We start from the raw sequence: 120,370 nt of genomic DNA, 5'->3' as shown, positions 1-120,370 counted from the left end.
GTCCCATATAATTTCCTTAGGAAGGGGTAGGGATGGCCACCAGAGGATGGAGGAATTATCTCTTTTGGGAGACAGATCTGAGGAACAGCACAAAACGCATCTGTCAGTTTAATGCATGGCAGGAGACCATACCATTCTGAAAGCAGAGAGGTGCCATTAGATGGCTGCTCTTAGCACAGCAAACCCAGGCACATCAGCTGTGATGGCTGCACTGGATCCCCACACCAAGCACTCTTTATTCCTTTCTCTGGTACACCATGAGAAGGTCAGAAAGTTTCCATGGCCAAGGGAGCCCTACATGCAGTATTTTGCCAACTGAGTGACATTTAGGTGGTGATGGACATATAGACATAAAACTTTGCCCAACAGGCATCCACCTGCAGCTGCTGAGGTGAGAGAAGGGAGCTCCTTCTAGTTCTGCCAATGTGCCCAAAGGGAAAGTGTCCCCAGTTGTTTGCCACTGCTCCAGGGCTGGATCACTCAGGGCCATCTCTCTTGGTGTCAACATGATATTAAAGGTGATCAGAAGTTTTCATGTAGAAGATCTGTGACACTAAATTCCAAAATAAAGGGTTTGATCATAGCACTATAAACTTCCCACATGAACCGTTTTGAATGACTGGAGGGTGACAATCTAAATATAAATGCAATTTCTTTTTTAAAAATGACTTCAGGCACATATATACAGCTTCAGTTGACTTTCAAGAGGAGTCTGTGGGAACATCTGACAGCAAAATTAAGTTATATATTTCTTGTGGGAGTTTGTTTCCTCCAAAAACAGCAAACGCCTTGATTCCCTGGCACTCAGATTTTTAAACCTCTAATCCTAGCAAGATATGAACTGTTTTTAATTACCCTCAGTGACAGAATTTTGTCCTCTGAAGGAATCACTTGGGGCATGAAGGGGAACAAGGACATACAGTGCAAATGTGAGGGTGTGATTCGTTTTTAGAGATGGTGTGGTGATCAGCTCAGCCATGGGGGTTTGGGCACTGATTGCAGCAGGTCACAGGGTCACACACAGCTCTTGTATTATTTTGGGAGAATAAAGCAGTGGGAAGGAAACAGAAGACTTGGGAGCAGGTAGAGGGATAAATGGGGTAAGAGACCAATTAAAGTGGATAAAAAGCGAAGAGAAAAAGGGGCATGGTGAGGGCTTTAATGACTTGTACAGTACATTTCAAGGGTATTTCAGGTGAAACCTTTTTTGGAACACTCATTCAAATAGTGTCATTTCCACCAAAATAGCTGGTTACATGGCTAGGGTGAGGTAGATTTTAACCTTTATATAATCTTCCTGTATAAATGCAACAGTTGCACAAAATGTACTTTTTGGATATGGTGTAGAGAGAAACACAGAATCAGTCAGGCTGGTAAAGACCTCTGAGATCATCCAGTCCAACCTTTGACCAAACTCTACCATGTCAACTTGGCCATGGCACTGAGTGCCATGTCCAGCTGTTTCTTGAACACCTCCAGAGATGGTGACTCCACCACGTCCCTGGGCAGCCCATTCTAGTTCCTGACAACCCTTTCCACAAAGAAATTCTTTCTGATGTCCAACATGAACTTCTCTGGCACAATTTGAGGCTGTGTCCTCTACTCCTGCCCTGTTACTGGTTGTCTGGGAGAAGAGATCAACCCACACCTGGCCACAACCTCCTTTCAGGGAAGTGTAGAGTGGTAAGATCATCCTAAGGTTCCTCTTCTCCAGGCTAAACCCCCAGCTCCCCCAGTCACTCCTCATGGGATTTACCCTCTAGGCCCTTCACCAGCTTAATTTTCTGGATTCATTCCAGCACCTTGAAGGTGTCAGTGTGTTTCTGGGTGTGTGTGACCACATTCCCACTGGAGATGGAAGGACAATGAAATCCAGTCCCAGGAAAAGAACACCACCAGTCATCTCGACCTGATGAAGTTGCAACTTGGTGTCTGGAAGCACTGAAAATCCCCATACACGATAAACCCCCAAATCTCAGTGCACAAGGTCTAATAAACCATCTGCAATTTCCTCATCCCTTAAAAGCCCCATGCAGGGCTTTGCCCAGCACATTCACTCCTCTCAAAACTAAGGCTGTGTCTTCTGCCATGTCTCAGTGAGCTGGGAACAGGGTGGGAGTGTCAGAAATGCACATGTGCCCACTGTGGGGGATGCTAGAAAGGAGGGAAGCCAGCATGGCACAGCAGTGACATGCCAGCAGCCAGCCTGGGCACCAAGCTGGTACTGCTATGAGCATGGGATAAAATCCCAGCAACACATTTGAGACTCAAGGCAGCCCCATCATCCCAGTAATGTAAATATAAATGCAGCCCTGTGGGAGAGCTGGATCCTGCTGTAATAAATTGGATTAAAGGCTATTTTTATATTCCTGCCTCTGGAGAGGGTTTTGGGGGCCTGGACACAGATGCATGTCATGGCAGCCCTGTATCCACTCCTAGGGGCGTCACCAAATGTCTGAGCAAGCCAAGCCAGGCTTACCTGAGGGCAGCATGGATGAGCTTCCCACCAGCAGCAGAAACAAGGGAAATCATCTCCCATAGGACTTGCTGCCTTCTTCCAGCTCCTGGTATGCACCAAGACTGGATGCTTTCACAGGGGCTTCTGCCTGCACGAGGACAAGCCACTTGGGAGACCACAGGAGCAGATGTGGGAGCTGCTGGTACTGCTCATCCAGGTGAGTTTTCTCTTCCACTCATTTGCTTGGTTGCCTTCTTGGAGAGCAGAGCTCAGCTAATTTTTTTTCCCATTAGAAAATGAGCTGAGGTAGATGGTGGCTCCTCAGGGGTATAACTGCAAATCAGGAAGGCACTTGAACAGTAACAGCAAAATAGAGCTGTATAAAAAGGGTAATTATTAAAATCAAAATAAGGTATTTCCTGATTTTCTGTAATTAATAATATCTACCAGATTAGTAGTATTTTCTCACCATACTCTATGATGGAGAACTTTATGGCTGGAATTGCGAAGAATTTGAAACAGTCTGAAAATCTTAACTCCTGGGAGCATGGGAGACGCTAAATAAATCCCAGGGGAACTTGATTCCCAACATACTGCAATTCTGGGGACACCCAACATCAATGAAATGAGTGCTAAACAGCCAAAAATTTCCCTGTCCCTTTCCCTGCTGGGCCCAGCATAACTTTTGGTGGCTGTAACTCTTCCACCCTTATCCTTTCTGCAGGTAAAATAAGCTGTGTGTGTTTTGGCAGGCAGGGGTGGTCACACCAGGTTTTGTGCCTAGCTGGACATTGCAGCAGCAGGTGCCACCCACAGCCTATGCCCAGCACCAGCTCTTGCTAGGGCTTGTTTTATGTAGCTGAGGAGATGGGGACAGCAATAGGGGCTTTGCCTGGGTTTATAAACCACAGAGGTTTGCCCTTTGGGTCCATGTTATCTAGCAAGATTAGCAAGCCTCCACATTTGGTGGAGGCAGTGACATTTCTCTGTTTGCAGTGTGATTGATCTTTTAAGTGCCTTTCTAGTCAATACCAAAATTCCCAAGATTTATCTTAATACCTTGGACAGATGGCTTCTATTGATTTGAACGGAGGTTGTGGAGAGGGGATATATGGGGAGTTCCTTGTAACTGTTTACAGACCAAACAGTTTCCATCTGCTCTCTATTTTATTGCAAAGCAAATGATCACTCAGCTGCAGAATTTAACAGATGACCACTGGGTACATGGGAAGCACATCCCACCAGTTGTTACCCCCAACCATACAGAGTTTATCCAGCATCTGGGGAGTTGTGGGGTCTCCACATGCGGCTCTGAGGCCTCCAAACATTTCCAAGGGTATCTCTCACCCAGGAGGTGCCTCTGCCTCGCCTCTACTCCCCACGCTCAGAAGAAAAGACAAGAGTACTTGCAAACACATCCCAGACAACGTTTTTTCTCCTGTTTATTTCAAAAGTCTTTGTAGTAGCTTAATTGCAACATTCCAAACGTCACCTGGAATTTGACATCCTCCCAGATGTAGAGAATTCATACTTGATCATGTTTCATGGCATTAAAAACACACAGGAATATTCCCTGGACACCACCAGTGGGTTCTTCCACAGTCTCTTTAACCACCAGCTCTACACATCCTTTGCCAGTGCCTCTGCACCGCTCTGAAAAGCAGCTGCACCTCAGCTGTCTCTGCCTTCTGGATCCATAACCATGTTCCTGTGAACAAAGCCCAAAGCACCAAGCCCAAAATACCCAGTTTTGTTTGCAAACTGTATATAACGAACCAGTAGAAACATGATCCATGTTTGATTGGCTTTGTATATGGCTTTTAGTTCTCTTCATTCAAAGATCTTACAGTGGGAAAATCCTGAGCTGACAGCAAAAGTGGGGCTGATTCATTAAGAGCACTCACAATTATGGTATGAGTTGGAGGCTAAGTTCCTGTCAACCCAGGATTTTTAAAAAGCATTTTTAAAACTGCCACTTGTTTAAACAGATTTCAAACTTGAAATTTATTCCAGTTTAATGTTTTGCAAGGACGCATTATCTGAAAGAGAGTAAAAAATCAATGTATTCCAATAAACAATTTTCAGGAAATTATGTTTCTTCATTTCACCTCTAAACTTGGTTAACACAACCAAAATTGTGATGGAAAAATACATGCATCTCTTTTTAACTTCTGCAGGCATTGAAGTCATTACATCTATTTAATTAGGCTATTTACTACCTGCAATTCAATCAAATTACTCCAGATTCAAGCCACAGGAACACTTGCTTCTTAGACCCTACCATCTCTTTTGGCTTCTTTAGGTAATCTCTGTGTCCCTCTTCCACTCTTTGGGATTATGTTGAGTGATGTCAGGCACTGGGACCTGCTGCAGCTGTTTCTGGATGGCAAAATGTCCTTTTTAACGACCAACACACACCTGAAATTTCTCTTGGTAGTTAAAAATGTCCCTGGCTAATACCCATATGTACCACTGACAGTAAATTGCTTGTGTAACACTTGCTGCCATCCTCTGATTTCAGCAGCAGGGATGTGAAATGTCCCTGACAGTGCAGAAACAGCTGCAGAAATTTGTTCCCAAAGTGCCATTTTGGTGCTGCAGCTGTCTGCAGGGCAGCGTCCAGCACCCCAAACATCCAGCAGATGCTCTCCTGAACCCAAACTTCTCCCACTGCCAGGAAAACATCTAGCTGCTGCAAACAGAGGCAGCTCTGCTCACAGCTTTTGCATGTGAGGTCCTTACCACCTCACTCACGATTATTTTGCTTGTCTGAAATGCTGATAATGGGTGTTTTGAGTTTTCTGTTTGGGGTTTTTTCCTCCTTTTTTTGAAAAGCCATGACCACTTGAAGGTCAGCCTGCCAAATGGACTGAATGATCAGTGCAGGAAAATTGAAAATTATAACATCTTGTGTGTAGGCTGTGAATAATGGGCAACACCCTTTTGATCATTAAAATAGAAAATGATCTCTCTGTTTTCCACTGTTTTTAGCCCATTAAGAAGGCAGGGATAAGAGCACATTGCTGATGATTTGCACCACTCTCCTGGCAGCACAATCCCTGGCTGCAGACCAGGGGCTGGCTGTGGGATGGATCCCATCCTGGCAGGGGCTTGGCTGGAGGAGGCAGCTGTGGTTTGCCATGACATTCAACCACCCTCCAGAAACCACAGACACCCCAAGGCAGGGACATTTTGTCCATTTTCTGCTGCGGGCTGGACCAGTATCCATGGTCCACAGGCATGCCTAAATTCAGGGGTGGAGGCAAGTCTTCCCCTGAGTGCTGTGCAGACCAAGGCATGACCTCAGACACATTCTGCTCTCTTACAAATGAATAAAATAAAAGCCTTGCATGCCATGGTGCTGGTAGAAATCAAGGCTTTTTCCCAAAAGACGCAGGTGCATTGAGCATTGGAAAAGAATGATAATTTTGTGACACATGCCTGAGCTTTGGGGTCCAATTGTATATTTTAGCACTTACTTTCTGTTCAGAACACCACTTACTTTTGTTGATTCACTGTACTGTTAAGATAATTTTCATTGTTTTTACTGATAAAGATCTCTTAGCAAATATAGCCAGACTCAGTAATTGAGTCATCTTGTGATACTTATATATGCTGTCATCCTATGGAAAGTCTAAACAAATCCCTCTATCCCTTTTATGAGGAGAGAGGGATCACTGCTTTGCCAGTGCAAGAGGCACCGCAAAGAGCAAACTGAGTCAAGAGCTGCACCTGTGTCCCAAACACTCCAGCTTCAGGAACAACCAAGGGCTCAAAGGTGGCCAGAAACCGCCTAGCACAGGCTACAGCACTTTGCCCTGCTTCTCAAAAGAGGCTCAATGCTATGTCCATTATCTTTTTCACTTCTTCAGTACTGGCAAACATCTCCTGAGGCTCAGCAAAGGGAACTGCCTGGATCCACTCAGCCAAGCTGCTTTAACCACTCCAGGGCCAACTCCCAGCCACCAAACCATCCTCCAAAATAACATTGTTGGGTATCAAGAGTCCATCCATCACCTTCGACTGGTAGCTGTGTGGCCTTTTTGATAAAAGTGGTCAGCAGCCAGTTGAGCCCTGTGATTTGTTTCTTTGCTTGAACTGGAATTGCATTAGCATGCCCTTGTTTTGCAATGGCCAAACAGGTACAAATATTCAGGTTTTGAAGGTTTACACATGCAATTCTGTTTGCAGAAATCAGGCAGGCTCAGTTTTAATCCCTCCACAAGCTCTATTCATAGGAGAAAATGTACAGCATAGGGCATTTTCCAAATGGAATGTACATACTTCTGGCTTTAAGAATTTGAAACAAATTAGATAAAAAGGGCAAATGAAATAGGCAGGTCTTTTTACACAAAATGGAATCATTAGCATCCTTCATAGAATTCACGTCAAGCAATTCTGTTGGTAGAAAAAATATTCAGTCTGCTAATTTCAATCATGATTTAATTTACAATCAGATTTTAGATTTTACAAAATAATTTTTAAAAGAAAAATGTTCAGAAAAGTGACTAATTTTGGTGTGTCTGGGAACATTTGCTGGTTTCAGCTATTTGCAATCAATGCAAAAAGGAAAGTGATACCAACCAGAAAACAGCACAGAACTGGTCATTCCTTCTAGAATTCAATGCAGAAATGAGCAAATGCCAAAACCAGGGGAATTATCTGCAGAAGTAAAATCCTGAGGTTTGGTTTCTAGTAGGAGATAGCAATGCCTGCACAGCTAAAGGTATCTACCAAGCTGTGTCCTTTCAAAGAGAGACAAAATAAACAGGAATACTTTTCAACAGGTTATCTCGAAACTCGAGTCATTTAATTGGCTGGAAATTTGGAACGAATATTTTTGTTGAGTGTATCCAACATAGTATTCTAGTGAGCTAAAAATTGGTTTGTATATGTAGAACTATAACATCTTTATTTCTGCAAACCAACAATGTTTACACACACAACGCCCCCCCCCCCGCAACAAACCCCAAACCATTTTTTGGATGTTGTGCTTTCAGATACTGAGGTTTTACAATAAAACTGGAACTGAATTCTTGCACTGCCTGTGCAGCCCATGGATGTTACTACAAGCAAAAATTTCCTGTACATAATTTTACTTGCATGGAATAGGAAATTATACCCATTGAGAAAACTTCGTGCTTGATTTGCACATTGTCAGAAATACTAGTAATTTTTTCACATTGTGTTAGTATGGTATTATAAAAGCATTAATTTTGCATTGACTCACTGGCTTTTAAAAGTACTCTCACAGTCTGCAAAGTACAAAAGGAGTATGGGGACATCTTTGTATTCCTCAGGTTTGAAAAAGCATCACCTGCTGAAGGTCTGATCCCAAAAACACTTGGGATGCTGATGATGGGATGTTGGGATATTACACACTTTCAAACCCAGCTACATCCTCATGCCAAGTCTGGGCTGGGAGCTGGCTGGGACACACTGGCTGGCTATGACATGGCCCTGAAGGCAGGGGAATGTGCACCTCTGATAAACCCCAAACACTGATCATCACTGTAAGGGACCAGCACGGTTGCTTTCCCAGTAAAAGCTGGGCAATTGACTTCCTAAAATCGGCGCTGAATGAAGATGGTGACTGTGTGTGGTCCTTTCTCCCCCCCGTGTCTCACAAAATACCCCTCTCCACATTCCAGACCAGGTGGCTGAGCTCACGATGCCACAGGAGCTCCTGGGGGGTGGCAGTGTCACAGCCTGGTGTGACGAGGAATAAACACATGAGCGAGTCTTTGGTTTTCTGCTGGATTTGCCGGAGAACTTCTAAGCTTCTCCCTTTCCCCACACTTTTTTTTCCCCCTCATGCTGAATTGCCAGACTTTTTTGGGTAATCTGCAATCAACTGTATCTGTATTTACTCCCCTCTTTTTTTTCCAGGGAAGGACAAAACACAACACATTTCAAGGCTGCAGATCTGCAGCCCCACTTCACAGCTAAACTACACCACTCTGGATCCTTAGAGTTGAAAGTTTGGATTTGACCTTAGAACTCTTTTTGCCTATGCAAAATGTAAAGGCAACTGCATTTTCTTTTTGAGGGTTTAAAGAGATACTGTAATTAAAGGGTGGATGTCACCCATTTAGCAAACAAAAAAAGAAAAAAGGTGTGTGTCTTTACTGGCAGCTGCATTCAGACTGTGGCCAGGTAAATTAAAGGAGTCCTTCCTCAGTGCCATTGCTACACAATGCATTTATAATGCATAATGTACCACTTACTGTGTATTTGCTAACATGCACAGCCTTTGTGTCAAATCTCAGTGGAATTTTCCATACTTTCTTTTATTTTCCACAATGTTGTGCTTCAGTTTTCCTAGCATTTATGAAAGCATAATTTGAGCTCAAATATGAACATATTCACAAAAAAAAGAGAAATTGCATATTTGTTGTACAATGTGCAATGCACCCTTCATTAGTTATTTTGTGTGAGTCAAGTAGTAATTTTTCCTAATTGAATTTATTGTGTAACACAGCATTTACTGTATTATTTAAATGTAACACTGCAGACATGTATTGGTTTGGAAAGGCACATTAGTAATCCAATTAGAGCAGCAGCCATACCCACAGATTTGCTAGGCTAGCAATCAGCAAAGTACAATTTTGTTGAAATTAGCTCTGAATATTGGCTGCAATGATTTGCCACTGAGTATTTTTCAAGTTAAAGGCTAGAAAAATGCTAAAATGTGAGAATAGTCTCATTGCTACAGCTAATTTCCATAGTCATAAATTCATCCCACACAGGCAATCAGGTTTACACTGAGCCCACATGCCTGGCTGTATGACCTCCACTGCTGCTAAAGTCTTTCAGCAGCACGGCAGGACTGAAATATGGGTAAATGGCCATAGTAGACTCAAATTTTCACCCAGACAGCTGGGGAGAAGAAAAGACTAAGGGCCAGGGCTGATGCCATGCTGGGACAGCAGCCTACACCAACAGGGCCATTTCTGGGTAACCTGAGCACAGCACAGGGCAGTCCCAGAGAGCTCCCCACCCGAAAATCCCAGTGGGATTCCTGCCTTCCACCAGTAATTCTGGCTGCAGTCAGAGCTGATTGCATACCTGCCTAAAGAACCTGTAAAAAAGAACTGCCTGAAAGAACCTTTGTATGCACTGCTGTGCAATGCTGCTGCTGCAGGGAGGTGAAGCACAGCTCTCCCCTCAGACACAGCATCTGTGGCCAAGGTCACAGACTGCTCTGAGCATCTACAGGGTCTGAAGGACGTCCTCTGCACTGCAAGGAAATCAAGAGCCATTTCAGTTCTCTCAAAATGAGAACTGTGTTTGCAGATGGGAAGAAACCAATGAAAACCAGATGACATCTTGGTGTGGCTCCAAACGTTGTCCAAGACACAGGGAAGACAGATCCTGAGAGGTCAATGTAGTGACTTGCCAAATGCTGCAGCTTTCACAAGGAATTATTCCTTGTGACTGTTTTGTGCGGACCTCTGGGGTTAAGAGAAGATGTCACTTGAATTTGGTCATTGTTGCTCATTAGTTTTCACCTAAGTTTTAATTTCCATCTGCAAGGTATTAGTGCAGGTGCCAGGAGATATCTCCTTTGTCCAAGCAGCTCATACCCATGCCATTGCTGCTCTCACTAGGGGCCAGCTCACAGAGAAGTCCTAATTCCTGCAGCTTTCTGTGCTCCTGAATGCTCTTCCCTGGGCTCAGGCAGCAAAAGATCAATCTGGGGGGACAGGGTCTGGGCTCAGGTCTGTGCTGCCCGTAGGCTCAGCAGGCAGTTGGGAAATCTTGGTCTGTGTCAGCAAAGAGTCACTTCTGCTGTTCTACAGGGCAGTGCAGAGGGACTTGCATCAGGGAAGCTGAACTTTTAAAACCTAACTCAACTGTATTCTTCCAAAGCTATCTATAATTAAATTTGAAAAAAACCAACCCATTTCGAGAATGTAATACAACTCCCAAGTTACCTGAAAAGAAAGTGCAATCTAGTGCAGTGTGCTTTCACTTTCTCACTCTGTTCCTCCTGCTTCCTTCTGATTTCTTGTGCTTCAGTCTGTGTCCAGGTATTGCTGGTATCTGCTTTGTCTGTGAAAATGAAATACCAGGAGGAATTGCAACTGGTGCATGTTTAGGGGTTAATTCATGAATGGAGCAGGCTGCCCTGGGGAATCCGAGTTGGACCATGCACAATAAAAGAGGAGTTAGGTGCCTAAGCCTGGCAAGTTCAAAGAGGAGTTTTCATTTATTAAAAAAAAAAAAAACAAAAAAAAAAAACCAAGGTAAAAGAAGAGCACAAGGGACTAGGAAAGACTGGTCTCAAGCCTCCTGTGTCCTCTTGGCTTGTGTTCTCATGCACAGGGTGATGGGTGCCCAGGCAGGGCTGGCAGGCTGAAGGGTAGAGATTTGGTTTCCATGCATCCTTGAAAAATACTTCTGCTACTGAATATGAGGGAACTGTAAGGCCACCCTTTGGCAGATGCTTCCCACTGAGACCCAGGTCAGAAACTGTACTCTGACCCTCCTATAAACTGAGCTTTGCTGAGCCAGATGGGTGTGGGGATTTTACAGGTGGGGATTTTTTTATTAGATACAAGCCTGTGGTTGGCTTATGCCAGCTTCTGGGACATGTGACCTACCAGCAACAGGACCACTGGTAAATAACTGGGCATGCACTTTCTATGCCTCTGAGGCTGAAGAGAAGCAGAATGGAGATCATCAAGGAGCTTGGGTGTAAGAAAACATTAGATCCCTCGAGATACCCAGCTCTAGGAGTTGGTCCAGCTTCCTCTGGAGTTAATAGGAACTGCAAAGGGTCCTGCAAAGGCACCCCTGTGACTGGTGGTACCACAAAGACTTGGAAACATTTCAACCATGTTAAAGCAGACTGAGTGTCTGCCTTTGCCTCAACTAAGAAAAAGTACAGAGGAGGTACATACAATTTCATATTACTTATTTGCCAGGCTGGAATAAGTAGTTTGAAAACAATCACAAATTTACAGTTTAAACAGGATCCTAATCATAGTTATAATAGTTATCCTTTAAAATAACTCATTGGAAAAAACCCGAAACCCTTAATTTGCAAATTTGTTACCATAAAAATAAGAGTTCTTTAGCTCACAGAATGTTCATATGTTTGTGCGAAATAACAAACAGGTAATTCTGTTTTTATGAGCGAAATAATTAAAAGGTAATTCTGGTGTGGCTTGGGGCACCATCTGTTCAAACTCCTAAGTCCTTTGGGACAGAGCCTGTCTGCCCTGATTTATGTAATAATTCTAATGAGTAATGGTCCCCATGATGACAAATGTACCAAGATACAATACTAAGAGAGGTCAGGCTGCAAAAAAAGAGCAGGGTCCCATCCACACTTTTGGTAAACAAACACATAAATCATCACAGTAAGAATCTACCTGTGGGGGTAATCTCAAGAGGAAATAACAAATTTTCATTCTTTTGGTTCCCTGCCTCTGCTGTTTCCCTTGCATCCTTGGAAGGCACCTGCCTGAACTGGGTCTTCCAGCAGTCAGTCTTTTCCAGACCATGACCCGCTCCCACACATCCTGCCTAAATCTGTCCTTCAGTGGGCTTCAAAAGGAGCACTAAACACCTCCTTCTGCCTCCCTAAAGAGGGTGAGTGCACAGACAGGAAGGCACACTGACAGACGGACCTTGAGGAGTCTCTCCACCACCAAGAAAGCTCCTGCCTCTTGAATGCAGCCCCTCCCATACAACAGAATCTTAAGTGTGAGTCTGTGCCAGCTGGAAACATATTACAATCATCACTGCTTGTTTCTGGCCAAACACATCTTGATAAAAGCTGTGACATTTACAGTGTGATACAGACCCATGTGTGATGGCTTATCTGCAGATCTGATTCCTTTTCCTTAGGAAAATGATCCATGTATCACCATAATTCAGCTGGCAGGCTCAGGTGTGCAAAACCTCAAATTTAAAGTTGGTTTTTCAAGGGTAAATTCCAAAACATTTTGCACTGCTACAAATTTAAAAGAAAGCAAAAATGATGGCTACTCCAAACCCATGCAAAACAAAGTAAATAGAGAAAAATATATAAAACTTCATGGAAATATTTTCGAACATTTCTCATATTCCTAGTTTTTGTTCATCAGCTTGTTCAATTTATTCAGTGACCAACCTACTACTCATGGTCTTGCCTACAATTTTTTCCAGTTAGTTTCCAAGAGAAGGCTTCTCAGATAATAAGCTTAAATTTCATTTTTTGCTTGGAATCAGCAGAAGCCTTTTTATTATCTTCATAGTGTAGTAGAAAGAATTTAGAGAAATGATCCAGAGCTGTGCATGTATTTTTGAAAGAGGCTTGCAGCAAATCCTCCGCATCCACTTGTCACGCTAAACTACACACTATAGACCAGGCTTGCTTTTTTTTTTTGGCTTTGCTAGACCAGGTTCTTCAGTGGTTTGGGCTAGCACAGGTTAAATACGGCTTAAGATGGTAGCAGCAACAGCCAAAGGCCAATTTAAGACTTGGTATCAACATTTTGGGGGAAGCCAGTTTCTGGGAGAACTCCAAAGCAATGCTCTTCTGTACAACCTGCACAGTCAGATTTGTGGGAAACAAGTTGGGGCCCTCAAAGAACTGCAAGGAACTTATTTGCATGAATCTCTGCAACAATACTGCAGAAGTAAAAGATGCAAATTTTAGACAACAGAGAGCCTACATTCATTTTAGTGACTTATTTCAACGAGAAAGTAACAAAGTAAGCATTTTCCTGGCGACACAAACCTTTGACACCAGAGGTGCATACTGGCTTCTCTTGCTTTATAAACAAAGTCAGTTCTTGAAGATGACAAATGCCTGTTTTCTGTTATTCAGTAGGTAGGAAAAATTTTGCACACTCGAACACGGTCCTTAATATTCCCCTGACTTCTTAAGAGTTAGGTGGCAGGTGGTATTTCAGACAAGCCTGGCTAAACCCCATCATTTGTAGGAGGGGAGTTCAGCCCATTCCATCCTCTGCCACAGAAGTCAGTGGGATTACTGCAGGGAAGCACAGTCACCCTAAAGCTGGTGTGACGACAGTCATCTACGTGTACGTCACATAGAGACCTGCTACAAGGAATTGCTGAAGAGCATTGAGTACAAGGCTCAGGACCAGATCCAGATTTCAGAACTGTGAGACACTGGTTAGCCAAGACTTACCAACCCCATGTTTTAATCTGGAGCCCAACTTGCCCACTTTATGCCTTTCAACACAGAGTTTGGGTTCAGGCTCTATTCTGAAGAAGAACATGTTGGTTTTAACACCATCCTGATTATGCACATCATCCTTCTATAATTGCACCACATTCTGCATCAAAGACATCAAAGTCTCATTTAAAACTCCCTTAGGGGAAAACTGTAACATAATGGTAAAGATCTCACTGCATATTAAAGAAAACTTATAAAACCCCCAGAAAGTAAAACGCTGAACACCCAACGAATACCAGGCTGTCTCTGAAATGTAAAACTTTCCAGTAGCTTACAGTGGTAATTCCACCCTAACCACCATTTTATTTCCATTTAAGAAACGTAAGGAATTCCAAAAACTCTACCTAGAATCACTTGTTTCTGCCAAGCGGTTGTTCATGATGGCCAGAGCCCCAACCCCCGCAGAGAAACCATTCTGTCTTGTATTGATACAGACATTCCTCGGGTAGCCATTGGCTGTCTCGGACAACTGCTTCTGCAAAATGGCCAGGGAGACTTTATTGGAAGCTGTGAGCTCCCTCATGGAGATCATCTCTCCAGAGAGCCTCCTGCCCTCGGTGTCACTGTCGTACTGTCCGTCAGCGTCCATGGCGACGTTGTGGCGGCGCAGGCGCGCTCCTGGGGTGATGGCGTTGCGACGGCTGAGGCGGGTACTGGATTTATGGCACTTTGGGCAACATCTGCATTCGAATTTTTTCAACACCCAGTTCAAAATTTGTTTGATTACGATTGAGATGACGTTAAAAAGGGAGTATATGCAACATACCCCCAGCAATATAAACATGAAGTTCCCGAATCTGTACAATCCCTGATGTTGGTACGTAGCCTTTTGGTTGCTTACCAAGTCTCCAAAGCCAATGGTGCTGAAGGTGACAAAGCAGTAATACAAGGAGTCAACGTAGTTCCATCCTTCCACGGCCGTGTACATGGCGGAGGCGCAGCAGGAAAGGGTAATAGCAAAAATTCCCAGGATCAGCATCACGTGGTAAACGGACGGCTTCCAGCCCACGAGGCTCCCCACCCCGGACACAGCTGACCCCCTTCGGAAGTTGGGAGGTAGGAGACCACTTCTCTGCAGCTGTCTCTCATAGCACGCCCTCATGATAAATGCCAGGAGGGAGATGATGCGCTCCAAGAAGAGGTTGAAGAAGAGGATTGTCCCAGCACACCCAAAAAGGCCATAAATGATGAGGAATAATTTTCCAGCCACGGTTGCTGGTGTGGTCATTCCAAAACCTATGGCGTGGAGATAAATGGGCAACATTAATAACACAGGATACATGTACCTTAACAAGTCTCCCATCTCACTGGACAAAAGGAGTGCTTAGGCCAACAAGAAACTGAGTTTGATAAAGAATAAAGAAGGCATCAAAAATTCAAGCAGACGACTAAAACTAAAAAAAAAACCCTTTCAAGATGAAAGGATTATCATCTTTATTAACAGAGCAACACCACTCAAAATGCAGGTAGAAGACTCACTGAGCCGAAACCTTTTCAAGGTGGGATGAGGTGAAGAGGCCATTTCCCTGTTCCCACATGTGTCAGCCATCACTACCAGATGGAAGGTTAAAGTTCTCTGTTCACAAGCTGTAACCCAGTGTGTAACATTTTTGTTAGAGGGGTCTGATTATACCATTCCCACTGAGATGATGGAAGTTTTCAGGTTGTATAACAGGAAAAAAAAAAAACCACCATATCCCAAACAACTGAATATTGTTTTAAAAATAACAGCACTTTTAAGTCTTTCCAAATCCCAGCTGTGACTAGCCCACCTGGTATCATCACAGAAGGAAGGAAAAGCCATCACACCACAGAACTGCCTGGCAGACTGGGGGCACTGGGAACTTGCAGATGGATAATTACAGCAGGGAAAAACACTGCCGCACAGTTGAATAGAAAAATCAGAGCATAGAAACTCTGTGAAGATCCAGCAACAATATTAATTCAACCCTTCTTTATATGAATTACTTATTGTAATATTACTTATTATTATAACATTACTCACACAAAGTTTTATAAGTAAGCAGTAATGCCTTGTAGCTAACAGATGGTTAAATAACAGCAAAAATGAACTTAAATTTGCATGCAAATAAATACAGTACGTTTACTCCATATTATTTTCTAATACCAGTTATCTTATGAAAAAGATTATATATATTTCTTGCCCTATCACAAGAAGATTCTTCTGAAACTCAGTTCTGCAGGAATTGGCTTTGTTCTGCTATTCTTCCCTGTAAAAACATTTGGCGGCTCAGGCAAAAAACACATTCACAGGAACGGAGGTGACTGCTTATGTCCCATGAATAAATAACCCCATCTAATATAAAGTTTTATGAAATCCACATTCTGAAATTTCATTGCTGTATTGTTCCACCAAAATACTGAGCAAGTAACATATCCAAGGAGGTAAATATCAACACCAGACTATATAAACAGAAATTTGTGAAGAAAAAGCATAGAGCATAATGAAATCATCACAGAGCATAATGAAATAATTAAATCCAGCTCATTACCATGACACACCTTTATAAACAGCAACAGGATAATATTGCCTATATATAATGAGTTGAGACTGCTGCCTGAAATCTGTTTATCTATTTTTGCAATGGCTGAATTTTTCTGGGTAGTTAATCTGTGCTCCCTTCTTACCCTGCTGATAGAGAATTTCCCATTGGTTGCTAGAAGAAAGTAAATGCTCATGACAAGTAAACTCATATGCATCTTTTCAGTGACATGAAGATGCACGAGGGAAGAGGTGGTCCTACTTTCACAACAGATTTGGCAGCCTCAGAAACAGCTGAGTGCCAGCTATGCCTCATAATTTGGGTAACTCTAGGGAAAGGTGTCCCTGCCCAGGTGAATATATGACCCTTCAATCCCTTCCAATCCAAGCTGTTCTATGATTTTATGATGAAAGCATCATCGTAAAAAGTATTTTGAGTAAAAGTCAGTGAAAAACTTGCACAGTATTACCAGAAAAATATTATCAAAGAGGTCATACATTTCACTTTCTGAACCCACAGTGTCTCCATTCTGATAACAAGAGCAGACCTCACAAAGCCTGCCATGGGCTCTGTGAAGTTCCTTCTCTGTGGGGTGGACCTGTTCTCTGGATTGGGCTGGCTGCTAGCAGGAGTCTTCTCATTTAATGATGAATATCCAAACGCGCCTGGTCCTCAGAAGGAGCCGGGGAGCCTGTTGTGGTTGCCAGCTAGGGATACACAGCCAACTCGTTATGGAGAAGGCATCTGTTCGCCTGTGCCTTGTCAGCAAAGCACTTGAGCATGTGCTTCACAGCAAGCATGTGAACATCACCATCAAAATAAATGGGTTTATTGTCACACATATGGCTAGACACACTTATTAATTAGGAAAAAAAAGAAGATAGCGACAGTTTGGATCAAGCTGTAAATGCGTTGAAGCCTTTTAGTATTTCCTGGTGATCCTTCAAGAGAAGTGGTGAAGTTTTGTATTTTTGATGCAGTTTGTTTCAAAAAAAATTTCTGAAGCAAAATGCTACCAAAATTCAGTATGTAGTAGGCAAGGTGAAAGGGCCCATCACAGCGATGAGAATGCTAACAAATACACAAAGCAGGCAAAAAATGAGGCCAGGCAAACACTGAATCATTTAGGTTGGAAAATATCTTTGAGACCACTGATTCCAAATGCCACCCCAGCACTGCCAAGCCACCACAAAGACATATCCCTTAGGTCACCAGCTGGCTGAGGGAAGCAGTCACGGGCTCTCTGTGCAGGGTCTTCCTCTGCCAGCTGTGTTTGTCCCTTGGTGTCACCCCAAGGACACGAGGAGTTGGTCCTGGTATGTTCTGTACCTCATCTCTGAGCTCAGCCCTCATGCAAGGCTAAGAACACCGTTATGTCTGGATGAAACAAGCTCATCCAGAACTGCCTGTGCTTCCAACACAGTGCAAGGAAAAAAGCACAACAGGGCTTTGTGTTTTTCATGGCCCGACACATATTTTACAGGTGCCTTGGGGTTGACTTTGTGTGGTTCAGATGCAATGTCTGAACGTCCCTCATGCCAATTCTGCATGCAAGCAGAATACAAGCTCTATGGCAACATTAATTTCAGCTGGTTGATATTTCTCCTCCCCAGAGACAATCAGTAGAGATGAGCTGATATAAACTCTCTTCAGCAGCCTCTCATGGTTAAGTGCTGGCATTTAATGAGACCCTCATCCTGCCTTGCATAACAGGTTTGTGGTTTTCTGCTCATCTGGAGGTTTAAATTACTTAAGCTAGGGATGGATTCAAGAGGTAGAACAGATGGACAAACTTGTGACATATGCTTCCTGTTGCTCTTGCTTTCTTTTCTTTTACCCACTTTCTTATGAGTAAGAGATGGTTGATGCCAGAAGACAAAGGAATAGCAGCTTCAGTACTTGTGAGCTCTTCTCTCAGTCAAATTACTTTGGCAATTACCTTTGTCTTACTGTATCCTGAGATTAAAGGGGGTGACAGTTTTGCAGTAAAGATGTATTTACCCAGAGATGCAATAAAGTTTAGGTCACTTCAAACACTGAACACAAGGAAGCCACAAAAAACAACACAAGAAAGGGCATAATGTGTCCCTGCCTTTTTCAGCTATCCCAGTTCTTCTTATGCAGGTGTCTTGCCATAGACTTCACTCACACAGCAGGTCAGCACACTGGAGCAATCATTTGAAATCCCAGAGTGAAACAGTACTTAGATCATCAGAGTAGCATCACCTCTATACCACTACATAGCCACCATGTAGTTACATTTAAGGAAATCAATAGAAACTAAAATGGTTGAAAGCACCTTTTTAAACAAACGGTTCCTCAGAGATAAACAACAACAGAAACAACTATAACCAGAATGCTGCTTCCAGAAAGAAGTTCTTGCAACATAAAGGCTAAGAGATGGGGGTTACAGAACACAGACAGAGAAATAAAGAGCTACCAATTTTCATGTTTTCCTGCTTCCTGTCTTTTCTGTAGTTCCTTTACTTCATACCTCTCCAACAGTCCTGGTTGGTCTTCACTAACACATAAGCCATACTATACACATATATAGGAACCAAACATCCTAGTCTGAATCCCATGTTTGGGTTCTGGTGCTTCCTTCCACCCTTTCCCATCTGTTAGCACTTCATCATTATTTCCCCTGAGAATCATACCTGTGTATTTTACAACTGCCTCTCATTTATTCTCTAGCTCCTTACCACCTAACATCCAGAAACAGTTGCCTTGGATACAGGGTCACTGCTCAGAGCTGAGAAAACTGCTGCATCCAGAGCTTTTACCCAAGGAGTGGGAATACTACAAGTCAGTTCTTCCAACCAGCTCTGCATTTTCAGACTACAAATGAAACTTACTTTCCCTCTAACATCTTTCTCAACCTGCTTTACTAAAATACCCTCCTTTGGGCTCAAACAGTAAATTTTTTTAGAGCTTTTCTATTGTAAAGCCTTTAATATAAAAGTGGCTGTGAAATCTCATTTGATCTTATTTAGATTACGATCTGCAAACACTTCCTGAACAGCAGCACTCTGTCCAGCACCATGTGAATTAAGGCCCTTTAAGTTGGGCTCTTACTATTTCTGAATAAATGAGATACAACTGCAGTTTTTAGGGCTGCCCTAACCTGTACCATACACTTGCAGTTCTTGGTGACCCACGTACTGGGGCAGATATTCCATGGAGAAAATGGGAGTGACCATGCAAATAAGGACTGACTTCCATAATCATTCCATCTGTCCATTCATCCAAGAAAGAGCACCATGATAAGCCTAATAAATGTAGTTAAAAAGTACCCATGTCTCTGCTGGTGCTCCAAGTTTCATTTCCAGCTGTGAAACATTAGTCAGGTGTTTGAGACAACTGCTACTCAAAAGGAGCCACGCTAGCAGAACAGAGCCAGGAGATGATTACAGTAATTTCACGATTATAAGCTGCACCATTTTGACTAAAATTTTGGTCCGAACCCAAAGTGCGGCTTATAATCAGGTGTGGCTTATATATGGACAAAGAACGAGAAGTTGCTGTTTTAGTTTGGAGGACAGGTGTCTGCCAAGAAAGGCAGGAACTTCTCTTTGAAATGAAGAATGCAAACCCCCTCCCTCCAAATTATTATAATTTTGAAATCAAGGGGCTCTCAGGCAAAGATATGGGAATTAGGAATAACAGTTCTTTTCTAGGGAAATTAAAATAGAAATACAGTACTACAAAGAAACAAACTCCAAACCCTGACAAAGTCAGAGTACAGCCTGACACCCTGTCAGGCAGGGTGTTGGTAGCAGTCCCATTAAATGGTGGCTGCATCCTCCTGCAGTGACAGATGTGATTCAGTTGGAGCAGTGCTCCTGTACAAGGTGCAGTTTCCCTCCGGAGGTCCAGTGGTGATGTGGAGAAATCCGGTTTTCCTCTGGAGTCCAGTGGAGAAAGGGGCTCCCTTAGTGTCCCAAAACCTCTGGTTTTATCTTGGTAAGAAATGTTGGGCTCTTCCCCCTGGCTGGAGCAACTTCCAATGTAGTAATGAAGTAATTTTATCAGTCCCACAGTGGGACTCAAAGGGCCATCAGTAGAAAATGACTCGCTGGGGGAAGGATGTGTTGTGAAAAGATAAAGAACAATGCCCTGCCTGGTTTCAATGGATGGCCCATTAGCAGACTATCTCCTGTGGAGATAAGGATCACTGCCCCCACCCTCAACAGATGGTGATAGAATAGATACCTTTTATCACACTCTGTATTGGAACGTGCAGCTTATAATCAGGTGCGGCTTATAACCGTGAAATTAATGTACTTGAACTTTAAGGAGTTTCAAAGCGCTGCAGGTGATTATTACAGGCCTTCTACAGTACTGATTTTATTCTATTTACACACAACGGTGATCAGGTTATTGGTTATCCAAAGTGCTGTGATGCTTTACATCAGTGAATACCAGAATCAATCACCCCTGGCATTTCTCTGCTGGTCATGCTTTAAACCACAGGCCAAAAGGTCATGGCCACATATTCAGTCCTCTTTAATGTATGTTGGGTTTAAAAAGAATTATAAGGCTAAAATAAAACAAGCTTCCCCTAGGAAAAAAAAAAAAGATTAAATTTGTAACAATTACGTATACAATCAAAAGTTGAAATAATGAAGAGTTTTTAAGTTACCAGGTGCATGCAAAAGGCATAAAAAGAGACTAAGAGGGAGTAGTGTTTTTTTCTGTAGAAGTGAATGACAAAGATGAAACTGTTGCTACCTTGATGAGGTACCGTGCCTTGACTAAGGCACTGGGGCTGACCCCAAAGAAACCTCAGGGAAGGAGAGAGGAATAACCTCTCAAAACCTGGCTGCTCGTGAATGTTTAACTTCTCCTCCTCACAGCAGGTTTCCCAAGTGTGTTTTTATAAGCTGACACCTTCAAGTTGAGCTTTCCAAGAAAGATCTTCAGTCTCTAGTGGGCACTCAGCAGGCACATTTATCAGCTCAAGTGGCCTAACTTCGGTGTGTTTGAGTGATACATGGCCCTTCAAAAGATAAATGCTGGGGCTTCAGCTTCACCACCAGCAGCAGTATTCTTGCTCTTTTCACTCAGCACAAGTTGGCAAGCTTTTTCCCAGCTTCACTGCATGTTTCCCTTTCTGTGTACAGCCTGCAAAGGAGTTCACACCAAAGACCAACTAAACAAGTGCACCCTTGCTCACTACTACGTGCCATTATCCTAAAGAGAAAACCCAATAAATACAGAAGGAGGTCTGCAGAAGTTGCTTTGGCATAGAACCAAGCCAAGGAAGAAGCAGAAGTGTCTCTAAATCAGTTTTATGGTTCCCTGGCTGGGGCCAGCTGCTCTTTATACACCTTGTACAAGCAAAAGGGGACTGACTTGTGCCAAGCCATCAGTGTTGCCAGCTGAGCAGCAGCTCTGGCCCAATCTTGCTAAGCAGGCCCCCCTGAAGAGGGAATACATGGGGAGAGTCACAGGCTTGAGGCTCAAAATCTTTGGCAAGCTTATGTTCAGTTTTCTGGGTAATCCTGTTGCAACAGAACATGGTTTCGAGTGAGGGACAGGGAGCCTCTGCTATAAGGAGATGGTGGAGAATAAAGCTCAAAGGAGGATGAATTCAAACTACACAAAGAACAAGAAACTCAGGACCTATAAATTGGCACTCTTCTTGCTGAATTGACTGTAAAGGGATGGACATGCCCTGTGGCGTGACAATCTCCTCTATAAACATATTGTTCATAAACTTTCTTGCAATACTTAAAGTTTTATTGTTCTTATAAATAATATAATCTTCTTGTCTGCTAAACTTTTGGGCCAGTCTATGGTTTACAGTCATAAAAATCAAGACAAATTATTTTATTCATTTTATGCTGCCTTTCTTGGACAAATCTTCAGCAAGATGCTACTAAATACCCTCCTCTCTTTTCAGTTATTCTACCCCTTGGCACAGCCAAAGCACTCTAATGGCTTGTTAAAACACAAAGAATATTGGTTAGTGTTGCCTAAATTAGTCCTAAACCACCTCACAAAGGAGGACTTCCAGAAAAAGGAGATGAGAGTAGAATGTTCTTTCTTTCGGTGGCAGCCTGTCTCCTTGTACACTGATCTAAACCAGCCAAGGGCTGCTTCCTGGGGCTGCCTCCACACCTGATGATTGCAGGATCCTGCAATCCTGTCTGGCTTGTTTTATTTTCTTATCCTAACAGCTGGGGAAAACCATTTTGCTATATTCTCTCTGAAATGGTGGTGGTGTTAATAATGGAAAAATACATCCCACACGCTCCACAATTGTTGGACAAAGTTGTATTTGTGAAAAAACCTCCCTTTTGCACTACAGGCTTAGGGCTTCACACTCTGGCATTAACAGCTGTCAGGAGGGGTATCAAACCCCTTCTCATAATCCAGGGTGTGTGAAGAAGCACCTGCCTTGGCTTACTGCACTGCCCAGTGACACCTAAAACACAGGGGTTTCTGAAACACCCTCACACAAAGGAAACACCCCTGCACTTAGAGTAACTCTTTACAAATACACAGAAAACAAAAGCATGATAACCAAGAAATATGTGAAGTGTGTCTCAGTAATCATGGATGTAGATGATAGGAGAGCTCATGGACCCCAAGAATCACCAATTCCTTCTCACTCTTAAGATGTGTCCAATATCTGAAGCTGTACACTGCCACCTCCTCTGACCTTCCCACAGTCTTCGTGCAGCTGGTGATTCCAGGTGAACACTGTTTCAGAAGTAGATTTCTGTTGCAATCATAATTTTTCATCCTTTAAAGCTGCTTCCATTCTTATTTCCCTATTTTTTTTTGGAGAATGCTTTTTGTGCGGATAATCATGTATCTAAGCAACACCCTAACAGAAAAAAGCTTATGCCCTGTCATTCCAAACCATCCACACATGCTTTTGCTGTTTACTGAAACTTGCAGCTGCATTTCAGATGTCTATGTACACCCAAGGTTGAGCCATTTTTTTTTCCTGAACTGCAAGTGAAAAAGAATAATGGCATCCAAATTTTGTTACATTCTTGAGATATTATTGGCTTCTAAAGAACACTTGCACATGTACTGTCACTTCAGTGCCAGTACATCTCACAATAATTCTCCTTTCAGGCTAAGAAACAGCATTATCTAAATTTCACAAGTGATCTTGGGTCTATGTCATATTTCCCCACATAAGAAGTCTGATAAAAGAAGTTATCACTCGTGGGTTTTCTGAGCCTTACAGATGGGAAAGGCTGTTCAGTGGTTGTACTTCTGGCTTATCTTTTGACTGGATTAAACAACAGACTTGTGGCATACTTTCCTTCTGCCACTGGAGTTTGTGTAGGTAGGTGTTCAGAGAACATCTGTTTCTTGATAGTTGTCTCAGCTATTCTGCTTTACAAAGAGCTCGCCTACAAAGATGTATCCAAGAGATAAAAAGGACCTAAACATGAAAACATCCTTTCCACTGTTAGGCCTTTCCTTTTTATTTTTTTAAATTTTTTGTACAAATTTCTACAGTTACAATTTAATGAGAAAAACTCTGATAAACCTACCTGTACTTCAAAATGGTTTAAATACACCTTTATGGGTCCCTTATTTTAAGAAGTTTCAGCTGAAAGCAAAGAAGCAAATTCTTAAGTATCTTTTTGCTCAGGCAGCTCTTCCGATTCATTCATGAAGGCACAAAGACCCGATTTTAAGTTACTGGAATAGAAATAGAGGGTGACAGAACTGCTGACTAACCAGTTATTTCTCATTTTCTACTTCTTCATTTCACTCTTCCTTCCTTAGTATGCATTTCCCTTGACTATTTTTAAATTTAATGATACTGAACAACTCCGGTGCCTTACCAAGACAATTTTGAGCTTTTGAGTTTATCTGAGATTTTCCTGGTCCTCACAGTAGCAGTTTTTGTAAACTAGCAAATCATCACATCAAACAGCTTGTTTCTGCCTCTCTCATGAAACTCACAACTTGGGTTCAAGACCTTTATGCTGCTGTCACTCCCTCCTATTTCCACTGGGCATAAAGCAGAGCTGACTGCATGCACACTGAGCATGAGTGGCACTGTGTTTTTTGTTTGACCTCCGGAGAGAGAAATATATTGCTTGCACAAAGCTCAGGCTGAGCAACAAGATGACAGAACATACAGTGATGAACAACCAAAGGCATTTTAGCTGCCTTTAATTGAAATTTACTGAATTAGTTCTTCACTCAGCTCTCACATGGGCATATTTCTTCTAGCTTCAGTTTCTGCTGTGATTAAATGTGCCTGTGTAAGACTTGAGAATGACTGGGAAATATTTGGCCAATAATTTCTGAAGGGAAGAAGCTGCAGTGGAACAATCTCAGAGAGGTTAAAATCCAGTGAGGACTTGCTGTGGGGCTACAACTGTTTCCAAGGTATTACTGCTTCTTTCATGCACCTACTATGGATTTTTAAACACGAGCGAAAGCACTGCCTCACCCACAGCAAGTAATCCCGTATGTTAACATCAAACCATTCAATTCCTTATCTTATTCCACTCCAAAGCTTTAATTATTTGTAAAGGCTGCTAATGCTTTGCCTTGTCTAATGCAATTAGATTTAATTTTCATTCTACTTCTCATTTGATTCAAGAAAGATTGCACTGAAACCTTCTCATGCCTAGGTGTGCCAGCCAGGGCCATCAGAAGACCCACTGAGCTCAGGGGGATGTATTTTGCATGGTAATAACAAGTGCATTTGTTTTATAAACCTGGTGTGCCAATAAAGTACGTACTGTAGCATTTCCTAAGGCTCTGCAGACTGGTCTGCTATTGACTTCAGCAGAAGCAGGCTATTGAGCAGGTATTTTATTTGCCTGGATTGCTATGAAATTGCTCCTTGGTTTATAATAGAGTGTTTCTATCTGTAAAAGGTTTTTATTATCACTTCAAACATTTGTTGTGCTCAGGAGGACTTTCACATTTCAAATGTTCACCAGCATGAACCCTAGTTTTTCCCCTTAAACATATTTTCCCAAAATGCCCTCAGATATGCACTTGATGCTGACACACTACAAAAACTGTCTCTTTTGATACAGGTAGGCAAGGCTTATTCAGATCATGGTCAAAGGCTATGTTTTCAACAATATCAAGCAGTTTCAGTCTAAAAATTGCATATTGAATGTTCTGAGCTGTTTTTCTGTTGCTCTAACCCTGATGCTACTATGGCAAGAGGCAAAATTCTCTTTGACTTAACAGCTTCAAAGATAAGGTAATCCTGCATTCATTAAAATAAAGAAATGACATTGTATTTTCCAGCACACCGCCAGCAGTAGGTAACGTTACATGAAGTTAATTGTCAACAGCACTACCATGTAATTGTTTTCCTCTTCTCTCCACGATGAAGAGCAATTAAAGCTTGCATAGAAACAAGACAGTGTGCTGGCAAAGATGACCCTGTGGTACAAGTGAGAAAAAATGATGACGTGCGTATGATCTGTGTCAAACTGAAGACAATCAGAGAAGGAAGAAACAAACTGAAAAATAAATGAGGGTCAATAGCAGGATTAACACTAGGGAAAGGGGACAAGTGTGATGAGGAGCAGAGAGAAACTGTAAAGCTTTACTTCTGACTTCTCTGGTATTTCTTAACAAGAAAGACTGTAAAGACATCAAACAAATACTCGAGAGTTAATCAAGCAAACAAATCACCAGTAGAGAAGGACACAGTAAATGGGGGAAGGCAGAAGAAGCTGGAGAAGCTCAGGCTGGGAAAGGCAGGTCAGCAGGCAGCACTAGATAAGCCTTGTGAGAAGGAAAGGGGAATATCCCCAGGAGAACAAAGTAGGGGGAAGATTCCAGGGACTGGCAGGAGTTCACGGGAACACAGGCCATAGAGTTTCCAGCAGGATCTGGCTTTATGAGCCTGCAGCAAACAGGGCAGCTGATAAGCCCAGCAATGATGATCCCTCACAGCTACCCCAGGCATGACAGCTGGTTTACAGGGAGGTTGCTTGGCACTAGAGACGGACTGGTTGGAGCCACCAGTGGATGGGGAGCTGTCAAAGGGGTGCCTTGGCACATCAGTGTCTAGTTTGCAATCCCATCTACAAGCTCTTTAAATGCTTAGGGAACTAAAACAGAGGTGTTTGCAGGGCTGTCACTGCAGACCAAATGGAATGTCTGCTAAGAGGAGGTACATGCTTGCTAAGTAGACATTGCTCTTTTAATGACCCAAGCAAGAGGCACCCTGAAGGCAGCAAAGATGGAGAATCCATGAATCCATGAAACTCCAGCTGGTCTTTGTTTCGAACCTGAACCAGCACCTCGTAAGCCAGTATAAAATCTCCCCTAACTTCTGAGATGCTGGACCATATCGCATATAATGCCGGGCAAAATTTGGTTTTTGGATGACTGCTCTACAAAGCTGTGGTGTTTGACATTTAATTTGGAGACCTCACATTTCAGTCCTCCAGCTGAGCACCTCAAACTCCACAGCCATGGCAAAAAGAAGTGAAACGGGTCTGTTCTTGACTTCTCTATCAGTTACTGATGTTAATGTTTTGAAACATTTACCTAGGGTTTAATATTAAAGAAACACCTGAAATGCTCAGATTAACTAATCTGAACTGAAATGCTCTGTAGAGATCACTCAGTTTAGATGGTGAAAGCACAGTGAAAGCTTAATTTTCTGTGGCTGGCATAAACCTACAAGCCCTAAGAAGCACTGAAATGAAAATAGTATTTTTCTTTTTTTTTATTCTAGAAAGGGATTTATTTCAAGTATTTGGGTTCCTCCCTCTTGCCTTCTAAAATAAAATCCCAACAAATTTAAAATCACAATGATTTAATGATGACCCTTCAGTGGGGACTCCTCAAGCCACCTGCGTAATTACATGGATGTATTCCAAGCAAAGCTTTGTGTTGTTACTCTCAACTACAAGAAAGCAAGCTGTGATTTAGATTACTTTTCTGCTTGGAGCACCCAACCTATGCCCACATGCTTAGGAAATTCCCATCAGTGGTACCCAAAGAAGTTAATACTCCCGTGCAACTAAGGCAAGCAGAAAACATTGCTATGGTGACAGCTCCTCATCTGAGGAAAATCAGTGTAGGATCAGGACTCTCCACAGAACTATGCTGGCCATTGACCTGCTGCCCTCTGAGCCTCTTGCTCTCTGTTCTTTATTGAGATTACCCGAGTGAGAAAATAACTCTCAGAAATCCACCAGCACATTGATCAAAATACAACACGCACCGAAGGACTCAGATCTGCCTGAAACACACTCTCATTCTGCCTGCAGATTGTGTACAGGATGGCAAAGACAAATAACCTGACACTGCAGCTTAATAACACTGCTGGCTCTTCCAGCTACTTTCTCATTTGGTTTTGTTTGATTATTTCTTAACTTTAAGAAGGTCAGCTCTGGAGGCAACTCCTCCCTAATCTGAAACCTCTGCAAAAGCTGCCTGTACAAGCCCCAGAGAACTGCAGAACCCTGGGGAGGTAACTCTGCTGCTTATCAGGTTGGCTGTCATCTTTTGGTTAGGTTTGCCCTATACACAGTGAGGCTGCCTTCAGGGAGAGCAGAGAGCCAGAACCTCCTGTGGCTGCAGCTCTGATCCACATCCTGGAATACAACAACAAAGAAGATGGGACAAATATATGTACCCCTTAAACCTTCAGACCATCTTGGTTATTTGTGGAATTTCCTCCCAAATTACCCTCTGTAGTGCCTGCTCTCACAGTCTCACCCTCTGGCTCCTGGCAGCGCAGTCCAACACCTCACCTGTGCTTACTGAGCTTTGCACATCACTTCCATTAAATTATCACCACCAGAACATCTGGACTGGCGGATATTCTCATGAGACTATGATACAGAGCCAAAGAATATTTTAGAAGTGAGTGGTTACGGTGCTTGGGTTGTGGAGCACAAGCAGAAATGCTGCTGAGTATGCTGGGTCCCTACAGAGGACCCAGAGAGGTCTAACCTAGCTGACATCCTAAGCAAGGAGAGAAGAGCTGCCAAAGCCAGTGAGATGGCAGAAAACACAGAGTGCTGTGTCTCTCACTTAGAAGCAGAGCATGCCCCATCCCTTTGGGTGGAGTTGTCAGTCCACAGGAACATGGAGTCATTTAACAGGATACCTCAGGGATGAGGCAAGTGTGAACAGTCCTGCTCACTCCCACACACTGTGCCCCCACCACCTGTAACCTCTGCACAGCTGTACACAGAGAAGATTCCTGCATCTCTTCTTCCCAAGGGCACTTCCCAAGCACGCTTAACCTGGACATGTTCCATCCCAAAATCATCTGCAGTAAAGGTGCTATAAAAAACCATTATGTTGAAAAATCACTTTTATATGTCAGAATACTTCACCTGACCTCATTTTTTAATGCCTGGTATGGATTTCTATAAATCTTGTATTACTTGATTTTTGAAACATACACTTACAGATAAGAATCCAATTTTAATGGGTCTATGCTTCAAAATATTCTATTATACAGGCACCTAAGGTTTATTCTAACACATAAGAAAGGAAAAAAAATCTGGGTACAAAGTCTAGACTCATGGACTGAGCCAGAAATCCCGGTCTTCAGGCATTCCAGAGTTGCCTGGTGTGCCAGGCAGAAAAAATCACTGCTACCAGAACACGGGGAAAGCTAGGACCTGCACCTGTAACATTTTATCAGGAAGAAATCTGCTCTGAGTTATACTTTTGCTTTCAGTCTTTAACAAAGTGCTGGGTACTATAGGTGGTTTGCAATGGGGAGGGAAGGAGAAAACTCAACTGAAAACCAAAGTCTATAGCCAGTTACACCAAAGAACCAAAATTAATTTTCGCCTAGCTGTTCCTTAAAGAAATCAGAATAATAATTGCCTAGAAACCCAGTACCTTTTGGAGTGCAAAATAATAGATGAATAGATGGTCTAGTCTGACAGCAAGCAATCAGAAATTAGACTGAAGGATTTTCTTACACAGCTCTGAAAATGCAGACATGTCTAATGAAAACAGACTAAACATTTCATTATTCAAGCACAAACAATACAGTAAAAAATACTGAATGCCCAGAGTGCTATCAAGAGGGTGCTTTATGAACTGTAAGACATAGACTTTGTGGGCTATTCAGGAAAACAGCCTTTAAAATTAGAATTTCAACTCTCACTTCCTAAAGACCTCACTAAATGTTTCTTACCCAGACTATTTGATTGTGTCCCTGAAGAATTAGGGAAGTGCAGAGCTGCAGCCAAGAAGGCACCTAAGAGACAGGAATTGCTTGACTCTGCAAAGGTCCTGCTCAGGGAACATGGATGGAACAGTTCTCTCCCAGCCCTTGTGTTCACAGAAGGATGAAGAACCGGAGTCTTTCTCAGCTCAGCTTGCACAAACTCCAGGAGAACTTGGCAGCTGTGTTCCTGGATGATTGTATTTCAATGCCTACACGTGAAAGATTTAGCAGTTTTATTAAAACTGTTGAGAACAGAGTGAGGGCTTGAAAAGATATAGCGAGATTCCTGCAAGCTGGAATCCTCTACAGATGAGAAGCTGAGTAACCTGTGGGTGATTTACCCTTGAGAGACATTGAGTATACTTGCTGTTTGTTAAGCAGTGAGTAAGGAAGCTTTCCACCACCTCACTAGGATAGTGGTGTGTTTAGCTGGAGTAATAAAGTTGCTTTGACACATGTAACTGATGGATCTGTTGAGGAAGGCAAGCTGTTTTGACTCTGCATGTCTGGTAGTTCCTGGCAAGGGTGGGTAAAAACAGCATTCTTGTCAATTAAGCATGACACAAAAGCAAATCAAATTGCTCAGAGCCAGGATAACGCGGTGTGTGAGCTGATAGTGCAATCAAAGGTAATCCAGGTGGGTAGGTACACAAATGAACTGGCTGGGGAGGGAAAAACGTGAACTTTGAAAGAATGGCTTTGGAACTGCTCACCCAGGTGACATCTCACTGCCCTGCCATTTGGTTTCTCCCATGCTGGGACCACGAGCCAGGAAGATTTGTGCAGGTTTGACTAAGAGCACAGCGTTGTGTTTTAATGGAACAACTAGTTAATTCTCTGGGTTTTTTTGCTTTTGCTGGGCGGAACTGCCAAAAATAACCAAATACAACTGTGTGGTGGAAGGAACCCTGCCGCAGCTGAGCTCACTGTGGGCTTTGCCTCTGTGCTGCAGCAGCTTGAAGAGGCACACGAAGAGAGGCACTGAGGTGGGGGCAGCAGCTCCTCTTCATCTGCAGGAGCTGTACATGTAGCTGGTAAAAGCCATGCCTGGATGGAGCGCAGCAGCCTGGGGATGCTGGCACTCTGGCAGACACTGCTCCTCTCCTGCCAGGCTGTGCAGCCCCAGCACAGCAGCTCTGCCACAGCCTTGGCTGTGCCCCCAGGCACAACTCAGCCTCGCTTCCAGCCACCTTCTGCTGCATCTCCTCACTCCGAGCAAAGCCTTGCTCTATGGCTCTCTGAACCCACACCAAGCTCTATAAGTGATCCCGGAGTATGCACTGGCAGGTAGCATTCCAAGAGAAGGCAGACTTGGGGAACACTTGTCAGAATCCAGCCTTTGCTGCACATAAAAAAAACCCAAAACCATCTTCAGCCTCCACCTCTCATGCGAGATGTGACATTACTGACTCTAAAGAGAGAGCACTGCCCTCGGTTGGAGCTGCAGGAATTTACACTGGGCAAAGCCCCCTGCTGAGCTCCTCGGTCCCTCTGCCCAGGTACAAATGACTGCAGAAGGGGCAATGAAGTGGGTGGAAATGCAAAGCAAGAGGAAACATTTCACATCTCAATAACCTCAGAGAGGAGAAGCCAGAGTTGGCAGGGAAGCAATGTGTTTACACATCACCCGAAGGTTCCTGTTTCCCGCAGCAGGTGTAATGAAAGAATGGGTTTGTTAAAACATTGGCTTTTTTGTTCCTTCACTCTGATCAGCCAAAATTATCTCTTTTAAATATACGTTCCTATGATGAAGAAAGCTTAATGCCTAATTAAAACGGTGTTTTAATGACTGGGCTACCAAATGTAATTGCAAAGCAAAAGTTAACTGGATTTTTCAATGCAAAAAGTAACAATACGTGACAAGTACAGTGCTGTACTCACCACCACGATACCACTACATGGATTAGTCACTATTGATAAAACATTCTCCATACCTAATGAATGTAAAGGCAACAATGAGCTGTGAGTTTCTTCCTCTACAATAAAGGGAAAACACGACATTTGTGCTCAGAAGACACCTGGCTTCTAACAAAACTTAAAAACTGGCAGAGTTAACACCGCTAAGATCTTGTGTTCAGGGACAGGATTTTTCAAGCAATAGTCCAAAAACAGTAGATAGCCCAGAGTTAAAAAAAAATAAAAATCCTCCCATCAAAACTCATCATTTGCTTTACAAAGTGCTGCTCTTCCTAAACACCAACGGGATGCGAAAAACTGCAGCCGGCTGCAGCGATACACTGAGAACATTGTACTGTGCTACAGCTGGAAGACACACGACTTCGTGTGCCTTGAGTCTTTAAACACATCCACACCCGAAGTTTGCCAGCAGCCAAAGCGGTACCAAGCTGAGCGGCCAGGGAGCCGAAAGCCTGGCTCTCGCTCAGCATCTCCATCTGCCCGCTGCCGCCGGCCCCCGCGCCGCCTCTCCCAGCACCGAGCCATTCTCCCGGCGGGCGCATCCCGGCGCAGGCAGCGCTGCCCGGGCAGCCGCCGGTCCCGTTCGCTCCTTCGGGCCGGCACAGCGAAGCAGCCCCGCCGCCGGCAGCACAAGTTTGCCGGGCAGGGACGGGGCTCCCGCAGCCGCGACGGCCGGCGCTCCTGCGAACCCGCCGGAGCAATCCAGCGGGGCGGGCAGCGCCGGTGCCCGGCTCCGTGCGGCGGGGAGGGCGGTGGGACCGGGACCTCCGGGACGGGAGGCCAGCGGGGACAGCGGGACCCGGAGGCGCTGCGAAGCCCCGGTTGCCACAGCAACGCGGCGGCGCCTCTCCCCAAACTTTGGTCGCTATAACGACGGGGCCGGGGCCGCGGCATCCCCCGGACGGGCGGGTCTGCGCCGCGGGGCCGTCGGGGCGGCGCTCACCTATGGTGGAGACCACGGTGCCCACGAAGTAGAAGGCGCCGGGGAAGTCCCAGCGGGGCCGCAGGGCGTCGACGCGGATGCCCGCGGCCATGGCCGCCTCGTAGCTCCGCAGGAAGGCGCGCAGCTCCGGCAGGCTGATGTTGAAGATGCGGCTGAAGTTGTGGAGGGTCCGGTTCCAGCGGAGCTGCGCCGCCGCCTCCGACGGGCTCTCGAGGGCCGAGAAGACGGTGGCGCCGGCGCTCAGGTACGCCGCGATGAGGGCGGCCAGCAGCAGGAACCGCCCGTTGTCCTCGTTGAGGGGCGCCAGGCGCCGCCGGCGGCAGGAGCCCACCGCCCCCCGCGGGGGCATCATCCGGTGCGCGGCGCGGCGGGCGCGGCGGGCGGCGGGCGGCCCCCGGCGGGGCGCGCGGGCATGGGGCGGCGCTGCGCGGAGCCCGGCGCGGCGGCGGCTTCGCTGCAGGGGCCGCGGCTCTGAGTCATCCCCCGGCGGGGCTGCCCGCCCGCCTGGCGACGGCGGCGCCCCGGGGCCGTCGGCCTCGCCCGCCCGCCCTCGGCCCCGGGGCCGCGGGCTGCTGCGGCGCGGGCTCGGCGGCGCGCACCGCCCGGCTCGCTCTGGCCATGCGGGGCGGCGGCGGCGGCGGCCCCGCCGCGGGGGAGACGCCGCGGGGAGGCGGAGGCGGAGGCTCCGCGCGGCGCCCGGTCGACGGCGGGCGGAGGGCGGGAGCGTGCGGCGCGTCCCCTGGGGAGCCGCATCCCCGGCGGGGAGGCTCCCGCAGCCCCGCTGCCGCCGCCCGCCCCGGCCGGGCCGCTGGAGCCGCCGCTGCCGCGCCCCCGGGGGCCGCCGCGCCCGGCCCGGGGGAGGGATGGGGCGGGACGGGGCCGCCCTGCCCTGCCCTGCCCGGCCCTACCCTGCCCTGCCCGCCGCTCCCCGCTTCTCCCCGCTTCGCTTCTCCCGCTGCCGTCGCGGTGCCGGCCGGGCAGGGGGGACGCGCTGGTCCCTCGCCATGCGTGGGATGCGCCTTGGCCGCTGCGGGGGTGGCTCGGCTTCAAAGCCTTTCCTGTACGCCCCGAGCCAACACGGTGTTTTTGAACGAGTTGGTGGTGGTCGGCGGAGCTCTGATTACTTAATTTCAGACATTTCTGGATGCACGAGTCGTTGTTTCTGATCTGACTCCACAGGGACAGACCCAAGAAAACGATACACTTTGGATTCGGTGCCAAATGCCCATTTAATCTTAGCCACTGTCTGAAAGGTGATTTCTCCCCGCCTAAGATGTTGGATTCTGTCTTCGCTGTTTGCCTTGGAACAAACACTGTAGCCTTTCTTATCGGTTGTGTTGCAGTAAGAACTGCAGACCTTTCCTGCGAGACTTGAAGTAGATAATTACATTCGCATTTTTTAAATAAAATGAGAATTCTCACTGATAAAGTATTGCAAAGAGGATGGGAGTGATGCCAGTCCTGCAAACATATGTGTAGGGGTTGATAGCACGTGTAGGAAAGATCTGGGCTTGGAGGAGGAAATGCTCCCCACAATTTACAGTTGCCAGTGTCAGTCTCACTGGGATAGGAGCTTGTGCCCTGGTTTATGGGTTTTTTTAGCCTAGGTTCTATTTTTTTCTTTTTTTCCTTCTTTTTTTTTTTGTCTACAGGAAAATACTTGCTGCCTCCTGGTAGCTATATGATGTCTTTTAGCAAAGGGCTATTTCCCATCACTAGATCTTCTCCATATCTTCACACATCTATTTCTTATTTTGGATCTGAGAGATTTTGCTTTGCCATGAGATTTCACATTATTGGCAGCTCTCTCTTGGCCTCATCCATAGCAGGAGAACTTCCTCCCTTTCTAACAGACTATTCATACTTACCAGGTGAAGAAAATGGCTTGGGTTTGCACCTATGCCTCCTACGAACAGGCCACACATAAAATGTAATTAATTAGTTTACAAAGTACTCTAACCAAAGTATCACGTTTTGATAGCCACTAACTTGTCTGAACTTAGGGGTTTTGCCGTTATTGCTTTTGTGCTAAAAGCATTTTGTTCCGTAGAGGTAAAAAGGAAGTGTCTAGAAGTATCAAAGATCTCCAATCTCTTGTTGTGCTCAAGGCAACCAATACCACATGCAACCCTTAAGAAAAAAAGTGGCTCCTATTTCAAAGTATCAGTTGTGTTCCATTATTAATACTAAAACTGAATAAAAATTTAAAAATTAAACCAATAAATCAGAAACCCAATAGCTGTGGAAAGCAGTGGCACATCTCAAGGACACAAGAGGCAGAAAAACATTGTGAAAGTATATCAGACCTAATCAAAGGACCATTGAAATGAGTGGAAAGTCTCTCATGGATGGTCAAGGGCTTAGTAGGTCAGAAGTGGGCCATTTAGTGGCAATGGCTATAGTTAGAAATAATTTCCAGTGTGGTAATCCAGGAATGATTGCACTGTGTCAGATGATACAAAACTAAGCTAATTTACCTGAACTTGCAGGAATTTTGTTGCTGCAGGTGGGTCTCATGGTTTAGATTCCTGGTGCTTTTCTGTTTGCAGGGAAAGTAAGATGGGTTTTTTGTTTGGTTGGTTTGTTTTGGTGTTGTTTTTTACTTTCTTGGGAATATTAAGAAATGAGGGTTTGGTTCTTTGGAGTCCTCAGCAATTTCACCTACTGTGAGAGGCCCCTGATGTTTTTAGTGAGAAGGCAGTTAATAAAATTTGTGTAACTTGTACCTCACCATGCCATGCCTTGTCCCCTCTTGGGGGATGGTTGGCTCCTAGATGGGGAGTGAAAAATTGGCCATTTCCTTGGGTGACAGGACAGTTTCCAAGCAGAAGCTGACTGGCTTTGGAGTCTGTGGTGGCCTCTCTGCAGATGTCCTGCCTGGGAAAGGATTATGCTGGTGGGATGCTGATTAGCTGGAGGAATCACATCATAGATAGGAAAGCCTACCAGTAACTTTCCATGAAGAAAAAAGCTCAGCTGAAGCAGCAAGGGACGTGGTTTAGCTGCTTCAGCATGGACAAGATTGTATTTCCAGCATCACCGAATCATGGTTTCTAAGAATTCGAGCTGTTGACAGATTTTCAAAATGTTTTGACAACTCATTTCAGTAAGATCTTTTTACTTGGAGTCTTGAAAATTTGTCACCATTTTGCAGAAATACTTCAGGTTTTTTTTCTGGTTATAAACCTAGGGGGAAAAAGTTTTGGGTTTTTTTTTTTTTATTAAAGTCCCACTGAAAATGTTTGGTCCTTTCCAAAGTAACTAGCTCCTGGAAAAACTCCATTAGCTAGATAGTAAGTCCTCCAGAGCTGTGACATAAAGGAAGGTCATGGTTTTGGTGACTCCAGATATGAGAGTTTGAGGAAACATCCTGAAGCTGCTGCTGCTTCTCTGCTTGGGTAACGCTCGAATAGGCTGTTATATGGTTAAATGAAGGATGTTCTTGTACATTTTCTTGACTAATTGAATGAAATCTTGAGGGATTTGGTGAAAACATCACTGTTTTAAAAACCATTTACCTAGAAATTTTTGAAAAGCTGATGGTCAGCTGTAAGTTGGGCTTTGTGCTAATATTAGATCCCGGAGCTGTGGGAGTATTGTATGCATGGCACCAGCCATTTGGTTTGTCAGGAGGTCAGTGTTTGTGAAAGCAATTATTTTAATAACTAAAATGTGGTGTTTACATTATTAGCCTGGCAGTTTAAAGTGAAGCTCGTGCAAAGAAATTAGATGGGCTCATTAAATGTTTAATTAAACCATTGTCTGCAAATAGGTTGTACTGCTAAACATCATATCTCTTTATTAAATAATAAAATTTAAAATGCTATTTTAATCCTGAAAATGACCAGTTTCTGTTATTCCTTTCAAGGGAATAGTTTATGGGGGTTTTGTTTTTTTGTTTGTGTGGGGTTTTGGCAGGTAAAATCCTGCAAATTCTCATCCATGGTTTGACTGTGTGACTCAAAAGCAAATTAGCAGGACCACTTTTTTTGACTTCAGGGATACCAAGACCTCTACATTCGTGTTCTCGGTTCCAGTACAAGCTTCACTCACACATGTCCCCACTGACTTTTTAGCAAATATGTGCCAAGAAAAAATATCAAGTACATAATTCAGAAGCTTTTTACCACTACATCGGCATGGAGATTTCTCAAGTAGTTATTTGGAAGTGTCTCATACAATCTGAAGGTAAACACGCCATGCAATCCCTGACCTGAAATGTTTGGCTTGTTTGCAGTAGTGGGACATATTTTCTACCTCAACAGTGACTAAAGACAAATGGATTTGTAACTGCTCCTGCAGCTGGAGTTAATGTGCAGATGGTTTTGTGTTGCTCTCCATACAGCCCAATATGGGCTGGATAAACTAGTTTTTGTCTGTCACATGTACCAAGAAAATAATTTTTCAGTGAGTGGCCTTATGGTGAGCCTGGGTGCTTGACAAGCTGCGCAGGCAATGAGATGATGCTCTTCTTCACTTGTACCTCCTACTGGACTTCAGGGGACAGTCTCTTTGGTATCACCTTGTATTTAAAAGAAATTGATGAGGTAATTGGTAGCCAATGCAATCAAAGCCTTGGTAGCATGGCGAGCAAAGGTTTCAGTCACGATGCGTAACAGAAATGAATATGCCCAATTTTTAAGTTAGATGTCTGGATACTTTAGGATCGAGGGTTCTTCCCAGTACCTGAATTAGTGTGATGACAGATTGAGACAGTGAAAAGTATGAAGTATTTGGGGATGAGTGTGTTTTTCCATGGAACCCCAGATATCACTGGTATCTCCTCACCCCCCCCCCCCCCGGCACAGTTTAGTTTTTGAAGCAGATGACTGGTCCCATGATCCAAATGGATTTTGTGTTCTCATGTCTTCTCTCTTTATCAGGGGGAAATTTTGGGGAGGGGAGAGAGAAAACAGGCTGGCTTATTATTGGTCTTGAAGCCATGAGTTGCCTGTTGCAGACAATTTGGTTGAAAACGAAGACATTTTATGTGTTGATTAGCAGGTGGTCACGTGGAGTCTTGGCATGAAATAGGTAACTGGGCTCTGTGAGCCCTCGCTGCTCTGCCAGAGGCACTCTGGCTTTCATGGGAGCAGCACCAAAGAAGCTGATGAGATAAACTCAAGAATCCTTTGGGAACCATTTATTGTACTCCCAAACTCAAAATCAAGTCAGGCTGAGATGTAGTGCAAAACCTGTAGCTCAGGTTTTGGTCTGCTAGGTCCAACTGCTAGGGAATACTAGGGGATGTAGGGAAACAGATTGTTAACCAAAGACATGGTTTTACTAGGAGAGTATTTCCACAGGTTTAAGAGAAACAGGAAGCAATCACTGTCTGAAACAGAAATTCCTTCCTTCTTGCCGCTAATTTATGAATATGCAATGGCCTTTTGTTTTGATTTTTCCTGAGGCTCAGTGATCTAAATACTACTTTCTCACTTTCATTGCTCTCACTGAGAGAGAGAATGATCTAATTATTGCTGCCAATTACATTCAATTTAAATCTGATGAATAGCCAATTTCAGAAGGCCTGATTCTGTCTGGTGCCCTGAGCATGCTGAGCACTTTAATGTGTGTTCACTTGCTTGTGCTGCCGATGGAACCGCACCCTGCATCTTGTGCGGGTAGTTCAGTGTTCACACGACTTACTTTCCTCACAATTTTTGGTATGAAATCTCACATTTTATGGGAAAACCTTCCACTCTGGTGGATTATGCTCTTCCTGCATTAGTTTTGCTAATTTGTTTTCTAATATTGCTTTGCTTGGGGAAATCTCAGTCAGTGGCTCAGCCAGCAAGGGATTTTTAATACATTTTAATAATGGAAAACTACTATTCTACTACTCAGGAAGATGCAACTCTGTAATATTTCTGAGACCCGGGAAGGATAATTTCTGAATGCACAACCCACTGTTGAATTCATGTAGACTATCAGACAACAAACCAGTTACCAGATTTTCCTTGGATCTCACATTGCTCAGCCTTAGCAGGACCTGGCCATTCAGGAGAGGCCTTTCAGCATGCTTCAGCTCTCCAAATGAACTGCTCAGTTTTTGAAAGGACTGAAAGGGCAGTTAGGCAATTCTGTAGCCTGCCATTTCTCTTGACAAGAATTTGGAGGAAAGAAGAGCTCTTTGCAAATCTCTCTGTTAAGGTTAGAGAGGTGGCCCCTGTATTGTGGGTTGAGCTTCACAGTGCAGAGGGGAGGGATGGACAGACAGATGCATGCATGGATGGGTGCAGAAACTTGCAGAATGGGATTGGTGCAGCTCCTGAGAAATCTGCATCCTCCAAGTCCATGCTTGCCTGTGTACCAATGAGCTGCAGGGAGCTTGCCAGGAAGGGAAGTAATTTTAGAGTGTGATTTGGAAAATGATTCAGTTTAAAAATTGCTATTTTTGAAGGGCTACTTTCAGCTGGGATCCAGTCTCCAGCCTGTTCCCAGAAGCACTTGCCTTGCTGCAGCAGAGCGTGGTGAAAAGTGGAGGAGGAATGTCTGTCTGGGAGCCGGCAGCCCTAAATCTCGTGATGCTGCTGAGGAAACAATTCATGGGGATGGGACCTCCTTACATTTCACACCCCTTTCTGCATTTGACAGGTGAGTGTTTAACCCGGCTGGTTTAGGCTGGTGAACATGGCAAAGGACACTCTACCCACCCTCCCTTCATGCTCGAAGGAAAGCGCAGGAATGTGGGTCTGGAAATGGGGCTGCTGGGCAGACAGAGTTTCAAAACAGGAAAGCCTACTTTATCCTGCTGATGTAAGAGCCAAGGACAGCATGAAGAATTTATGAATCAAAGTTGTGAAATGGCAAACACCTTTTTCATGACTTATGCAGACATACTGTATGTATTTAACAGAGCCTGTGGCTGCAGTTCCTGCAAATCTCTCCAGCCAGTGTCACCGAAATGCAACCAGCTAAGCTGATGCTCAGTCCATCAGGCTGAGGCTTTGCAGAAGTTCAGGACAGGCAGCATTTGATCTGAAGAAAATACTGGCAACACCTTTGGCCTGTTGGATTTTCTTTCTAGGGTGAGAAGTTTCGGAGAGCAATTGTGTGCAGATTACACCTGTCACTTACCACCAAACAGGGTAAAATGTCCCTTCTGCCCGGGATTTGTCCCTCTTGTTGCTTTCAGGTAGATGCTGGCTGATGTTCCTCTAGGGTCATTTACCTTATTAAGCTTTTCATAAACAGGTTCCACTTGTGGCTAAATAACTTCACACAACTTGGTTTGTTCTTGAGGATGTCTGGAGTGGAAGTGAAGACTTTGCTTTGGATTCTGTGCAGGCATCAGGAACATACAAGGAAAACAACATGTCTTTAGAACAAATTCTAACCTCCTGCTAGGAAGCAGAAGGTGAAGAGAATGTCATGGTGAGAAGGGCTCCATTTTACAGCTGTCCATTCTTGCTTCAAGTGCAGTAAGCAAGGGGAGAGATGTATCAAGCTTTAAAAATAAAAAAGGAAAATTCCAGTTTGCTATGTAGAGGGTTTTAAAGGACCTTTCCAGACTAAGGTTTTCTGTTATTTCTGACCCCATAGATGGTGTTTCATATGTGATAAAAAAACACTCTTTGTGCCTCTTATGAAAGGAAGACAATTGCTGTGACACTGAGCATGCAAAAATGTGCCAGGGAAAACATTCAGGACTAGAGTAATTTTCATCTCTGGTCTTCTTGGCCCGGAAATGAACTTCAGCCTCCTATTTTCCTATTTTTAGAGATGCCCATGTTCACCTGGGCACTAGGGGGAAATGAAATGAAGCTGTTTGGCAGCGTTTTGCAATCATTTCACAAAAATGCAATCAAAGTGATGCAAAGTGATTAAACTTGTTACAGTGGCTTTAATGCATTGTAGGTCTAATGTGGCCAGTGCTCTCACTTTGGTTTTAGAGCTCTGGGGTATTGATTTAGCATTTAACAAGCATTTATCAAGTGAAAATGCATCAGTGGAAATGTAAGAAATAAAAATGCACAATGAAGAACGTATGATATTGAAACCAAATGACATGGCATGCTTCAGCTCAGAAAGAGCTTAGGTGAGGAATGAGATGAGCACAAAGAAATAGTGGGAAGACAGGTGGCTGAGAGTGGACACTTCAGAAGTGGAGTAAATAGTGGTAACTCTGGGGGCACTCTGTGGTTAGAGATCACCTCTGTAGCTCTGCAGCTGGGAGAAGTGCAGGAGACAGAGGTGGAGAATAGAAAGGAGCACAGACTTCAAAATCTTTCTGGAAGCTCAGGCTTAGGGTCCTCTCTAAAGATTTCCTTCTGGCTGCACAGTGCCCTTGCTGGCCTCTCAGGTGTGTTGACTTTGAGTTAAGCATGGTCTAGCGCAGGGGTTGGAAAGTTTTCAATCAACACTTGCCAAAGTGGATTTTAATTTTCTTAATCAGAAGTTCAGTGGGCTAACAGAGGTTTAGGAGTGATGGGATTTGTCCCACAGGGACACCCAGGGGCAGCTGGCTTCCCTGGGACTCTTGGCTGTGTCTCAGCACGGAGCCATTCCCATTTTACAGTGATTCCAGCCCATTTGCCATCCACAGCTCCTGACTCCTGGTCTAACAGCCAGGCCATCTGAGTCAGGCTTAGAAAACATGGATTTCTCACCAGTTAAAAGCTGACATTGCATCACCTTGATCCAATAATTTCTCTTCCTGTTGCCTTACTTACCCTTCTGACCTTGGTCCTATTTGTCTCTCTAGGTTGAGAAATATTGCAGAATAGAATGGATTTTATTTTGATGTGTTATCATAGCTCCATTGGAGATGCGAAGAAATCATGGAAAGCTTCCTATCATCCATGAAGGAAATAAAAAATTAAAAAAGAATCTTGCTAGTGTGAGAACCATGGTACTGGAGAGACCTTGTTATGCTGATAATGATATAAGGGGAAAATACTGTGAAAAAAAGTGTTTTAGCAAGCTTAATTTCTGTCCAAATGCCAGTGTGGCTTATTATTTTCTAATGAAGTGAAATATATTCATGCTCTCTGAAGTAGACAGTGTTGATTTAATTTAATGTGTTTTATGATCAAGATTCTAGATTTCATATCTTTTATAAGTAGTGATCAGGGATTTAGCTGCATAAGACACATTAATATCAATACAATATAACTCCCCAGGCACTTGTTTAAAGACTATTTTATACATAACAACATAGAATTTCACTTCTATATTTCTCTCATTCTCTCCAAGAGAAAACAGTGATAGCTAATCTGAAGGCAAGCACACATTTTATTATTGCTCTCAAAGCAGTAAGCATTTTTAGTACTCTGAATTTTTCCTGCTGACAAATAACAGGCAGTGTGTAACAGAAATCAAATAGCTGCTTTTTTGTGGGCTGGGCTGGGGAAAGCAGCAGAACAATCTCAGGCAAGAAATCACAGGCTATTATTTATTTTACGTGATTTCAGTGCTCTGCTTTCAGAGTTTTTTGCTTCAGAGAACTGGTATGCACTGACCTAGGGAGATCCTTCTCCAGTATGAAATATTATTAGAAAAAGAATGTTCACTTTTCTAGAGGAAATTTCCTTTCTGCTTCCTTCCTCGTGAGTGAAAATAATCCAAATGCGGTTGAGAATTGAAATAGGGAGGAAAAATTACCGGTTTTCCAAGCAAAATATATTGATTTTATTTTTACTTTGTCCTTGCTGACTGTGTTTCTGACTTTCATCCAAACCTCTGTACAATTGTCACATCTTAGACACTTGTTCATCCAGAAGAATGCAATCTGGAGAGGATCCTAGATGATTTTGAGCATTTCCCAGCAGAAGAAAAGACCTCTCAGCATTGCCTGAAGATGTTTGGTGGGTCTTGGACATACTGAGACGTTCTGTTTGAGCTGGAACACGGTCTGTGCTGTGGGATGAACCATCTGGCTGGACTTTGCAGTGTGTACCTCTGGGTTCACACCTGTACCATGGTTACTCTCAAGTAAGGAAACATTACATTTGTCAGAGTTTAGTCTTCCTAAAATTTGGCTTTCCTGGTTTAACTCATGATTCAGATAAACGAAATTCTGGTTGTTCTGATGACACTTCACAGGGGTTGGACTCATGGTGACCCAGTCACAGTTTGCCCTGGTTTGGGATTGCAGAACATTTCCTTTGCTCTGGACTGAGTGAGTAGGTGTGGCAAGTGTGGAGTGTCTCTGGAGCTGTGCAAGTCTGGTCCTGAAGAAGACTGTGCACTACACTAGTCAGTGGCGCTGTTGTGTGTTAATCCCATGAAGCAAAGTCTCCCATCTGATCAAGTGCTGAAGTTTGAAGCAGCTCTTGCAATACAAGAAAACATAAATCATCACCTAAACTGCAGTCTGTGTCATGGGATTCAGCCTAACAACAAAATAAATCTATAAATCATCTGGAAATGATCGAGGAGACAAGTGCCTGGGTTTTATCAGTTGAGTATTGAATAATTATGAGCTCCCAGTGTATGCCCAGGTCTCTCTCTCACACACACACTCTCACACAGGAAGTGTATAGCTGATAGAGATGTAGCCCAAAAGTTCAGTATTTGACAGTTGTAGGAGTTGTGAGTCCCAGGAACTACCTGACCTTAGGATTCTTCTAGGCTACATCACATTTAAGTAACACTGGATTTCTTGGGACTAGCTAATACATGAATCAGAGGGAGGAAGGTCAGGGAAAGAAAAGGTATGTTTAAACTGAAGAATAAGACTGGCCCAAAAGCAAATGGGTATGTATTGACTATGAATGCACTGAGGGAATATTTGAGAATGTTCCCAGCTATTTAAAATTATCAAATTTCCAAATAGTCTTCCAATAGGGAGAATGAGATTGAAAAGCTGGACTGCCTGTAAGGTGGTGTCTACAATACCAGCAAACTGAATTTAATGACTAAAGTGCTCCAAAACATCATCAGGTATTTTAAGCTGGATAACACACAGACCTCACTCACACATGGTATTTCTTTCCAATCACCACTAAAAGGAGCATTGCATTTCCGTGCTTTTTATAGCAATATCGACTTTTGGAACTCAAGTAACTTTTGTAAACTGGCTGAGGAATGCATTTAGGAAGAAAGGCTAGGGGTGATTTTGCTAGAACATCCTTATCAATGGAAAAAAAAATAAACCAGAAGAAAAAAGTTACATCTGTTATAATTTACCAACATGAAAGCTCCTCAAGGTCTCTGCTGTTCAGATCCCAGCAGGAATTTTCCAACTGAGGAGGAGGAAGAGAAATGTTTACTAAAAGACAGATTGCAAACATCAAGCTGCCTGTTCTGCAACTGATCTTTTACTCTGAGAATATCCAGAAGATCTATACTTATGGTTAGGCTGTTATTTGGAAAGGCAGTAAAAAACATTCTGCTGAGAAGTGCTTCATATTAAGTCTGCAACTTGGGGAGCTTTTAAAATACAGCAATTGCCTTGGATGTTCATTTCAAGGCAGACCCTGCTCTGTACATTTAAAGTAATGATTTCTCTTTCAGATCCACTGGAAGTATGTTGGGTTGTTTGTTTTTTTTTTCCTTGCTTGCTTAAGAAGCATAAAAATATCATAAAGGAGAGAAAAAAAGGGTATTAGATAGGTTTTTGTTAAATGCCACACTCTAGCCCCTTCCTGAACAAAAAGAGGTAAAAAAAAAATTAAAAAATAGACACCTCTGTGCTTCGAAGTCTGGAAGGTAGGTGCAAATGTTCTTGAGAAGGAAATCTGTCAAATTCAGTCCATGGGACTGTGCTAGCTCCGTGCAACACAATGGGAGAGCCCAGAAATGGGAGAATGATGTTGGCTGAACGATCATATTGTCATTTTTAGGAGAGGCACATCTACACTTTTTCATATTGACCTTTTGTTTGTTATCAGTGCAGATGGATTTCCTCGTTTGTTCTCTTTTCCCAGCCTTTTAAATCAGTATTTTCTTGATGAGAGGAACAACTCAGAAGAATTAGAAAATTAATTTCTACTAGGAAGAAACTTGAGTCTTTGTCAACTGCCCTTTCAATTGCTGCTGCTGGGAGATTGAGACATGGAAAAGAGATTTATTGTTTACTGCCTGCTAACATGAAACTACATCCACATACTCATGGCTCCTATCTGGTACTTGTGCACAAACTTGTCTTCTGTGCAGCAGCAAAGCTTTGCTAGAAGCTGCATTTGCCTCTTCCACTGCCCCTGTAATTGTCAAATCCTCTGCAATAAAGCCCCTTTCAGTATCATTTCCCAGCAGAGGTGTGATAGCTATAAGCTAGCTCCTTGACTCTGATATTAAATTCCCTGGTATTAATGGATTATGGCCTTCAGCATTGTCAATATTATTGAGAACAATATTGTGACACTGGAAACTCAATCAAACCTCACCTTTTACATTAATTGTTACACAGCTTTTACCTTAGCACTCTGAAAGAAAGCAATTATTCTGGATCCATGAGAACATATCAAATGTGGAACACATCAAGTAATGATTGTTGTCCCTTCACCCTCAAAGAAAACAGATAACTGTAAAATATAAATAAAGACACTGGTGAAAGAAAAAGGGGTATAAATGGGGCCATAGGTTATAAGAAATTCTGCCTGCCTGCATCTACAGAGCACTAACAGCTCAGCAATTTCTCAAAGGCAAGTGCGTTGCTTTCACAGCACTTTTTTAATGCATCTTTTGGGAGACCTGGGGCTAAAGATTGCCCAGGTGTGTTTTGTAATTCTGCTTCCTGCCTGTTCCCACACATGCAGTGAAAAGTCCTATGCCCTCTTACCCTCTTCTTTTTGAGCATAGCTGGCTAAAGGCAAGGATCCCCAGGGAAATCCACAGCAAAATTGTGTTCCTGCTTTATGAAGACAGTTAACTTTGAAATTAAAAAACTAATAAAGAAAATTCTAACTGAGCCCAAAATGGTACTGGCTTTTTTTTACTAAAATTTCAGGGTTGAATAACTGGAATTTCAATATCATCCCATATGTGTTTGTGAAGCAGTATTGTCCCAAATGGCTAGTGACGCTTTCTCTGTCCTCCTGAATAAATCTATTTTAAGTCAATTCCCAGTAAAAGAGTTTGAAAACCTCCTCTTGCTGTTGGCATTGTTTATTTGCAGCAGTGAAAATCTGCCAAATTTCAGGCTTCATCCTGAAAACACCAGGAGCTCAGTCCCTTATCCAGCAAAACCATTCATCACAGACTGAATTCTGAAACACATGAATAGTTCCCAGTGACATGTGCAGAGTAAGTCATCTTCAACAGCTCGGGCTAAGCACACCCATCCCCTGCATCAGAGGGTTTTCTTTGTGTGCTCAGAGCACAGCACTGCAAGAAGATGCTCACCAGCAGAGGGTACCTGAGGAGCTGGTGAGTGGGGCAGGGGAGAGGGGAGCAGCTACAGCGAGTGATGGCACTGGGCAAGACAGGAGATTGTCTTCATGCCTTAAAATTTATATTCCACTTCATCCCCAAGACTGGGCTAGCTGGAAGTTCATCTTGGTCTGGGAGTGTGTTCAGGCCAAACACAATGTCAGGCTTCTGCAGTCTTTAGAGAGTTCTGTTTGGTTTCAGGGGTTGTTTCAGGGGTTTCAGTTCCTCTGCCCAGTGAGGGAAATGCTGCAGAAGATGGAATGAACAGCATTGCTCAGCCCTCAGAGATGTAGGAGGGTGCTGGTGAAGGAGGATCTTCTGCTACAGCCTAAAACCTGGCACAGACATCACTTCACTGCACTGAGTGATTTTAATCTGATGGAGCCTTCTTTATTTAAATCTCATCACTCTGGACTGACAACAGGAGTAAAAATCTTCAATAGAAATGTTTCTGTCTGTAATTAAAATTGGATTTTACAAACCTCCTCTCTCCACTATATTGCCCATGCAATGATTTCTTTCAGTTCTGTGCTTCTTTGGGAAAAGAGCCTGGTGTATCATCAGCATGAATTGCTCTGTAGAGAGTTTATGAGGGCAGGTGCACAGGAGAGAAATGGATAGTATGGCCTTGTGTTGACAGGAACTGTTACTGGCATGGAAAAAGTTTAATTTTAGTCTCACTATAAAACATGAAGCCAATAACTTTGTGGGTAGTGAAGCTCACACCAAGCACACTCATCCGAGCCTTACAAACATGAAGGGGGCTCTGACTCAGATGGGTTGAAGGCAGGTCAAGATTGCTCACAGGAAATGAAGAAGTGACTGATGGTGCTTGGGTAGGTGGATGGCTATATTTCAGTCCAGTGATTGTGGTGCTGTGCACAAGGTGTCCTCTGGCTGTAGGATTACAGGAAGGGGCTGTGGGGTGGAAATTGCTCGTGCAGCAGGAGCCTTAATGTTCAGGAGCTCAGAGAGTGGCTCACCAGGAGTGTTCTGTAATAATGTAAAACATGGTGGGACTTTTTGTTCTGTTTTGTTCAGATTTGTTCTGTTTTGTTGTGTTTTGTTGTATGAAGGTTGACTGCTGCTTTTAGTGACCTTCCCGAGAGGAGCTCTCAGCTTGTGTGGAGTGCATTTACAGTGCTGGCTGCATGAAGTGCACTCTGATGGAACAGTCTTGCTCCATTTCCAGCTTCTGCATTTGTCTTCCTTTGAACAAATGGGAAAGAAATAGTTAATCATTAAACTTTGCAGATAATACTGTTTACAGCTACTAAACACATTAAAAATGGTTTTCTGTCCTCGGCAGCTTTGTGCCTTTGAGGGTTCTGTACAGAAAAAAAGTACAGTAATTTCACGAATACAAGCCGCAGCAATTAGACAAAAATTTTGGTGGAAACCCGGAAGTGCGGCTAATATTTGGGTGCGGCTAATCTATGGACAAAAATGTGATATCTGCCCTTACCTAGTATCATACCAGTCCAGTCCCGAGCTGAAACAGTTTGAAATCCATGGTTTCCCGTTGTTCCGACAATGAACCAATCAGAGAACAGCTTATTGCCTGCCTGTGGATGGCGGCGTTACTGAGGGGCGGGGGTTGTTATCGGGGTGAGTTACCTCGGTGAGTTACCTCGGCAGTTCAATAAAAGTGTGTGATATTTCTCTGTACTTTTTAAAGTGTTTTCAGTCTTGTGCGGCTACGGGGCTGGGTGGGCTCGCAGGGAGAGGGCTGAGGGAGCTGCTAGGCTCGCAGGGAGAGGGATGAAGCGGCCGCTCGCCCTGCTGGGAGAGGGCTGGGGGGGGCCGCTCACCCGAGGGGCTGAGCGGGGTGTCTGTGCCAGCACAGAGATGTGGCTCCGCTCGGAGCTCAGCTGCCTGCCCGCGCGGCTGAGCGGCTGTTTAAAGGCAACGCGGATCCATTGGGAATGCTCGCAAAATGACCACACTATTGTTCCTGTCTTTTTCGGCTTGTAAATAAAGGGTGTGTCTTTTTTCACTTGGAAACAATGTTTCCGAGGTCGGCAGTAAGCCAGTAAGCCCCGGCGATCCCGCGATTGTGTTACTAAATGACGACTTTGTGAAAGTTCGCGGCGAACTAAAGTGCGGCTAATATTCCGGGTGCGGCTTATCTATTAACAAAGGCAACAATGTTGCCAACACACCGGATATGCGGCTTATACTCCGTGCAGCTTGTATTTGTGAATTTACTGTAATTTTGCTCTGCTACAGACAGCAGCATGGGAGTCCAGTGTTTGTCCAAATTCTTGCTCTGAAATCCTACTTCTGTTCTTTCTCAGCATTGCTTGTTCCAACCCAGGGTCATTCAGACTGAAAAGATAACCTGAGCGCATGGAAAGCACGAGAGGCACAGGTCATGGTCTGTCAGTTAAATAAATGGGTGTGATAAACTGAATCCTGCTAGGGGAGAAGCAGGCACAGAACCTTACATGGAATTTGGTGCTGCTTTTCCCATTCAGACAGTTGGCCACCTCAGCCCTTGGTATGTGAAGTACCACCTTTGGTTCCAGTATTTTTAGTGTAGTATTTTTGCTCCTGCATGCTGTGGGCTACTTGTGTACTGTCAGAACAGGCAAAAAGATGTGAAATGCTCCTTCAGACTAAGCAAGGTGGTTGCTTGGAAAGACACATTGCAAAAGGGTTGTTCTTCTAGGACATCAGGCACTCTCTTATGGAGTGTTGGGCATCCCTGTGCTCATTATCCTTAGAAGGACAGGAAGAGCTTGATGGGATGTAGGACCAGGCATTGGGCTGGTTGTGGAATTTGCAGTTTCCTTCCCTTTCAGATTTTTGACATGAAAAGCGAGCCTTTGTATTAAAAATAACTGTGCTGACCATCTGAATCACCATTATCATCACTGACAATGAGGCAGATTATTTGCTCCTGAACCTTGCCTTGGCAAATCTATGGAAAATAATATTACTGCTTTTTTAATTTTTTTTTTTTATCCCCAACATAGAAGGATAGCAAAATCATGTAATTGAATTGTTCATTGAATTGTATTGTTCTTTGCCAGTATGTGCCAATCTCAGCTCCTGAATGTTTAGTTTGTAATGAAATGCAAACTAGAATATCATGGTCAAAGAATTTTGCTCCTTAGTATGTCTTTAAATTGAGGTTTTAATGCATATAAATTACAACAGTTGTAATCAGTGCACTATATATTTTTGTTACTATGAATGAGCTCTAGAGACATTATTTCTGAGGAATCAAGTGAGATTTTGTGATGGGAACCTTAAAGGAGCATCTTTCACTTAATTAAAATCAGCTCCACCAAAATCAGCAAAATGATGTGACACGAGGAGGGATCAGAGATTTCTCCTCCATCTTTACTGAGCACACCTGAATTCCTTCACAATCTGGTATTTAATAGAAGGCTAATGACTGCTGAGTGTCTGCTTCTTGCATCAAGCCTTAAACATGGTCAGGTTTTTGAGGTTTTTAAGCTCAATGGAAACCCCAAGGTATCTCAGTACCTGAGAACATAACACCGTCTTTCATTGCTATTATTTTTACAGAACAGAACTTCTTATCCACTGGGAGATATCTTGTCATACAAGAATTCACTCCCCCTGGGGAATATTTTAAGGACAAAAGACATGTTGACCTCTCAGAAACAGAATAAACATGTCCCAAATAAAAAATGACTGCTTTAGGGAAAAGATTTTCTTGTTAAGTGTTGAAAGTGGAACTAAGCAACTAGATTTGCTTCAGCTGAGTTGTAAACTGTCCTGCTTGTATGGAACATGGGAAATAAAACTGGAATTTTATTCTATGTAGTTGTAGAAGGGACCAAGAAAATGGCAATTACTGACTGAAAATTGCCTCTTGGGTGCTGTAGAGAGAAGAGAACTATGTTCCAGTGTAACAGGACCAATAAAATGTCATGAAATATAAAGAAATGTTTGTGTCAGTGATTTTGTAAAATTGTTTTGAACAGCTACACAATTTTGCTGGAGATTGCTTTCAGAATGAACTGGAAACACTTTTCCTAATGACCAATGTGCAATATAAAAGTCACATGGTTTTCCTTCATCCCTGTAGGGCTGGAAGTTCAGAATCTTAATCAAAACTTTTTCCTCTGACTCTGAGCAGTGCTCATGGCCCTAAGGACAGCTACACAATTTGGATAGCTTTGTGAAAGGAGATGTACTGCCTGCCACAGGAACTTAGATCCTAAAAAATCAACATGCAGCTGGCAGAAAAGGCAAGCAAACACCCAATGGTTTAATATAACACTGAAATGTTGAAGTTGTCCTGATGAATGCTCTGTTCTATCTGCCTCAACTAATGCAGACGTTGTCACTTAGGACCAGAGGGGATATGAATTTAATCCAATTATTTTTCTGGGGACCCAAGACATTGAGTCTAACTCAAGCCTGTCTTTTGGAAAGACTTCAGTAAGTTGCAGTATCAATCACACTTGAAATTTAAAAATGTACATCTAGTTTCTAATTCTGATTTGCCTGGCTCTGGTTTCCAGACATTAGTTCTTGTTTCATATTTACTGTTTGAGTTCTTGTTTAGTGCTTACTATTTGTTCTTTATGAAAGCTTTTACAATACAGACACTTTCTGGTTTTATTTTTGAATATGACAGGATATTTAGAGTTTCCTAGATCCTAATCTTATGCTGGATTCCTCCATATTGTGACTGTACTTTTGTAGAGTGGAGCTCTTCCCAATTTCAGTCTAGACCTGTGTCTAAGAAATAGAGAAAACAAGGCAGAATAAAGCTAAGAAATAGGATGCACAGGGAGAGACATCAGAAACACAAAATCCTTGGTTCTGGCTGATGTCCAAACTCTTGCCAGGCTGTCCATGGTAAGGCTGGGTCACAGACATGGCTTCACACCACAAATTGGAACAAAGTTTTTGGAAAAAAGCAGAGGGCCCACCAGGAATTACAAAGGAGGCATGGAAAATCTTCAGAAAATCCTCTGGGCAAACCTGGTTTTCAAGTGCAAAATGATTCCTCTGTTTTTCCCCCTGCTTCCTCTTTGAGAAAGGGAGTGCAGGATTAATTACCTGAGGGAATGTATGAAGCTGTGTCAGGGGAGGTTTAGGTTGGATATCAGGGAAGTTTTTCACCCAGAGGGTGGCTGGGTGCTGGAACAGACTCCCCAGGACAGTGGTCACAGCACCAAGCCTGACAGAGCTCAAGAAGCATTTGGACAATACTCTCAGGCACATGAGTTGGACTTTCATGATCCCTATGGATCCCTTCCAACTCGGAATATTCTATGACTGTATGATTTTCAGTATTACAGCATCGGCTTGCCAGTAATTTGCACCTTGTTTAAAAAACAGTGACAGGTACAATAATGCATTCTGTCTCTGTAAATATGGGAAGTTAAAAAAAAAGGAGATACATAAGTCACATTGCAAGCATGGAAAAGGCCATTGCATAAATAAGGAAACAGTGGAGAAAAAAGGAAACTGTTAGATGCATTGCTGTCCAATTGCTACATGTAAGACACTTAAACTGCAAGAAGGAATAAGACACTGAAAAATGAGGGAGAAAGTCAAAACACAACCTGAGGACACAGACTGGCAAAATGGTCTCAGCTTACAAGGGTGACTGGAGCCATTCAGAAATGGAAAAAATGTTGTTTCTAAAGAAACAGCATCTGTTGGGAGGTGCAGCACATAGATGGCTGTGGAGCTGCCCTTGCAGCAGTTTCCTGGAGGGAATTGTGAATGATTTTCTTCAAGCTGTTGATCACGGTCACAGGCCAGCAGAAACTCTGTGCACTTGGAAAACTTTCTCTGTCAAGTCAGCTGTGGCTGTGTTTAAGCAGAGAGCCTGATTGCAGCGCCAAGGTGGTTGCACAAACCTTGAAGGGACCCCCAGATGTTGGCTGTAATATTTTAGGTGCTAATAATCCATCTAAACCTGTCTGGTTTCCACAAAGATCACAGCAGGAGCCTTTTCTCACCAGGGCCATCCTGTGCCCTGCTTCCATATTTTTCTGGAGTGGGAGAAAGGAGAGCTGCTCACAAGAAAGCCTCTGATATTTAAAAAAATTTGGAAATTAAACCTGGAATCTCTTTCAGTCTGTCCTCTTTTCTCCTCTCTTCCCCTTTTTCCTTCTGTTTAATCTTCCCTGCAGAAAAAAAATCCCCACTCAACAGAAGGGGGCAGTTCTCCCGAAGGAACTGGGAATTAATCTTGTTGCTGAAATGAAGAATAAAAAAGTTCTTCAAAACTTTGTCATTTATTTATAAAATACAAGACTTATGATTTATTTGTCCTCCCTTTCTCATTAATCTTTGCCTTTTTCAGGCATTCAGGAAATGTATGTCAGCCCCCCTCAGATTCATTAAAAGGAATAAAAAGGTTTCCTTTATCTGCCTTCTTTTGCTAAGCATTGTAGGACTGGACTTTATGGATGTTTTAGGGAAATATGAAAAAAAAAAAAAGAAATATACTTTAAAATTAAATAAGAGGAACATCAGCTCTTAGTGAATTTGTGATAAAACTGTATGACTTGGATTCCAGGTACAGCGCAAGAAAAAGGAAGTACATGTATCTTTATTTAATGGATGCTCCCTTCAGGAGTGAGGAGCCTTATGTAGCACTTGCTTCAAACCTGCTGCCAGAAGAATTCTTGGCCTGCCAGCACACACCTGCATGCATCCAATGGACATGGCAGGACAGGCTCTCATGGCTTTGCAGTGGCACTGTGTGACTCCAGGATTTGCTGAAGTGCTCTTGACACCTCAAGTCACTGATTGCAAGCCTCTCCAACACCACCCAGTGAATGGCAGGAAGAGGGAAAGGTGACACAGCAAGGAAAAGTGGCTTCCCTGCCATTAATTGATGGTGAGAACTGACTTACATAATTTCCTCCAGCACAAATAAACGTGAACAATCTTGTTTCTGCTCAACAAGGCAAAGGCTGAGATAGGCAGAGCTTTGATTAAAATGTGCTGGGAGAGGCAGGTGTGTGTTTTGGAGCCCAAACCATGGAATTGTATGTCAGAAGTTGTACAAAGAGGGGAAAAGCTTCCCAGGCTCCCAGTGGCATGCCAGGATTGTAGAGAGCAGGATATAAATTTCTTTCTCTCTTCGAACATGCACTCTAAAACACAATTTCTAGAGCTTTATTAAAAGCCCCTGAGCATGAAAGTGGGTGCTACATATGTGTATATTACAAGTAATATTAATGTAGATGTGATACAGTAAATTTCCAACACATTTTCCTTTCTTTCTCTTTCCCCTTGTCTCCATTCTAATATACTTTTGAGGTGGAGCTGCTTAATCACATTTAGAGGGGATGGAGGGCTGTTTGGTCTCCCAGGTGTGTTTTCCTTCAAGGCAGCACTGTCTCTTGCAGCTGTGGTGGTAAAGATGGGCTGCTGAGCTCTTGCCAAGGACCTGTGGAGAGCTGAACTTGTGCTTGTCTCAGAAGCCTCCAGTGCTTGAGAAAAGACTCCTTGCTGCCAGGGGTCTGTATGAAAGGTATTGTTTGAATCTTTTGTAGTGAGAGACTGTCTCCTCAGCTGGAGAGGAAATCAACATTCAAAAAGTTGATTTAAGTCAGTAAAACCGTTTAGTTCAACTGAAGGTGTGCCTGCAGAGTAGGGGTAGCTGTGAGCCTCCATCTGGAGTGCCAGAGACGTGACCCTCTGCAGCTCCACTCCCAGTGGACACATTGCTCCACCTGCAAACGTGCTGGGTGCTCCATATCTGCTCATTTCAACATAGATGAACCTGACTAAAGCCTCAGACCTAGGTAGTTCAGTATCAAGAAATCTTCTCAATAGTCAAAAATTTCCTTCCTAAATTTGATCCATTTCTCTTTGGTTTTTACCTTGTTTCCTTTCTCACCCAAAGCTACCCCAGATAACAGTGCATTTTTAAAATTGGCATTTTGGACTATTTAGAATTATTTGTGAGTAGCTACCACGTATCCTCTTACACTGCTATTAACTGCCCAGCTGATGTATGTGTGGGCTTGTGAGGACAATTTGTGGGGACAGTGGCTTCTCCCCTGTACTCAAAGCAGGTTTTGGTACAGCTTTCTGTAATTTATGTCTCTCTGTTTCAATGAATTTAGGACACTCCTGCCTCACCAGTATATTTCAGCCTTTACTAATTTTTGGAATTTTCCTGCCAAACTTCATGTTGTTAGTGGAGATGATGGGAAGTGGGACATAGGAGCCTTTAAATCTCACTGGTACAAATCTGTGTGCTGTAGGTAACTAAGATCACTTATATATCACCCTCAAGGTGAAGGTAATAAATCTTGCTCATCCTTGGCACACTTTGCCAAGTGACTGATTAAAAGCAATCTTCACAGGAATTGTTCTCTTTGCAACTGGCCCGTAAAATCCCAAACCAATCCCTCTCTTCTTAGTTACTCCAGCAACTGTAGTAGAAGAAAGCTGTTGGTTCCCTGAGAAGACTTGAAAATTCTTCTTTTAAACTTCTAGCCTACTTTTCACTTCTGGTCACTGTACCCTGCAGGTATTCAGTTCTGCTGAACACCTGGGCTACACAAGAAAGAGAATTAGTATGGGTTTTTTTCCTCAATGCCATTAGGCTGCAGGTGTCAGTCTGCAGACAGAGTTTCTGGAGAAGGCATGTCCTGCCCCAGGAGAAAAAGCTGGAGCAAGCAGGAAGGCTGCCAGCAAAAGTGCTTTCTGGAGGTAGACAATTGTCTGATTGGCAGTGTTGGGGAGGCAGGGGAGTATTTGGGTGGGGAAAGAAGGTAGTGAAACAGAGAAGAGATTTTAACTGCAAATGTATGGTGGGCATAAGGGAGACAAAACACTGCTTAAGAAATTGAGTGATTTAAAAAGTACATTATTTGGTTGTCAAGTGAATTATAGAGGAGAAAGGGAGATTATTCATTAGATGCATCACAGCGACAGGACATAAAGGATTAGACATGCTGTGTGAGCCATAAAGCTTTCACCAAGCAGGGAAAGAGTAATGATCTTGGTTTTATTGTACTGTTTTCAGGCTGACAAAGTTCTAATTTTGTTCCAAAAATAAAATTATGAACCAAATAGAAAGGGCTCTTAAATTGTGTATATTTGCTTCTGTGCTGGTGTTGGCTGTGCATGAGACAGTTTGATAACTCTGTCAGAGGTGTAGAGAAACGTCGTGCTTCATGGGAGCCCAGATAATTCTCAAAATAAAAGCAGATAAAATTTCTTCCTATCAATTAGCCTTCTGGCTGCTTTTATTTGCTTCTGCAGCACCCTCTGTTAGTGCAGGATGAACACCCAGTGACTTGCACAGCTTCTCACAGGAGGAGGATTGTGTTTGATGTGCCTGTGCTGGCTCTGGCTTCCCCAGCCCAGGGTCAGGAAATGCTGCTCTGCAAAGTGCCTCTCCTGCCTCTCACCCCCATCTCCTGAGTCATCATCACCCACTAGCCACGGGGAAAGTGCTACTGCCACCTCTTGTGGCTGTGCTACCCCAGCACCACTGACCCCAGAGGCATCCAGCTTGCCTTTCACACCAACACCAAACCCAGTAAAGGCAGGTGAAGCACCCCTGTCAAGCTGGATTGACCTAACAAAGGAATAACGGTGGCCTGCCTTCAGCTGGGATAGAGTTAATTATTCTTAGCAGCTGGTACACTACTGTTTTGGATTTAGGATGAAAATAATGTTGATAACACATTCAGGAAACAGCTGGGCACTGTTCAGCAGGTGGTGAGCAATTTTATTGTGCTTTTCTTGGGGTTTATTCCTTTCTTTGTTATCTCCTTTTTGTCATAATTTAAAATGTTGTTATTAATGCAATTTACTTTATTTCAATTATTAAAACGTTTTAATCTCAACCCACAGGTTTTACCTTTTTCTCATTCTCCTCACCACACCAGGCCAGGGGGCACGGAGTGAGCAGGCAGCTGCCTACTGCTGCTATTACTTGGTTGTCATGTGAGGTTAAACCATTGCTTCATATTTATTATGACTTTGACAGCCCCTTGACTTAACTTTCAAATTAAATTCTAGAATATTTTACTTACTAGAACAACAGGTTCTGCTCATTTACAGCACTCAGAACGAGGTAGTTGGTGAGGAATGTAAAAAATACACTTAAATCCCTTCTGTAAGCAAAATTCAAAACTCAGAGGAGCAATTTAACCTCTAGAGCTAACAAGACAGTATAACAGTGTGGTCACCTGCACTTTTTTGATTCATTCACTCTTTTGAATCACTCTTACATGGTTCACACAGGCTGAGTGAAAATGTAGACCTGACCTGCTACCTGCTATCTTCTTTTTCTTTTTTTTTCCCTTCAAGCTTTTCCCATTTTTCTTAATTCTCTCCTTCCAGTTACTTAACAGTAAATTTATCTCAATTTCCAAACTGAAGTTAACAAAGAGAAGGGTATGTTAACTACACAATCAACATATAAAGGCTGTGACACATGAATGAAGCACCAGAAAGATAATGAGATGTTAAAAAGAAGTTATTCTGATTTATAGGCACTGGAGAGACACATTTTCATACTCACTTAGAAATTTGAAAGCTAGAAAGTACTTGAAACTTCAGAAGGGTTTCTTATGCTTGCTCATTGGTACTTCCATAATGTTCATGCCTTTCCCTTTCTCATGACTTCCCACTGATGATAACCTTTATTAAATGAGAAAATTCTGTTAGCAGTTCCTAAGTGTATTATCTTCCTCTTTGGGTTTCACTGCATAATTAAACTAATATCTTAGACTGCAGTTCTCAAAATTATCTGTTTCTTCCTGCAGCATATTCCCATTATTGTCAGCAAGTCATGTCAGCAGCTGAAGCATGCTCTTTCTTAGCAGCTCTTTTTTTTCTTCTTCTTCTTTTTGGAGAGGCAGTATTGCATAAAAACAGCTTGAGCCACAAAAAACTTCAGATATTTTCTTCATTCCAAAAGGTTCTCTTTATCTGAGTGTTTTAACATTTACTCTTTAATTGGGCCCCCTCTCTCATGCTGTGCCTCTTCTTCTCTGCCTTAACTAATATTTCTTCATGAAGCTCTTCATCAAACCCACAAAAATGAGGTGTTGTGCATAATGGTTTGGAAAGAAAAAAACCAACATCAATCTCTTCTCTAGGAAGGAGATAATATTTATCTTTAGTAATTTTATTCTATACTTCATCCCTCTTTATTTTGTGTCTGTTTGCACTTACTCTTGAGTTCCAGCTTTGTTCTCAATCCTCCATAAAGTTCTATTAATTAAATGCCTTTCTCAGTCACTCCTTCCCACTTTCTTTAATATGAATAAGCCTGGGAAAGGTCATCAGCTTCAACTGCTCTTTTAATGCAGAGTGGAGCCAGCTATAAAACAAAGCCCAGATAAAATCAAACCAAACCTGCTGGAAAGCAGTAATTGCTGGGCTGTCCCCAGCAGAACTACAGAAGTGCTTAATTTAACCCCAGAACAAAACTGAGAGGATTATTGGCAAGGACTTGATGAAAGAAAATGCAGTAGATAATATTGATCGCAGTTGGCTATTTTTTCCTCCAGAAAGTGCTTTAAAAACACTAATTAACCATGGTATTGCACAGCCTGTGGATCTCTTCTAGCAGGGTTTTTAAGCTTTGGTTCTTCTGTGATACCTGGCCAAAGATTAAGCAAAGTATAGAGTATAGCAAAGCTTTTTCTGGTGGAGAAACGGACCCAGTTTAATTTAGTGACCAGTCTTGGTGTGTGCTAATGTACTCTGCAAACAGCAGTCAGCACTTGTTAATGGAGGTGCATTTGTTCTTGTCTAATTGGGCATTGAATAGGGGTAAAACATCATGTTCACTCCTAGTCCTTGGGTGGAAGGGCTGGGAAGGAGAAGGTGAAGTGCTGGCAGTGGACCAGGGCAGTTCATGGTGCTGGCTTTGCTTGGTTTTTGGTTTTTTTTTTTGAAGTTAAATCTCCTTGGAGCTCTGTCCATTACTGCATATCCACAGAGGTCTTTGGAGGACCCATCTAAGGTGTAACCACTGCTGAAAAGCACAGGAGTGCTGCTGTCTCTGCAGTCTTCACTCTTCCATCAAGTGAGTCCCTACAGTGGTGACCATGAGACTGGCCTGTAGATGAGTTAAACACTGTTCCAGTGTGAATAATGAACGAAAATAATTAAATAACTATTTCCTCTGCTGACAGTCAAACCTGTCATGCATCACTGATACAAAGCCCCTCAAGCTCTGAGCCCCTCAAGATCTGAACCAAACGTGACAATTTTAAAATTTTTTAGTTATTAATCAGTAGCAATAGCTGGACAGTTATGATTAAGCAGTTGCATTGTGAACTTGTGTGCTTGGCTAATCTTTTGTTTTAAGGGAAAGAGAAGACAAACCCAAGATGAATGGGCTGTCTGGACCAGAGCCACCAGGAGTGAAGTCAGCAGAACTGAGCAGGAACCGGGGGAAAGGTAGTTCTGGCACTGGGAGACCACAACCACCAACCCATTGACCACCTACTCAGAATGGACCCCAGGCTCAAATGGAGAGAAGAACTGTGAATGCAGACTAATTAGTGTGAGAAATGAGAGATAGGAACTAGCAAAAAGGAGGTTGAGTGCTGATTAATCTAAAAAGTTATGTAATCCGTAACCAGTGGATGGTGACACTTTTGTTAAAATGTTTAATTAGTGTAAAGTTTGGATGGTCAGGTAGCCAGCCTTTTGTGGGTCACCACCCAGCTGCCTACTTTGCACAAACTAGAAAACAATATTAGAAATACCTCATCTTGGATGTGAATTCATGTTGAGCACCAAGTAATGAGCTGACATTTGGGACAACAGAACTAAAAGCAGAGGAAGTCTCAGTTTTAGTTTCTGTCTCCATCTCTCATACTGACTGTGCAGCACAACAGCAGCTGCTTAACCCAAAAAATCCAGTGGCCAGTTCTTCTTTATGATGGGTAAATCACCAAGCCTCACAGGTTTCAAAACACTTGGTAGAACGTAGACTGTTCTCCTCATACTCTCATACATCAGGTACAGATGTTCATTTTCACTTTGACCACCAGTGTCTATCTTCCATCTCCAACTTTTCTCTCTTTGCCATTCCCAGAGATCTGAAATGAAAAGAGGGATCTATTTTTAAGTGACAGCATCAATTTTCTTTGCACTGATAAGTAAAATTCACCTGCCATTTTAGGTGGAAAAACCTGCTCTGCAGCCACACCACAGTTTGGTCTTGCCCTGCTGTGGTGCCAGGAGCAGTCTCAGCTGTGGCACTGCCCTGGTGCCATAGCAGGAACAACAACCTCATTGTTCTTCATGCACTGAACACCTCAAAAACATTTAAAGTCTTCTGATTTTGATGAAGACTCTGAGAAGAAGAGATCAAGAGTTTTATCTGGTACCAGTCTTCTCCATATATACATATGCAACCAGTTCCTGTTGCAATGTTCACAGCCCCTGCCTCATTGCTGCAAAGAAGAAAAGCCCAGGAATGAGATGTGGGACCTCAAACCAGCTTGGCTGTACCTCAGCCTGTGCTGTCTGGAGCAGTATCACTGAGGGAAGGGGGAAGAAATCAATCCCAAATGCTAGCTGCAGTCCCAGTTAGTGTGTTTGTTTTCCAGGCTCGACTAAAGCCCATCTGCATGCAATCACTGCTGCACTAAATTGGGAGAGATTTGGTGAACACATGGCTAACCAGGATTTCAAGTGGAGAGAGTGCCTGCAGGACTTGTAGCTCATAGCTCCTGCCACTGCCAGTGTGAAGGCAAGGTGGAAAGCCAAGCACAAAACATCAGACACAGCTGACACTGATACTGGGCCTCGATTGTCAAACCCATTCGTTTTCAAGCATTTTTTTATTTAGCACAGCTTATGAGAAGCAGAAGGTGTTTAACTCCAGATGGTGTTACCTGGTTTTAAATGTCCTTTCAAGGGGAAAAGCTGCTTCCCAAGGGCTGTGTGGTTTTCAAGTTCCACTACAAATAAAGTAAAACTAGAAAGGTTGGGAGAAGGGTAATCTAATAAATAGCATCCCAGCCAGGAGTAATTAAACAAGCTATGGCTTCTCAGCATCAGTAAAGTCAGTAAGATGGGGAAGGTTCATTTGCTTCTCCTCACAGATCAGTGTCATGAGGCACCCCACAAAGCTGCTGGGTGGCAGGTTTAAAATTAAAATGATGAAGTATTACTTCATGTGGTTGGTACTTTAGCTGCAGAACTCATTGCCACCAGCCACTGGAGGGCTATCATTCAAATGGCTTCCAGGAGAAATGAGCTCATTCAGGGAAGAGATGTCTGCCAGGAGCTGTTAACAACAGAGATGCTCACACCCAGCCATGGTGTGCTTCAGGAGCCACGGTGCTTTCATGGAAGTATTGGTGTACATGCTCCTGCTTCTTCTTCCATCCCCTTAAACATCCCACCAGCTACCAGCAGGGGAACTTGGGTCTGCTCCAGTGATGCTGTTACGGTGCAAGGATTGCTCTGCCCAAATCAGGAAGGTGACATTAAGCACTACAATAACTGCTCTACATTACATGTGCATAGAGCTGGCAAGAATGTGGGGACACAGTGAGATAAATATGGAAATATATATAAGCCTGCCCAAACCTATGTATCAGCATAAAAGGGGCCTAAGGGCTTCCCTGGTGTCAGTCTTGCAGTGGTATTTATCGTCCCTCAGAGAATTGGTGCTGTATGATGCTGGAACAGGAAAATGATTTTTATAATAATTACAAATCACAGAGGAAAAAAGCCAACTATCTTTTAATGCAAGATAATAGAAATACATTCAGTACTTATAATGATCCCTCTAATCTGAACAGGATCTGAGTTTTATATTTTGGAAGAGAGGGAGTGCTCAGACATAATTCCAGTGCAGCTGCAGACAATGCTTTTTGTGGCTGGTTATCCATCCATAATTCAGGGCAGTGAATTCAGCATTTTAGTTTTGCACAGCCCATTTGTTTCCAGACTGCTCAGGTTTTCCACAGTATTTTAAGTGGTAGAAATCATCCAGAAGGTAGCATCTCTGCAGCTTTACCCAGGTGTGTGTTAGCTACCACCAGTGTGTGCCTCCAGGTGCCAGAGCAGTGCTGAGAGCTCCTGCCTGGGAGCTGGGAAATCAGGATACAGCTGGCTCCTCAGCTTGCTGTCAAGGTGCACTTCATGCCTGTTGTTGAAACCTCTCTTGTGTGCAGGAAAAGCAATCCCCGTTTATTATGCTGTAGGGAACATACCAGCTGGAGAGTCTGTGTAGCCTTGTGGTTTTGAGGTTTGTGTTTGGGTTGCCTTGAGAACACTGCAGCCTTTGGATTAAAAAAAAGTAATAAATTTGTGACCCCACTGCATTTTTTGAGGTGGCAGACCCATGGCTATGTGATTTATATATGATTTGTAAATCCTGGGATGCTGAACTACTGTGTTTCTTTTCCATGTCCAGGGTGTAGTTGGCAACTAGAGCAGCATTAGGCATAGTCAGGATGACCTGCAGCTGCTCTTGCTTTACCTCTGTAGAAAAGGTTTTCTAATGATGCCCGAGTCCAGCTGACTCAACATCTGATTTTTACCAGGAAAAATAGCAGTATTTTTCAACCAGTTGGCCTCATCCTCCCTCCTGGCCTCAAAAATCTATGAATCTGAAACACAGAAAAGGAAGAAAGAATTCTGTTTGTGTCAAGAAAACCCTTTTATTTCTCAATGTTAATATTTCTAATTTACATTTACTGCTTGGGGGTTTAGAGATGATGTGGAACAGCAACTATGAACCCTCCTTTCACATATGTTGGGGCAAGCAGTTATTTATAGCTTTTGATTTGCAGTTGGAGGAAGAACCATAAATATTCCCTAATTCAGCAGGAAAACTGTTATAGCAATATAAAAAAGAGCCTCAGTACATAGGAATGGCATAGGATTTGGGCTGCATTGATTATGCTGTTTCAGCTAAGATTTATCTGTTTGAAGTTTCTGAGACTGGTACAGTCTTGTGTCCATTTAAAGCCATCCCAGCCCTATGGGGCCAGTTGTTAAGCTTTGCATCTTTAATAGAATGGTGCGAAAAAAATGCGCTGTGAAAAAGCCTGGCTCCTTGGCTTTATGCTCCTGCATATTCCTGGAGGAGACCTAAAAATCACTGATATGAAAATTGGAAATGTATTGTTATGCCTTTGGGGACATGATAATAATCTGTGATACCACATCTTTAACCTAGCCATTTGTGATGGGGAGAGAGGGGAAAGGGCTGCAGTTATTCTGTATGTTTGTTAAAGGATTATTTCACCAGGTATTTGATAAGATACAATCCCTCATGATCAGGTATAATTTTACAGTGTTAAAAATAATTATCAGAATAACTTTTTACAGTTTTTTTATTTTAACATAACTGGGCAGATGTTTCATTGCAGTTTATGGATGTTGTGTTTTTGATGTCTCCAAGAGGGATGTGTAATTGCTCTTCCCTGGTCAGAATTTCTCAATACATTTACTCACATAATGCACCTATTTTTGGTATTTCTGTTACATGCATTTGCAGTGGAAATAAATGTTCTTAATCCCAGCCAACTGAGATGCAAACATTTTAAATTAAATATAGTTACTCATTTTAAAAGGTCACTCCTGTCTTTTTATTAGTGCTATTTATTTCCTCGAACCTGCTTCACATTCAGATCACTGAAGTGAAGAACAGCGTAACCCAAAACAGGAGGAGCTGTGGCCGGCAGCGGAAGGGAGAATTCTGGCACGTGTGGCTACTTGGTCTTAAGTGTTGCCACTTTTCCCTTGGGCTGTAAATAGTCTGCAGAGACATGCCCAGCCCTCTGTGGATCTTCTCATCCTCTCAAAATATTTTCTGCACTCCTGAATCACTTCCATTCTGTGGTGATGTGCACAAGCTCTATTGCGCATTACAGATTTCTACTCTGAGCAACGTGGACTGTAAAATGCTTTGAGATTCCAAACCAAATGGAGATTCACACTCTGATTCTCCTGAGCCCTGTACCCCAGGGTGCAGTTAACTCCTGGGAAATGCCAGCAGCCCCAAATAAGGATGGGAAGCCACTGGAAGTTGAAATAAGGCTCAAGGCAGCTGGACAATATTTTTTTTTCCAGATAGTCATAGCAATAGAGATATTAAAACCAATGTCATGAGCTGTCACTTATGGACTGCATTAGCTCAGCTCTGACATGAACTTGCTCTTCTTCACCACACAAACCTTCTGAAACTGCAGGGGAACAAACACTTCTCACCAAGCCTAAGTACCCTCAGCTCTTAATTTGAATATGTTTGGATTTCTCCCTGAATCTGCCAACATCCATTAGAGTCACCATTAAGGGGCCATGGTGGGATTTGAACTTATCAGTGCATTTTACAAAATCGTTTGGAGCACAAAAACTTTTAGGAGCAACTGAGTGCTGAAACCATACTCAGGGGACAGGAGTTTTTCTAGCAAACAGTGGAGCAGGAAGGCAGCTTGGAAGAGGAGCAATCACTCTAGCTCCCACCCAGATTAATGAAAGCCAACATTTGAGTGTGTGATAAACAAAGGAGCAGCCCAAGGTATTTTGAACCTTTTCAACAAGCAAGAGAGGCAGAGGAAGGTATCAGGGAAGACAGTCAGCCAGTCATCAGTCTATCACTAAGAATTGTTTTAATTACTAAGGGGACAGAAGAACAGGGAAAATTGATCTCTGGTGCAAAGTCAGAGCATGTCAGATTTACCATTCTTCCAATTTCCCTCTCCAAGTGCTGCCTCACAATGAGTGATGCTTTTGAACCCCCACATGCCCACTGATGAATTAGAGTCCATATTTGCATGCAGGGGTTATAATAAAGCTCCTCTGTGGCTTCACACACAAATTTATAGACAGTACCCATCAGCTTTGTGTCCTCTGGCTGCTGTGGGATCATTATACCCAGATCAGCTGTAGTGTGCAATTTTAATGTGATACTTCAGCAACAGCCAGGACCCTGTTTTAGCTGTCCCTGTGGCTCACATTATTCTGTTCATAGTCTTTAAGCTTAAAACAGGAGGCTACAACAGAGCTGCTTGGCCAGCCAGGCCAGCTGAGAGCAGGGCTGTCAGAGGAGCTTCTGGAGATGATGCAGCTCCAGGTAGATGTCCTGCCAAAGCCTAAACCCGGGTGTCAAGAACACAGCAGTTACCCATCTCTCTCAATCTTCCATTATTTTGGTTTTGAATCACAAGCCAGCATCTAATTGCAGCCAAGTCTGACTTGTGCTTTTTAAAATTCCATTTCTAGATAAGTGCAGAACTGAGTTGTGGGTTTAGCCAGTCTGATCTCAAATTTGGAACAAACTGCAGTGCCACTTGGTATTTGCTGCAGTGTCATGGTGCCACTAGCAGTGGGCTTTCCCAGGAGATGGGCTGGGCCATGTGCTTCTGCATCACTCTGGGGAAGCAGCAGGAGAAAATTCTTTATCTAAGTTCCATTCAGCTGAAGCAGTTCCTTATTTGAAACTGCCAGCCAGATATGAGCTCAGGAAGCATGTCTGCCTGAAGTGGAGGGGCCCCAAAGAGAATGAGGAGAGAAGGGCACGAGGCAGATGTGGTTGGTCCCACATCCTGTTAAAAAGAGAGAGCAGGATTTGTGTCAGAGGTGAGGCTAGCTCATGGTGGCTGAGAGGGCTCGTAGGGGTGGTGGTGTGGAACAGAGCTGTTTGAGCTGTGCAGAAAGGGACAGAGAAGCTTCTGTTTGTAATTCACTGTCCCTGTGGTGCTGTGGTTGGACCGTGAGCCAGCAGGAGAGCACCCCTGCCACGGTGGAAAAGCAGGGACACAGCTCTTGGGGACACAGTCCTACCAAGGGCTCCCTTTGCTTCTCTGCTTCCAATCACACAGCAATAAACATGTTGGTTTGCTGAGCCTCAGCAGTGTTGTCTATTTAAAAAGTAAGGGTGAAAGTGAGCTATTTTTTCCCATATTTTGAGGCGCTTCCTGTGAGGTGTCAAAAAATAAGAGAAACAGCCAGGGAAAGGTAAACAACAGGTGGTTATTTATAAAAGAAAGTAGTTAAATGTGGGGTACAGAAGTATTCCTTATTAAAAGAAATTAATCAATTCCTTGATCACCTAGTATGATCTTGTCTACAAGCTCTCATTCAATGTGTGTTTTAAGGAAAGAAGAATTTCTATTTTTTATAATCATTGTTTGCCAAGACTTAGAGCTGTACAGACGAGTCTGTCTCTCTTCACCTCACCAGCATTTATAGCTGCAGTCAGTTTTTTGGAGGAACAGACATCAAAGCCTTCAGCAGGTGTACAGTGACCAGGAAATGATGCAGCACAAAATCCAGAGAGGAGGTGACACGACATTTCCCCTGGGATCCTTGTAAAAATGACATGGAAAAGACAGGAGTGTTTGCAGATTACATTGTGAGCCCTGCAGAAAATCTATCAGCCAAACCAGGAAACCATCTTGGAAATGACAAGCCCCATTGAAGGTTAATGCTGACAGAGCTGTGGGAACTGGTCCCAGTGGCAAATTACTAGCCAGCCTGGAATAAAGGTGTTTCCCATGTGCCAAAGGCTAGCCATCAGTGTGGCACTTCTGAATTGCAGGTATGCAGTGTCCTGAGCCATGCTGAAGCTGAAAGGACCTCACGCAGCTGTAGATAACTGGTGGAAGAGATGCTCCATAGCTCAAGAAGAAGGAGAAGGAAAAGCTATGCCATTTAAAAAAATCTTGTCTGGTGGTGACAAGCTCTTCCAGCACAAACAAAACAAAACAAAACAGATGCAACAACTAAAAGCTTTTTGTCTGTCAGGACTGGATGTACATGGTTTCTTAACATGCCACTGGCATTTGCCAGAGGCATCTATTTTTTGAGCTATGTGTCTGAACTGCATGTTGCAAATAAGTAGTTCAGTGCTTGTGTTGCACAAATCCATATTTTCTCTATGAAAATGTCTTCTTGACTGGTTGGATGCCAAATAAAAGTGGTCTAGAAATGTATGCACACCTGAGGCAGCTGAGAGTCTGGGTGCTTTCTCTGAGCTGGATGCTGTAGGTGGCACTAGTGGCGCAGCTGATGTTAAATTATGCAGCATTTATCCCCTTTTGGCTGAAGGGGTAATTTTTGATTGAGGTAGAGGAATTTGCAATTATCTGTAGGGCTGTCACATGTTAAATTGTTCTAGTTTCATTTGTTTCAACTTCATGAATACTCTACTGCCGCTGGAATGACCTCAAAAAGCCCTTCTCAGGAAGCTGTGATTGGCACATCTCTGATATCCATGCAAAATGGAAAGGTATATTTGATATATTGGAGCCATTATCTGCAGTCTGTGTTGAGTGAATAGAGCCAAACATATTTGCTTGAGCTGCAAAAGTGTCTCACTAAAATAATTAGTTTCAACATGAACAGGAGTTGAAGATTATTTTGTAATCTGCTGCAAGCATCAGTCAGTAGTGTCGCAATTAAAATGGTTTGCTGAGATGAATAGCATTTTGAATTTATTATTGTGGTGTTACCTACCTGACTGCTTGGCAGCTGTAAATCAAGTGACACTACTGGAAACGTGGATGAATGCCAACTGGAGATCTGGCCCATTATCAGACTATAAAATTCTTTCCAAAAGTATTTTACTGGGCAAGGCACGCAGATCTATATATAAATTTCTTAATTGGAACAGATGGCAAGAGGCCATAAATTTTTGTGATGTATAACGCAGACAGGTAACAAGGACACATTTATCAGCGTTGTGGTGAATCACAGGAACATAAAAGGGAGCTCAGAGAAATGTGCTGTCCTATAAAAGCAACAGGATGGACTCATAGCTTCAAGGCTTTCGTATTCGATATGTGCTCTTCTTTTTATATAGCTGCTTCTAAATTCCTGTGCTTGCTGCTGCAGCAGCAGGTTCAGCATGGTGGCAGGGCTATAGAGCAGGCAGTGGTGTGTGCAGTGTACCTGGAATGACTGGATTTTATCAAGCATGCCTGTTAAACAGCTAGAGAGAGGAAACACGCTGTGAAATCCAGAGGAGCTGAGCTTGAGCTGCTAAAAGCAGCGTGTCTCAGCTCCCTTTATTTCCTGCTCCCTCGGCCGGCTGAAGGCTGTTGAAGTGGGAAATGTTTAATCTGGCTTTGCTTGTCAATATTTCCCAGCTCAGCAGACACAAGTGGATAAAGTATTGATACTCCTGAATACAGCCAAGACACACATATAGATTTCTTTTCGCTTTTGAATTTTAATGTTTAATTTTCAGCACTCAAGTGCCAGAGCAGAGGGATGAGCTGTGAAGGTCTGGTCTTATGCTGATGCCTGGAGCAGGAGTAGCATGGAGGGTACCAGCTGCAGCTTTGCCACACTGCCACGGCTCTTGCCTGGCACGTGTGGTGGCTAAAGATCCATTTCTCCCAGCTGTGCTGTTCCACATGCTCTGCTGACCTGGTCAGTGCCAGCTGTGCAAGGGATTCAGCAGCTGGAAAAAACTCACATCACTCCATACATGTCACAAGAGCTCAGTGAGGCAACTGCTCTGGCACAGCAAATATCCCCTGAGAAATTACATCAATTACATCCTCTTCCCATCAGCCAACCTGTCATGGATCAGAACTGTTTTGTAAATAGACCATGTCATATATCTCTTTATTTTATCTTTTTTTAAGTGGTAAGTTCAGGGTGTCGTGTGAGCTACTGAGTTCTGGATAATGAAGAAAAGAGCAGTTGGGAAGTGATTGACTTTGACATTATATATTGTGTTCTTTGGCTTTTTAGTAGGTTGAATTTTGTACTGTATATTAATGCTGATAAGTGAGTTCTCTTCCTTTTCTTTCTTATACTTCTTTTTTTTCTCTTTTTTTTTTTTTTTTTTTTTGGTGTGTTAGCCTGCTCTTCTCACTACACCACATACATATTTTTGCATGCATGCATTGAGGGAAGGGAGGAAGAGCGCTGAAACTTTTTCCATGACCTTGGGTTGTTCTCTGGGATCATGTTCTGTCACAGTGTGATGCCTTCCAGCAAAACCATGACTTTATTATTATTATTGCTATTATTCTTTCCAATTGCAGCTAGCATACATTGAGCTGCCAGTTTCTGTACCTAACAGAAACTCAGCCCAAGTCTGGCTGCTTTCCAGCAGAGCTTGTTCAGTGCTACTGAGAGCAGGGTCCAAATCATTCCAGCCGAATTTGAGCCAGCAGTAAAAAAACACCAGAATTTTATTTCCCAGCTCAGTATGATGCAGTCAGTTTGGTGAATTCCTTGTCAAAATAATATGCATGTTGACACCCATGAGCACACATCATAGCACAGCTTTCCAAAGTGCTCATGAAGAAATTGCATGTATTGTTGAGGAAGCATAGTTACCTAAATTGTTTTTCAAAATTCAGACAGCACGTCATGATTTCCTTCTTATTTCTTTCTCTGCCTTACTTCTATCAATGGTTTTCCACTTAGATAACTTTTCAGCAGGTCCCTTTGAAAAATCAGGTTCTAATTAGTGCTTGATTGGCCTCTCCCCTCTTTGTTTCTGAGATGAAAACAGGAGATTCACATATCCCTCCTTGGGAAGCTGCTAGGAAACAAATATTGCTACTGCAATTTCCCAATTTCTGAAATATCAGTGCAAAGCCCAGCCTGTTAGTGGGATTATCTCAGGGGTAGGCATTTGCTCTCCTAGATGTGCTGGGATTGGAGATGGAAGGAGCCAGGTGATGGAATGGTGCTTGTGATGGTGGCACAAACCAAGTGAGCATTTTGAGCCACCCCCTCTGCTGTCCCCATCCTTTGCATGTGGCCTTACTCGGAGATGTGGAACTCTGCAGGGTGGTGGTCACTTTGCTGTCACCCACATCCATCAGGGAGCTGCAGTGCTGGGCTGGAAGTGATGCTGGTGATTGGAGAGCCAGCTTTACTCTTTGGAGTAATTTAAACTTCAGCCTGCTGGGTTAAACTCTGTTTACAGTTAAACCAGTGATGTGCAATTAAAGAAAAGAGCCCAAAACGTTTTTACAGAGGGGAAACAGATGGTCCCCAGTTGGAATGCAACAGCCACAGGAGACACAGGAGTTCTAGATTTTTTCTCAATGCAAAGATCTTTGATGTGCATAAATAAGCATAATATATGCTGTTATAGCTATACAGCTGATATGAGGAGAGAAGAGCACTTTTTATGTTCTGTGCCATGAGTGCAAAAATGCTGACAAGATGTCATCAACAATTCACAGAGGAGCAATGTCTTTGTCCCAGTAAAACCAGCATGGGCCACAGGGAGGGACACTTAGCTCCTGCTTCCAGTTCCAGTGTTGCAATAACATTCAGAGACACCAAAAATTGTAACCCTTCTGGCTGGCTTAAGCTGTGGTTGTGAGACACAGCTGCTCTGCTGGATGCAGAGACTGTGTCCAGCTTGGACACTGCCTGAGGGGCAGCATCAGGTGATGGCTCACTTTCTCTAGGAGCCAGGATGGCTCACAGGCAGTACAATCATTTTGCAGCCACAAGAGAAGAAAAAACTTGTCTTCACTCAGAAAACGAATTGTAACTTCATTTTTCAACTGGATGTTGAAAGTAGTGCCAGAAGCCAGAACTGGGATGGCTCAGGATTCCTTTAGAAGTAGAAATTTGAATCAAGATCTATCATCCTGCTGCCCTGACAAAATGTAGCATTCAATGGTGTTTTTCTCATGCAGGTGTCAGCTGGTGTCTCCTTACCAGCTGACAACAGAAAAAGCCAATGCATCCAACAGAGCAGCTCAGGAGCACTGATGTCTGAATGCTGACATGACACTAACGAAAAATAATGGGAGAATATCCCAACAATATCTGTTATTTTTTGTTATTTATTTTCTTGCCTCTAATAATGTTAAATATCATTCTCATGTGAAAAAATTCATGAAATTTCGTAGCTTAGGGATATTTTTCAATTACATTGCTTATTCTGGACTGTAAAACCTGAATTTGTAAGAACCTGGAAATAAAAAACCAAAGAAGATGCTTTAATTGCTCAAGGAAGGAGCAAATTGGGATTGTTAGGAAGCAGATCCAACTTCCACCAAGCTTTCTGTGCTATGGAAAACAAGAATGATTCTGGATGTGCAATGGAAAAGCATTTTTAACAATTAGTCCGTGCAATTTATTATTGCCCCGTTCCAGTGACACTTTAATGGATAATGGAATCTGAGAGGATACTGTACTCTGGGTGTGCTAGCTACAGCAGAGGGATTAGCCAAGACCTGTTTGCAAAAGTGACATTTCTCTGATACTCAGATCTGTCTGAGATATTTATGTGCTGCAGAGCTGTGAAGTGATGATATGCTACTATATTTATGGAGGGTTTCTCCATTGAGACTGTGAGTCTTCTGCAGGTGGACAGAAGTGCCCCACACCCTTAGGAGGTGCAGCTAAAATTTAATGCCTTCCCAGGCTCTTTGCTAAAAGGTAGGGGTACAGAGTGCAGGCTTGGTTTCTGATCCAGTTGGAGTGCAGGGAAAATGCACTCATCTTTGGGAGCACACAGCAGGACAGGTCAATCCTCTCAGAATTCCTCTGCATGATAGGATGGAGAGTCTCATCTCTGTTTTGGCACTTCTGCAAAGCTGTTGGCAAAGTCCTCCTGTGGCTGCTTTGGGCATCCTCTTCATGGCTTTGCAAAACTGGTGATTGACACTGGAGCACGCCCAGAGATCTTCCAGGGTGATGTAGGGAAGTGTGTGAAAATGCACCACAGGAAAAGATAAAGATCGTGGTTTGCTTAGCCTAGAAGAGGAGGAATGAGAGAAGATCTGATAGTCTATAAACACACCAGGTAAACAAAGAATTCATTCAGAAGAAAGCAATCCAAAGACTACACTGCAGAGATGTCATCAGCCAACTGAGATGGAGAAAGCTGGGAGGACCCAAACCCCTCTCAGGAAATGTACTGATTTTTCCCACTTAGTGAAGAGTAGATGGGAGAAAAAAAGTTTGTCAGTCAGTTGGACAAGCCACAGAACTTTATCACTCCTGGCTCCAGATTTTATCTCATGGTGCTTTTTATCACTAGAGGTTGGATGCCTCTAACATGAGCAGGATTTTATAAGCAGTAGCTAACTCAATAAACAGCATTTCCTCCCACGGGGACAAGTCCTGGAGCTCTTTCAGTCCTCAGGACTGCAGCAGGATTCTCTGCATTCCTGCCACATTCCTGCTGGGAAGCATTTGTCATGTGCTGTCCCACCACCACTGGCTCAAAGCCAAGTCCAAAATCCTTCTGGGAACAAAGTGACCACAAGGCACCACTTTCCCTGGAACCTTCCCCATAAAGATCACAGCTTCTGGGTGCCCACAGGAGGGACCAGGAACTTCCAGTCCTTGTGTGCTTGTCCTAAATACAGGCAATTAGGTAAAGTTAGGTAGATGTGGGACGGGTTATCACCAGGAAAGCTGCTGTGTGGGAGGAATGGGGAATGGACCACGAGCTGGTGCTGCTGAAATGTGTCAGCTGAAACTGCAAGTGGTGATTTGCTGTGCTGCTTATCTTGGTACATTTGCATGAAGGGAAAATTGCACTTCCCAGGAAAACCAGTGGTTCTGTAGCCTGGCAGGGTGCAGCACCCTGCACTGACTCCTGTTTCCAAGGGCTTTTCCTGTCAGCTCAGCTCAGATGGACTCTGCAGTGCCAGGTGCTGCTTGCAAACTACTGGGTAAATTCCTGTCAGAGAAACTCAAGGCACTTTCCAGGTGACAATAAATGTGATTTGTGATGGAACTTGAAACATTCATTGAAATCAAGCCTTTTCCCAAGGATTCTGCAGCCGAACCTTGCTCAGAAGTGCAGGACTTTACAACATCAAAGAAAAATATTCTGTTTTCAACAACACCTAGCCCCACCTTCCCCCATCAAAGTAAAATTAATTTAAGACCATGGTCTTTGTTCCTGGTATGTAACCAAGAAAGACAGGGTAAATATAATAAATAAAAATGGTCTTTGGCATTAGACAGTGCTTTATAAGTACATACAAAGTATCTGGGACATTCTGGAATTAAGTACAGTAGTGCTGTGGCCATGTTCTGACTGAGTCAATGCAAGAGCCTCCATAATCACCTCCCCTTCCCTCCTGGAGCTACCTTTCACTCCCTTCCAAAGCAGCTGAGGTGGCAACACAAAAGGTAAATTACCTCTGACGGTGGTATTGCTATGATGGTAAAACCAAAGCAGCACTAATGCAGCTTCTTCTGTGTGAATTTGATGAATCAGCTAAGGATGAGCTGGCAAAAACTTATGACTCGGGACAAATTAATGAAGTTATGGAGGAGAAGTTAATGCCTGATCCCCAGCCCTGATAAAATGGTCCAGTGGCAGTGCCATTCAGCTGGAAGGCACTGTAGGTTCTAAATTTGCTCTGATGCTTGTTGTTTGCCAAGAAGATGATACAGCATTTTGGTCACATGCTTAATTTTGTGAAGCTGCTGAGGTGAGGAGTGCTGCTGCCCTGCCTGTTGAGCAGCTAATTTAGGAGAAAATTGTAGTGCCAAACCCAGAAGTGGTGCTTGGAGTGAGTGTGGTCGGATGAGACACGATGCTGGACCTTGTAGGGTCACACAGCGTGGGGGAAAGCTCACACACAGCTGGGAGCCTGAGGAGAATACTGACCTGGTCCTCAGATGGTTCAAGATGATTGTGTTAAAGTTTTGTTAAATTGCTGCAATTTCAAGTTTGGCAACTGTTTAGAGTGGTGTTCTTCTCAGGCTGTCTAATGGATGAAGTAGGTAAAGGTGATGTAAGGAGGTGTGAAAACACAATTTGATAAGGAGCAGGAAGATTGCTGGGGTGCTGAGTTTTAAGCAAGGTTCAAGTCTGAAGGGCAGGCAACTGCTAGCTCAGTTCCTGGCCAGACTTAACCCACTACCCTTTCACTATCCACAGCACATCTGTTCACTTTGTTATCCACGGCAGACCTTAGTAAATGCAGTTTGCAATGTCTAAATTCACTCTCAATTTAGAGTAAGGGCAGCAGAAACAGCAATTCTTACACCAATTCCAATTGTGAGGTCTTACACAAATAAACCTGTCTGCACCAAGGAGAAGCCAGCAGGAGGCTCTCACAAGGTTTCTCTGAGGCATTGCTATCACTGATGCTTTTATTACACCACAAAATAAATCACCTCTTTCACAGTTAATAAAATTTAGGAAGTAGCTCTCTGTTTCTGCTGTATCTCTCCAAGAATGGGATGGGTCAGCAAATGGTGTATGACATTTTTAGTTGCCAGTCTTTATATAGAAATTGGACTGGTCAATGTGTCTTTCCAGAAAATTAACATATATGAGCATAATATCAACATTAAGCTTGCCCTAATTTTAGGCAATTAGCAGATATCACTATTTAGAAGCTCTGAACAGATATAATGGATATTCTGGAAATATTAGCTACTTAAAAAGTTTAAAAATTATTTCTAATTAAATGTATAGCTCTCAAATTTTACTGTTGTCTAAAGAGGAGGATGTTCATCTTTTCCATCCTATTTGTAGAAGCTAGGCATGTTCTTCCCATCCTCACAACTTGCAGACAGGTGCTACATCTCTCTTTGCTGACTGAAGTTTTCACCTAATTTTGACCTTACATCTTTGTGGCTATAAGTCTGTATGTTCTTCAGCATCGCTTTTATTGGCAGCAGATACCAAAGGAAAATGTTTCTTTTTCATTCTGTAATTTTTCTGCCCTCAGTGATCTCTGTCTACGGAGGAAATTGGACTTTTATTTCTGTGTTTCCGTGGGAGCTGAGGTGAAGAGTAGCTGCAGCAAATCATCCTAACAGCTTATTATTTCCAGTCCTCCTACATGATCTCTCTGCTTATGTAACTTAATGAAGGATGCATTTCAAGGCAGCACAGTCAGTGTGCCCATCAGTGTGATGCTTTCCCTACCTCGGTGTGGCCAGGCTGGGGTTGAACCCCCCCAGGGCATCGTTGGCACTGTGGGGTTTCACAAACACAAGCACCAAGTGGCTGGGGAGGAAAGTGGGTGTCCCTGGAGGCAGGGGCATGGCAGCACCATGCTGATTGACTGCAGTGGATCTTTAATTAACCATGAGACAAGAGGATTCAAGCCAAGATACCATTATGAATATAGATGTTCAATGAATCTTCTCTGTTTCTAAAAAAAATATTTCCCCTTTCCTCAAAATGTTCAAAATTGCAGGACAACAGCATAAACTACTCACAGTATTTGCCCTTTTTCTTTTCTAACATTTCCAGATCTTTGATATTGTTCCCATGAAGATGTGAATACACTCAGAAGTGCTTGATAACAGAGCCAGGTACTGAGCTTTGTATGTTTGCCTTGACAGCAGTGTGACTTTACCTCTGTGAGTTGGCCTCAGTGAGGGCACAGCCTCAGGAATAACATAGAGGTGAGAAACAATAAGGCAAACTGTAAAACAGATGAAAGTGCCTAGTGGTGGCCTTACCAATCACTTCAGCTCCTCACCATTGGTGTTTGCAAGGACTCCATCCAAAACACCAGGCAGGTTCATAGCCTTGCTCCTCACTGACATCATTGCTGCATTCTGGATTTTGGGTGCAAAAATGGAGGCTGAGCAAAACCAGTGTTTTTCTCTCTGCTGCACTCTCAGTTCCTGGCTGGCAGGCTGTTTGTCATGCCCTGGCAGTGTATACCCTCATTTCCAGAATGATTCTGCATTAGGAAGGTCTCCTTTCTCAAACTCACCTCTCGTCTCAAAGTTGCTTCAATACAATTCTCTCACCTCTACCAAATTCTGCATCAGCTCTTCTGAAAGCAATGTCCACATTTTGTCCCCTCCACCTGGATTTAGCTCACAAATCAGTGTCATGCAGCCAAATGCAGAATTAGAGATTAGATCTGGTACTTGCATTAGACACAGAACCAGACTTAAGGTTTATAAAAGGATCCATTTTGTTGAAGTGCTTTCATTTTTAGGAACACAGTTATCAATTTGTGTCTCAGCTGAACAACTGTTTCAAGGGATAGGTTGACCAGCTGTTAATGAAATTCCAAGTCAGCAAAAACAACCATCAAATAAACATAGAGAAAGTTGAGTTTATTTTAGGAATCAAAAACAGTGTATTGCCCAGAGGAAGATGGATTAGATAATAATCAGAAAAAACAAAACAAAACAAAAAAAACCAACACAGGAACTGGCACTAAAGAATCAGTAGCAAGAATGGAATTTTTTACCTTATTTTCAATGAATCATGTGAATCTTGGAGGGGAAAAAAATGTTTTGCTCTCCTTCAGCTGGTCTTCACTAATAAAAGGTCTTTCAAAGAGAGACTAAGAAAGAAAACAGTTGAAAATGAAAACAGATGGTGGATTAGGATTAATTCACACATCATGTGTCAGGATCTGGAGAGTATCCTAAATGCAGCAAAGTGAATTAGAATCACAGAATGGTGTGAGTTGGAAGAGGACTTAAAGATGACCTAATACCAACTCCACTGCATGGGCAGGGACACCTGTCACTAGGCCTGGTTGCTCAGCTCTCCATCAACATGGTCTTGAACACTTCCAGGGGTGAGGCATCCACAGCTTCCCTGGGAAACCTGTGCCAGTGCCTCACCACCATCACAGTAAAGAATTTCTTCCTAATAGCTAATTTAACTTACTCCCAGTTTGAAGTCATCCCTCCTTGGTCATGTCACTACAGGACCTTGTAGATAATTTCTTTCCAACCTTCTTGTTGGCTCTGTTCAGGTACTGGAAGGCCACAACTGGATCACCTCAAAGCCTTCTCTTGTCTAGGTTGAGCAAACCCAATTCTCTCAGCCTTTCATCACAGGAGATGGGTTCCTGTGGTTTTCCCAATCGGTGCCAGTGTTCTTCAGAAAAGTGTTTACACTTCAGAGCTCCCTCCAATGTTTAAAACAATTTTGGTTAATGGAGGGTTTTGCAATTAATGTGTGAAGCATTTTGAGTATCTTAATCAAAAAGGATTAAAGCTACTTTTGCAATAAATTGAAAATGCCAAAACTGTTAGTGCTCTCCAAGGGGAAAATTAGGTCAATGAAGCCTGGACCTCTTTCTGTGTTATTAAATACCATCAGTAGAGATCCAGCACAGCCACTGATAATAGATGCACTGATGGTGTCTTGTAGAGCATCACTGCTGTGATGATCACAACAGTCCACGGGTATCACTGACACACTTCTCATCAGTGTCTTTCATTAAAACAACTGGGGAAAAGCAGGAAGCTCTGTTAAACATTGTCCTCATGGAACATTTATAACAAACCACTGACTTCCAGCTGGTATCTCAACACCGCTCGTGCTGCCATAAAACATTTGGCAGCTGAACAAACTCTGTAGTTTGCCCTGGAAGCTGTTAAATTTTTTAGCACCCTGTCCTATCTTTCACCAATCCTCCTCTTGCTTTCACAAAAAAAGAGACCTAGTGTGCTTCCTGTCGCTGCTCCTACCAAATATTTCCTTCCCTGGTGCAGGAAGGAGGAGTGCATATGGCAGCTCTTTTGAGAAGGTGCAAAACATGTGAGAAGGAAATCCCTCTTCATTCCCCATTTTTTTTAATGGAAGGGCAACATAATAAAAATAATAATTAAAAAAATCACTTAAAAAGTGCACACTCCTGTAGAAGAATACCCATAGTATTTTCTTCAGAATTGTAGGAGATACCTAAACAGAGGATGGAAAGAAGTCATAGAGTGGCAAGGAAGCAATAGGAACACTTTCCCCATTGTGGAAATGACTTGGTGAAAATATTTAGTCACAGTGACACTATTCCATTGCAAGCAGTGGAATAAAGGCCAAAAGGTCCATCTGAAATCAGATATATTGAAAAAAAGATGCCAATATCTGATACACATCATATGAGGATTCTTGATCTCTATAGTAAAATCAAAACATCTCCAAAGATCTTTAATGTGTTATTTACAAAACATCCTGCTCTAAAATAAACAAAAATGTTTTGTCATCCCTCTCTTAAAATGTGATTTTGACTGCAGGAATTCTTTAGGGTCGGATGGATTCAGTTCACCTTGTTGTTCAGCCAGTATCAAGTGTATCAAAAAATACAGTTGCTCTCCCTCTTCATTCCCATGGTTCAGCTCATGTCTACAAAATACAACTGCAGGTCTGAACTGTGCACTTCTGATTAACAAAAGCTCAAACAATGCTTCTCCAGAGCAAAACTGCCAGTTTCAATCAGAGGAAACATATCTGATTAAACAAACACCAAGGAAGAGATCCAGTGATGTTTGTGGATCAAATTATTTGTACCTCAGCAATTTGGTAAAGAAACCAAAAAGATGCTAAATGAGTCAGTTTAGTGTGCAGTTTATCAATACAGAGTTCCATATTTATGGCAAACTGTCCATCCCTGATGCCGCAGCAGCATCTCCCACTGCTTCTGCTGGGGTAGGAGATCAGCTCCCATGCTGATAAACAGCAACTCCTCTGTCATTCATAATACACAACAAAACTAGTATTTCCTTGTGCTTCTGATTACAGCTCTGTTAACAGATGAAGACATTTGGAAAAATTTATATTCAGCCCTGGCAGTCAGTGCCTTTTAAATAATCTGGTCTGCTTCCATTCCTTTAAATAAACTTGCATTATTCATAGATCTAACACCAATCCCATGACTTAAGTGCTATCATATACTGGAATTAAATCATAATAATTCAGTTCTGGGGGGGTTTAGTTTAGTCAAGACTTGAAAGGACTTGGTAATGCTTGCCTTTATCACCTCCCAGCAGCACCAAAATACATCTGGGCACAGAGCCACCACAGTTGAGAAAATAGCAGCTAGCACAGAATTTTGCTGCATAAGCTACTATGAGCTTATTAATCTGTCTACCACAGAATATTTTATATATCTTCCATATATTTCAAATCACAAGTGACCAAGCTCTAAATGCTTAAAACATCACCTGAAGGACCATCATTGTGCTTGACCACTTCATTCCTCAGGCACAGCAGATCCCTTTTCTGCAAGTACAGAACTCACTGGTACAGAATCAAACATTTCCTTGGAGACTGCTCTGTGGCTGCAGAACAGATTTGTACAAAAATCTGAGCACCATCTGAAATTCAATAGGCTCTATTCAGAAAGCAAGGTGTTCTTCAAGGGATTGTTTTCCCAATAAAAACACACACCACAGCCAAAAATGCATCTATGCAGTGTATTGCTTATGAAAACACAGTGGGTGCTTTTTTAAGGAAGGCAGTAACTTCAAATGACAATACAGCATGGAAGAGCTTAGGTATTGCTAATCATTATCAATGGCATAAAAAGCCAAATTGAAACAGAATGGGTTACACCTAAAATGTTCATGTTTGTTCTTGTTTTACCTCTCAGGACTCTTTTCTTATGTGGATGTAGAATAGGGAATGTGTCTGATGCTTCTCATGTTTATGAGAAGAATTAGACACACTGTACTTTTTTAGCCTCCTGCCCCCAAGTTCTGGATGCTGTGGGCTCTCAGCCTGCAGCTGGAGAAATGGGACCCAGACTAAGCAAATGCTGTTTCAGGGGAGACTCCTGGGTTGTTGGAGCTTGTGCACAACTTCATATTGCTACAAAATGTGCCTCGTGGCAGCACTGGCATATATAGTTTTTTGGTGAAGAACAAGAAAACACTTCTTCTATTTTACAGGCTTTCCAAGTGATAATTTTGCAAGAGCTTTTACTATTTCATTGGAACAGAGAACGTTTTGAAGTAGTTTCAAATCAATAGGCAGTGCACTTTTATTACACCGTTGTAATTACGATATACTAGACAATATTTTTACAGCATTTCAAGATAAGAAGCTTCATTTTTTTTCTGAATTCATTATTGCTTTCATTGGAAAAGTGCCTCAGCATTATTTAATTTCTCAGCTTTTAAGCTTCTCCCAGAGCTTCAGTGCACTTTCTGCACTAAAAATAAAAAAGACAGGGCTCACTCTGACATTAGCAGTGTGAGCAAAAACGCAAGCAGGCAGGTTTCTGACATTTCTCTTCAGAAAGGGAGAGTTATCACATTTTTGTGGGCATATCAAGTGAGATATGAACAGGGACCTCAGCTTTAATTGCTCTGCTTTGTAAACCAGACTGATGAATGCTCAGCCTGTGTCCTGGTTAGGAGATGTTTTTGTGATATTGCAGGTTACAAGGGCAAGGGAAAATGCAGCAAAATTTTGTTAGGAAAGGAGCATGTGTGTTTCATTACATTACCTTAGGAGACATATTTTCATGTTACCTCTTAATTACATAAAACTTAGTCATGTGTTAATTGTAACTACCCTTTGTTACCTAATATATCTCTTTACAGACTATTATATACTTATGTTAATATTCTACTGCCTTCTTCTTATCAGCCCACTTTGTTTTAAACAGGAAACATTTCATATGGTGAGGGACTAAAATAATTCCTGAGTGTGAAGATCCTAAACAACATGGCTGCGTGGCATGAAACAGAAAAAGAATAACATTTCCCTCAGAGTGATTTTCACAGAAAAAAAAAAAAAAAAAAAGGTGATTTGATGAAACCTAAGTATTTTGGGGCAAACGCATTCATTGGAGCCAGAGATTTCTGCAGAGTGTAAAAACATTTTCTCCTTGGGTTGCCCAACTTCTCTGCTGTTACTGGGTAAGGTTGGCAGTGTTCCTGCTTTCCTGCAAAGCCCCTGCCTGGTTTGAATAATTTGGTTACAGAAGGCAGCCCTGTTTCCTTAGAAATCCTACAGGGCACGGTATTTTTCTTTTCCCATGTATTGTCCCATTGCAATATGTATGGACTTCCATTCCATCTCAGAAAGGCCTCCTTTAATTATTTCTGCTGCTGTCACCCATGTAAGTGATTGATGAGGCTGACCTACAGATGCAGAAGGGAGCTCACAAACCATGTGTAATATCTCTGTTAGCCTGGGACATTACTCTTTGCTCCTGTCAGCATCGCCAGAGCTGCTTGTTCAGAGCGAGCACACCAGGGAGCTGATAACAAATCTCTGTGGAGACTGGACCCAGAATTATGATTCCCTTCTGAAGGATATTAAAAAAACCCCAACAAACACAGCTTGCAAAGAAGACTGACAAATGTATAGGAGACAATTGGGTTAGGAAAGTGTGGATGTCTCGGTTTTGACTCGGCCAAAGTATTTCAGCAGGAAAAGACACTTTGCAAGCAACTTTAGAAATAGTAAGGAATTTAGATAAGAAAAGAATGCACATTTTGCACAAAAAGAAAAAAGTCCTCAAGGTTACAAAGCAATAAGCACAGAGCTAACTTCAAACAAATCATGAGCACAAAGTGCTCTCATGGAGCTGAAGCTTAAAGTGAGCCACGTCATTTGTCTGTGTTCACTGGTTTGCTTTTGGACATGACACCTATCAATGCAAGATAATGAAATCAAACACTCCATTGCATTAAGAAGGATTTCATTCTTTGAACATCTTTGAGTAAAGTGGATTTATCAGTGAGGAATGACTCCTAGCATTTCAGAGTATAAAATATATTTTCATGAAAATCAGCAGTACTTTCGATGTTAATACAAGAAGGGTAAAGATTTCCCCTTTCTTTCACTGAGTTTTTCCACTCTTAATTTATTTTTCTTTAACTACTTTTATGAATTTATTTATGTAGTAATTTCTCCCAAAGGCTGAACTCCATGATGCTCATTTTGATGAGCATGTATATGAGCGAATGGAAACCCTTTGCATTATTGCATGTAGGTGCAATAGTGACACCAAGGTCACTCAGCACTGTGCTGTGCTTCTTTGTGGATTTATTGGATTTATTCTGTGTGAAGGTGGTGATTTATACATTAATAGGAAAAGCCAACACAGGCAATTTACATGGTCCAGTAGTTGACTCTGTGTTGAACTGTAGTGCTGAGGAACCCAAGATTTCATTATTCAGTTTGAATGCATAGCAGTTCCTTTTTCTTTTTCTTTAAATTGTTGCAAAGGGTGCTGAATGAGGGTTGAATTTTCTTGTGTTATAACACCACTTTCAAATCCATGTTTGGCTCATTCTACTGCTGCTATATCCACGCTGGCTTTAATAAAAAACAAGGGAATAGTAAGTTAAGCAGAAATGACAGATACTTTTGTGAGAAGAGTAGGAAAAACCACACAAGAGATTCAAGCTTAGTGGATATTTTAGCTACAGAGAGTCAAAAGAGTACAGACTTAACAACAGCTAAGTGCTGTTGAAAATATCAGCCACGTAGGTAGTATCAGAAATTATGTCAGTATCCTAAGCAAGCCACTCCATCCACAGCTGTTTTATAATTGTGTCTGTCAGGAATATGGAGCAGAACATTAAGCAAATAATTGTAAAGTTTTGGTGATTATCAGGATAAGGAAAATGGAAATGTGTATTAAAGACATGGAATGGATCTTCCAAAAAAAACCTTTGGAATTTTGAATGTGTCTGTTATACTGGTTAGAGGGAGCTTAAGGCAGAATAGGAAACCTAATGTCCCATTTTTGAGGTGGATGAAGCCAGTCTGGCCTTTGGACAGAACAGGAGCTTTATTATTTTAAAGAAAATTTGGAGAAAAAAACCAAAATTTGCGCATGACTGCTCAGCAGGGCAGCAAATAAGGATAATCTTGCTTTGAAAATCACACAGCCAGCTGTATTACAGTGAATTTGAGCTCTGGAGTGATAGGCTGTGCTTAGAGGAACATTAGAGAACATGGCACAGATCTCCAAGAGGCTGTTTAGAGTAACACCATAAATACCATGATGAGAGCTCTGAGTAAAGCAGAGACAGATTTTAGCCCAAATTTCTCCTTTTCTGAAAGAGAAGATAAAGGCTGTGACTTGGTTTTGATCTTGGCTGTATCATGTACTAAAGCCTTTCAAGAGTACAGGGGTATGGATAGCAGGTAAATTAAAAAAAAATAATAAAAAAAAAGAGCTAAGGTCATCTTGATTACTGTAATTGTGGTGAAAAATGGGAGGAGGAGTTTTTCTGCCTTTGTCTCAAAGTCTTTAAAGAAAATAACTTGTAATTGATTTTTCTTTATATCCCATGAATTCTAGCTGAATACAGGACTACAATAAACCAGTCAGGACTTCTGCCCTTGCCTTTGTATCCCACAATAAATTACTTTTTCCCTCTGATACTCACAGACTTTTTTAAATGCACCTTGCTTGTTTCTTTGTGAGGAAAGAGCAAACACATTTTCCGTCTTAGTGGCCTTTATTTCAAATGAGAGAACACTGATAAGAGGAAGAATAAATAGCCTGTGCAAGAGAGGAGAGTGGTTAAATGCTACTGTGAGAGACTGCAAAGAAAAGGGCCTCTAAGTGTTGCATCCTTTTCCAGATCACTTTTAAGAGGCAATAGGCAGGAACTTTCAGCCAGGTGTCCCAGGCTGGGTGCACCAAAATTTCCTGCTCTGTCCTGTCGAACGTCGGCCAGGCGCGCCGGGTGTTTGTCTGCAGGAGCCAGCAGAAATCTGTCCCTGCTGCCTCCTGCTCCCCTGGGCAGCTCTGCCACCTCACTGGAGCATGGGCCAAGCCAAGGACTGTGCCTGGAGGGCCATGACCTGGCTGACACTTCTCAGCCGTCAGTCTGGGCTCCTGTTCTCCTCGAATCTCTGCTTTGGCTTCCTGTATCAGCGTCTCCCTCCTCCTCTCCTGGCTGGTTTTACACCTCTGCTGCCACAGGAGAGCCCAGAGGAGCATCCTTCAAGCTAGGAAGTTGAAGGCAACTAAGTCAAGCTTTGCCATTTTGCTTGTTTGCAAGTGGGTACAGCTTGTCCCTCACAGCTCAGCAAACCTCAAGAATGCTAGCTGGCAGGTTTGGAGAGTTAGAAAGCTCTTACTTGTGCTGTGACAGGTGGCCATCGCACAGAGGTGTGAGAAGAAACCATCCAAAAGTAGCTGCTGCTTGCTAACAGACTGACAATAGGTTTCAAGGAAAGCAGGAAAATGTGGTGGCAGAGGAGATGAGCCAAGCCAGGATGCTCTGTCAGTGGGAGAGAAAAGAGATCCACCAACCCATTCCCGGAGTTAGCAGAGCCATGTATTTTAGTGATGTTGTTTTCCTTCCTTTCCCATCCCACTTGCAGTCACTATTTACTGTGACTGGGCTATAAATAACACCAGGGACTGGAAGCTGATTTCAGTCCAAGGTAGATATCCAGGCAAGCTCATAAAATTCAGATGCATTTCTTGAGCTGAATGATCTTCCCACCAAAGGGCGAACATGGAAAGGTGATTCTCTGAGAATAAATACAGAGCTATAAATACATTAACCTTGCTCCTGGTTCCACTGGCATTGTGTGAATCAGGTAAGATTGTGGCCTCAACAGTGACCATCACCCTGTCCTGCTCTATAAAGGGCAATGTCTCCTTCCTGCTGAAGAGAGAAAGCCAGAGATTTTCTAGAAGGTGTTTCTCAGTGTTTTCTGGAAGGAGGAAACACTCTCACCCATAAGCCTGAAGGGGCTTGTGGAGACACAGAACACAGCTTCAGGTATCTGACATATCTCCACCTTAAAATACCATCTCTAAACAACCTCAGAAAATCTCTTCTGGTGGCTGGTACATGAGAATTGTGCACATCAAAGCACACAAGAAAGCCTGCTCATTGCAGCTTCTCCATAAATATATCCAAGGCAGGGGTCTGAATATTTTTAGAGGCCTTTTTTGCCGCTGTGTTCTGCACGTCTCTCTTTCAGTGTTTGCCTGGTGCGAGTGTCTGCATGAGTCACAAACTGATTTTAGAAATCAGAAGCCTTACAGGGTCTGTACATATTTGCTGGACACAGTTTGCCTAAACTTAGGGAAAAGAGTGAGGTCAATTTGGCCAGGTTTATTTTAGAGGACTTATCATTCACCCAGGAAGAACGCAGGTTAGAATTAACTTCCCTAAGTCTGAAACTTCCGAGCTCAAGGATTGGTTTGTTCCGAAAGAGCCACAGATTTAGGAAGGGTCTTGCATTCACCTGCAGATTCAACTCTTGTTTCTTTTTTTTTCCATTGGTTAGTCATGTCTTGGAGGTAATTTCGAGGGATATCAGGTCATACACACACATACATATACGTGTAAAGAACCACAGACCTGTACGTTTTGCACATCCCGAACTTCTCAGAACAGGGAAATTGCTGGGGTGAGTCTGAGCCTTCTCACCTGCAGAATTCAGTTTGAGGATAGTTAGAGGGATTGGATATTTGTAATTTTAATATTTGGGTGAGTGGGTGGGTGTTTTGTTTTTTATTTTGGTTTTGGTGTTTTTTTGTCTTTGTTTTTGGTTTGGTTTGTTTTTCTAATAATGCCTGTTTCTAATGTGTTTCCATTAACAAGGCATTTTTAATGAAGCCCATTCTGAACACCTAGTTTCAAAAACTGGTGGAAAACACTGTGAGAGAGAATAATTTTGGTATTGGGATATGTCTGCAAACCCCACTAAACATCCAGCCTCAGAAATGCACTGCTGTCAAGGCTGGTATTTTAGGGTGTATCACAGAAAAGTTCCCTGTGATGTGGCATGGGTGCTCAGAGCAGTGAGATGGATATAATGGTACCTTGTTATAACAGATCAACTATCCCCTCTATGGACCACTTCTCGAGGTTTTCCAGACATGGAACAGAACCTTCTTTGTCCCTTTTCCTGATTTTTGACTTAGAGGCTTCACTGAGTACTGCTGACCCAGTGGGAAGGACACCAAAGATGTTTTTGTGGGGCACAGGCAGTCACTATTAGGACTTCCCTCCAGGAGAAACACTGGGAACAACCAGAATGAGCAGCAGGTTCCAGGGAGAGGGAGAGGAAGGAAAATAGGAATGGGAAGTAATGGCACTGGAGAGAGGAGAGCACATGGCCAAGCAGCAAGGAGTGGAAAGTAATGCTCCTGATTTGTTGTGATTTCTGCTGTTCTTTTTCTTCTTCAGCTGTCTGCCTGCAGAGAGGAACAGAATGTGCCACAGTGAGTGATGAAAGGAGGAAAGCATCTCCTTCAGGAGTAAGTAAATTCAAAAGGAGCTCTTCTCTTTGCATTGCTAATCTTGATGGCATATACAGCCCTTGAATACATAATCCGTGTTGATAAACCTGTGGAATACATGCAAATTGCTTTTTTAAAATGTGGTCAGATTTCTCAGAGCATCTTTTTGATTTATTCAGTCAATTTTCAACAATTTATCTAAATGTATTTCTTAAATAGCCATTTCACAAGTTATTTTCCCTTTCTTACCAGCTCTTGGATAAGTGGCCCGAATTTGCTAATGAAGTTGCCAGAGGATGATTCCAAAAAGAACTTTCCAGTTAATGCAAGAGCTCTGTACTGCTTACTTGTACCAGTGATCAGTGGCAGCCTGAACTGTCTTTGCTTGAGCATACATTAAACTCCTCACTCTTCCTGAGCATTAAGAAGCTACAAATAAGCATTTCAAAAAAGCTGTAAAAGGTTTGTGCCTTCTGAAGGGACGTGAATTGCGTTGCAGTCAGTGGGTGGTGAGCGACTGCTTTTCTTTGCACCACTTGTTTTTCTTGGGCTTTACTTTCCTCTCTGGCTGTTGGTTGATGGCAGTGTCATGAGTGAGGGTGTCCAGAAGAAGCTTCCCAGGATTCAGAATGAGAGGATGATGGCCACAGGGGACTGCAAGCTGCATTTCTGGAGAATATTCTTTATCCATCAATGTCATTTCATGAAGTTTGAAGAGTAATAAGAAGGACTTTGAGAACAAAACACTCTCAGTAAGAAAAATTGTACCATTCTGGTAATCCACTTATTTATAAGGTGTGTTTTCACAGGAGAGTTGAGCCTTAAACAGCTTATTCCTGAAGCCCTTTTTCTCCATAAGAAGTGTGATATATATTTTCCCTTATTAGCTCCACCTGCATATTTTTAAAGTACAATTCCTTTATAAACCACTATTTTCTGGAGACAAATATCACAGCCCTATAAGCTGTTCATCTTCCTGATGGAAGAGGTATCCTGCTGTTGCCAGCATCACAATTTCCCATTAGTGGCATATTTGCAGCTTGTAGCTAAACATTAAATAGACTATGTTAAACCACAAATCCCTATAGAGCGGCTGTTCTGGTCGAACATTTAATTAATTAACAAAATCCCCATAGAGCAAGTCAGGCCTCTTAGCTCCTTCACCAAGAGGGGCTGAATGATTTTTGGATGATTTATTGTCATTAAAGGGAATGTTCAGTCTAGTCTCCAGGGATCAATATGCATGAAATAAACTTCAATGGCTTTGCAAAAACATAAACACATTTGTATCACCCTTATTTTATATGGATGCATTTTATGGTTTATTAGTTATATTTTCACCATAAGTACTTGGGGTTCTTTTGCAGTGCATACACTTTTTGTAAAGTATTTTTATAAAATATGGAACCTTACCAATCCATTTAAAAGAAACTGTTTTTTTTGTTTTTGTATATTTCTAAACATAATTTCTCACTATGAGCTGCAATAGCACAGAACATTTCAAGTGCTTGTGCCCTTTTTCTTCCCTTTATTCTGGTTTTTTTTTTTGAGAGAAAGGCTAGAACTCTTAATCCTGACCCACAAGAAATACAATATTTTTATGCAATCTTATCTGTGCTGTGTTGTAATGCAGGCTAAACCTTGCTTACTAACCTCAGGGTTAGTTGTGGTTAGTACAATGTAAGTACTTAGACAAAATGTAAAAGACAAAAGGCCCACACTCAGAGAGAAATTACTTTCTTCAGGTCACAAGGGAGATGTAGCAGCAGAGCTGGACCCAGAAATCTATGGGGCCATGTCTTACAATCCAATTGCTTGGCAGTAATATATTATATAGTTTTTGATTTGTTTTTTACTGCTACTTTATTGTGTTACCTGCTATTATACATAATCAGTCTTTAGTTTTTAACCCAGCATGCCTTATTTTCAAGAAAAATCTGAGTGGAATGCACAGCATTCTACGAAGAAACATAGATTTTGTGTATAAGCCTCAAGACAGAACCATAATTTCCCTCTATGACAGGCAGTTGCTTACTAATAAAAGAGTTTTTCCAACATTGTACGGGTAATAAAGATAAATATTCATGTAGCCTGACTTCACTGCTCAAATGGACACATGGTGTTTCATGCAAGCTGCCACAGTGATGTCACATCAAACCCTGAAGAGGTGTTGGCTGCATGAGTGAATTACAGCAGAAAGTTGTAGCAGCACCTGTGAGGGTGACGGGGAGTTTGGAACACCCCAAAATAGGTGTGGTGCTGCCCCTGTAGATGGAGATACCAATGTAGACATCAATGTCCTGTAGAGAGATGTCAGTGTTGAGAACAAGCCCCTGACCTCCTCATATTTTCCCCAAATCACAGTGCAGCAAAGTGAAATCCTGACTGTGCTATAAGCTGAGAACACAAGTCCCTCACAAAAAATCCTGGCCCTGCACAGACCAACCCCAAGAATCACACCATGTGCCTGAGAGTGTTGTCCAATTTTAAATGATAACAGCCAGGGGTCCATCTATTTTCTTTTTGTCCCCAAGTTCAGTTGTTTGTTTGTTTGCTTTTTTTTTCTCCAGAGCACTTGTACCAGAATGAAATTAATTGGTTTGTCAGTGCAAGCCTAGAATTTATTGTGAAAAAAACAGCACAAGCAACAGTATTTAATCATCCACCTTCCATGTCAGAGCTGGAATTAGCTCTGCGGAAACTTCTCCTTGCCATTAAAATGAGTGGTAACAGAGGAGAACTGGTGTGCACTGGTAGGAGTGAGTCTGCAAAAGATTCTAATGTACAGTGAGGGTTTTGAATATTAAATAGAAGTTAATTTGACAGTACAGGGAGGAGCAGGCTCACCCCAAAGTGGTGTCCAGGCTGGAGAGGTTTCCTGAGGAGACACAGAGAATCTTAACAAGGCAGCAGCTCCCTTAAATGTTGGACCCCACTTGTCCAGTAAGTCACTGATCTGCAACACTTCCTTTAGCCAGTTGTGACATGGGGCTTTCAAGATAATCCCTCCTATCTGAGGTTTAATATTACATCCATTTCAAATGGGATAAGGCTAAGACTTTGATCATGAAACCTCAGCTTAGGCAGAATGTAATTCAAAATGTTGAAAATAACTTAAGCCTGTATTTCTTACCTACAGATTTAAGAAAAGTTTCTTATTTGGTCTCAACCTATTTTTTTTCTTCAAACATGAAGCAAATACAGGTTAATTAAAAAAAAACCTGGAAGTGTGTATAGAACAGCAAATTTTTCTTTTTCTAAATGACACTGATTTGAATCCAAGCCAGGCTGGGCATATAACACAATTAAAGGTGTTTTTCTGTGGGAACCCAGGATATTCCCCTGGTTTCCCTGGAGCCTGTACAGGGGGCTCAGAAGCCTTGGCAAGGTGCCAAAAATCCCTGTGAGTTCGATCTAAGTCCCTGGGAGAAATTACCATCTTTATATACAGAATTACAGAATCACAGAAATAAGTAGAGTGTAAATTGGTGTGTTAAAAGGTAGAAAAGTAAGGGTTTAAAGATTGCTTATATTAGGGGGTTTTGGACACCAGATGGAGGATTTGTGGCATAGTAAGAAATTCTTCTTCTTCTTCTTCATGGCATCCATCTTCTGGGTCAGGATGCCAGCTCGGGATTGGTGAAGGGAAAACTGCTCGGTGTAAAGTGGGTATAAAGTATTGGTGATTAATCGTAAATAAAGTAGATGTAATTTAGGGTATAAAAGGTAACTCCAGCCCCGGAGGGCAGGAGAACAGCCTTGGATGAGTTGCAGAGTGGATCGCTGTAAGGTAGACAGAAAATTCCTTAGATAAGGAAGAATAAACAACCTTGGAAACCTCAGAACATCAGCTCTCGAGTCTTCTTTCGTGCCCTGCTGCGCCCTGGCTGCAAAATAAGAACTCTCAGACCACCCTTTGCTGTGCAGGTGAGTGATCTCTGACCATAAAGGAGGTCGCCGCCTGTCACATTTTTCTTTTAATACATCTATTTATGTGAATATTTGGATATACAAACAAACACATCGATAGCCAATTCCACCAACTTCCCCTGCACTCTGTGACTTGCACACTGTCGGGGTTTAGGTTTCTTTTCTTTTGTTCCTTCTTACCTATAGAATTTTTCCCATGAGTTGCTGGGAAACAGCAACTGCTGGTACTTGCAGGTACCTGAGAGAACATGGGGTTAGCTGGGTCCAGGTAAAAGGAGGGCAGGATGCAGTTGGTACCTCTCTTGAGCTTCAGAGAAAGGACACTCAAAGCTGCTGCTGCTTGGGAAAAGGAATTCACCAGCTCAGAGCTTCTTCTGCTTCTTCTTCTGTGGAGTGAGCCTCTGTATTCTGAAATACACCAGAAAGTGAGTGCAAATGATATTTCTCCAATTGTGCTGATCATAGAAAACATCCTTTAAGCTACACGCCATATATGAAACCATATATTAGTTTGGGCTGTATAAAATAGGGGACACATTAGAATGTATTAATTTCAATGTTTTTGATATCCAGTTTGAAAAAAACCACAAAACACACCCGACCTCCATATGCATCTATATTTTAAAATATTCCTACTCTGGAACTTTTTATTATGTTTTGTTTCATACCCATGGTAAACATGTAGGGATTTTATGGAAGCATTACTGAAAATGAAAACATAACTTTGACTGTAAGGATCAAGATACCTTAGCCTTCAAAATTTACGCATATTGCTTTGAAATTGCTTACTTAGGGCTACCTGAAGCACTTGTTTGCTAACTCAGCAGACAGGGAGTTAGTTGTACCTATTACCAGAACAATGCCTACACACAGAGATTTACACATCAAAAATCACAGGAGGGCAGGAGAAGAATGAGGGAAGATGTTAGGACTAATGGAAATACACTGCAGTTTTATTTCCCAGCCCAAGGGAGGCTGGGGAAATGGATGAGAAAAAACTGTGTAGCGCAAAAAGGAGCAAATTATTCTTGTACACTGACAGCAATTGAATCTGTGCTCCTCTATCTAGTAGCACTGCTGAGTGTCAGTCACTCTGGGCCAGGCAGCCTGTGCTGGGTCCTCCTCAGCTGCCCACTCACCCCCACAATCCATGGCACCTTTAAATGATTCACATCCAGAGCTTCAGCTGCCTCACCCCAGCAAAGGAGGGCTGTTGAGAAACTGAGCAGTTGGGTTTCTTGGTTTGGTTTCATTTGGTCTCCCTCTCTCTTTTATTTTTTTTACTTGAAGAGTCAGTATTGGTAAGATTTGGACTGAGGGTGCTCTTCAAGCTGCTTGTCACCAGTACCCCAGAGTGATCAGAGAACAAATGAAACACCCCCAAAATGAAATGTCAGGTTTTGTACTGACAGATGAACTGCTGTGCCCTGCACCATGCTGCCAAGCAGATGTGGGGTCAGGAGAGCACAGAGCCAGACTCTCCCTCGAGTGCACAGTGAGAGGACAAGGGGCAGAGGACTCAAGCTGCAATGAGATCAACCCCACTAGAAATAAGAAACCTCCTCAGGAAGAGGTGAAGCACTGGCTGCCCACATCTCCTCCCTGACTGTTCTCAACACCTTACTGGATGGGGTTGAGAACCTGTCCTAACCCAATGGGCATCCCTGCCTGGAGCTGGGAGCAGGAGATGAGACCTCCACAGCCACCTCCAGCTGGATGGCCCCTCAGGACACTCAGGAGAGAACAAAGTTCCTTCACCCCTTGCTGAGTCCACCCTGTGGATGCTCACCTCCTACAGGCTCAAGATCCCAGTAGTCATGACATGAAAAAACCATATAGCAATTTTTTAAACACCCACTAATCAAGCAATGATGGTCTGCGTGTTTCTTGTCTGATAGCTCAGCATCTTTTTGTGTCTCCTTTGTCCCCAAGTGGCATGTCAGGAGCTAACAGTGACTTTATCTAGACAGCAGGGTGCTGGGGTTGCTGTGGCAATGATTTAGAGCTGCAGCTGCTCCCTTTTTCTGCTGTTGATCCGTTCATGCCTTAGATGCAGTGTTCCCAACCCGACTTGCTGTTCCACATCAGCTCTTAATGCTCTTCTGGGAATGGAAGTGCTCTTGCTGGGTGGGATTAATGGGTAAAAACTGACTGCAGCCTCCTGATACAATATTCAGTATTATTGAAGTTCAGGGGAGGTTTGTTTCTATATATTCCTCTTCCTGCATTTGAATCCTTCCTCCCCACCATTCTGGTTTCTGATCCCCTGGGCATCATCAGGGCTGCTGTGTCCAGTCTCTCCTGAAGGAGAGAGGGACAGACAGTGGCACTGCAGTGCAGGGATGTAACATCACCCAAGCTCAGGATGCTGGGCTCTCCCAGGGTCAGCCCAGGGTGAAAGTTGAAGCTGAAGCTGCAGTGTCTTCAGTGTGAATGTCAAGATTAATTAAAACCTCCATCAAATCACAGACCTGCTTGTGCTCAGACTATTACAATGTTACCCGTTCTTTTGTTCTGCTGCAGATCCTTACAGAATTTCAGTTTCCACCTTGAATACAGATCAAATAGACTCATTTTTTCACATCACTTTTAACAGGTTAGATGTTGCTAGTTTCCTCACAGGCAGCTCCCTTACTTTCCAGTTATAGAACCCAATTTATTCTAGTATTTTAGAACTTACTATTAACTTCATTTTAATGCAATGAAACAAAACAAAGCTTAGAGGATGCATGCATTTCTGGGAAGGATCTTACGAGGATTTGCCTGGCTTGGTCAGTACTAAACACAGGCTGAATTTTCTACTCTGCTCCTTCTGTGGCAATATCAAGGTCAGTAAGTTTAAATTCCAAGGTTTACTGAAGGTTAAAATGTGTTTTTCCACTGTTCTCTATGGCAAGATGTATTATAGAAGAAGAAAATTACTTTGTGTGCACCAATTTATATTCTCCAGGGAGCACTGCATGTAACACTCTGCAGACCTTTGGTCCATGCTTGAATCAGGATGGGAGAGGGTGTTTTTTCCTCTAGGCAGTTAATCAAGAACAGAACACTGTTCTGAGCTTGCACATTAATCTCGGATGCAGGATGGGTGGGATCAGGCTGTGTCCACCCTTGCTCATCTGGACACACTTGTGCAAACTTAGAGCCACTGGACACTGCAAAAATCAGATTGCAAAGGACTGGCTATGAAGTCAGATCCCATGTGGATGTCGTCTTCTATTTGATCCAAACATTACAGGCAGGTTCAGCATTTTGTTTGCTAGCAAGATCTCCTAGATGTTTATATCCCAGTTCAGTTCATGGTCTAGCAAAGTTAATTTCAACCTGTTAAATTAGATAGTATTATTAAAGTGCTAAAAGTCACTGCCAAACAACAAGTTTGTGCCCATGGTTGCTTGTCTGGCTGTGGAAGCTATAGAGCATTTTAAAAAACCCCACCTGTCATACCCAGGCGAATTCCAGCAGCTCTCAATGAAAACTGTATGTGTACATTTTCCCTGCTCAGGTCCCAGGAAAAGTCCTTTATGTGCTAATTATCTGGAAATACTGAGAGTTTACAGCACTAACAGCCATGGGAGCTCCCCAGTGCCATTATTCCTGCTGCTGATTTTCCCTGAATTCTCTTTCAAAAAATATTTTTGCACTCATTGGTTACCAGGTGCTCTAGTGGCTACAAACACCACCACCACCAAGGTACAATCTACTAAAATGTTTTAATCCTACCAGTGGGAAGAAACAGAAAAAGGAGTTACTACTGGTGTGCAGGACTCTATGCAGGGTTTTTGTTGATAAGTTTCTGGCTTTTTGCTGAAGAAGGGGTTAACTCGAGGGGGGACATCACTCTGTGCCTGGAGTCACTCAGATTTTTGTTTCACAGCATCAGTTCCCATCACCCCATCTCTTTTCTGCAGTCTTTTGACCTCCGGATATGTTCTAAATCAGTGGGCTGCAGGTAATGAATTATAAATTACCTGGCTGCTTCATTATAAATGAGCCAGCAGCCGGATGAGACGGAGCCTGACGGTGACAAAGGCACAGCTCAGAGCCCCAGCTGTGCCCGGAGAGCTGCAGCACCCTGGCTCCCTCCAGCTTGCTCTTAGCCCAGGGCTGTCCACACTTCCCTGCCATCCCAGCGAGGATCACCTTCCAGCAGAAATTACTGAAAAAAGGAGGAGTAAAGTCTGTGTAAAAGCTTGTTAGAGAGCAGCTGTTGTATGGGCTGAGTGTGAAAGGTGGGGTTTTGTTAGTGCTCCGTGATAGTCCAACACCATTCCTGCCAAATGAGCAGAGTTCTGGTCAGGGCTGAGCATGTTTGGAAGCCCCACAAAGGCAGACAGAGTTTCTAGAAATCCGAAGAGGGCAATGCAAGGCACAGACACCTTCCCAAAAACAGAACTGCAGGTCTAACACGTCCTGAGACAGCTGTGAGGGAAAAGGAGCTGCAGGAAAAATTTACATCAGTACTGAGCCTTTCTCTGTGAGAGATCTTTGCTTGGGGGAAAAAAAACCCCAGTGATAACTATCATATCCTCATTTTTCCCATATTCATAGAAATGGTAAGGAGAATTCCCCTGGAGTACATTATTCAGATTATCACTTCTCACTGCAAGGGGACACGATGTTAATTTGGTCTCTGTTCTGTCTTTATAATAAATTGCTAAAACACCATCAGACAAAACCAGTTTTGTTTTGGAAAGTGATGGTTTTTAGAGCAGTTTTCTTGCATAACTTTAATGCCTGTTTTTCAGAATTTTCCCTTTATTTAAATGCCATTTATTATGATGGCAATTTTGCTGCTTAATTATTGTTGTTCGTTTTTCATCTGTTTGTTTTCTTTTGTGAATCAGAAATATTTGCTTTGTTTAGGACAAGGGGATGTGACTAGTGCAGCATAATGAAGAAAAGTGTCCTACCTATATGAAGTCATGTATCTCCCTCCACTGAGGAGCCTTCCTGATTCTTGAAAAGACACAATAGCTCCCAAAGAGTCTTCTCTGGGGATAAATAACGCAGAATCAGCTCAGTTTTGTTTGCCAGCAGCTCTACACTTCAAATGGCTCTATTTGCAATTAAGGCTTGCCCAGCCTCTCAGATGTCTCAATTAGAAGGAGCAGATCACTCTCAGCTTGTGGGCCACGTGCTTTGTAGCGTGGTTGTTTTCCCAGCCAACACATCCTTTTATTTGTATCCCTGATCTGAACACTTTTGATCAGGTGCAACAGCTCTGACCCCAGGAATCAGTGCTCCCCTGGCAAGCAGGGGGAAGGCAGGAATGTTACTGTCCTAGCTTCCTGAAAAATCCTTCAGAAAGCTTTGATTAAAAAAAGCTTTGATAAAGCCAATGTATCAGTGTGGAGGAATTGGCTCCTGCATATCTCATCACAAGAGCAAGCTTTGCTAATTAGAATTTGAATTAGAATTGTTCATCAGATTTTTTTTTTCTTGCTTTTTCTCTATCTTTCTTCATGAAGTATTCCCCAAACTTTGAGAATGACAACATAATAGATGGTATGGTCCTGTAATTTATGGGCATTATCAGTGCATGGTATCTTAAGTGCACTACAGGGTATCACAGGTTGCTATAAATCACAATCAGAAGTTGCCCGTGTTATTATCTTCTAATGTGCTGTGATTTGCTGCAATTTGTTAAAATGTCTATTAAATCTCTTTACTCTTGTAAACTGCTGCAAATGAGATTACAATATTAATTAACTAAAATGCAAAATTAAAGTGATTTGAATTCATTCATTCTTATTACATCTTGTTGTCTTCCGACCATACTTCTGACAAGAAGCTTTTACGTTCTGTATTTACTCAGTTGCAATTCCTCCCACCTTCCCACCTGAAAACTCAATCAGTTAATGCTTTTTGTATCATACAGGTTATTGATGAAAGCATTAAATATTGCCAGACACTCTGCAATCAAATTACTTCAATTATAGATATTAAAAGCTTTTAATAGAATATTGATAATCCAGGGGCAGCACTTTTCTGGGGGCTACATCAGTTCATCTGTAATTTAGGATTCTGTTAGCAGAAAATTTCAGCCAGGGCATTGGGGAAGGAGCTGAGGATGGCAAATCCATGCAGTCTCACCTGGCTCCTGTGACACAGACAGCTGGCAAAGCTGCCACACAGCACCTCCAGTGTCCCCATGGCCCTGCAGGAGGGGCTGGAGCTGGCACTGGTTGATGCTTTCAGAGCAGTGGTGATGTCCCCTCTACAGCTCAGCACATCATGAGGAGACAGAGACGGGAGAAGGGCACAACCACAAAGGGAAAGCTGCCAACAAATCAGTTCATTCCCCTGCCCTCTTGGATGTAACCTCTGCTGAAGTTTGTCCAAAATATGAATCATGGAGTATGAATGATTTGGAATAACTTATAATTAATTTACTGTTTATCATTAGTAAGTGTATATTCACAAGTACATACACATATGTATGGCATGCACATAAAATTTTACACTCTCCTTCTTCAAGTTACATTTCCTGAACTGAAATTATTGTCTCTGGTCTATTCTATACCCATCATGCACCATTTTCAGACTGCAATTTATGAAATACAAACTGCTCAGCAAAGCACTGGAACAATTTTTTCTCTGCAAACATTTGCTGTTGGAATTGAAACAAAAATCCTTTGGGTTCCACAGTGCTAAGAGACTTAATATCCTGTCATGCTTTTTCTTGTATTTAAAAATTAATGACTTTGTATTTGCATTCAGTTTTGCATCAGAACATTCTTGCTTGCAATTAATTCCTTGTAGTCTCTCTCAGCAATGCTCCTTGCCCTTATTCCTGATGATGATCCAACTCTAGACTCCACTGAGGCTTCAAATAATCAAGAATGAGGAGGTTCTTTCATTTTTTTTTTTTAACTGATTTATTCACTCCTACTAAGAGTTTGTTCCAGTTGCTATCTTGCCATCCTCTGATATATATTTCACATATAGGTATATGTGATTTCTATATGTATACAGATATGCATATATAAAAATATGTGTGTGTATATATATATATTCTGCTAATTAGATGTTGCAATATGGGATGACCTTCACAACAAGCTGTTTGAATACTGGGCTTCATTCCATTAGACTGAAACTAATCCAGGCCCAGGAAAAAGGTACATATTTCACTTTGGGTAGTGTTATTTTGGCAAGTCTGTTTCTTGTCCTTGCCCATGCTGGCTTCAAAGTAACAGAAGGAAAGGACATAACAATAAAGCAAGAAAATTGGTCAAACTGTAAAGGCAACTAGTGTTGGAGAGAAGTAAATGATATGTCTTGCCTTGACTGACGCCTAGTCATGCTGTGCAAATTATAATTTCCTGACTCCCTTAATTTTTTTCCAATTTTAGCCCACTGAGCTAGATTTCCCATTGCCTTTTTCTGGCATGGCAGGCTTAAACACTGCTGTTCAAACTCAAGTGTCCTGCTTTGCCTTTGCTGCAATAACTACAGGAGATGCAAATTTACTGACCCAATTTGGGTTTATAAACATGCTTTGTACCAGTGGGTAACTGCACTCCAGAAGATATGCCAGCAAGTGCCTAATTTCAGTAATGCAAATCACTGGTATAAATAGAGTAAATGTTTAACTAGTTCCCTTAGTGAAGAGGCAGTTTGAGGTTTTGTAGCAGTGCAAGGACCAGGGGGTTGAAAGGCTGCTTGCAAAAAATAGATGAGCTTTGTCTCTCATGGCCACTAATACTGTGGGAGAAACAGAGATTTATTTCTTTATGCAGCATGAGGAAAAGCTGTATTTTACCGCAGAATTTAAGATGATAATTGGTAGACAGTTACTTTAATAAGAAAATATGCTGCCTAGAGTCAAAATCACATGCTGGAGGAAAGGTCATAGAGATATTACCTTGAAAAGCTGAAGAAAAGCAGCAAGAATACACAGAAGGGATGTGTCTGTACCTTCTTTAGCCTAAGGTAAATGCAGGGAATCAAACAAATCCAGCTTCCCAGAACCAAGATCTGGGCCATCCTTGAATGACAAATCAGATATCCCCCAGTTATAAACTCCCTGAGGAATATCCTTCCCATTGACAATAAAGCCAAGCAAAATGTTCTGCAGGAGTGTTCTGCAGAGGCAGAATTTCGATGCCTCTATTTTACCAACCTGGCCTCTCCCTCAGAAACCTGTGAGGTGGGTCACCCCAGGGGACTGGAATTCCTACAAACCAGGTCTGTGCACTGTGATCCATCCTCCTGAGTGACCTTCAGGGCATGGCCCTGGTTTGTGGAGGATGGCTGTGGACAGGGACAGGGCAGTGCAGGGGAGAGGATGGGAGGTCAGGCAGATGTGGATTGGGCACTGAGGGGTGCAGGACAAGGGCAATGCCTTTTGTCACACCTCTAATGAGTGGAAGTACTTTCAAGGTAGTTTTCTGTCTTCCTGTCCAGCCAGCTGGAAACAGATTCTGTCAATATCTTTTCAGGATTTGCTGAGGAAGGATGAGCACTAAGTCACCAAAACTTAGACATGTATATATATAGAATGTAATCAGAACAAACTTGAGAAGTGTGCTGCTTATCCTTTTTGTTCTCCTTCCAAAACCAGAATTTTAAAGGCCTAATTTGGGAAGTGAACTTGCAAAGAAATTGGATATGCTGCAAAACTTCTTTCAGAAGGTTAATTTTAAAAGAAGTAATTTTAGTTCCTTGAAGATTGGTGGAACACAAAGCAGGAGAAGTTAGTCACATCACCACCATTTTCTAACTTACTATTTCCTTGGCAATCTTTTAAAAGTTTATATACAGTTCATGAAGTGATTTGAAACATCTCTGTTACATTCATGAAGATGTTCAGAGCTTTCTGACGTTTCCTGACAACAAGCTCTTTTTAAGTGATCATGAGCATTTTTCCAAAATTAAATTATCCTGACCTGCAATAAAATGTTTAAAAAATGAGAGCAGCCTTATCCTGGGAAACAGCATTCCAATCTGCATTGCTGCCAGGGCTTCAGCAGTTTGTGAACACTCGAGGGAAAGACACTATCAATTACTGATTTAAAAATCACAGTTATTCAGAGCTTGTGAATCTCCTAAACGCTGCTGATACCAGCAATAAACTTTGCGGTTGTCTGCCCCCTGATGCTCAAAAATTCAAGGCATATCTTAGCATCCTCTCCCTTCAAACACTGCTTTTTCAAATTAGTTTTCTGGAGGATGTAATTTCTGTATGTTTGCTACCTAGCCTGGCCCTGGAAAGGCAATTCTTTCCTGGGGAGCAGAGGCAGACTCCACTATCAGTGGACTCAGAACAGCATGGGTCATTTCATTTTACTGTTTTGGGTTATTTTTTTCTAACAGTATATAAAATAAAGATTGCAAAGTATTGAACATTTGTCTAAATACTGTCATTTTCAGGGAGCATTTGGACTTCACTTTTTATTTACCTGAGTGATAAAACACCAGCACATGCAAGTGTCTTGCATTGATGAGAAATAAACTCTCTTGTCCCTTGTTACTGTCAACTGCTGTATATCCTCTCCTTTTTTATGTGTTGTTATTTTTTTTCCCCCCAAGAATAAGAAATAGCACTTTAGGAACACTCAGTTTTCAAACCCTAGTTCTGATTTGAGGGGTTGCACAAACCTGATGCTGGAAGAGCTGTGAAAGAGCTCACCCACAGACCTGTTAGTACCTTGGCTGCAGGTGGGGGAGTGATGAGAAACATCTGGCCAGAGTCCAGCAGCTCTGCTGATTGCTGCAGAGAGGTGCCTCATCACTAGGAGCTCAGATAGTTACTCGTCCTTGCAGCTGATGGAGAAATTTCTCTCAGGTGTAAACTGGCAGGGAGGAAGATGCAGACCATGGGTTTGTGGGTGAGTACAAAACAACTTGCTAGATAATTAAAATAATTGCAGGATAATAGCCTTTGGAGAATAGTGCAAGAGCAGTTTTTTACTACAGCTCTGCTCAAATACCCCTCCTTGCTCTTTCCTCTCTCAGTCATCAGCAATTCATGGTCCTTCTGTGCATGGACTGATATTGGCTGAGGAGAGTGAGAAGGTTAGACTTGTAGTATATATTTTAGAGGACCATGCATCTCCAGCTGAGCTTGATATTAGCAGGATAAGACAGTTTCATAGGCTTTTCCTAACTTTAATTTAAGTGAGCTGGAAAATCCAGTTGACCCTGTAGGTGCTACTGAATAGGTTTACTACATCCTGAAGCTAAGTTTCTGGAACATTTAAATTTGGAAAAGCTAAGACTGAGAAAAATACATAGCAAGGCTGACTATATTTAATCCTAAAGCCTCAGGAAAATGTCAAAGATGGCATTGCAGTAGGAAATCCTATTTTTCTCAAGAGCTGCATGTGGCCTAAGCAGACACATTGTTTTCTTCTGGAACAGCAGACATGGAAAATGTCAGTTTAGAAGACAGACCTTTCAGGCTGCTAATACAGCACTTACATGGATTTATAAGCTTGTAGAATGGATCATTACACATTGTACAAAAATCCATACCATCTCCTTGGCTTAATATAGTACTGAAAGAAATATTTCCAAGATTTCTCTGGAGAAACAGATTGGAGATCATGACAAAGAATGAGCATGTAGTGCAATTTATAGCTTGCCTGAATTAGACTTCTCATGTCTGATCTGCAGTTAAAACTGGATGCAGCAGACTTAAGTTGGCTCAGTCAGCTAATGAAAACTTAAACCAGGAGAGTGGCTGTTCATTTAGCCTGGCTGTGTGCTGCGATCCGGTCCCTGCAGCTGTCTCCTGATCTTGTTGATGTGTTTAAAGAACACACATTTGGTACTACATGCTTCTGGAGGTGGTGTATCTTCACACTTCCTGCGGAGACTTAGCACTATACTTTGCAGAATAGTAGAAACAAAAGCCTGGAACATAAACAATCAAAATTCTTCTGGGAGAGGGACCTTAATGGAAAGCAAAGTCTCAAAATTCAGCCCCACAAAGGGGCTCAGGGCCAGTTCTGCTGTAGCTCAAAATTAAGATCTGAAGAACGTGTACAAGTTGTGGCTCCAGCTTAAGCTAGGTTGTCAGGGTAAGTATTTACATATTTTGAAATACGAAATAGATGAGAATCATAGTAAATAATCCAACAGGTCACATTTCTATGCAAGATTTAGATATGGATGTGGAAGTTAATTTAGGAAACTGAGACACTCTCCCCCCGCCCCCCACCACTATCATTATTAGTACAATAAGGTGTTGGACATTTGACTTAAATGGCAGATTAACACCACACATATTTATGCAAGACCTGTTTGTTAATTGAAAATACACTAAAACAGAATGCCCACCTGTTTCTCCATTAGAAATACTGTCTTCTTTAACTAGAGAGCCTCGTGGGGTTTCCACAAGCTGCAAGCCTCTGGGAACCCTTGAATTTCACAATTATAAGCCGCACCATTTTGACTAAAATTTTGGTCCGAACCCAAAGTGTGGCTTATAATCAGGTGTGGCTTATATATGGACAAAGAACAAAAAGTTGCTGTTTTAGTTTGGAGGACAGGTGTCTGCTGAGAAAGGCAGGAACTTCTCTTTGAAATGGAGAATGTAAACCCCCTCTCTCCAAATTATTATAATTTGGAAATCAAGGGGCTTTCAGGCAAAAATATGGAAATTAGGAATAACAGTTCTTTTCTAGGGAAATCAAAATAGAAATACAGTACTACAAAGAAACAAACTCCAAACCCTGACAAAGTCAGAGTACAACCTGACACCCCGTCAGGCAGGGTGTTGGCAGCAGTCCCATTAAATGGTGGCTGCATCCTCCTGCAGTGACAGATGTGATTCAGTTGGAGCAGTGCTCCTGTACAAGGTGCAGTTTCCCTCTGGAGGTCCAGTGGTGATGTGGAGAAATCTGGTTTTCCACTGGAGTCCAGTGGAGAAAGAGGCTCCCTTAGTGTCCCAAAGCCTCTGTTTTTATCTTGGTAAGAAATGTTGGGCTCTTCCCCCTGGCTGGAGCAACTTTCAATGGGATGCAGTAATTTTATCAGTCCCACAGTGGGACTCAATGGCCATTAGCAGAAAATGACTGGCTGGAGGAGGGATGGGTTGTGAAAAGATAAAGAACAATGCCCTACCTGGTTTCAATGGATGGCCCATTAGCAGAATATCTCCCATGGAGATAAGGATCACTGCCCCCACCCTCAACAGATGGTGATAGAACAGATACCTTTTATCACACTCTGTATTGTAACATGCAGCTTATAATCAGGTGTGGCTTATATATGGACAAAGAAACAAAAAGTTGCTGAAACCCAGAAGTGCGGCTTATACTCAGTGCAGCTTATAATCGTGAAATTACTGTACTTTGGTTTGCAGGCATCCTTATGCCTGTGCTGATGGAGCTGAAGGGCTGTGGGGACCTGGAGCAGCCTCCTCAGGCTGCAAATGCCCCTCTGGCTCTGAAGGCATTTAATGCTCTGGGTCAAGTGTGACAGGGATGCAAGGGACACATGAGTGTGTGGGAAACAGCAGCTGCAAGGAGCCAGTAAAAACCCCCAACAAAACAGAAACAGCAAAATCCAGTCTGGAAAGATGTATGAGGACATATGGAATGGCAGAGATGTGGTACACAACAGGAGGATAGTGCAAAGCAAGCCCGTGTGGTGTAGAGGCAGATGGGGGACAGAAGTGTGTGCACAGGAAGCTTGGAGAGGGATGTGACTTGGGCAGCCGCTTCTCCCATCTCAAGTGAAGTTACAGGGAGGGAGGGAGCATTGGAGTGGCACTTTGCCTAGGTTTTCTCTGAAAGGCATTGCCAACAGTAGATGGGAAAACAATTATGAATTTGCAATAAAGAAAAGAGGCAGTTTGGGAGTCATGAGCTGAAGCGGCTTAAACTTGTGAGTTTAGTAAAGCTTTAGCACCATTCCAGGGGTCTCGAGCATGGGAAGGAAAACTCAGCTCTACACACAGACTGTCTTTGAAGTGGTTGCAGCAGCTCTGAAATTACTACATTTCAACGTCCATTAAGAAGAGCTGTAAGAATGACCAACAGGGCAAGCTTTCATTTTTCAGAGGATTAGATTGCTTCTACCTAGCACTAACCTTCAGATTCTCGACCTTCAATCCGTATACAAAACACAGTGGCGTCTCTCTTATTCCTGAAAGCAGTTCTAGAAGTGGAACTTTTAAGCTCTCTAATTGTAAAAATAATTTGCAGTTGCATCAGTAAATAGGGAGGATATGGGTAAAGAAGTTAAAGAGCTCGCTAAATTGAGATGTGTCAGTTAAAAATTTAATCTTTGAAAGAGGCTTTTACAAAATTCTGTTACCATCACATTGCTGAATTTACCTTATTGCTGACCTATTACACGGAAAGGGTAAGGCTTCTTTTCTTATTTTGGGTGTGTGCTGCATCTGTTTTTTCCGCATTGTTAAATCCACAGCCTTCGGGTTCTCTAGAAACCCTTCGGTCTTCTGGATGCCCCCGCAGAATGGGGACTCTTTAAACAATTTTTTTTGCCAACCTGCCTGCAACTTCCTTTTACAGAGCATTCAGAAATTATTTCTACATTTGTGCAATGAGGACTATGCAGAAAGTTAAGTGCAAAATGTAATGAGCACGAGGGTACAATGGAGGCAACATTTGTGCCTGCTCTCACCACACTGCACCTATGTGTGAGAATTATGCCAAAAAAAGATGGAAATTGAAGAGCCCACTATATAATGGGAAGAAATGCAGATACAGAAATCTTGTCCACCAGGACTCAGTTTGCTGGGGATCTAGCCAGCAAAAATTCTTCTAATAAAAGGGCAACCTAATGGACAATCCAGACATAAGATCAATTGATATGACATGAGCAAAACAGTATCATCAGTGCCTGGGATTGCTGGACTGCTCATCATGCAGAAGAATGAATGTGGTGTATATCAAGGCTGTCAGAAGAAACAAAAATTCTGTGAAAGTTTGGTCCAAAATGGACAGCAGTGGATCTTGTTCTCCTGCAACTTGAAGATCACCAACACTGCAAATTTCATTTTCCTGACCAACAGATCCTATTTCTTGCCATGCTCATTAAAGCCTTTCTTCCCTTGTTTCTGTGATGAATGCAGGAAATGACTGGTGACTCTTCCAATGCTGCTGGGACATGGCATTTTCATGATGCAAGACAACATGGAAACATCTGCTAGGAAAACAAGATGTTTCCATGTGAGGTTTTCTTTTAAAATCTGGGTTTCTTTGAGCAAATCTGGGGTTCACAGCCTGTAACTATGAAGGGAATAAATGTCTTTTGCAGGGCTTTCAAAAACCTCTGTCTAGTTGACAGTGCAGCAGCTATTGCTTTAAAAGCTGGTGCCCAAGGCAGTACCACCCAAAAGCCACAGAAATTCCCTTGGACTAGGGTTGAGATCAGCATCTGCATTCGTGTGTTGGACCTACTCTTGCAACTTTCTAGAAGGCAACATACTTTTGTGGCCATGGCTGCCTGGGAAAATCAGCTTCTGCTAAAATAATGAACTGTTTACACAAGGGAGGGAGCAAAAGTGCAGGGGATAGAACTGCCCTGGGAAATAAATTTGGATTATGCCATTTATTTCAAAATATATCAAAGTGATCCCAGTTTTCAAAGCTTATTTGAATTAGCATTTCCTTAAAAACACATCCTCATATACAGCCTCATACACTGGTATAACTTTTTTCCAAGTGCTCAAGCAGTTTCTTCCCTGTAGGATTGGATTGGATTGGGTTGGATTGGATTGGATTGGATTGGATTGGAGATGTGGGATTGGAGAGTCTCAGTTACTTGGCTACCTTTAGCTACTTAAGCAGCCTAATTCTACAACTCTGAGGTGACAAAGAAGCTCTTAATACCTGCATAATTTCTTGTAGTCTTATTATATGAAGACAAATTGCCTTTTCTGCAGAGCCTTGCTTTTAGATTAATAACAAATGTAAAAGAATCAGTAGAATTGTATTTCTGCAAGAGAAATTGATCTTTTAACATTTAAATTCTTTGCCATGGGCTTTAGTAAATCTTTCAGTTGAAGGTAAGATTAAGTTCTTCCCTGCAGTTCCAACATCTTGGCTTCCCGTGCTTTTAAAAGATGCATGAAGGATAGATATCTTTGCCTTTCAGCATTTTGATCAGATCACTTTCATTTTGCCAGATCCTATCATGGCTGTAAATTTCAAAGCTAAAAATAGACTTGGCTTTTTTCCCCCCTTATCTCTTAATTCTTTCAAATAGATAATGATTCAGTGCTGCCTTGTGACCTTTCAAGTCTAGCTCACTGCATGTTAATTGAGCACACTGATTTGGAGAGCCCAAGTCTTGTAGCTTAAGGTTTTTAAGAAAGGAGTTAGGATTTCTGATCTTTTATTTAAAGCAGTAGGTAAGAGCAAGACAATTTTATTCCCTCACTGCAGGACATACATGTGCCCACTCCAGAGCCTAAAAGCCTGATCTGGCTTTTCACTTCAAATAATCCTATCACAAAATCTTTACTTCTTACAAGACTACTTCATAACATGTAATACTAACATTTAAAATATTAGGTCCTGCTTTTACTTGTACTACCTTGCATCTTGAGTAATTGATCAAGGCAAGCTGACACCAGATTTGTGTCATCACAGAAAAAGCAAAGTTCAATTGCCAGCTCTGGTCTGCTGTGGCTGCAATATTTATTGCTACAAAGGGACTCAGTTATCTTCTTCCTTATGCTATGACAGGAAATTGTTATGACAGGCTTTTCAGAAAGAATAGACTGTAGCAGAAGATTTGTTTAAGTGTTTAAGATGAAATCCCAGTAGCTCGGCATTGAAACTTGAAAGATCCAGCAGGACACACAAAATTATCAAGGATTCAATCTTTGTGGAGGGTGCCCCTCAGCACCAGAGTTCCTGTTGGTTTCTTCAGCATGCCCCTGTGGGTTATCTCCCAAAATTCCTTGGCAGCACAAGACAGCTGATGCACCTCTACAGAAGGGGCTTTTAGGAAGCTGGGGAATTCAAGACTGTTTTATTTTCTGTTTATGTGCAAGAAGGAAAAAATTGATTTGGGTCAAATCTGAATCTGAAAATTAGGCATGGAGTAGGAAAAAAATATTGACATCAAACTAAGCACTGGGTAAAATCAGGGTCTGGGTGTGGGAAGGGGTATAGAGGAAAGGAACTGCACTGAAATAAGTGCATTAAATTCTGATCTTACCTTAGTCCTCTGGCAGGGTTTTGCTGTTTAAAATTTTTTCTTCTCCACTCATGCCCACAAACCAAGGAAGAATAAAAAACCAAAATCAAAAGCAAAAATCCAATTTCCATCCCACAGGATGTTTGATATTTATAGGACACCTCAACAACAGGCGTTGGATTGGAACAAACAGCTTGAGCAGATAGATTATTTATATACCATTTTCTGTTTTCTGTATCATCCACCTCCTTTGTCTTTAAGCAATGTGTGGGAAAGAACACCTCAGTATTTGTAGTTAGCTACAGCACAGGCATGCTTCTTGCTTTGGTTTTGATGGTTAATGAATGGACTTTGCTTTTTAAATGGTGAATGTTATAACTAAGACAAGCTATCAAAACAAGTAAGAGTGCTTAGAAATGCTATGTCAGTCCATAATGCACAATTCAGATAAATCAGTGAAGTCTTTCCAGCTTTGGTTTTGTTTAGCTGAATATCAGTTGGTGTGGTAAATGCAGTTCTGCTGAAACTGTTTTGTTCTCCACCTCTCAGCAAAACTTGAGAAGCAAGTTTCTGAGTGCATGCCACTCTCAGTGAAGTCACAATGCTTTGTGTGTAGTAGAAACCACCTCAAAATAAGGTCTAAGGAACTCAGATATGAACTGTCTGGCAACACCTGAAGGGGGGATCAGTAACCTTTTGCTTTCAAGTGTGACAGTTTTTTTTACCACATCACACAGAAATTCTGTTACAAAACAAGAACATGAACCTGTGTCACAAAACTGTTCTCAGGAGTTCAGAAAATGCCAAATTCATAGGCATATAAAAAAATAAACCAAGGACTCTGTTTCTATTACCACCTGACCTGGGACAACATATACCCATTTGATTTTTCCATAAAATAAAATTACCATCTTCTTTGGTGTGTTGAAAACATAGTCACTACAATGTGTGTGCTGGGTGAAAATTATTTATTTGCACTTATCCTGGTTGCCTTCCTTGTGTGTCTCCACCTTTCAGCTGTATGAGAGAATGATGAGACTGTTACAATAAGGAAAAATACTCCTAATTCTATTGACTGTGTTCAAACAGTGCTCAAGGTCAAATATCCATCACTCAGCAGCCTGCTCGTGGATGTGAGTCTGGATCCTGATTTTTGTATATGGAAATCTGTTGCACATGCCAAACTATATTAATTTCTCATATTTTCCCTCCTTTTTTTGGGTGTTTGATTTGATGATCCTTGTGTGTCTCTTCCAGCTTGAGGTATTGTAGGATCCCACGATTTCATGAACTATTTTGCTTAATTTAGGTGGCTTGAACGTCACCATCACCACCTGAGATTTTCTGGAGATCTGCTGATTCTCTTTGATTTGCCTGCTCCTCCATATGTGACAACAGCCTGTGAAACAGGTGAGATTACAGCACTCAAAGTGAGAGCTGGAAAGGAAGCAAACTCCACAGAAGCTTTGGGCATAGAGAAAGAAGAATTATCTGAGGGCACCTGCAGCCACCACCTATTCTGCTGGTAGCTCCCATGCACAAAGGAGAGGCTGGAAGCAGTGAGTGAAATGGTTTGTGAGTAACATTTCCACTCTTCCCGAGCCCATGATCAGCTCCAGTGGTTGTAGCATATGGAAGCAGAACAGAATTTCTCAGCAATCTGTGTTCTGCAGCACTGCAGCAGGTGAGTGCTGGAAGGGTTACATTGCCTCTCAATGAAGGACAAGATGCAAGAACTGAACAGAGGGTTGGAATATTTGGTCCTAGATAGAGACATTTTCAGCTAAGGGAAAAGCTTCTGTAAGCCAGGGACAAGAATTCTGGAGGGGTTCTAGGTAAAGCACAAGTGCTGCACACCACTGCATTTTGAATATGGCAGCTTCACCCTGAGGCAAGGGACTTCTGAAAAACCCTCCTCTGGCCTGACCCCAAGTAACCTGCCCATGGATTTGCAGGACTTGTCATCCAGAAAAACATGAAGTAAAGTAGAAGCAAGTCCAAATCTTGCAGATTGTCAGAGCAGTGTTCCCAGCACAAGTGATAACAGACTGAAGGAAGAATATAATACAGGAGGGGGTTGATGCAAGCAAGCAGAGAGCAGTGAAAAAGCAGTAAGTACTTTCCTGATAAGCTCTCAGGGAACATCTATACTGCAGGCAAAAACAACAGAGCTGGCAGCAGTGCATGATGAATGTTACAGAAATTGTAGTTAACACATATCTGTACACAGGCCAGGAGCCAGTGTCGTAGCACTGAAGCTATGGGAATTTTGACAAGGAAAACACAAGCCACAGACATAAAGATTACAGGTTATATGAGAGGAATCAGTGTTTTTTTTTTTTTTTCTTCAGGTCACCTTTGCTGCAGCAGTACAAATGCACTGAAAGCCTAGCAGGACAAAAATAGTAATGAACAAACTCTTCTGCTCTGCTAATGTTTTCTGATCCCATAACTTCCAGATGGCCAGAGTCTGGGGAAGCAGATGGGGCACCTTCACATCTCTAGCTTTCTTATCTTCTTCCCCTCAGTCTTTTCTACCTTTTCCTTCCTACCTTTTTAAAAAGGTAGCCTTCCTACCTTTCCAATGCCATTCCTGCCAGCTCAGCCTGCTGCATGTCGGGGGTGGCAGCAGCAATTACAGAAGTTCTGGCATTCTTGCAGTCCCTTTACAGCCTCCACACGGGTGCAGGGTGCATATTTCCTTCCTCTGCCCTGGGGAAAGCAGTAGGACTTCACTGCACAGGAGATGAATGCCCAGGAGAGATCTGACCCAGGGTTCTCCTTGCTGGCAGGAGCAGTGTGAGCTGTCCCACTGGTGAGCTCTGTCTGGACGAGGTTCAGGAGGTGCTTGAAGAACTGTCAACCTGCCACTGAGGCAGCAGGATGCATTTCCCTGTAGTCAGGCTCCAGCAGACAAGCAGAACCACTCTGAAAGCACAAGCTATGGTCCCAGAGCAGTAGCCAGCACTTATAAGGATCTCAGGAAGAATGAAGCTGGCAGGCTCAGGGAAACACATTGCTAAAAATACACTTGGCAGGAGAGAAGCGAGGTAGGAACCTGCTTCAGTCAGCTCTCTTTGGCCACATACCCTCAAAACAGCAGGAGGCTCCACAGCAGGCATTCCCTGAACGTCATCCTCAGTGGACCATAGTAAATCTGTATCAGTGAGGCCACACCTCCAATCCTGCATCCAGTTCGGGCCTCTCGCTCCAAGAAGGGCATTGAGGTGCTGCAGCATGTGCAGAGAGCTGGGGAAGGGTCTGGGGCACAAGTCTGATGAGGAGCAGCTGAGGGAGCTGGGGGTGTCCAGCCTGGAGAGGAGGAAGCTCAGGGAGACCTCATCCCTCTCTACAACTCCCTGAAGGGAGGTCTGAGCCAGGTGGGTATTGATCTCTTCTGTCACGTAACAAGTCACAGGAGGAGAGGAAACAGCCACAAGTTGTGCTAGGGAAGGTTTAGATAGGATATTCAGATAGGATATTGGAACAGATTTATTCACCAAAAGGGTTATAGAATAGTGGAACAGACTGTGCATGCAAGTGGTTGAGTCAACATCCCTGGAAGTCTGTGCTGCACCTAGGACATGGTTTAGTGATGGCTTGGCACTGCTCAATTAAAGTTGGACTTGATCTTATAGGTCTTTTCCCAATCTACACAATTCCATGCTCCTATTGTATCCCACCTGCCAGCTATGTCCTGGTCAAGGAGCGTGGGGGAGGTATCAGGCAATTAAGTAACAAGCTGCAATCGCATTTTCACTGTCAAAGTTATTTCTCCAAACTTCCTAAAAGGTGTGATGTTGTCATCATAGCTTTCCATTTCATTGTGAAGGCACTGAAGCAGGTCAGTCTTTGGGTTGTATAAGGAAAGTTTAAAAAAATCCTCGTCACTAGGAAAGCTAGAAAGGAAGAGAACTCAGGGTAGGAGAGCGCATGAAGAGGAGGAGACGAGGAGGAGGTGATTTTTATTTACTGTCAGGGGTGACATTGTCTCCTAGAAGAGGAAAAGTGCACAACCCCAGCAAGGCTTCTGCTGCTCCAAGTATTTGTATCCTGCCTCTTACTGCCTGATGTGCATCACCCACACAGTGTGCTAAAACACTTGACCTCCTCTTGACATTCTCTTCCAGGGAGTACCATCGAGGGGCAAATGGAGAGTGTCTGTGAGACACACGGGGGCTCCTTGCAAAGACTTTTAATAAATCACTGCACCTTCTTGTCAGATTTTTGCATCCTGGATGCTTCTGTGAGGGCAGAGCTCCAGTACAGCTTTGGGGAAGATTAATCACCCTGCCCTGGTGGCAATAATGCTTAAGGAAGAATTTTTCTTCCTTTCTAAAACATCACTTGCTGTGTTTAACTAGCTGACTTCTGACTCTTCAGGGGCTGGTAAAGCAGACTCAGTTTAGGAGTATCTTATTTCTCCTGGTTATTTTAGGTCCTCCACCTCTGCCTTGGTCTGGTAACCAGAGTGGGAAGGTAAGGAAAAACTGCTTCTGGCAGCAGGATGGGAGGAGAGCACCTGCTGTCTCTGGCTTTGCAAGGTACAACAGCATTTCTGGTAAGAGTGTGAGTGTCCACAAGTGACTGCTGATGATGGTCTTTGTTGGAGTTAAAAACATTTTTCAGTTTTTGTAACACAGCAAAGTGCCTGGCAATCCTGAATGAGTCCCACACAATCTTTTGGGGTAAGGCTATTGTAGTTTGTACTCTTCACAAATACAAGTGGCCAGAAAAAACTGTGCAGGGATGTGACTGGAGCTTCAGATCTGTCCTCTTGCCTAATCCAAGAGCTGTGATTGCAGCACAACCCTTTGTTGGCAAAGCACAGTTCTGCTAAAAGCAGGCTGCTTCCTATGGGCTGTTCTGTGCAGAGAAAATCTCCTTGGAGAGCTTCTTAAAAGGTTAGCAAAAGAGATCCCCTACTAACTTCTGCTTCCCAGTATAAACCCATGTTACCTGCTCTCCAAATAATTCCTGCCAGACAATGTTTAACTTCAGCAAAATTTAAGAGCAAACTGTAGCAAACTGAAATTATTACATTAAATTGCATCTGATAAATAAGTTCTTCTATTTGACCAATTCTTGGTCAAAAAATGTATGACTTGTCAAAGTCTAGATTTTCTGGCATGGATTCAAAAGCAATCTGTACCTTTGTGTGTCAAAAAGTTTGTACAAGGTTGGGATTGGTGTATGGCATCTGGGGAAGAAGCTTAATTTAGCCCATTCAGCTGCTTCTTTTTGGAAGTATGCCTCTTATTTTATAAAATGTTTTCATTGTAGCCATTGTGACACCACAGATATAAAAACTGGACAAGATGCTGGAATACTGGAATTGGACTGAGAAAACTTCAGGACTTCAAATGATGTTTTTTCTCTCTTCTGTAAGGTGCTGTAGACATCTCCTGTCCCATATACTCTTTGCTGCTTTTCATCACATATGGTAAAAATGTGTAAAATCCCAGTAGTATATTAATTCCATTTTTCTCACTGTTCAAAAACTCTGAAGAGTCTGCTTCAAAATATTCTGTATTTTGCCTGTGACAGTTTCAAGTCCCTGCTACAGGATGCTGATGTCCCCAATCTGAAATGAGGAGACAGTAACCTTGCAAACAGGAGTGCTGCAGTTTCCTGCCTGTCATAAGAACATGTCAACACTTCATTAAACTGCCCAGAGCTTGCAAATGTAAGACAAATGGACTTGATTCTGCAAAAGAAGCAGGAGCAAAAATATAATTTTTCATCCTCAGTGTTTTGTGGATTAATTGGACAGCCATTCAACTGATTAGGGTAAGAATCTGCAAGGACAAGAAAGGCAACAGTTTAAAAAATCATATTCCTGCAGCTGGATGTCAGGTGTCTGTGAGCTATTAGGCCTTGTAATGGCTGAGAGATTGATGTTTCCTGGCATGGGCCATGAGATAACCACCTCTAGACACCCTGGGAAAATCAAAAGCGATCATGAGATCTATTAGTTGCAATCTCCGTCTGTAAGGTCAGGGCTGAGGCACAATGGATACCAGAGTGCATCAGACATTTAAACTGGTGTTGCATCTCTTTTGTAGACAAAAATCTTCAGTTTCTGGTGGTATTTCTCTTGCTGAAAGCCATTTTGTATCCCTGAGTGTTCATGATTTCTAAATGTAAACGTTTGGAGCTGCTGAATTGCAATGGTGCATTATCCGTGGGCAGAGAGATCAAGGCATTCTGTAGAAACAAGCTGACCTCAGAGCTGGGGTGAGAATAAAGGCAAGAGAAATGAAGCAGCAAAAAAGTGAACATAATTTTGAAAATGTAAAGCTGAAATAATATTTTATAAAAATTAATTTATTGGAGACATTTAATACACTTCTATCAGGTTAAGAAGAAAATGTAGAGGGACTAAGCTTATTTTCATTTTTCAGGAGGAAGAGAATCTAGCAAAGAGGATAGAATAGTGAGAAAGGGATGCCAGATAATAGCATGAGTGGACATAGAAGAGAAAATATCATCCTGCAGTGGAAAATGAACCTTTTACTGTGTAGGATGGTTCAAGCCTCTTTATGCTGTTCAAATTAACGACTGACTAAACCACAATTTTTTAAAAGTCATGCTATGTTCTCAAGGAAATCTAAAGTACTACTTCATTAAAACTCTTGGCTAGTTTTTAATTGGCTGAAAGATGACCTGTTTTTCCATGTCTGTCTTATAAAACCTGTTTTTTCTCCTTATCACCCTCTTAGACCAACAATACCACTACTGGTGCTTTAAAACACTGGGTGATGAAAAAAATCTGAAATAATCTGAGTGAAAAATACCAAAACACTCAAAATCAGGGGTGAAAAACATAGGTTAACTCAGGGACAGTTTATGGGAAAAGAAAGTCTTTAGGTAAAGTTAAACCAGATTTCCCTGAAAATCATACATTTATTGCAGGAAGACAAAAACTGTTCAGAGGAGGGGTAACAAGAGCCCAGACTGTGCCTGTGAGATCCTAAGGAGATGCAGAACTCTTTGGTTCAGCCATGTCCCACCCTCCACCCCACACATGGGTATCCACATCCCACCATGAGCAGAAAGCTGGGTAAAGGTGCAGGATTTGCAGGTCTAAGTAGTTTTGCTCTCTCATGAAAGAATAAAATCGTTTTATGTGCTGTGTCCAAAGGGCTTTGCACCATCTCATACTGTATTTCAAAATCTATTTTCTCCTGCTCTGCTTGAAGAAGTTGCAGCTTTAACACTGTAAATATTATAAACAAAGGCTGAGGGAGCAGGCTCATGGCTCTAACTCCCTGCTCAGTTTTCACAACATAGACCTTGCTACTTGAGAAAATGTGAGCTTTTTTCCCAATGCCCCTGGAAATTTTTTTTCCTTAAAAGAAAAAAAAAAAAATTCTTTCCTGAATCTCAGGTCTACTTAAAGACTAGAAAAATACCCAGCTGGGGAAGACAAGCAAATGTAGCACCAATAGTCACAAAATTACAGCAGGTAATCGTGACCATCACACAGATTTCAGAGAGGGAAAAGATTTCTACTGCTGGAAATTATCTACCAGAATATTTTTATAAGTTTTGACGCTTTTGACAAGCATGAGACTAACCCTAATAAATTACTTATGAATGCAGACCTATCAGAACATTTGCAGCAGCTGTCTGAAAATCTGAGAAAGGATAGCAAGCTCCTGAACAACTGATTTAATTGAATGCAGTTAAGGACTAACAGGTATCAGATGCATGGAAACATATTCTCTCAATCTGGAAATTCATATTAACAACTCTCAGACAGCATTTTCAAATTTGCTATTTGCTGGTGCTCAGGGCTTTTTGTGTGTGTGAGATTTATTCCCAGGATACATATCACTGTACCTAACCAGAAAATTCTGCTTTATTGTGCTGTTATTTATTAAAATTCTCTTCAGGGAACACAAGCCAGGCCTAGCAAATCCAAAGAGCAAAGGATTCTCTCTGCCCAGTGGAAGCTACCTGGCAACAAAAAATACTTGCTCCAAAATTTCCTGTGAGTATAAAATTCAACCATTAAAAATGTGTTTGGACTCATTGTGTAAGTAATTTCCATGTGTTAACTATGGTTATTTGCTTTGTCTGACATGTATATTGGTTACCAACTCTATCTCCAAATTATTTTGGCACAAGTTGTGCAGCGCCCTTATAGAAAACATGGTTTGAACCATATTATCAACTAAAATGTTGGAAGACCTAACAAGTAATTCTTTCTTAGCAAATAACAAAATAGAAACAAGCATCACATATTTACTATAGAGGAATATTATTATTTCAAAGCTTATTCTATAGAAGTAAATATTAAGAGAATTAGACCTGTTTGGCAAATTGTTAAATCAAATTACTTTTCCTACCTATGAAATTTTTATTTCTTCTTTTAGGTGATGAAGAATCTACCTTATGTTTGACATATTACCCCTTACAATTTCTTTAACCCATGCCCCAGAAATAATTAAACTGAAATTACTCCATGCAATGCAGAGGAAAATAAAGATAATAGTTTAAGAATCTGAACATCAGTTTTGGTGAAGTCAAGCTGTCGGCACTCATTAAGAACAGGTTGGAATCTGAAAAAAGTAGTATTTCTAAATAGAAAAAATTAAAAGCCACACTTTGGTGAGTGCTTCCTTGATGGGGGACTGCGTTTGTCAGCATCACACGAAGACAAAGGAGAGTGAATATTGTGTTCCTGGAGACCTTTCATCTCTTGCTTCACTGAACATGCCTGACAGCTTGAACTCTCCACACTGGTGGGTGTGCCCAGAATACCATCCAGGCATTCCAAGTTTCCATAGATATATTGCAATGGAAGGATTGGGCTCTCTAGAATGGCTCTTCTTTTATTCTCAGTGTTGTCACAGAGTGTGAAAGGGCAAAGGCCATCCAGGAGCTCTAAGAAACATCCCCTGTGAAGATGAGACCATCCCATGGCTGCCAGTCTGGGGTTCCTTGGAATACTTGAGGAGCACCTGAGCTGGCCCAGGGGGATGCACACAGCAGACACTACCCAGTTTTTTGCAGTCCCTGCACTGTTTAAATGACTTACAGTCCTGTTAGCTCCTGTGCTGGTAGAGCTGTTCCTCTGTAGGAACTTTTAGGGAATACTGTAAATCCTTCAGTAATTTTATCGTCAAGGCAGTACAAAGCAGTTATTTTGGGCTCCAGCTCACAGTGCCATACAATTACATCAGATTCTGCATTCTCATGAAAAAGAAATGGCAAGATTCTTGCCCTTACAGAAAGCTTTAAGCTTTAAAATATGAAATTGATGCAATGTCATTTGCCTGAGGGCCTGAAACAAGAGCTCTGGAGAGATTGATGCAATGTGATATGCTGAGAGCCTGAAATGTGCTCCAAGGAGTCTGAACTCCTGTATGCAACTTCATCTCATATTTATTCCTGAATCCATGGTCCCAGCAAAGGTAGCGACAACCATCCCTGCAAAGAGCAGGGGAGAGGCAGGAACAGATAATTGTGGGTGCCCACCAAATCGTTGTGCCCTGCAAATTAATGTAGGCATTACAAGTTACCCTGCTACTCTTCCTTATTCCCTTGCACAAAAAGAAGAGGCTTTTATTTTCCACAGCTACTTGCACTTTAAGCGTGATCAGGAGCAGAAGACTCCTGGGTACAGAGTCATGGAAGGCTCCTTGGCAATACCTATGGGCTCTGAATTATTTTATTCCAGCCACCACATATTGGGAATGTCGTTTAATAAAAGCGTGTAATGAAAAGTAATGTTGAAAGTTCATGAATGTTGCATAGCTTGGTAAACTGTTATTTTTCTGTGTAAAGAGCCCTGGAAGTACACATGGGGATAAGGGAAAGCTGAATCTGTCAGGAAACCGTGTTGAACAATTAGGCACTTAAGGCTAGCAGCAGAAAAAAGCCAGGACTCTGCAGAAAAGTAGAATTAATGAAAGCCATTCTTCCCTTTGAGCCATAACGTTATCAGCCTGCTTTACTCCTACTTTATAGCATTGGCTTGTCTCCACTTTTTAAACTCAATTATGTGATATAACCAAAAGCATCATCTGGTCTTTTGGTACTTGTTACTATTTTCATCTGTTAAATCATTTAAGTATTTTTGTAATTAATAAAGGCTTTTAAGTGGGTTTTAAGGCAGGGAGGGCCCTCTTTGGGCAAAGCTGTTGCAATTGCTCAGCTTCTAATCAGCTAATAGTAGTTGGTTTGAATATTTGTGATCTGACAGGGTAATCTCAAGGGACTGAAAATATGCTTATTTCAGATTTACTACAAGAAACCACAACATTTAACTGACTGAGGTCTCTATCCCACGGTGAACTCAATATAACCTTTGCTATACTACTGGCTTGCAGAATAAAGAAAACCTTAACAGGGAGTTAAAAGGAAATAAAACTTAAGGAGGGAGTCACAGTAACATCTGGAATACAAAGAGAAACAGAAATATAATTATATAATACCACTGTATGTGAATGCATTTTAACTTCTCCTTTTTCCTCTCTCACAGCCCTATTTATCTGGCTACATTTCTGAGGAAAAGAAGCTGAAATAAAGAGATGCTCAGACTTTTTTTTTAAATTTTAGGAAATAAGGGAAATAAATTGACAAACAATAGGAGCAGAAAGAATGGAGACAGCGGCGTGGGCTACAGGCAGATTTGCTGCTGTGATATCAGTTAGGTAAGAGGTTACTGTTGGAGCTCTGCTCACCACCTCCCTCTCAGTGTCACTGCCTCTCCAAGATCTGCAGGCGTCGCTGAACATGCAGATTTGAGTTTTGTTCTCTGCCTTTAGGCAGTCACTGAGTGTGTAACCCTGCCAGCAGCTCCACAGGCAGCGCTGCTGAAGGGGCAAGAGCACCCACCCAAGGATCCATCCTTGGGGTGGTAGTAATCCCAAAAACCCAGCTCAGCTGCCAGGACAGCACTTGTGACCAGCTACACTGGTGTCACACCAAACCCACCAGATTTTTACTACTGTAATAAGAGCAGAATGTGACTCATAAAAGCTCCAAACAGAACGGGAGTGAAAGTGCATCAGTTTGGAGGAATAGGAAATGAAGGAGAAAAAGTTAAGAGGAAAAAAAAACGCAATGAGGCAGAATCTGGCTCAGATGTATAAGCCATCTGTAGTGTGTATCAGTGTAGCAACAAAGATCACAGAAGCACAGAATCACAGAATATGCTGAGTTGGAAGGGACCCATCAGGATCATTGAGTCCAACTCCTGGCACTGCACAGATTTGTCCAAATGCTTCTTGAGCTCTGTCAGCCTTGGTGCTGTGACCACTTCCCTGGGATGCCTGTTCCAGTGCCCAGACACCCTCTGGGTGAAAAATCTTCTCCTGATATCCAACCTAAGCCTCCCTGACACTTCAGGCCTCAGGTTCTGTCACTGGTCACCACAGAGGAGAGATGTACAGCAGTGCAAGCTTCAAGGCCACATGGAAGATGAAGAGATTACATGATGCAGTGGTTTGTTTATAACCAAGACCTGCTCCAGGGGTTCAAAAGGTTCCAGGCTTCCAGAGGAATCTTTGGCAGTGATCTGTGCAGCACATGTTGGTAGTGAGTCTCCACATGCAAGTCAAGTTTGAGAGGCTTTTTTTGACCTTTAAAGCTATAAGAAACACTGCTTTTGCCAGATAAATAGCTCCTCTCTAATACGCAGCACATTTCTGCAAAGCAATCCTGGGTTTTTTTCTGCCTGAGTATAGATCTCTCAATTTTGCCACAATAAACCATGAAATTCTTCAGTTCACCCTGCACAGAGGAATTTGAATGGAGGTGCTGGGGTGAGACACTGAGAGACCACTTGAGCACGAAGTCTTCCATCCTCTAATGGAAGTGATGCTCTGAGGATATCTGTTTCAGTGGGAAAAACAACTGCTGAGTGCTCTCTCAAGAACGAGTTGAAATGTGGGAGGGTGCTCAGCATCGAGCTTGTCCTCAGCACGGTAATCCTATAAATCCAAATCCGAAGAGCTGTTTTTAATGACTTGAGAGCCCCCTGTGGCTGCAGATTTGGCAGCAGCATCTGACTTCATGTTCCAGAAATCTCACCAAAAAAATCTCACAAAAAATCTTTATGGTGGAAAAGTGAGGCACATTTGATCCCTAAGCTTTAACTTGTATTTCTCATTATAAAACCTAGGGAGTTTTGTCCTTTTTTGCAGACTTGGTGTTAGTTTTGCATGTCTTACATAAAGACTGTAGCTTAGTCCTCTGTATTATTGTGCCCTCAATGTATACTTGCTTTTCTTTCCTACAGGCAGTATCAGCACCCCTAGGCAGGCAAAGCATTTGACTTTGTGGGCTGGCTTGTTCACCAAGAGGGAAGGAGTCTTGTGCCAGCCCAGTTCCTTTCTGCTGGAGTTTCTCCTTGTTATTTGTTAAGAATCAGTACTTTTCAAATTGGCTTCCACAGTTATGAGCCTTTCCAGCACAACACAGCTTTGAGATGTCACTTGGACTGGGCTGGTGACTCAGACAGAAGTGTGTCTTTGCTAATTCACAGTTTATTCTGTATTTTAAAAAGCTCCACAGAAGGGGCTGTCACTGTCTGTGAGAAGAGACTTCTGAGGAGTGACTACTCGCTGTCATTTCATGACTTTCACACACAAGTAAAAAGCGTGTTCTCACCTCTATAAAATAAAGGTAACATGAGAAAACTTTAGACTGTGCCCAGGAAACCTGTGAAGATGAGCAACTACTATTCTCCTCACTTTTTAAATCCCTTAGTCTGATGCTGATCCCACCCAGCACCAGGGTGACAGCTCTACTGAGCTGCTTTTAGTACTGTAGGGATTGACCAGCCCAGACTTCACTGAAAACGTGGAATACAAGAACAGAAGAACATCCTGGCTGGGTCCTACTGCTGGCACCATCCAGATGCAGTGTCTCCAGCAGTGGCAATAGGAGAGACCCTGAGAAGAAAGTATCTGAGTTTGGGCACTTTTTGTAGCACATTCCCTCAGTACTCACAACTGTTGGGTTGGGGATTGTCTTGGTTTCAGTTAGGATAGAGTTAACTTCTTCTCAATGCAGTCACAGGGCTGTGTTTTGGATTCAGAAGGAGAATAATAACGATAACACACTGATGTTTTGCTAAGTCATGTTTGTCCTAAGTCAAGGACAATTTTTTTTAATTTTTAATTTTATTTTTTTTTAATATGCTCTACCAGGGAGGAGGTATGGAAAATAAAAAACCTATGAGGGGGCATAGCTGAGATAGGAGACCCAGACTGGCCAAAGGGATAGTCCACACTAAACATCATGCCCAGAATATAAACTAGGGGACTAACACAGAAGAGGGAGAAGAGGGAATGATCTGACTGCAGGAATGGGATGTGGCATGAGTCAGTGAGTTGTGAGCAATTTTATTGTGCATCACTTGTTTGTTTCTTTTTTCTTCCATTTTAGAAATCAGTATTATTTACTATTTTTATTACATTTCACTTTGTTTTCAATGATGAAACTGTTCTTATCTCAACCTAAATGTTTTACTTTTGAGTCCAGACCTTGCTATGGAGAGCAGTACATATTTCATCTCTTTTAAACCCATCTCCTGTTAGTTTCAATTAGTGTCCCTCAGCCCCCTCACTGCACAACTTGCTGAGTAACAGCTCCCTGCCCAGCTTAGAGTGACTTTGTAAACCTCAGCTACATCCTACTCCTCCTTCTCCTCTCCCCACCAAACAGCCCATTTTGGTATTTCCATGCAAGGCAGTGGCTCCATCCTTTGGAAATCTTGTTGCTGTGCCCAGTGTCTCCCTGCCCTGTCCTGCTGGGACCAGATCTGCCAGCAGGCAGAGCATGAGCTGTGGGCTTGCCCTGCTCCTTTCTGAAGGCACCAAGGTGCCATCCGTTCTGTTTCCAGGACCCTTTCTGATGGTGTTTCCTATGCTGAAATTGTCTTTTTCCCCCTGCTTGCACATTTTAACACCCTGAACTTTTTGTCCCCTCTTTCCCTACTCTTTTTGCTCTTGGTAAAAGGTAAGCCAGTTAATATCTGTACTGTTCAATATATTCCCAAATTGCTGTGTGATAAACAAGAGCTCTCCTACCAGCACTAAAAATGTTTTTAAATGGATTTTTATTAAGTTAAAAAGATAGATGATTGTTCATTTTGAATTGTGGTGTGAAGTAACAGGAAAAAAAATGGAGCTAAGAGAAATTCTGCCCAACTGAGAAATGGTATTCCCTAAATTTGCTAAGTGCCACATTAATGATGCATGTGCATTATTAAGTTCTGGAGAGTACATCACTGGCATATAAATTTCCCTTAGGCATGTGGTTAGATCACTAAGTACCTGCATTTGTCTTCTGAAAGAGTGATTCATGCATAGTTGATTGTGATTTCATAACACACTTACACCCTGTGCAAATCCCTCTTTCTGATTGACTTTTTGATTTGAGTATTGATGGTAACCTCTTGTAACTTGGATTTCTAAGATGTCATAAGTAAAAATTTTCAAAATTTAGGTGTAGTATGAGGTATATTCAGAGGTGATACTCCAGGGATTTTCAGATTTAAGGACAGGAAAACACTTACGGCACAAACCAAATCGTTTCAAGACGATTGACATCTAGAAATAAATTACTGCAAATCCATAGAAGGATAGAGTGGTTTGGGCTGGAAGGGACCTTAAAGATCATCCAGTTCCAACCTCCCTGCCATGGGCAGGGGACACCATCCACCAGCTTGCTCAGAGCCTCATCCAACCTGGCCCTGAGCACTTCCAGGGATGGGGCATCCACAGCTTCTCTGGGCACCCTGTGCCAGTGTCACACCACCCTGACTGGAAAGAATTTCTCCTCATATCTAATCTAAACTTACTCTCCTTCAGTTTGAAGACTTTACACAGTTTGGAGAGGAAGAAGTGTGAATTACCTCCAAACTGGACTTCTCTGTGCATGAATTACAGCATTGTAGTTTGATATTCAGTCAGAACATATGATACTGCAGTAGACAGAATTTTGTTTCTGGTCACAAATGGGGAGATCTGTATATAAGGTTTGCTGAAACTTTTCATACAAAAAATTCATTCGCTGATAATGCACTTTTGAATCAACTGGAATTATTTGTAAATCCAGACCAGAATTTGGCTTCATCAACAAATACAGAAAACATCCTAAAATTGTTAAAAGCATATTATAATATAATATATTTTAATGAGGTATGCCACATTTCATTTAAAAGTAATGCCTAGCCTTGAAGTTAACTATTTAAGATGGCATGAAACTGTATCAAAATCTAAAAAAAAATATTTCGTCTCAAAACAATTTAGTTTGACCTAAAGTCATCGCTACTTTCTCTTTTGATCAGGATGAAATCTGGGACTTTTCTTTTGATTAGACTTCAAATAATCATTACTTAAACCCCATATATTTGTTCCACATCTTTATTTAAATAAAGAATTTATTTCCTTCTTTAGGTCTCATTTTACAAAATCTCTGAACTGCCAACATACAAATGAAGCTCTATCACTCACCTTCTGCTTGCAGGTGCATTGTGTGGGAGGGGAACCTGGACTAGTCCTTGCACAGTGGAAGTGAGAAATAAAAGTATACTACTGAAAGGTGCTTGTAATTCTGAAACCAAGTGACAAACAGGCTTAGTTCTCATGTTGTAACCCCATGTGTTGATGACTTACAAGGACAAGGAGGATTTTGTGAATTACAGGAAAGATTGTTTGCAGACACGGTACGATTGGGTTTGTGAAACACCTTTGACAAGACTCTTCATCAAAAGGTATTAAAAACTTAGGTTTCCATGGGATTTGAGGAAAGGTGCTTTTATGGTTTGAAGTCTGATTATGAGATAAGAAGCAAAAAGGAAAGGCAGAACTGTCATTTTCAGAGCAGAGTAGTTCTCTCAGAAACGAGATGTGAGGCAGGCTTTATTCAACATCTTCATCCTTAACCTAGGGAGGCTGCTGGAATGAATGTCCCCAAGTTTATGGAGATTAGCAGTCAAACAAGGCACTGATGATGAAGGTCAAAAAAGGTGGCAGATA

The 120,370-nt window shown here is 42.5% G+C and overlaps 1 protein-coding gene and 2 long non-coding RNA genes across 4 annotated transcripts; 2 read left to right on the top strand and 1 right to left on the bottom strand.

Moving 5' to 3' along the window:
- Positions 1–3,875: 3,875 nt before the first annotated feature.
- On the bottom strand, positions 3,876–32,536 carry KCNK12 (potassium two pore domain channel subfamily K member 12). 2 transcript variants are annotated; one of them, XM_033054852.1, is made up of 3 exons: positions 32,185–32,536; positions 14,000–14,891; positions 3,876–10,513 (listed from the first exon to the last, which is right to left on the bottom strand). In XM_033054852.1, the coding sequence occupies exons 1-3, from the start codon at positions 32,534–32,536 to the stop codon at positions 10,477–10,479; spliced, it is 1,281 nt and encodes a 426-aa protein (XP_032910743.1). In that variant the 3' UTR covers positions 3,876–10,476. The 2 variants fall into 2 exon arrangements, with proteins under 2 accessions (XP_032910743.1, XP_032910744.1); XM_033054853.1 differs by lacking the exon at positions 3,876–10,513 and having other exon boundaries at positions 13,996–14,891.
- On the top strand, positions 32,350–87,691 carry LOC116993796. The gene is made up of 3 exons (XR_004417360.1): positions 32,350–32,428; positions 84,262–84,332; positions 84,567–87,691. It is a non-coding gene; the product is annotated as an uncharacterized LOC116993796 (long non-coding RNA).
- Positions 87,692–106,932: 19,241 nt separating this feature from the next.
- Positions 106,933–117,027, top strand: LOC116994579. The gene is made up of 3 exons (XR_004417519.1): positions 106,933–110,159; positions 112,268–115,033; positions 116,623–117,027. It is a non-coding gene; the product is annotated as an uncharacterized LOC116994579 (long non-coding RNA).
- The last annotated feature ends 3,343 nt before the right edge of the window (positions 117,028–120,370 follow it).

This window comes from Catharus ustulatus, chromosome 3, assembly GCF_009819885.2.
Source record: "Catharus ustulatus isolate bCatUst1 chromosome 3, bCatUst1.pri.v2, whole genome shotgun sequence".
NCBI classification, from domain to species: Eukaryota; Metazoa; Chordata; class Aves; order Passeriformes; family Turdidae; genus Catharus; species Catharus ustulatus.
The sequence above is the reverse complement of the archived record's forward strand: the minus strand, read 5'-3'. Positions and strand labels throughout refer to the sequence as shown.

Coding starts and splice junctions, on each gene's coding strand:
- KCNK12 (XM_033054852.1), bottom strand. CDS start 32,536: ATGATGCCCCCGCGGGGGGCGGTGGGCTCCTGCCGCCGGCGGCGCCTG. Junction 14,892..32,184: donor CACCGTGGTCTCCACCATAG/GTGAGCGCCGCC, acceptor TCCACGCCATAG/GTTTTGGAATGACCACACCA. Junction 10,514..13,999: donor GCAGAAACAAGTGATTCTAG/GTAGAGTTTTTG, acceptor TCATTTTCACAG/ACAAAGCAGATACCAGCAAT.